At 40.7% G+C, this 144179-nt stretch overlaps 2 protein-coding genes across 8 annotated transcripts; one reads left to right on the top strand and one right to left on the bottom strand.

Moving 5' to 3' along the window:
• Positions 1 to 47877: 47877 nt before the first annotated feature.
• On the top strand, positions 47878 to 83785 carry NFE2L2 (NFE2 like bZIP transcription factor 2; the record flags this gene model as incomplete). Of its 4 annotated transcripts, none has more annotated exons than XM_079710054.1 (5): positions 47878 to 48001; positions 79833 to 80099; positions 80695 to 80784; positions 81485 to 81655; positions 82073 to 83785. In XM_079710054.1, 5 exons carry the CDS (start codon positions 47957 to 47959, stop codon positions 83300 to 83302), a joined length of 1803 nt encoding a protein of 600 aa, XP_079566180.1. In that variant the 3' UTR covers positions 83303 to 83785. The 4 variants fall into 4 exon arrangements, with proteins under 4 accessions (XP_079566180.1, XP_079566179.1, XP_079566181.1 ...); XM_079710053.1 differs by having other exon boundaries at positions 81464 to 81655; XM_079710056.1 differs by having other exon boundaries at positions 47957 to 48001; positions 79833 to 79880; positions 81464 to 81655.
• Positions 83786 to 87006: 3221 nt separating this feature from the next.
• HNRNPA3 (heterogeneous nuclear ribonucleoprotein A3) lies at positions 87007 to 96533 on the bottom strand. 4 transcript variants are annotated; one of them, XR_013811042.1, is made up of 13 exons: positions 96491 to 96533; positions 95497 to 95619; positions 95261 to 95407; positions 94961 to 95171; positions 94532 to 94621; positions 94353 to 94448; positions 94178 to 94258; positions 93550 to 93690; positions 92553 to 92675; positions 92389 to 92458; positions 89531 to 89604; positions 88639 to 88682; positions 87007 to 87108 (listed from the first exon to the last, which is right to left on the bottom strand). XR_013811042.1 is itself a non-coding variant. In XM_079710032.1 (11 exons), the coding sequence occupies exons 3-10, from the start codon at positions 95402 to 95404 to the stop codon at positions 92406 to 92408; spliced, it is 939 nt and encodes a 312-aa protein (XP_079566158.1). In that variant the 5' UTR covers positions 95405 to 95407; positions 95497 to 95619; positions 96491 to 96533; the 3' UTR covers positions 90686 to 92296; positions 92389 to 92405. The 4 variants fall into 4 exon arrangements, 2 of the variants coding, with proteins under 2 accessions (XP_079566158.1, XP_079566159.1); XR_013811043.1 differs by lacking the exon at positions 87007 to 87108 and having other exon boundaries at positions 87948 to 88682; XM_079710032.1 differs by lacking the exons at positions 87007 to 87108; positions 88639 to 88682; positions 89531 to 89604 and adding an exon at positions 90686 to 92296.
• Between the last annotated feature and the right edge of the window lie 47646 nt (positions 96534 to 144179).

The following is a 144179-nucleotide window of genomic DNA, read 5'->3' as shown; positions in this document are numbered from 1 at the left end:
GTGGGAAGCCTGGAGACATCTTTATGTTCCCCTTTAACATTTTGCAACTTGTTTACTCGTTAAATACCTTGGCAACAAGAATTGCATTTTTCTTGCATGGAATCCATGTCTAAGAAAACACACACCTGGAAGCTGTCAACAACAATATGCTTGCCAAGTTAGATGAGCCCACTGATGGGGCTGGCATGGATCAGCCTTAATCCTTTCTCAGGGCACTGAAGCAAAAGACACTGGAGAGTATCTGTCAGGAGTTTTCAGGTGAATCCCTTTCCGCCTTGGTGCACCAGAGGCCTGCACCATAGCCTCCTCCTCTGTCATCTGACCAGCAGGATTGCTGCTGTGCTTTACGGATGGTGAAGACATATTTTCGGCTCTTCCTTCTTTTTAATTCCTCCTTTCCTTACTTCTGAGATGGGGACTGAATGGAGAGTACCAAATTGACCTGGAGAGCATGAACTAGATGTGCTTAGATTATGGAGCCTGGCCTCAGTGGGGAAGAAATGTATCCTAACCTACCACTCCAACCATGATATCCAATTTTAAGATTTAAGCATCTAAAACAAGAACAGTTATGAAAATACCAACCTTCTTGTGAGAGCAAGATCAAACAAGGTAATGAATATAAAAGCACTTTGCCAACTGTAAACTATTTTTAAAAAATAAATCATGTTAACAATTATTGTAGCAATTCTTTTCAAAGAGAAACAGCCAAGACCTCGAGTGAATGGAAAAGTCACTGCATCTTCCCACCTGGCCCAACACTCACTGCCTTCTGTAAGACCCAAATCTCCCTCTCCCTCTTCCTCACCCCAGATTTCCTTACACCCTTCAGCACCAGTGGAAACTTCTCAACTAGCTGTTGATCTCAATATCGGATTATAGAAATTCACAGTAAGGCATAAATGAGGATTAATTCTTCTGGAATACATTTACATGTTAAAAGAATTTGCTACTCAAAAGAATTTTATCTAGATGGAATGATCTGTAGAGAAAAAAGGGAAACTGATTTTTTTTGTAGTTTAGGTTTATTTTTTCAGATTTTAAATTAATACATGTGATAGTTGGCAGAAATGTATTCATATTTTCACCAAAAAATATGTACACAAATATTCATGGCAACACTATTTGTAATAGCCTCAAACCAGAAACAATCTGAAAGCCCATAGATAAATTGTAATCTACTCACATAATGGAGCACTACACAGAAGAGAGAATGAAGGAACTAAAACTTTATGCAACAACATGGATGAATCTCATGAACATGGTGGTGAGTAAAGGAAGCCAGGCACAAATGAGTATACACCATGTGATTCCACTTATATAAAGTTAAACAGGGGGCTTCCCTGGTGGCGCAGTGGTTGAGAGTCCGCCTGCCGATGCAGGGGACACGGGTTCATGCCCCGGTCCGGGAAGATCCCACGTGTGGCGGAGCGGCTGGGCCCGTGAGCCATGGCCGCTGAGCCTGCGCGTCCGGAGCCTGTGCTCCGCAACGGGAGAGGCCACAACAGTGAGAGGCCTGCGTACCGCAAAAAAAAAAAAAAGTTAAACAGGGAATTCCCTGGCGGTCCAGTGGTTAGGACTCTGCATTCTCACTGCCGGGGTCCCAGGTTCGATCCCTGTTTGGGGAAGTGAATCTCTGCTGTTAGAAGTCAGGTCTGTTTTGGTGGGGAAGTAGTAGTGACTAGGAGGGAGGCACAAGGGCAACTTCTGGGGTGGTAATAATGTTCTGTTCCTTGATCTGAAGACTGGTTACATACGTGTATTAATTTTGTGAAAACTTGTTGAGCTATAAACTTATGTATGCATACATACTTCGTTAAAACATGCATGTTTTAATTTGGTATGCATGTATAATGTACTTAAATTAAAAGTTTACTAAAAAGTTGGCAACACAGAGACTTCCCTGGTGGTCCAGTGGTTAAGAATCCACCTTCCAATGCAGGGGACAGGGGTTCAATCTCTGGTTGGGGAACTAAGCTCCCACATGCCGCAGGGTAATTAAGCCCACTTGCTGCAACTACAGAGCCCATGCGCTCTGTAGCCCGCCCGCCACAACTAGAGAGAAGTCCGCATGCCGCAATGAAGACCGACGCAGCCAAAAATAATTAATAAATAAATAAATATTTCTTTTAAATTGGCAACACATGTTTATTGTGGAAAATCTAGAATATAGGAAATATATAGTGTCAAAGGATAGCTTTTGAAAAGCTAGGTAAAAGGTAAAATCATGACTCATGTAAATATCAAATTAACACACATTAAATATTTTATTTAACTCAATTACTGAGGAAACCAGTAAGATGTTATAGGCAGTTCAAATGATTTGATATACAGAGATTTATATTATCTACCAGGCAAAATTCATTTGCATTACATTAATAGAAATCATTTACATTTGTACTACTATCAATTTTCTAAATGTTAACCCTCTTTCTCTACTGAGTTGTAAGGTAGTCTAGTCAAAGACAATGAAAGCAGAAATAACCAGAATGGATGAGCTAAATTTCATCCACTAAATTTCAAAGACTTTCTTAACACTAGAGTAAAATCAAAACAACTTGTAATCCTTGCATTCAGGGATAACCTACATGCGCCATATTTTTTAATATCGTGCAAGAACTGTCTTAAATCTGTAGCAAAAGTTAACTGCTTCTATATTGAGTATAGATTTTTCCCTTTGTTCCAGAAAGCGTTTGTTCACATTCCTGATTATATCCTTAGCATACTTTCTTAGAAGGAGAAGTACTAGATCAAAAGATTCGACCATTTTAAGACTCTTGATATATGTTACCAAATATTATAGGAATACTTTGAAGCACATAGCTGGGCTGGAGGAAGAGAGAAAGAAAAAACCTTTCTAGGCCACATGCCCGTAAGACTTCAGGAGTAAAATGTATGTTTACAGCCTTGCAGCTACCCACTATCAGCCTTCTTCTTTTCCTTTGCTTTTGGACTTCACCAGGATTGAGCAAAAACTCAGTCATCGACTGAGGAAAAAGCGTGGGTTGGCACAGCAAACCACAAAAAATCTCCAGTTCAAACACAAATCCAAGATTACAAGAGATCTCCCTACACTGATGGCTTCATCTGTATTAGGTTATAAATCCCTTGAGGGATTTTCCAGAACTCAAACCCCACTTCCTCCATATGACTTCCTGTGTTACATGTATTTTCTGATCTATTTTGCCAGTCAGGATTTAAAATATTCTCTAAACTACATGTATTTAACAATGAGACCTAAATTATTCAATTATTCAATAGTGTTTATCAATTGTCTTCTAAGTGATGTGCTAGTCCTGGGGTAAGTGGTAAGCAAAACAGACTTATTTCTGCCCTGTGAGTCTCAAAAGTACGTTTAGCATATAATAAATAAAATATAACCATATACATGGAATAAACATCATGCATTTTAATGTCAGGGGTTTTTTTGTTTTGTTTTGTTTTTGCGGTATGCGGGCCTCTCACTGTTGTGGCCTCTCCCGTTGCGGAGTACAGACTCTGGACGCGCAGGCTCAGCGGCCATGGCTCACAGGCCTAGCCGCTCCACGGCATGTGGGATCTTCCCGGACCGGGGCACGAACCCGTGTCCCCTGCATCGGCAGGCGGACTCTCAACCACTACGCCACCAGGGAAGCCCCAGGTTATTTATTGTTTTGTTTTATTTGCTGACTATTCTCAGGAGATAGGTCTTTTCTTTCCAACTAGATAAGATGCTCCTTGAAGTCAGGGGCTATGTCTTCACTTCTCTAGCATCTTCCTAAGTATTGTGCACTTAATAGGCACCCAGTAGAGAGCAACCAAATTGAAAACATTAGTGCTTCATGTCTGTATGGACCAAGCAATTTATTCCTTCCAGCTCTTCAATTATTCTTATAATAATCTCTATGGGAGTAAGTAACAAATGATCGGGAAACATAAAGTAACTTATTATGTTAGTGATCGTTTTACATTTTATCTTCACCAATAGGTGGCATCATCCATTTTGAAATTATATTTTATAATGTTATAGCCCAAAATTTTTAAGTATGGAGTTCATTCAATAAATCTTTATTTGGCGTCTTCTATGTGGAAGCTGCCCAGCTGGCCACCACTAACAGAGTGAAAAATAAAAATACTACAGATATGCTTTAACCTACTTCCTTTCCTAGTATACCCTAAAGGACATTCCATTTTCAGATTTCATCCTTGTTCTATAAAATAACATCTAAATCTCGGATAACGACTACTGAAAAACAACAGTTTTACGTGTGTATGTGTTTATATTTTCAACTCAACCTAGTATCATATTTTAAAAAGATGAGAGGGATGCTAAGTTAAATAAAATGTAAACCAGAAAATGTGGATTGGGTAGGGTGGGGTCAATCTGCAGAATTTAATCCAAGTTGGCTTTTAATTAACACTATTTACCACTTCTCAGTGAAAGGAACTTTCTTTCCTTTTGGAAGATAAGAAAAGTGTGATCCAGGCATAGCAGAACTACTTCTACAGCTTCCAAGCCTACACAGTCCCATCTGGAGATAATAAAAGGTCCCATTCCTCTGTGTTTATTTCAAAAGGTTCATTCTCTGGAATGACCTGAGGTTACAAACTGTAGAGCATTTGCCAGCTAAAAAGGGCTGCTGCCTGAATATTACTCAGGAAGTGTCTAGTCCCTAGGAGAGCTCCTCCAAGCTCTCCTTAGAGTAGAAAGAAGCCCTTTCTGCTCTTCCCAACAACATTACCTTCTCCACAGGCTGGGAGAAGAAAAGGAGAAAAAAGAGAGAAAGGGTGAGGGAGAGCAGTGGGGAAATGAAACTGCAGTATTTGCATTAAACACCATGTAACAGCCACTAATTTATCCACCTATTGATGAGAGAAAGGCGACATTTGACCAAATATGTGCTTCTTTTTACTGAGCAACTTTAAAGGGCAATGAGTGGCACTAGGTACTTTGGGAGATGCAAAGATGGAGCATACAAGGATTTTTGCCATCCAGGAGCTCCCAATCTAGTAACCACAGTAGTGTCTTGTGTAGTAGTGGTTAGAAGTATGGGCTCTAGGCTCTATTCTTTTGAACCCAGACTCCACCACTTACGCATTCCTGGATAAGTTATTTAACCTTTTCATGCTTCAGTTTCCTAACTTGCAAAATGGAGATAGAGTCATTAGGAAGATAAAATGAAGTAATGCATTACATTTTTTTTTTTTTTTTTTTTTTTTTTTTTGCAGTACACGGGCCTCTCACTGCTGTGGCCTCTCCCGTTGCTGAGCACAGGCTCCGGACGCGCAGGCCCAGCGGCCATGGCTCACAGGCCCAGCCGCTCCGCGGCATGTGGGATCTTCCCGGACCGGGGCGCGAACCCATGTCCCCTGCATCGACAGGCGGACTCTCAACCACTGCGCCACCAGGGAAGCCCTGCATTACATTTTTAATAAAGAATGTTTATTATTATTAATACCAATAACTTTAATACACAAAGTAAATGTTCAGTGTCATAAGAGGCATATATAAAGACCTATGAAAACTCAGGAGCTAGAGCAGGAACTTCTTAGGAAAGCAGGGCAGAGCAAAGCATTCTTTGTTAGTATTTTAAAAAATACTAGTATTTTTGTTAGTATTTAAAAAAAAGAGACAACAGACCCCAAATGGAGTCACTTGTGTTAAGCCATGTGACCAATCAAGACTTAATACCTAACTTAATTGCAGTTTCAACCTCCCCCAGGAAGGTTGGGTCAGTCTGGAATTTCCTAGTCAGCACTAGTGAGGTAAGCCACTTGTTAGACCCCTTCCATCCTCCAGAGAAAGATGAGGTAATCTGCTCTTTCCTTGTCCTGCCCCCTTCTGCTTATAAAAGTCTTCCATTTTGTACAGCTCCTTTCTATATGCTACATGGGATGCTACCCAATTCATGAATCACTGAACAAAGCCAATAGAATCTATAAAATTTACTCAGTTGAATATTGTTTTTTTAACAGATTTGGTGGCAGCAGTGGGATCTGAAGTGAACTTCTGATGGCTTCAGGACAACAAGAAACACAGGCATGGTATTCCACAAACCTACTGAGTTCTCTGTCTTCCTGCCATTTCCGAAGGCCATGGGTAAGTTCCTCTTGGTTCTGAGTTTCACTCTCTTTGGATAGAGCTCCTGATTTAATTGGCTTTCCAGCCCAGGGCAGGTCAGTTTAAGCTAGCAGACAGTTCCACCCAGAACTAACCCCTAGCCCTTGGTTCAGTTTTCAATTCCCCATTTGATTGGAAATCTTAGCCTTTGGTTCTTTGACCAGATTCCACACTGGTAACTGTTGGCAATTTAGTCTGCAGTTTCCCATTTGTTTGGAATCAGCTTGCAGTCCCCATTCTTTGGGGTCTCTTGTTTCAATTCTCTCCCCAACCCCCGTTCCACATTGGGAATGGCTGGCAGTGTGCACACTGCCTTCTGTTGGCCGGTCTGCAGTAACATTTCTTTGGTTACTGTGTGGTATATTAAGGTTCACATGTTTGTTTTGTTTTGTATGAAAGGCTATTATTGACAAGGATCTTGGAAGCCTAAAAGCCACAAAAATTGGTGGGCATGGATTGAACACTTAAAAGCTATTAGAGGGGCTTCCCTGGTGGCGCAGTGGTTGAGAGTCCGCCTGCTGATGCAGGGGACACAGGTTCGTGCCCTGGTCCGGGAGGATCCCACATGCGGCGGAGCGGCTGGGCCCGTGAGCCATGGCCGCTGGGCCTGCGCGTCCAGAGTCTGTACTCTGCAACGGGAGAGGCCACAACAGTGAGAGGCCCGTGTACCGCAAAAAAAAAAAAAAAAAAAAAAAGCTATTAGAGTACTTGCCACCAAACTCTAACACTCCTGTGTTAGGATAAGTTGTCCATAGAATCGGTAGGTTGACACTAGGTCACCAGCCAACCTCAAGAAAATTTGCAGGCAATGAAGTACACTGTAAAACACCACACAATTCCCAACCAAGCAGCACATTCCCTTTTTAGTATTAGTTTGACTCCAAAAGCTTAGCTAAATAAATACATAAATAAATAATTAAAAAATAATAAAATTTAAAATTAATTAATAACTCTTAAATTCTAAAATTCTAAAGAGTTAAGCACACCACTTTCCAGCACACCTGCTTATTTTATGTCTAAGTAAATTGACCTGGAAGCTGTAGATTTTTACAAAAAGGGCAAAATCTTACTAAAAACAAGCTAGAATTACAGCGACCGTTATGGGGAATGTTCCAATTAGACAAGATCTAATGAAGTGAACTTGAAAGCAAGCGTTCCCAAATTAAACAGAATGAGATACATATCTTAATGGGTATGCAGAAGGCTCCAAAAGCCTTCATGATTCCAAAATAACTTCGTTGAAAGATTCATTGCAAAGGCTAATAAAAAATTCAAGACACAAGAGGTACCTAAAATAAAAGACGGTAAGACTGGCACGGCTCCTACTGCTCCTCTCTATCCTCATTTACCTGAGTATTCACGTTCCACTAATTCTCTGTCTGAACTGCTTTTCCATTCTGAAGAGGCTATTAAGCAGTTTAAAATAAAACCACCCAAGGTTGCAGGCAATTCTCCTCAGGTATCTTTCACTCCTTGGTCAAAGACTGAACTAAGGGCCACACTTAAAGAATTTGCTAAACCCAGAGAGGATTAAAAAACAAGCACTTCAAAAGTTTTTTGAAGAATTTAGAGTCATTATCGGGCCTATGACCCTGGTCTGTCAGATCTTTATCAGCTCGTGCACATGCTGGTAGAATCTGGTGAAGCATAAAAATGAAGGAAGCAAAATGCAAAACGCTGAGGATGATAATTTGAGATCCTCAATCTTCAGCATGGTCCCCTATGGACCATAAAATGCTCTCAAAGTAGAAACTGATCTTTTAAGAGTCGTTCCTAGAGTCTTCCTTGGTGTGTTATTCAGACATGCAAACAAAAGAAAGATGAATCTGTGAAAGACTTTAAAGCTCATCTGGAAGCGCTCTTCCTACGGCTTTCTGGGTTTCATACAATAGATGAGGTCACCCAACCTGCTCTAGCTACCCTATTTGTAGATGGATTATGTCCTGAGGTTAGTGGATTAATAAAAAGACAAAAAAGTGGGATGGGAGGCTGGCTACCTGTTTGACTGAACTTGTGACCGTAGCTGAACACTTTGAAAGGACTTTGGAACAAGATTGTAAACAAAAATCCACCAAAGCTATTGACTTTAAAGTTATAACAGCTCCAAGGCCAGCTTGGATGCTTGGGTCCCCTACATCACAGTCTCCTGGGGGGCGTCTATCGTTAAAATGCTGACTCAGGGGTTGATGTCTCAGCTGTATAGTCACTTGGGACTCTGGAAAAGATAATGTCCTCAAACAGCCTATGAATAATTTTCAACAGACTTGTAGGTATGAGCGCCCTCATATCGACCCTCAAAGGAGGGCCCCCGTATGGGCCCCTCCCAGAGTTGATGAGACCCTGAGGGATTTTCTGGTAAACTGTTACGTTATTCCCTTAAATAGCCAAGGGAAACTAAAATTAAAATCAATGGGAAAAAAAAAAATCAATGGAAAACCTTGCCAAATTCTGGTAGATACTGGAGCTACACTCTCTACTTTAAACCCCTCTCAGAGTCTGCAGATGTGGTCCTGGAAAAACTGGCAGAAGCCAAGCCTGCTAAGGGTGAGAATACTTACCAGAGCGCGCTCTCCCAGATCTTTGTCTACAGCACCCAATAGAGAGAGAAAAATAAAATATCTTTTGCACCTTCTTTGGGGACAACAAAGGAGTTGTTTAACACTTCCAGAAATATCTACTGTTTGTCCTGGCTGAAAATGGACAAGATATTTAGAAGGATTTTTAAGCAGCTCTGTGGTCAGAAATTGGCCAGTCTAAAAGCTGATATTCAGACCCTGATAGGAATTTCTTTAGGCCTCCTCCACTAAGCTAAAATAAAACTATGTACACAAAGAAAAAGAAAAACCTTCTAAAGATGGGTGGAACAACCTATGATGTCATTTAACTTGCAACCCAATTCCTTGAAGAATTAAAAACAACTGTTCTTTTCTTATGAATCTTTACAAAACCAGAAATGCTCCAAGAACTCTTATCTAAGTCATCTCTTTAAAATATAAACTTCAGGGAGGTAATTCTCATTAGAACAAAAAAAGTGGAAGGGGAGGTCATTTTAAACTTAAGCAAATGAAAAATCTCTTATATTCTTCTCCACAAATATTAGTAAAAAGCTCTAGCCATCTGAGCAGGTAACCTTAACTTATTTCACCTACCAGAAAACATTGATCCAACTTCTTTTATAACTAGTAAGTTTTGTATTATTATACCTGATCCATGGTAGTAATTTTAAAACAGAAGCTATAATATCTCTGTTTTCATCTGTCTATATGTTTGCGTGTGTGTGTGTGTGTGTGTGTGTGTGTAATAGATGTGTAGTATTTTCTACCTTTGGATGGTAGTACCAAAATTAATTTGTAAAAGAACTCTACTTGGCTTGAAGAGAATTAAGCACTTATATGAATTAAGGATTCCTAAAACTCTCAAAAATATAATGGAAACTAATCCAAATGCTTTTCAAGTTCACATGATTTGAAATAATCTTTGGTAAATAAAAGCTAGTTTAAGGTTGTTGGATTAATTAAAAGAAGTATGTCTTCAGAATTATCAGCATTAAAATAATGCAGGCATACTTATTCTACTTAGGTTTCTTGGTCAAACAAGTTCATGTAATCTTTGTTACACAATTTGTCAGCAAGAAAAATAGCTTGGGATGACAGCTGACTTTGTCTAATGTCTCATGAAATTTCTGCAGGTAGTCTAAACATAATTATCCAGAGTAAGTGAATTTAATAGATATAAACAGGATAAAAGTTTTTAGGTGAACTTTTAAAATAGTTTCCCCAAATCTTTTTGGTAAACTGAAACCTTAAAGTTTTGCTAAGTTAAATTAAATGATGGATAGTCATTATATATCTAGACCATTTCCAAATGAGATAAAACGCTAAAACATTAGTTGCTGAGCACAGGCTTTTCTACTTTTGCTTCCTTTCCTAGAGGAACTAAATAAAGATACTTGGATTTATTAGTAAACATGTTTCATGCCACACTGAAAATGTTACTATAAGAAAGCATATGTTTCTAGAAATTATAAAAAGTATTTATAAATTTGTCATTAGAATGCTAATATAACAGACAGTTCACAATTGTTTACACATATATACACATATATTTATATATGTTTACATATATATATATAACTAAAGCTACTAGAAATAATAAGGGAAACATCTCCATCTGCAAGGAAAGTAGGATGTATGTTTTCAGTAAAAGAAGGTATAAGGAATAGAGATGCATTTTTGTTGAGGAAAAAGAAAGTAATTTTGTCCTAAAGTGAGACTGGTTATTTCAGAATGAGGAAGAGGAAAAACAAGTACAAAATTGTAAAGGTTTGTGGAAAAGGAATCTTGGGGATAGAATTTTACATGTAGTCAAGCTGGCTAAGGTTAAAATGAATTTATTTAAGTTAATGAGTTTTAATATCAAAAGTAAGCTGGTACAATATTAAAATTTGGTTTTCTCACTGTTGAAAGGACAGGGTTTTTTTGGATTATTGGTCTGCTCTTAATATGACATTGTAAACAAAGGTTTTTCTTTACCTTTTAAGTGATCTGTCTAGAGGGCAAAGATTCTGTGTCTTATCAAAATAATTTCCTGTGTTTGTTGTTTTTATCAGGTCTTTGATTACTTGAGTAAACGTAGTCTTCCTGCTATTAAAAGAGCTAAGTTTTGCTCAGAACTATGTAACCTTCCGTATTTGCATTCAAAGTCTTTGTCACTATGGTTAAATGGCTAAGTATTGTTTCACAGTGACCTATGATCCTATATGACCAATTGTTTTTAAATCTTTTGATATTTGTTTACAAACTTCCCCAAATCAAACTCTAAATAAATTCTTTTTGATTTATAACTAACTTTAGGATTTCCCAGAGGGTCCCTGGAAAATCACAAAAGATTTGTTCTTTCTCCTTATAAAAAGGGAGAGGTTAAACTAATTAGGCTTATTTGATATGTTAAATTACATGAGAAGCATTGTCAAATAAGAAGTAATATTAAGTCTTCTTTATGTTGTATTTGTATAGGTGTATGTTATAAGTGTTCCAGAAATTGAGAGAAATTCTTGGAAATCTGATATGTTCTGGTCTAATGTAACCAGTCACAATTATTATCTTAAAACGTGTACCTAACAGAAATAACCGAATTTCCTTGTCAATTAAATTGTAAAAAACTCTCATCAGATCTTTTTTTTCTTTTCTTCTTTTTTCTTTTTTAGATCTTTAACCATGTCCTTTTTTTTTTTTTTTTTTTGCGGTATGCGAGCCTCTCACCGCTGCAGCCTCCTCCATTGCAGAGCACAGGCTCCGGACGCGCAGGCTCAGCGGCCATGGCTCACGGGCCCAGCTGCTCGGCGGCATGTGGGATCCTCCCCGACCGGGGCACGAACCCGCGTCCCCTGCATCGGCAGGCGGACTCCCAACCACTGCGCCACCAGGGAAGCCCCCATGTCCATTTTTTATGTCTTTTATTATTTACAGAGTTATTGTTTTACTCTGATGCTTTTGCAAAAGTGTTCTTGCAAAAGTGCTTCATCTTTAAGGAGATTCATGGAAAGGACTTTGACAAGTACAGGTTTCTGGTAACTTTAAGATCATAAAACTGAACTGGGTAAGAACTTCCAGAACTAATGGAAAAACTGGATTCAAGCAAAATAAGTGTTAATTACATGGGACTGAATGAACTGAGGAGGATGACTATGCTTTTTTATGACTTTTTGTTTGAAACATTGCTGGTTCCTTAATGGTTTTTTCCCCAGATTTAAGGAAACCTTTTCTCTTAATTTATACATGACATGTAGCAATTTGGTAAAGTATACCTTTGTAAACACAGATGAAACATTTACTTTTTCTCCCTACCTCATCCCTCCATAATTAGAAAATTCTTGAGTATTCTTCCACAGCAATAGAGTTAGCTATTTGCGTAAGTTCAGTATGAATCAGTTCTCCTTGTAACAGGACACGATTGGAAACATTGGCTATATTACCAAGGCTTTGACTGGAATGTCATATTTGAGAGAGATATACATGGACTCAGATATGACCAAAGTTTATATGGTCAGTCACTGTAAGTTTAATGCAAACAAATTGGTTTAACTTTATCTTTTTTTTAATGGGGGAAATTGTAGAGAGAAAAATTATGTTTGCACCTTTGTAGCTATTATATTCTAGTTCTGTTAATTGTCTTTAAGGTTTTGCTGTATACCTGTAAACTGGGCTGGATTCTAAAGTCTTGTAGTTTCCTCAAATATCTTGCTACATTTCCAATTTTCTCCCCCTTTTCTGATTTGGAATCACTAAGAACATACAATGCCCTTGAATCTCCTTGGAAGGGACTATACCAGATCCTCGTAACTACCTAGATGGTGGCCATACTTCAGGGATTTGAACCTTAGGTATACATCTCACAGCTGTATTCAAGTCAAACGGACTAGGAAGAGAGGTAGCCGACTTAGAGGTAGACTGCTTCCTCTCAAGGCACTGGATCAAGACTTCATGAAACCCTTTCTTCTCCTTCTTCTCTTTACTCTGGCATTGACCTGGAAAGAGAATACTGTTGTCCACATCTCCCAAGCCATTGCTAAGGAGGGTATCTAGAATTTGGAAAATCTTTTTATTTCAGGCTAGGAGATTTACTTCCTGAATGCACTGAAAACCTAACTGACCCCTGGCTTGAATGGGCAAATTCAACAATTTCTGCAAATGAAGCCATTAACAGTGCCACTTCAGTGGAAGCAGTTTGTGCCCCAACAAGATTTATCTTTGTATGTGGTGGTTATCATTCCCCTTTGGCCTATGGATGCCTAAATGGCTAGTGTATAACTGGGAACACGCCTCTTAGGTTATCTAACCATGTCCCTAAACAGTCCACAATCAAACTGAGAAATCTCACTGGCCAACTCCCCTGAATTTTGCATCATCGGGTTAGAAAGGACCTACCAGGCATTTTCCACGATTCAGAATTCTCTTCCTTTGGCAGGTCCCTACTTCCCTGGTTAGGAGTAAATGTGAATGAGGCTATGATCAGGAACGTCTCCTTAACTCTTGAAAGTATTGTGGAATCCACTGCTAAGAAAATAGCTGCCCAACAACAGTCCTCGGACTTTCTGGCCAAAGTTAATTCTTGATAATAAGATAGCCCTTGATCATCTTTTAGCTGAACAAGGAGATACCTGTTCTGTAGCTAATACCACCTGCTGCACCTGAGTTAACACTTCTGGAGAAGTTGAAACTCAGTTACATACGATCACTAATCAAGCCACTGGCTTAAAAGGGTGACTCCTTCATCTAGTTCTTTCTTTGACTTATTTGATTTTCATTGGTTCAAGTCTTGGGGACCATGGCTCTGAGGTACACTCCAGACATTGGGAATTCTCCTACTAATAATAGTCATGGTAGTCTCCCTGGCATGTTATATTCTCTCAAAAGCCTTAAATGCATGTTTGCAGCCATTAACCACTAAGCAAATGACCTCCCTAAGACTGGAATGCCAGAAAATGAATGAAGAAAATGACCAACTAAAAAATTGTGAGCCTGAAGTCATGACCTGTGAATACCACACAGAGGATCAATAAAAGCTGCAAGAACTACAGAGCAGTAGCCGAGAATGGCACTAACGCCTTAAATTTTTTTTGTCATACCTCTCAGTTAAGCTGCTCAAAGGATGGGAATTGTTAAAAAAGAGACAACAGGCCCCAGATGGAGTCACTTGTGCTAAGCCCATGTCAAAAACCCAAGATTTAGTACCTAACCTAATTGCAGTTACAACCTTCCCCAGGAATGTGATCTTAACCAGTCCGTCTGGAATTTCCCGGTCAGCACTAGTGAGGTAATCCACCTGATAGGCCCCTTCCATCCACCAAAGAAATGTGAGGTTGTTTGCTCTTTCCTTGTCCTGCCCCCTTCTGCCTATAAAAGTCTTCCATTTTGTACAGCTCCTTGGAGCTCCTTTCTATCTGCTAGACGGGACACTGCCCAACTCATGAATCATTGAATAAAGACAATAAGATCTTTGGAATTTACTCAGTTGAATTTTGTTTTTTAATAATGGCTTTATGAAAGTGGTATTGTAACTGAGCTTTGAAGAATAAGTAGGATTTGGAAATGCAGAGATGGGGGAATGGAGAGTGTCCCAGGAAGATGGACTATGAACAAAGGTGATGGGAAAGGAGGTCAGAAGGTGTGGAGTGTTTGTTTGTAGCAGAAATAGTTAGTAGTTCAGTTTAGCTGGTATGAAGGACATATGAAGAGAAAATGATGGTGAAAATTTAGCTGTAACAATAGCTTGGACCTATGTACAGGGCATACACAGGCATACTTGAAGATATTGCACACTTGTTTTCAGAACACCACAGTAAAGTGAATATCGAAATAAAGCAAATCACACGAATATTTGGTTTCCCAGTGCATATAAAAGTTATATATATGCTATACTGTAGTCTGTTAAGTGTGCAATAGCATTATTTCTAAAAAAGGGGAAAAAACAACAATGTACATACCTTAATTAAAAAATAAAGCTGTTGGAAAAAATGGCTCTGATAGACTTCCTTGATGCAGGATTGCCACAAACCTTCAATTTGTAAAAAAAAAAAAAAAAAAAAAAAGGCAATATCTGCAAAGCGTGATAAAGCAAAGAGCAATAAAACAAGGTATAACTGTATCAGGCAGTGGAGTTCAGCCTTTATAATTTGGGCAGTAGAAAGCCATTGAAGGTTTTTGATCAGGAAAGTGGTATGCTCACAACCATGCTTTCAGAACTCAACAACCAGGTGTGACATGTATTAGAAAGAAGAGAGATGAATGTGATTGTAACAGCTGCCGTTTCCTGAGTGCTAATGTATTAGTGCATTTATATGGTGAGAGAAACAAGGTAAAGGTGGTGGTGAGAACTGAGAAAGAACAGATATGAGATATTGGGGTGGTTAGAGTTTACTGAATTTGATGGGTGTTGCATATGGAAGGCAAGGAGGGGCTCTCTGGCTTGGGTGAGTAGGCAGATAAAAGTAAGGACCTAGCAAGTCTCGGGGGAGAAACTCAGTGTGTTCATTTGTTGACGCAGGGAACTTAATGTAGTGAGACAATTGGGCAGTGATGTCCAGGAGGCAGCTAGAAGTGTGGGCCTTGGGAGAAAAGCTCAGGACTGGAAAGATTTTCAGATGACCTGCAAAGTTATACCAGTAGATGGAGAAACAGAAGACTGGATTAAATTACCAAGGGAGAGTAGAAAGAGTGGCAAAAGATGACCAAGGGTGAGTCCTTGTGGTACACTTATATTGGGGAAAGGGTGACAGTGACTCTGCATCATAACCAGTTCATCAGATTTCACTATCACCTGATAGCCTGTGGACAGGAGCAGAGAAATTAGACAGTGTGTCCTATCCAGAGTAGGGATCAGCAGGATCGGCTGCCTAGGGAGGGCAGGGGTGATGGAACCAGGGGTGCTGGTCAAAGCCTTGCTAGAATGTCTCCCTATGCATCTCAGGCTTAGAAAGGGCTGTCCAGTCTTGGTTTTATAGGGGTTCCATAACAAAGTACCACAAACTGGGTGGTTTAAGACAAAAGAAATTTATACTCCTCCAGTTCTGGAGGTTAGAAGTCCAAAATCAGGGTGTTTGCAAGGTTGGTTTCTTCTGAGGACTGTGTAGAAGAATCTGTTTCATGCCTCTTTCCAAGCTTCTGGTGATGACTGGCATTCCTAGGTGTTCCTTGGCTTGTAGATGCATCTCTCCAGTCTCTGTCTCCATCGTCACATAGCATTCTGCATGTATCTCTGTGTCTTCACATGGCCTTCTTCTTATAAGGACACCAGCCATGTTGGATTAATGACCTTATCTTAACTGATTACATCTGCAATGACCCTATCTATGGATAAGGACACATTCTGAGGTACTAAGGGTTAGGACTTCAACATTCCTTTTTGGGAGGATACAATTCAACCAATAAAAGGCCTGATAGCAAGAAAGAAAGTAGTGTAGGTAGTGGGGGAGGAGAGAAATGGGGGTTGGTCAGTGTGGCAGAGATGCAGGTGGAATTTTTGAACACTAGAGAATGGTGGAAGTGCTTTTCGCCGCAAATGAAGCTGAGTTTGAGATGACTGTATTGGTTTATACACATTTAATTACACCTCTAGCTTTAGAATATTTTTTTCCATTGGGAATTAACTTGGATATGTGAGTTGGGTGCTTTCCTAAATCTCCAGCATAGATGGACCCAGTCCTCTGCAGAGACTTGGGGTGATCATCTGGTTGGAAGTGGGAGGCTAGGGGATTTGCCCTAAGCCATGTTTTATGGCAAGACCATCATGTTTATATGGTTTGTTGTTATTTGGGGTGACCTGGGGTTAGGGGAGCTGTTGGAAGTAAGGGGGGCCAGACTTCCAACCAACCTTTGGACGTCCACTGATCTCTAGTTTATCCTTTCATCCTGCTGACCTTTCCAGATGTATTGTAACTATAGTAACCCAAATGTGTTAGTTGAAAATGGAACCAAGACTACATGATTTCCATGCTCTCAGACTCACTTGCTGGCTCATGCCCATCAGCAGAGAGGGCAGTGTGTGAGTTAACTTTTCTAGTATGGTAGTTCAAGCATTTGGGGGCAGCCTCTAGCAGCAGCGGTCTTACATAATGATGACACAGGCTTCCGCTGCCCTTGGAACAGTGAATTAGAAACTGCACACAACATAACACGACCTGTGTTACAACACAGATTTTGCAACTCACACAAACAGCAAGGTACACATTAAGTACAGTAGAATGGTTGCTTGTAGGCCAAAGGAGGATGGTGGGGAGAGACCCAAATAAAGTGAGATGACTGATTGATAGAACAAGAGGGGGGCATTGCAGAGACTGATAAGGAGAGGGTACTATAGACTAAGGAGTGTGATTAATACAACCTCCTGCCTCAGAAGTTTTAACAAACAAACAAAAAACAGCCAGAATATCTGGGTCGGAACTGCAAATCCACTATTAACTAGCTTTTTGGAAGTTAGCTAACCTCTCTATCTCTCAGCTCATCATCTGTAAAATGAGATAGTATTAGTACCTACCTCATGAGATTGTTGTGACAATGAAATGAATCTGAATGTTTAAAGTGCTTAGAAGAGCACCTGGCACATAGTGAACACTCAACCAGAGGGTTGAGTGAATTAAGTAAAAGAATTCATATAGGGCTTCCCTGGTGGCGCAGTGGTTGAGAGTCCGCCTGCCGATGCAGGGGACACAGGTTCGTGCCCCGGTCTGGGAAGATCCCACATACCGTGGAGAGCGGCTGGGCCTGTGAGCCGTGGCCACTGAGCCTGCACGTCTGGGGCCTGTGCTCCGCAACGGGAGAGGCCACAACAGTGAGAGGCCTGCGTACCACAAAAAAAAAAAAAAAAAAAGAATTCATATAAAATGCTTAGCACAGCACCTGGCCCATAGTGTTCAGTCCATGTTAGTTAACTGTTGTTGTCATAGGCATCATCGTTATCACCACCATCATTTCTTTACATGGCCAACACCACGCCTTAAATGAGAGAGAGAGAGAGCTGGAGACTGTTTTGCACCATTGAAAGACAATGCTTTCTACTATGCTAATTCCACCTTCATCATTCCTTTTGTGTAATGTTGGGCAAGTCGCTTCACTTCTTGCAGTATTGGTTTCCCCAAGTAAGCCTCCTACACCTGTCGTTAGCATTAAATCTCACTCTTGGCACATCACTCTCTTGGAAGCTCTAGTGCTGGAACCCCACACTTAGTTGTATTAGTTGCTGTGACAGGACCCAAAGCAAAGGCAGGGGCCTGATCCTCAGGGAAGTCACATTGGTCCTTGTGAAATTGCCTGACCCCTTAGGCATGTCACGCCCTCTAACACAAGCCCTATCAGTGCAGCCTACTTGAACCCCAAATATGGGGTCATTGGGAACTATTGGTGCCACATGGAAGCACAGGCCCACCCAAGATGGGATAATCTGGGTTACCCACCGTTGTCTCAGGGATTCTGCTCGTCTTGTTCTGACCTTTTATTTTCTGTTTTGTGTCAGAGTTACCAAGGACTTGCTTTGTCAGTTGTTGTACTGTTTCACAGCTCTTCTCTCATTTAGTCCTCATAACAGCCCTGTGAGGAAAGAACTGTTACTCTCATCACTTTGTGAATGAGGAAACGGAGGCACAGGGATGCAGTCATTTGCCCCAGGTTATACAGCTAGTAAGTGGCTGAACCAGTGGCTGAACGCTTGCAGCCTGGCAGCAGAACCTTTGCTACTACACCACCCCTTGGAAGTTCCCAGGGAGTTTGGCAGTTTGGATCCAAAGGGAAATTGGATGTAATCTTGATGCAACAATTTCACCTTAATGAATTTATCTGATAGGTCTGTTTGACTGGCTGTTTGAATGCTTATAATGGCAAAAACAAACAAACAGGAAAACAGCTAAACATCCATTTATAGAAGACTGTTTAAGTAATATACGCTACATAGTTGCAGTGGGATGATGCAGACTCAAAAAAGAATAATGTAGATTTATATGCATTAATATGAAACTATCCCCAAGATGTAGTCTTAATTGAAAAAAAAAAGCTTGCACAAGTATGTATATTAAAAAAAGATTGCAGGGACTCCCCTGGTGGTCCAGTGGTTAAGAATCTGCCTTCCAGTGCAGGGGATGCGAGTTCAATCCCTGGTCGGAACTAAGATCCCACATGCTGTGGGGCAGCTAAGCCCGCGTGCTCTAGAGCCCTGCGCCACAACTAGAGAGCCAGCGTGCTGCAACCAAGATCCCACATGGCGCAATGAAGACCCAATGCAGCCAAATAAATATTTTTAAAAATTGCAAAAGTAATGTATATGACATGCTATCATTAATACTTTTTTAAATTTATTTATTTATTTATTTATTTTTGTCTGCGTTGGGTCTTCGTTGTGGCACATGGGCTTTCTTTAGTTGTGGCGAGTAGGGGCTACTCTTCGTTGCAGTGCACGGGCTTCTCATTGCAGTGGCTTCTCTTGTTGCGAAGCATGGGCTCTAGGTGCATGGGCTTCAGTAGTTGTGGCACGTGGGCTTCAGTAGTTGTGGCTCACTGGCTCTAGAGCGCAGGTGCAGTAGTTGCGGCACACGGGCTTAGTTGCTCCACGGCATGTGAGATCTTCCCAGCCCAGGGCTCGAGCCTGTGTACCCTGCATTGGCAGGCAGATTCTTAACCATTGCGCCACCAGGGAAGCCCTCTATCATTAATACTTTTAAAAAAGAGGTGGACACACACACACTTACTTGTAGTTTTAGCTAAAAAAAAATGCCCCTAGGGCTTCCCTGGTGGCACAGTGGTTGAGAGTCCGCCTGCCGATGCAGGGGACACGGGTTCGTGCCCCGGTCTGGGAGGATCCCACATGCCACAGAGCGGCTGGGTCCGTGAGCCATGGCCGCTGAGCCTGCGCGTCCGGAGCCTGTGCTCCGCGGCGGGAGAGGCCACAACAGTGAGAGGCCTGCGTACCGCCAAAAAAAAAAAAAAAAAAAAGCCTCTAGAGGCATCTGTAAGAAACTGGAACTAGTGCTTATCTCTGTGGGCAGAATTGGAGGATTAGAGATCTTCTGGGGGAGGCAAAATTACTTCGCAGCCTTTTGTACAATTATATATTTTAAATCATAAATGTTTATTTCCTTTCCAAAAATTATTTTAAAAGAGAACGGGCAAGAAAAGAAGAAAGACTCGTGGGAGGTATGGAGGTTTCAGCCCCTTCTCCGATGTTCCTGTTCACTCCTGAGTTTCTGGGGGAAAATGGTTTAGCATTGCGTGCTAGCATTGTTTGAGTGATTACTTTGTGGCCACTTTTGCACTAAGGGCTTGGTATGCCTTATCTCACTTAAACCTCACAACTATCTACAAGGCCATTTTATTTCACCTCTTTCTTATAGAGATTGCTCACAAGCAGACCTGAGTTGGCAGTGCAACCTGAGCGGATTCTCCAGAGGTAATAAACATCTAGAATAGGCCTCCCTGCCACTAGCCCATGCCCATTCCATTCAGTTGTTAAGGATGCTGAAGTTCTCTTAGAACAGTGGTTCTCAAAATGTGGTCTCCAAATGGCAGCATAATTATCATCTGGGAACTTGTTAGAAATGCAAATTCTCAGGCCACACCCCAGGCCTACTGAATCACAAATTCTGTGGGTGGGATATGTTTTAACAAGTCCTCCAGCTGATTCTGATAGATGTTTAATATTTAGAACCACAGTCATAGGCCAGTGGACTCACCTGGGTAACATTAAAAATACCAATGCCTGAGTCTTACCTCACCCCAGAGATTCTGATCTAATTGGTTTGGGATGTGGCCTGGGCATGAGTTTTTCAATGCTCCCCAGGTGATTGAAACCACTGTGATCTAGACCTTTGGGAGCAGTCCCCTGCATCTGGGAATGGCTAATGGCACAGTTAGAGCATAAAATCAAGCTGCAGGGACTAACAAATATGTAGGAGCATCACAACTTCCCAATTTTAAGTCCTGTCCCCTTCCCCAAACCCCGCACCTAACCCAGGAGGCAGAGCCCTGGGTGGGCAATGCTCTTTGGCTAAGCAGGTATGAACTTATTAGTTTGAGCCCTTTAGTAGTGTTACTTACTTTAAGCCTACAAATTCAGTCTTTAGTGAACACTGAGAAGAGACAGGAGAGAAAATATCAAATTATCCACAAAATAATTTAATAGCGGAAATGAGATCTGTAAATGGCACAGTAAAAACCTAATTTTACCAGCTCACCATTTCTTGTACTTAAATATTTTGTACTGAAGATCACATCATATCACATAGCACATCTCCAACAAAAGAGGGGTTCAATCAGTGTTTTGTCTAGTCAATGAATCCACTAATCAATAAATGAATGAACGGATGTCACTGAAGGAGAAGCTGATTCTGTCTTTGGCATCCACAGCCCAGCTTACTACCAATGCCATTCTTGGAGTGGAGCGTGGGGAATAAAAATCCATTGACGAGGGCTTCCCTGGTGGCGCAGTGGTTGAGAGTCCGCCTGCCGATGCAGGGGATGCGGGTTCGTGCCCCGGTCTGGGAGGATCCCACATGCCGCGGAGCGGCTGGGCCTGTGAGCCATGGCTGCTGAGCCTGCGTGTCCGGAGCCTGTGCTCCGCAACGGGAGAGGCCAAAACAGTGAGAGGCCCACGTACCGCAAAAAAAAAATTAAATTAAATTTAAAAAAAAATCCATTGACGATAAATGTGCTAAAATCAGGTGCTAGAGCTGAATGTCACCCTAAGGGGACTGTAAACCCCAATGGGAGTGGGAAGGGTGAAGCAGGTGGCAATCAAATATTTCCAGGTTTCCCCTCCGGAATATAGTAGGATGGCACTTCCCCACCCCCTTGGAGTTCTCTGTGGCCATGTGACTTGCTTGGGTCACTGAAATAAACAGAAGTGTTGTGTTTTGCTTCTACACAAAAGCTTTAAGAGCCAGTGTGTGATTTGTCCTACCTCTCCGTAGGGTGACCAACCTTCCTGGTTGCCTGAGATTAAGGAATTTTCCAAGGTGTGGGATTTAAAGCGCTAAAATTGGGCCACCTCCAGGCATTAATGTTTCAAGTAGTGATCATTCCATCAGCTTGGGTCCAGGAATGAGGGCAATGCGTCAGACAAGAGACTCAGAGCATTGAAATAACTTGCCGGGGGACACACTGCTAGTAAGATTGGAGAGGGGTTCCAGGCCAAGTCTGTCTGACTTCAGAGACCACAGTCATGCAACACTCCACCTGGGTGTAGGTAGTCTTTATTACAAGTATCTTTTTTTATTTTGTTTTCAACTGTGGAGACTCTGGTCCACAAAGGTAGGTGAGAACACCAACTTTCCCAAATTCATTGGATGACACTCATTCCACAAACAGGTGTCCTGGGCTACACAAAGATGAAGAAATGCTCTCTATGATTTCTTCCCTCAAGAACTATATAATGTAGAAGGGAGATAGACATGTACATAGCTCCCTGTATCACAAGACAAGCTGATAGACATTATTAAAACATTTTGTATACCTTCCTGTATTTAGCAAATTTACCACAACAAACGCATATTAGTTTTTTTAAAAGCGTTTATTTTAGAAAGCAACGATGAAAAACAGCTAAAGTATCTTTACCCTTCAGGTTACCAATTCTCAGCACATCAGTAATAATAACAATAATAATACCTAGAGAAAGTATATTAATGCTTTCTTTTTCTGAAGGTCAGTACCATTTATTCAAAGATGATGGTACAGTTGCACTTACCTGCCTTCAGTAGGATAGGAGCATTGAGATTTCATTCTATTATGCCGACAAATTTCCCATTGTATTCATGGTTCCTCATTCACCCTGTGTGACCAATGGCCCAAGTATGCATGCCCACTGGGCAGGATTCTCTGCTAAGGATCAAAGACAGCTAACTGGTCCAAAGGAGGGTAGTCTTTGTTAAGGAATGAAGGAACCAGCCCTCCCTAAAGGCATTAGAATAAAATGGTCAAAGGCATTAGAATAAAACCTTATCCAGAGAGGGGGTGGTGACCGGACCTGAGGCAGAGGAAATTTGAAGCCCAGGACCTTCCAAGATAACTGGGCTCTCTTGCCAGTCCTGGACGAAGAGAGTGTGGTTTCTGGAGAAAGCATGACTGTCCTGCTGTCTGCAGTTGGACAGCCTCCCGGGCTGCAGGGAAATTTTGGTCTCTGAGTACAGTCAATAGTACCACGTGCTTTGGTGACTTGAGCAGGAGTTAAGCAGCAAATGTGCGCATGTTGGAACTGTTTGGGGAATGGAGATGACAATAAGCAAACAAACAAAACCTACTGCTTTGAGATGTTTTGTAACAGCTGTGCTCCCTTCAGAATGGGTTTCCTCATTGCCTGGACCCAAGAGCATCTTCTGGGTCCTCCCTATTCGAATGCTGAGTGTCCATGGAGAATATGAGCCGAGGAGGGAGGGGGGCTGTTTCCCAGCTAAGACCGGGCAGCAATCAGGCAGGTAAAATCTCAGCAGCTGTGGTGAGGTGGTGCAGAGGGCCTGGGGTCTGTCAACTCCAGGTGAGAGATTTCCCCCAGGTCTACTGGTGAATGTGCTTCCTCTGAGCAAGCCATAGACTGGAATGTCATTGTAACTTGTGCTTGGGACATCTTTGCCCAAGAACATCACAGATTGAATTTTATGTTTTTTTTTGTGTGTGTGTGTGCGGTACACGGGCCTCTCACTGTTGTGGCCTCTCCCATTGCGGAGCACAGGCTCCGGACGCGCAGGCTCAGCGGCCATGGCTCACGGGCCCAGCCGCTCCGCGGCATGTGGGATCTTCCCGGACCGGGGCACAAACCTGTGTCCCCTGCATTGGCAGGGGGACACTCAACCACTGCGCCACCAGGGAGGCCCTGAATTTTATGTTCTTTATAATATGGAAGGAACGATATAGACTTGCCACTTCTTCATGCCTTGAGACATCTCATAATATATGTTATATGTGATATGTGTATATATATAATAATCATTATATTATTATCCTATTATTCTAGTACTATGCCAGTCAGGATAGGCTAGATAGGCTGCATTAACACATAACCCCCAAATATTATTGACTTAACATGATAAAAGTTTACATCTTACACCACAATTCAGTGTAGGTAGGGGGCTCTCCTGGGTGGCTCCTCCAAATGGTGACTTTGGGATTCAGGCTCCTTTCATCTTAAAATGCCATCAGCTTGGGAATTCCTTGGTGGTCCAGTGGTTGAGACTCCGTGCTCCCAATGCAGGGAGCATGGGTTTGATCCCTTGTTGGAGAACTAAGATCCCGCATGCCGCATGGTGCGGCCTAAAAAACAAACAAAACAAACAAACAAAAAGTGCTTCAACATTTGGCCTCAACAGTTGCCACCAAGGGAGAAAGGAGTACGTTAAAGTCTGTGCCTACGTCCACTACTTCTGCCACATCCCACTGGCAGAACCCAATCACAGGGTCCCATCCTAACTGCAAGGGAGCCAGGAAATGTTGTCTTTTGTGTGCCAGGAAGAGAAAACGAAATTGATGGGTGTCTCGCCAGTCTTTCCTGCAGGTTTCTCCAAGGTGAGTTATCATGTAGTATTTTTCTTCTAATTATGCTTTGCATTTGATACCATTTAGGCTGCCTCCTTGCTTTGCACTGTATTCTGTGACATCCACGTGCAACATCCCATTCCTCACAACAGCGCTGTGAGTTGTCAGGACGGATGTTATTATACACTTTTTCTAGATTGAGGACCTTGCGACCCAGAGTAGTCACATGACTTGTCCAAAGTCACACACTACTGTGACAGAGCTCTCTCTTAGGTTGGCAGTCTCTCCACTACACCACCCTGTCTACCCCAGAAGCTCAAACTAGATTAGGCACAGATCCAAGTGTGCAAGAAATATATTTTTATTCTACTATAAATCAACCTAATTTATCTTTTAAGCCCCTGCTCTCTCTTGGAAGGTATCAGCAATGAGTCCCATCATTTTAGTATCTCTCTGCCTTCGAGGGCGTGTCTGTGTTTGGGGTGGGACATGGCGGGGGTGCAGGGGTTAGTGCCAAGGTACTGGGGGATCCATGTGTTCCTCAAGTCAGCTCTTTGTCATCACCAACCCAGATGACTACAGTTCCTTCTAATCTCCCCACTGACAGTGATGCATCTGTGCCTCTTCCTGCCCACACGGCCCATGTGTGTCCAGCAGCTCCACATGTGGCTACTTTGGGGCCACTCCAGGGTCTGGGAAGCTTCGTAGGCCCACACCCCGCAGCCATTCTTCTCTCCAGGCTTGTGCCTTTCCGAGGAAGGAGGGGAGGGGAGGAGGGAAGGACCCACCCAGGCCTTTGCTCTCTCATTTTTCATCCATCTCTCCTCCCACCCCAGTGAAGGGAAGTGTTTCCTCATCTTTCAGGGAAAACCCACTCTCCTCAAACCTTTTTCCTCCGAATAACTTTGGCTATACTCCAAATCCTCTCCAGCCTCTGAGGGCATTTATCACACAAAACGCAGCTCAGAGAAGTTTCTCGTCCTTGTTTTGCTTTTTATCCTGTCACATCATTCCCCTACCTTGAGGCAATGAAACAAGGGCCTGCTGTCCAAGGCATGGAGGTGGGGACGGGGAATACCAAGAAAAAAACCATTTCTCCATCACATGTGCATCACATGTAACTTCAGCAGGTCCGGGTGAAGTGAAGTCTCTGTGCCATTTTCCTGCAACTAACAGTGAGGGGAAGAGGCACTGATGGAAGTTGTTATATTTGGGAACTAGCAGGTTAGAGCCCTTCCTGCCTGATTGGTCTTTAAATGTACACTTCGCCCTCCTCCACCTTGTCCCCTATGGCTCCACCCACAAAGGATTGATCTGACAATCTTGGTGATCAAGTTTTCACTTAAGAACTGAGGACCTGGCCTTCTCAGAGGAAAACCCACAGCTGGGAAAGCCTGTCTATAGATGATTCCCTGGTCTTCTAAATGTGGAAAAGGGGATTTGTTTCTCTGTGTGTTTAAATGTTTATCACTTCCCCTACCTCAGTTATGAGCACGCACCATAGAGGTAATCTGTTCCCAGGAGGACATGTTATTGTACGGTACATACACAGTGATGATGGGAAAAGGAAGCATTAAGACGGTTTAAGTGGAGAGATCACTTGTAAGAGCTGCAGAAGTCAGACCAACTGACTGGCGAAGAAATGCTGCCTTAAAGCAAAGCATCATGTAAAAAAAAAATCTGACTTGTACCAAATCCTATTTGCAAAGTGGATTTTAGAGTCATTTCAAAACACACTAGGCTTTCAAAAGATGTTTGTTTTAGAGTGCAACTGGCCTCTGGTCAAAAACTGAAGTTTCGGTAATGCACAGTAGCAATTATTGTATAATTACTGGCCACAAAATACCAGCTGCCCAACCAAGCCTTTTCTACGCATTTAAGAGAGCCACGCCAAGCAAAAATGCCCTGCCTAGCCATACCCAGAAGTTCCAAAGCTCAGCCTTTATCACCAGGAAGGACAAAGGAATTAATTCACAGAGCAAAGCCATTATAAGGCACAACCAGGTGTTCTGTTGTAAACCCCTTTTGTTAATACATGTTGAGAGTTGAACTTTCTCACATTTAAAGGAGGCCTGCTAGAGAGAGAATTTAAACCAAGCCAGGCCCAAGGTTTATTTCTTTTCTTTTTTAGATGTGTGACATCATAACTATGGGATCTACAGAGTAGGGAAGCGCTGGCTTTGGAATCCAAAGTCTCCCCCAGCTATCCTTTGACCTAAGGATTGTAGTGTTCCCTGTTCTTGTGTGAACAGATTGCTTTAGCATCAAGGGAATGAACTCGAAGAGAACAGACAAAACGCAGGAGTGTTACAGGGAAGAAACATATTAAGAGATCTAAAGATGCACTTCCTCATTATATGTAAGGAAGCTATTTCCTAGATTCCTGGAGCTATAAAAAGCCAAGTGAATTTGCTTAAGTTAATAAATTTTATTGAATTATGATGATAATACCACAGCAAAATGTTTTGTTTCCTCTCTTTATTGCTTCCTGTTAGTTACTGAGAGAAGAAATCCAGTGTAACTTTTTTGTACTCTAATAATGATGAGGCTATCTCATTTGTTTTGCATATGCTTCCCAATGTGTGTGTTTGTGTGCCTATATAATTAAATTGTTAAGATGGATGCGTGTGTGTGGTTGCTACAAACACAGATGTAAGGCTAAAGGTGGGACCCAGTTTTGTTACAGCAAAACCCCATCATGAAAGCCCTTTGCCAGGTATTGGAACTGATTGTTCTGGACTGAGAGGAAAGGCAAAATCTTCAGTTCTCAGAATGACCTGAAAAATCTGTGGTATGAACCTTATTCTTCTTTCCTAACCCTGGGATTAGAATGAAGGTCCACATTCAGCTAAGATGACCAGTCTGCTTTGGTTTGTCAGTGTCACATGTCCCAGAAACAGTCTGGGTCCCCTTGGGTTCAGCTGATGGACCCCGAGTTCTTCTTCACCAGTAGCGGCAGAGGCTGAGGCGGCAGCAGCGGTAGAGTGGACATCACTGAGCAGGGGGTGTGAGCCAGGGGCTATCTGAGCACCTCCCTGTCTTCTCTCTGCGTCCCCTCGAGGTTGGTGCCGATCTGCATTTCACACATGAGGAAACCAAGGAAAAGAGATAAGTTATTAACCTGAGCCATGTGGAATTCCTGTTTTTGCAGGTCAGAAAAGTCTAATATCAGCAAGTTCATATGATTCAACCTAATATTTGCCCAGTTAGTAGGTTGTGATTCCAGAGTTTGAACTCTTACCTACCCCCAAAATGGTAGCTGCATATCTGTATTTCAGATGGCAGGCTGGGGCTCTGAGCAAATGCATTCAAAAGTAAATAAACAGTGCTATCAGTAGATGACTTCCTTTCTTCTCCAGTCTGAGGTTTCAACTACTGACTTTATTCACGTCATAGTGTGAAAGTTGGCTGGAGCCAGACAAGACTGCCCTGCCTGTGGCTATTGTTCTTGCTGTGAAGCTGAAACCAGCCCATCAAACCAGCTCTGTCAGGCTGGCTGCCTCCCAACCTGCCTGCCTAAATGTATCTTCCTCTCAGGATGGCACAGAGGCATACACCCCATCTCCCCAGCTGAACTACCACCGCTGGAACCTCTCACCTATGACCACGTGCCTTCCTCCTAGAACCATTGTTAAACTCCTCTCAACTTCCCCTGTTAACACACTGATGATTAGTTTATCATCAGATTACGTGAGCTCAGGGCTTGGATCGAGTGAATTTGATTTGGAGCTGATGGGTAAGGTCAAGAGCATGAGGGTGAATCATAGACTATTAGATGCAGCAGGAACGTTAGAAGCTTTATTGGCCGATCCCAGCATTTTACAGCCATAGGAACTGATATACAGATGCCAAAGCTTTGGTGTCTTGATTGTGGAATGACCGCATTTTGCCCGGGACCGAAGGGTTCCCTGGAGTGTGGGACTTGCAGTGCTCAAACTGGGAAAGTCCTGGACAAACCAGGACGAGTTGACCACTCTGCTTGCTTGGGAGCCCCAAACTCTTCTGATTCTCTGGGCAAGTCAGATTTGCGCAAGCCCTGACAGCAAAGGCCCCACGGCTGCTTGGTACAGCTCAAAAACCCCAGGTGGAGAAATGACAGCAACACAAACTTACACGGCACAGTTTAACCCCGGCTCGCTCCCCTGAACGGTCAGTATCCAGGCATGAACTTGGATGCCACATGGAAACAGCCATGTGAGGTAAGGTTGGGTCTGCCTCATGGCTGACTGAACTCTTAGCCTCTTGGGCCAACTGCATTTGGGAAAGCCGGGTGGATTGAGTCAGTCTCAGAAAATAAGGCTGCGGTCTGCTTTATTGACTTCATAGAGAGGGCCACTGGGTCTGCCTCAGCCATGCAGTTCGCAGAGCCTGCAAGGAGAGGGCCGCTCTATCTTGTCTGTGCTCCATGTGGCTGCGTGGAGGGTGGAATGGAGAAGTGGTCAGGCAGGGAGAAGGGTCAGCAGGGTGCCCCGTGCTACCATCGCTTCCTCTTTCAGAAGTTTTGTCATTCAGAGGTTTTGAATCCTGCAGTAGGCAGTTATTCTTGGCTAACTTTGGACTTTTTCCTTAAATGTCAAGCATCTAATTTTTAAATATTTCTTGGTTTTACTTCTCCTCCTGGCCTATTTTGCCCCCAGCCCTTGGTTGCTTGGTAGCTGTTTCCTTCACCAGGCCTCCTGCTTTCTGGTCTGCTGGGATGCAGCCTCTAGCTCATGCCCTGCACCTGGGGATGAGTGTGTGGGGATGAGACGAGAAGGAAAGGGGGAAGCAAGAAAGGAATAATGCAAGGATCCCAGTCAGGCAAAACTGTCAGATGGTACACGTTCGCTTCAACATTCTCTTTCCTGTGGGCATTCCCTGAAGCTATGCCTGGACACCCCTGCCCCCGGCCCTATTCCTACACACACCTGCTGAGATCTACTTTTTTCATGCCCCACACTTGTTCTCGACCACCACTGAAATGTCTGTCTTAGTGCCGAAATAACATTTACAAATTTACTTATCAGAAAAACTCGTCACTGTTAATGGGAGTTGAAGTCAGAGGCCAAGGCCTCAAAAGTGAATCCTAACTATGACCTGTATAATTAATACCCCTCTCAGGTTGTCTTAACACTTTAGTGACCCTGATGCCAGTGGAGGGATTTTGAAATTGGGGGAGGGGATGGGAAGCATAGTGAAGGATTATTTGTGATAAGGGTTGCCAGATTTAGCGGAGAAAAATTGGGCACCCAGTTGAGTCTGAATTTCACATAAAAAAATACGTTTTTTATAATTTAGTATAAGGATGTCCCTTGCAATATTCGTGATATACTAAAAATTATTCATTGTTTATCTGAAATTCAAATTTAACTGGGCGTCTTGTATTTTATCTGGCAACCCTCTGACCCACAATGTCTCCCGAATATGCAGCCTTTGCAGCAGGAGGTCGGGATTGCTGCAGAATTTGGAACGGTTTCCAGATGTCTGGCAGAAGGGAAGCAAATCCATCAGAGAGGGCATCATGTGGTACAGTCAGGTGAAATCTCTGCCCCCAGTGCCAGGCCTGCTGATGTGCGGGGGCATGTGAGGTAGGCCTGAACGGAATACCCCGGGAGCCTGGCCAAGGTGCTGGTAGAAAGAGCATGTTCTGCTGGGTCCTTCCCAGAAGATACAATGTCTGGTTCCGGTGCTGACAACTGACCCATCTAATATCCATCACCCTAGAACATTATTTTTAGATCTGGGGAAGGAGTGGCAAGGTTTTAAAAATAAGGTACTAGATATAGAGGGAAACTACATTCAAGAAGCTCAATCCTGACTAGGAAATGCAATCCCTGGGCCTGCTAACATTAGACCTAGAAAAGGTTAGTACCAGCAGCTTTCTGTGTAAAAATGCCTAAGACTGAGACCCAACACTTTTCTTTTACTTTTTTAATAAACAAAGGTAATGCTACTAGCTTCAAGAGAATTGCTTTAGCCACCTATAATAATCTTTTTGTTTTCAATTAATGAAGAGAGTGAAATTAATCTTTCGTTTTCTTTTTGTTTTGTTATCTGTTTTGGGCTTCTGTATGGGATATACCCTGTCTGCTCTTCCAGATCTACCCTCTATCCTTCTTCTCTACCCTGCTCTGTGCTCTGGGAAGCTGACCCTTAGGACTCCCTTCGTTTCTGTCTTCTGTTAGGACCAGCCAACGGGAGACATCAGCAAGAGATTGGACGTTGGAAGACAGTTAGATCAGAAGGATAACTTTATTGTAGTTGGTGTTTATTAAAATGCTCATGGTTTCAACAACTTGATAAAAAGCACTCAAAATAGGAACAGATGAATACTTCTTTAACGTGATAAAATACATCTATATCATCCCCCCAAACCAGCATGCTGCTTGACAGGGAAATGCTAGAGGCTTGAATAAAACAGGAGTGCTTTGCTATCACCATTATTAGTTAAAATTTTACTGAAGATACTAGCAATCATAATCAGACATGATAAAGACTTCAAGTATAAAAATGGGAAAGGAAGAAAAAATAGTCACTATGTACAGATGATAAGATTTTATCTCTATAAGCCCAAGAAAAATCACTATAAACAATAAGAAAGGGTTTGCAGGGCAGAAATAGATACACAGATGTAGAGAACAAACGTATGGACACCAAGGGGGGAAAGTGGCGGGGGGTGGGTGGTGGTGGGATGAATTGGGAGATTGGGATTGACATGTATACACTGATGTGTATAAAATAGATAACTAATAAGAACCTGCTGTATAAAAAAATAAATAAAATTAAATTAAAAAATTCAAAAAAACCACAACAAAACAAAACCAAAAAAACAATGAGAGGGACTTCCCTCTTAGTCCAATGGTTAAGACTTCACCTTCCAATGCAGGGGGTGTGGGTTTGATCTCTGGTCAGGGAGCTAAGATCCCACATGCCTCACAGCCCAAAAAACCAGAACATAAAACAACAAATTCAATAAAGACTTTTAAAAAAAAGGAATTCAGTAAATTAGAAGGATGCAAAATTAATTGATCTCATATATACACAAACAATAACCTATTAGAAGATAGAAGGATGAAGGATCTTATTTAAAGTAGCAACGAGAAAGAGAAAATACCTAGGAATAAATTTAACAACTATGCACAAGCCCTATATGTAGAAAACTTAAAAGGAAAAAAAGAAGACCCAAAATAGATTTTAACAGGTAGAAGACATAACTGGATAGGAAAATTAAAAATTGTTAAAATGTCACTTATCTCAAAGTTAATTTAAAATTTTAACACAATTCCAATAAAAATACTGAATATTTTCCTTTTGAAGTTGACAAGATAATCCTCAAATTTATATTGGAGACGGGTAGAATAGCCAGGAAAATTCTGAAAAGAAGAGAAATACGTACATCTGTGTGTGAGAAAAGGTAGTATGGTTAGCCTTGCCAGATATTAAAACACATTATAGAGCCTCAGTAATTAAAACAATGTGGGACTAGTCCATAGATGAACATACAGATGAATGGAACCAATGAGAATGTTCTGATACAGACCCAAGTAGGTAAAGGAATTAATATATGATAAAGGTGACATTGTGGGGCTTCCCTGGTAGCGCAGTTGTTAAGAATCCGCCTGCCATTGCAGGGGACATGGGTTCAGGCCCTGGTCTGGGAAGATCCCACATGCCGCGGAGCAACTAAGCCCTTGCACCACAACTACTGAGCCCACGTGCCTAGAGCCCGTACTCTGCAACAAGAAAAGCCACCACTATGAGAAACCTGCGCACCGCAACGAAGAGTAGTCCCCGCTCACCGCAGCAGCTAGAAAAAGCCAGTGCGCAGCAATGAAACCCAATGCAGCCAAAAAAAAAAAAAGTGACATTGCAAATCATCAGAGAAAAGAGTAACTATTCAATAAATGGTGTTGGTATAACTGGATAGCCATCTGGAATAAAACTGGATCCATACTTCACACGGTATAATAAATTACAAAGAAATCATATATTTCAATGTAAAAAAATACTAAAATTACTAGAAGAAAATTATGGAAGAATTTCTTTATAACCTTGGAAGGTCTTTATAAATGTGACTCAAAATCCAGAAGCCATTTGAAAATTGATAAATTCAGTTATGTAAAAATGAAAAAATATCTGTGTGGTGATATATATATATATGGTGATATATATATATATAGATACATAGATAGATCTGTATAGGTCTATATAGATCTATATAGATATATAGATATAATTAAACTAAAAAGATAAATGACAAACCAGGAAAAAGTATTTTCAACTCATATTACAAAGTACAAATATCCCTTATATATTGATACAAAGCACTACTAGAAATAAATAAGACCGAAAAAAAATTTTTTTTGACAACTCAATAGAAAAATGGACAATGGAAATGAATAAACAACTAAAGAGTTCTGGTGTGGGGTGGGGGGAGTTTTGTCATGCCAACAAGCTAGCTATCCTACAATTCAACTCAGTTCTGACACTATCTACCCAGAGATACCATTAGATCCCACAGGTTAAAGGTTCAGTCCAAGACTGCCCACCCTCCACTTGAAAGATCAGTAGCAAGTCCAGGTTGTCACTTGTACTTCTAAAGAAGGGCTATAGATTGGAGTTTCCAATGACGCCCCTCTTTGGTTTTGATTCATTTGCTAGAGCGGCTTACAGAATTCAGAGAAATGTTTTACTTACTGGATTACCGGTTTATTATAAAAGTATATAACTCAGGAACGGCCAGATGGAAGAGATGCATAGGGTAAGGTATGGGGAAAGGTTAAGGAGCTTCCAAACCCTCTCTGGGCTTGCTACTCTCCCTAAATCTCCATGTGTCACCACCCCAAAAAGATCTCTGAACCTCTTCCTTTGGGTTTGTAAGGAGGCTTTGTTACACAGGCATAATTGATTAAATTATTGGCCTTTGGTGATTGAACTCAATCTCCAGCCCATCTCCCCTCTCTGGAGGTGGGGAGGTGGTGGTGGGGCTGAAAGTTCCAACCCTCTAATCACATCGTTGGCTCCCCTGTCAACCAGCCCTCAACCTTAGGTGCTTTCCAAAAATTAACATAACATGAGACATATTTACTGCTCTCATCACTTAGGAAATTCCAAGGGTTTTAGGAGCTCTGTGCCAGAAAACCAAATATATATTTCTTATTATAAATCTCAATGTCATAACAACTCATGGAAAATTTCATAAATATATGAAAAGATATTCACATAAGAAATGCAAATTAAAGCTATGCTGATAGATCATTTTTCACATATCAGATTTTCAAAAATCTAAAAGTTTGATTATCTTTGTATGATTATAAATTGGAATAAGTCCATGGAGGTTAATTTGGCAAGATCAATCAATCTTATGAATGCACATACTCTTTGACCCAACAATCCCTTCTAATTGAATATATCCTATGAATAGATTTGACACATAAAATGACCTAGGTACAGGTTATTCATTAAAGCATTACTTGTAATAGCAAGGTTGGAAACAATCCAATGACCATCAATACAAAACCTGTGAAATAAATCATGATGCACTTATATATACTAATGGAATATTATGCAGCCATAAAAAGATAGAAATAAAAAAGGAAGATAGTGAGGATGTGCTCTATATTGTACCAACATGGGAAAATCTCCAAGCTATATTTAATGAAAAATGCAAGATGCATAACAGTATGCACTATCTATCTGCTACATTTTGTGTGATAAAAAGAAAAATATATATGTATAAGTATTTGCTTGCGTATACATAAACTACTCTGAAATAATATCCAAGAAACCAGTAACAGTGGATTGGGAAGAGAAAAAGGGAGGAGATCTAATGAATGTGAGATAGGGAAGGAAGAGAGACTTTTACCTTTTATAGTTTTTAAATATTTGAGTTATGAGCATATGTTACTTATTCAAATATTAATATATAAATAGTGCTTGTTTAAAAAAATCAAACAATTAGAAATACATAAGGTAGGAAGTAAACATTCCCCTACTCCTAAACTTACCACTCAGAGAAAACCAGTGCCAACAATTTAGTCATTGAGAAGCAGGTAGGAAACTTTTTGAAAAGTATGTAGTAGGCAAGGAAAGCATTATTTTCTGAGTCCCTGAAATCATGCAGTTGTGACAGTGCCAAATCCACTTTGACCAAAGATAAGCAGCTGAGATCAATATTGATCTCCTTCTGCAGGCTCACAGTGAGCCACTAGGCTTAAATAGCACATTCAATCCCATATGTAGAATTGGGACTCGAAAATATTTCTGAGTTAGGTAACAATGTAAAAGTGAATGGTAGGGGTCATTAGCTCTAATGGACTAAGTATTATGTAGTTTTGAAATTAAGACATTAACATTTCAGCAAATGAAAATGTTTATGCAGTCTTCAAATTCTTGGCAGTAGTACCAGAGAATTCAGCCAGCAGTGGCTCCTAAATTACAAACATAAAGAGTTGCAGAGAACACTAAGAATTATTCCTTATTTTCCACTGCCATTATTAACAATTATTTAAAATATTTTCTATTCGGAATCTGACATTCCCTCATCACAATAAAGCAAACCTCATGTTACAGTCTCCCTCAAGATCATGTTCCTTTGACTCAGAAAATTCCTTGATGAGTAGAAAATGAATAAGTATCTATTAGCAAAAAATGTACAAAATGACACACAGCCTCCCTATTACAACATAAATACCAAGGTCTTAGCCAAACCGCAGTTGATTTTTTTTTTTTTTTAACGGTACACGGGCCTCTCACTGTTGTGGCCTCTCCCATTGCAGAGCACAGGCTCTGGACGCGCAGGCTCAGCGGCCATGGCTCACGGGCCTAGCCGCTCCGTGGCATGTGGGATCTTCCCGGACTGGGACACGAACCCATGTTGCCTGCATCAGCAGGCGGACTCTCAACCACTGCGCCACCAGGGAAGCCCAGCAGTTGAGATTTTTAATGCATGTGCCCTAATACAACACAACAAAATAGTGTTTATACAATGCACTCTCTTTCCTGTTATCTTCTTATAAAAGCAGGGTGTTGATGTTGGAAGAAAATTTAGAAATCAACAAGTCTATTCATGCAATCATTTATTCATTTAACAAATATTTATCAAGAGTCTCCCATATCAAGTTAAATAAAAAGCAATAGGGACAAAACAAAATAACAAAGTCTCTGGCCCTTGAGGAGCTTCTGTCTAAGCCAACCCCTTTATTTTCATATTGAAGAATCTCTAGGTCTTCCAAGTTCAGACCAGTTGTTCTTTTCATTATGCCAAATATCAAGCATTTATGAGAAGTAAACAATTTATATTTATGAATTGCAGTAGTCTATTATTACTTTAATGCTTTTCACATCCTAATTTTTTGGTTTGGGGTTATCATTTCAGGGGATCTAACTGCTTCATCTTCACAAGTAACTTTATATACATTATGCCAGTTAACCTCACAACAACCTTCATTTCACAAATGAGGAAATGGATTCAGTGAATAAATCAACTTTCCCAGGATCACACAGCTAGGAAGTAAACAAACTCAGATCTATCTGTCTCTAGTGCTTATATTCTCTCTGTCATAGTACCCAGCAGGATTTGTCAAAATATAGGCTAGAGAAAGTGTAATTTGTACTAATGCTTTCAGAACATATGATTGTTAAAGAAGATGTGGCATATATATATATATATATATACAATGGAATACTACTCAGCCACAAAAAAGAATGAAATTTTGCCATTTGCAGCAACATGGATGGACTTGGAGGGTATTATGCTAAGTGAAATAAGTCAGAGCAAGACAAATACTGTATGATATCACTTATATGTAGAATCTGAAAAATACAACAAACTAGTGAATATAGCAAAATAAAAGGAAGTAGACTCACAGGTATAGAGAACAAACTAGTGGTTACCAGTGGGGAGAGGGAAGAGGGAGGGGCTAGATAGGGATAGGGGATTAGGTACAAACTATTATGCATAAAATAAGCTACAAGGTATATTGTACAGCATGAGGAACATAGCCAATATTTTATAACTATAATAACTATATTTATGGAGTATAACCTTTAAAAAGGTTGTGAATCACTATATTGTACACCTGTAACTTATATAATATTGTACATCATCTATCTTCAATTAAAAAAAAAAAGAGTAGGGCTTCCCTGGTGGCGCAGTGGTTAAGAATCCACCTGCCAGTGCAGGGGACATGGGTTCAAGCCCTGGTCCGGGAAGATCCCACATGCTGCGGAGCAACTAAGCCCATGCACCACAACTACTGAGCCTGCCCTCTCAAGCCCGAGAGCCACAACTACTGAGCCCACGTGCTACAACTACTGAAGCCTGTACGCCTAGAGCCCATGCTCCGCAAAAAAGAAGCCACCGCGATAAGCCCGTGCACTGCAACGAAGACTAGCCCCCACTCGCTGCAACTAGAGAAAGCCTGCGGACAGCAACGAAGACCCAATACAGCCAAAAATAAATAAATAAAATAAATAAATTTATTTTAAAAAAAGAGTACATGATTGTTATTTGATTGTTAAATCCTCTGCTGCTTCACAGAGAATTTCTTAGAGAAAAGCACTCTATAATGGTAAACACAATGTACTTCTGGGTACCTTAATGCCAGTTCATGAAGACCATGAAATTACACTGGGTCATTGTTAGTTTCGATCATTACAGTACTCTGCATTAAAATGATCAATGTTTAAATAAAGTTACTTTTTTCCCCATTATATTCCTTTACCTTTTTATCCTTGAACTTTCCTATAGCCTTATCTTTCAGTTTTTTGAACTTTTTGCTCTACATCTTTTGAATACCCATATCAAACTACTATATTTTTAACCATCCTACAATATTTTTATTTTATATTATTATTACGTTTAGTATCTGATTTTTCTTCTGTTAGCCACGTTGATGTCAATCTCTTCCTCATAACTACACTCCTCAACTTAAGCCTTCTGAAAAGTAAGAAATTCACTCTATAGTGAGTGACTATTGCAGTGGTCCCCAACCTTTTTGGCACCAGGGACTGGTTTCGTGGGAGACAATTTTTCTACGGACCAGGTGCGGGGATGGTTTCGGGATGATTCAAGCTCATTACATTTATTGTGCACTTTATTTCTATTATTATCACATTGTAATATATAATGAAATAAGTATACAACTCACCATTATGCTGACGGGAGGAGGAGCTCAGGCAGTAATGCGAGCGATGGGGAGCAGCTGTAAATACAGATGAAACTTTGCTCGCTTGCCTGGTGCTCACCTCCTGCTGTGCAGCCCAGTTCCTAACAGGCCATGGACTGGTATCAGTCCACGACCTGGGGGTTGGGGACCCCTGGACTAATGCATAACTCACTCAAAACAGAATAGAGACTATTGCAATCATGAAGGTGATCTGTAGTAAAAGAGAGAATTTTGATACAGTCCCATGATCGAATCTGACACTGATTGGCAGTTGGCTTTGAAGACCTTGGGCCATGGTATCAAACCATAAAATTTGAATCATATTCCTTAGAGTGATGTTCTTCTTATCCACCTATGAGCCACTAGCAATCAAATACAGGTTTCTAGGGGCCCTTATAATTTCTTTTTTATGTATTTACAGATTTAGATCAGTAATAGAGGGTTGGTAAGCAGCAATCAAGAAAGGAAAACAAATACATGGAAATCTTAAATTGAATTTCAATGTGAAAATTATGGCATGGCTTTATTATATCCCAGTAGCATAAAATTATGGTTCACCCTTCAAAGTATGTCATACACTTAAATGAGGTCCATGGCAAAAATTATAGTATAGCTCATAGTCCCTACACTGTTTAATTATTCACAAAGAATTGGGTGGTATCTTGGGACTAGCTTGGCTCAATGAAAAGAACAAAGGTTCTGGAATGAGTTAAACCTAGGATTTCAAGGAATTCCCTGGCAGTCCAGTGGTCAGAACTCCATGCTTCCTATGCTGGGGACATGGGTTTGACCTCTGGTAGGGGAGCTAAGTTCCCACATGCCGCGAGGAGCAGTCAAAAAATAAATAAGTAAAAATAACCTAGGATTTCACCTGAACTCTGCTGTGGAAACTTAACCAAGTTACTGCATCATGGAACTGTGTGTCTCGGCCAAGTTACTGTACCAGATTGAGTTCAGATTTGTCACCTGTAAAATGGTTGTTGTAAAGATTAATAATAACACATATAAGGTGTCTGGAAGTAGAGCCTCATACATAGTATGTCCTCAGTCAGTGCAAGTCTCACATGGGGCACCTCACAGTACACACAATGATTTTTTTATTAAATTGAATTGATTATAAGGAGATTAAATGTTAGTATTATACATCCTTCTTCCTGGAGTGGACAATTGAAATTGAAAGGACATATTTCTTGCTGCTGACTATACAGTCTTACTTCCCCAAGAGACTAGAATGGGCAAACTTTAGCAAAAAATGTCTCTGTAATGTTCCTTTAAGGAGAAGTCTATAGTGTGCAGAAAAACTTCCTCTATTTTATAAATCAGTATTGTCACAAAATATTTATTTGGTGTTTAGGACCGCTTTTTTTAAAAAAAAGATAATGAAACTGCAGTGCCTTTTCAGGATGGTTAATAGATGATTTTAACCAATTTGGTTAAAATTGTTCATGGTAACAACTAGGGTTTCAAAAGGAGAGGAGTCAAGGAGGAAAAAGAAACCGATAATACTTGTTGCTTCTCAGTGCAGTTCAGGAGCCACGAGTGCGTCCGTCAATGCATGGTGAGGGGAAGAAATTCTCAGGCACCAGGTGAAAGTAAAATCTTAGTACTCTGTAGCTTATTTTTTTAATAACTCAAATTTGCATTAAGGTGCATATTCTATATTTTCTGGATTTTTAATGCCATTTAAATCAATAGTTAATGATATTTTCTTACCATAACTCTTCGATTTATCTGACAGCAAAGTTACTAACAATGAAGCATACTGTAGGGATGTATCCCTTCCTCTCAGTCAACATATAAAAAACGTTATATTACACATTAAAATTGCTGTGCCACGTAAAGATAGTCAGCATCTTTAGTCATTAGGAGATGTGAATTAAATGAAAAATAAAACCACAGTGATATATACATATATATATTAGAATGACTATACCAAGTAGTCTTGGAAAGGATGTGGAGGAACTGAAACTGTTTGCTGGTGGGACTGTAAAATGGTATAAACACTTACAAAAAGGCCTGGCAGATTCTTATAAAGTTAATCACACTCTTACCATATGACCCAGCTCTTCTACTGCTAGATATTTACCCAAAAGAAATGAAATGTATATCCATACAAAGACTTATACATGAAGGGTTAGTAACTTAAAAAATGGAAACAACCCAATATCTATCAACATGTGAATGGATAAACAAATTGTGCTATATCCCCACGATGAATACTACCTACAATAAAAAGGAATTAGCTATTGTTACATGCAACAACATATATGAATCTCAATTATGCAGTGAAAGAAGCCAGATTAAAAAAAGAGTACATATTGTCTCATTCCATTTATAATATTCTAGAACATGCAAACTAATTAATAGTTACAGAAAGTAGATCAGTGGTTGCCTGGGGATATGGGTTGGCGGACAGGGAGAAGCAGGAGTTAAATGAGGCACATTTGGGGGATGATAGATGGGTTCATTATCTTGATTGTGTTGATGGCTTCACATATATATATCAAAACTTATCAAATTGTATATTTAAGTATATGCCATTTTTTACATGTCAATTATACCTCAATAAAGCTGTTTTACAAAAATCATTGTGTCAATTTTCTTTAAAACTGAAGAGACAACTGTGACCGTCTGCCGTTACGTTCGGTAGATTGACTGTCGGCCCCTTCTGTGGCATTCACCACTTCTTGGCTATGGTCAATTGTAATGTTTTATTACAGGACTATAAGGACTTTGAGAGCAGGATCCAAGTTTAACTCATCTTGGTCTTCCCTCTAACGCCCAGCATGGTACACTTCATCAACTGTTATTTTTTAAATGAGTGAATTACTTGGATAATTTTTGGCAAAACATTTCAGAAAACATTTCTTCCCAAATTCCCTAATTAACCCTTTACATTTTTTTTTTTTTTTTTTTTTTTTTGCGGTACGCGGGCCTCTCACTGTTGTGGCCTCTCCCGTTGCGGAGCACAGGCTCCGGACGCGCAGGCCCAGCAGCCATGGCTCATGGGCCCAGCCGCTCCGCAGCACGTGGGATCTTCCCAGACCGGGGCACGAACCCGTGTCCCCTGCATTGGAAGGCGGACTCTCAATCACTGCGCCACCAGGGAAGCCCCCCTTTACATTTTTTTTTAAACATCCATGGGAGACAGCAAATCTTCATGCTTAAGAACTTTAAATCCAGAGTGACCTGCTCAGCTACTTGCTAACTGCTTGAGCATAGATAAAATTAGCTAGCCTCTCTAAGCCTCATTTTCCTCATTTCTAAAGGGGGTAATAATATACCTATGTCATTGGTTTCCTGAGAGAATTAAATGGAGTAATCCATATAAAGTGCATGGCCCATAGTCAAAACTCAAAAAGGCAAGTGAATTTGTACATTTACCATCATAGACTTTTGAAAGTTTATGAACTCCAAAGACTGAAATAATCTATTTTTCACCAGGAGAAAGAAAATGTGATGAACTAGTACCTGAATCTTACGAGGAGAGACGGCTCTAAACTGACATTAAAGTTAGCTGCATGTTAGGCTTTTTAGAAGCATACAACCAGAGAAATTTAATGTATTGGAAGAAGTACAAGGGTTACAACAGCTTATAGTCTTGTTCTTAGACCTTTTCATTAAAACAGAAATATTAAAACCTTGTCATTAGGTGGAGAGGCTGAAGTTGCAAATAGCCCATTTAGTTTCTCCTTACACTTCGCTTTGAGGTTCTTAAATGTAGAAATCCTGTTCTCATATTTGTTTGCAAGCTTTCTCTCTAGTGAAAAAGACTTTATCATTCCGTCTATGGGGAACTAATTGAACGAAATGTGGAAAAACGTAATCTTCAGGGAGCTCTGCTGTGAGTACTCTCAGTAAATACAGCACAGCCAAGGGACTCTGCAGAGGCCTGACCTAGAGTAGACAGAGCCTGGGCTTTAGATCCAGCCAGTTTCAGATAAAATAATTTTCTTGAGCTATGAGCAACTCATTTCATTGTTTTGCAGTCTTTTGATTTATAATATTGGGCCTAGTCACATCGCCATGATTTGTAGGGAATGTTTATAAAATATATGAAATAATTATTATCATTAATAAACTGGGTTATTAAATCTCTTCCAAAAATAAGGTGCTGACATGTAAATAAAATTTATACCTGATGCTTTAGGTCTGGCCCAGTGCTAGACATGCCTTCAAAAGTCCAAATCAATTTGTTGTGCTGGAAGAACATAACACCAGGAGTCAGGAAATGTTATTCTACGCCTGGCTCTGCCAAAAGCTAGTTCTGTGATCATGTTTAACCACTTCACCCCTCAATTTCCTCAAATGTAAAAGTAGAGAGTTGGACTAGATAAGGGAGGGAAAACACCTGATACTATAATCATTCCTATCTGTCTGTGCCCATGGCAGACACTGTTAATCAATCACTGAAACTTTTCTACCAAACTAGGAAGCTGCTTCTAAATTCTCAGCAAATCATTGTAGGCAGTCACTACCAATCAACCGGAGTTAGCAAGCAAAGTAAAACTGACTTGCCATCTTTGGGCCAGAAGATCTCTAAAGGTTCTTTTAATTCCAGTATTACTCAAAGGTCAAAATGAGAGTCTGCGCCAGAAAGAAATATGTTGGCAAATCTTACTTCCCTTTTTCACATTCTAGCCTCTGAATGTTAAAGACTTTGCAAGGCCTGTCCATGAGGATGCTCTGCTATTCTGTCATTGCATTTTGCTTTTGTTTGTCCAAAATGAAAACAGTTTAGTGGATTTTCCCCCTAATTCTGAAAATGCATACTGTAAAAATTTGAACAATGCAGAAAAGTACAAAGATGAAAGTGAAAAGTGTCTGATATTCAACATCCATTATTAATATTTGGTAACCGGTCTTAGAGACACAGCTCTAGGTGTAAGTGTTTTTCTGTACTCTGTTTAATGCCCCCATACAGCAACATTCTGTATGAGCAACTTTGCATATCACTCGGAAGCTATGGTTCTTAGTCTCTATGTACTCATAAAATTCCATCTTTATCTGGGGGTTCCTATTCTGCTGAGTGAAACTTTGCAAATATAGCAGCAGATTCAAAGAGCAAAGGGTCTTTAGACCCTTACCATCAACCACTCTTAAAGATGTGGTCAAGTTCTCCAGGTTCCACTATAGTAAATACAGAATGGAAAGATTGGTAAGACTTGTGGTTAAAATTCAATCTGAAAATGAGATGGACCCAGTGTCTTGGGAGAAAAGCAGGTGTTCCTCCCTTACCCCTACACCCCACTGCCACTTTTTTTTTTTTTTTGCTTATTACTATAAAAGTAATATATGTTTATTTAGGAAAATACAGGCAGGCAAAAGTGAGAAAAATAGAAATCATCAGTAATCTAATCGGAATAATGTGGTTAACGTTTTGGAGTGTATATGTTCAGGCTTTTTATTCCTATGCATATAGTTTTACGTAGGTATCAACATACATAATTAAAAAGCACTCTTTTAAACTTCTGGGTTTTTCTCTTTACTCACTGCATTGCAGTTCCTGTAGAGCACTGTTTCTACTATGAGCAGGAAACTATATGAGTTAAAACTGGCTTTGGTGATATACAACGCTTTCATTTCATTTCAGAGCAAAATGCATTGAAATGTTAATTTCTGTGAATTTGAGGTGATTTGGGTAAGGTACCTTCTATGTTATTTTCATTAAGACCTAAGATTCTATTTAATTGCAATTAAGATGACTTCCCTGATTTAGAATTAAATTTGGTTGGAAGTAGGCAATTCAAATATGGCAAAACCTTAAGATGTTACCTAAAAATCAACATAATTTTATATTTCCTTGCCTGATTTTTTTTTTTTTTCCCGGTACGCGGGCCTCTCACTGTTGTGGCCTCTCCCGTTGTGGAGCACAGGCTCCGGACGCGCAGGCTCCGCGGCCATGGCTCACGGGCCCAGCTGCTCCGCGGCATGTGGGATCTTCCCGGACTGGGGCACGAACCCGTGTCCCCTGCATCGGCAGGCGGACTCTCAACCACTGCGCCACCAGGGAAGCCCTTGCCTGATTTTTTTGAACACATGAATTAAAATATATTCCAATTGGAAAAGGAATAAAAGTGAATAATAGTCTAACAAATTAAATTTAATCTTTCTTTTTGAAGACACATATGACAAAATTTGAGAAAATATCAAAAGAATATTTCAGGGGTTTCCCTGGTGGCGCAGTGGTTGAGAGTCCGCCTGCCGATGCAGGGGACACGGGTTCGTGCGCCGGTCTGGGAAGATCCCACATGCCGCGGAGCGGCTGGGCCCGTGAGCCATGGCCACTGAGCCTGCGCGTCCGGAGCCTGTGCTTCGCAACGGGAGGGGCCGCAACAGTGAGAGGACCGCGTACCGCAAAAAAAAAAAAAAAAAAAGAATATCTCATATTTCTTTAGATTAGTGGGCTAGATGAATACTTCTTTCTCCAGTTATATTTCCAAGTCAACAAACCTAAGCTAGAGGTATTTAATATATATTTTAAATGTTTGAGGGATTCCTTTCTAAACCAGCATCTCTGAGGTCTTTGGAACAGATGACAGTAAAATGAAATTCTTCTGATACTTCTATTTTTAAATACATCTCTTCAGTATAGCTGTTCTCAGTTGCTAACAATAATTTCCTGTCAAATGTAAAATGCTGCATGTAAAATATTTTTCAAATTTAAAATGGTTATGGATAAGCAATCAATGTGCATTTTCATTTGTAAAAAGGAAGAGGAAGTAATTACCAAGCAAAGCAATCTTAGAGCAAGATGAGCCTTAAAAGTTTACTTAGTACATCCCGTTCCTTTTAGAGCTAAGAACACTGATGTCAGAGGGGGTGATTCTTTTCAAAGTAACACAGAGCAACTGGAATTGGATGTTGACCCCCGAGTCCATGCAACCTCTTTCACTACTTATGCCACTACTCCCAGGAAGTGAAAATCATATTCATCCCCATTCAACATCTAGAATGCCAAGCATAGCATAAAGTATTTACCAACCTAGCTGTTGTGGCCAACAGATGCCAAAGAACTTAACATCTAATTGGAAAAGTAACAAATAGAATAGACAGGAAATGGTAAGTGATACAGGGCACCAAAAATAGTAGAAGATCATTTCCAGTGGGGAAGGATAGGGACATCTTTATAGAGAATGGTTTATTTGAATCAGGTCTTTAAGTGGGCATGAGATTGCAGGAGAAAGAGTGAAAGGAGGACTTTTGGATGGGAAACCTACATGAACAAACATATAGAGGTAGGAAATTATAGATATAGTTGGAAAAAAATGAAAAGACTAATTTGACCAGGGCATATGATTTGCATAGAGGATGTGGTGATAAAATTAAGAAAGATAGTTGGAGCTCAGTGGTTCTTGTGCATTACAACTTTTTAAGGATTGTAGACAGGTAATTTTTATAACATGAAGGAAAATTTTGTTTGTGTATTTCTGTGGGTTTTTTTTTTTTATATTGTGGCATCCAGGTAGCAAGATGTAACTTTATGAACCTACTAAAATTGGTCCACATGAACTTTTGAACTGAAGATTTTTAAAGTTTCTAATGATTCTTGATGTCAAATTTGTGGTATTTCTGACATTTATAAATAACTTTCTAAAACCTACAGAAGTAGTGAATTATGGTCCTAGTTTCACTCGAAGCTGTTAAACATTTGGAGTTCAACAGTAAAGTTTTTGTGGAAGAAAAGTGATAATTAAATGGCCAAGAAAATAAGTAATTAAAGTAGAATTTTAATTAAAAAAAAAGCTTAGGTGGAGACTTGGCATAGTGTCACTTCCAGCCTCCTTCTATAAGTTAAAGCAAGTCTCAAGGCCAGCCTTGCTGCAATGTGGGGGGACTACACAAGCACGTCAATATCAGGAGGGGGGGTTCACTGGGTGCCATCTGTGGAAACTAGCTACCCGATACGCTTAAATTGTAAGCTGGACAAATTTAGAATTTCAATGATAATTCCAAGGGAGTTTGGATATTTTCTGGCTCAAACATGTAGTATAATTAAAAGGAAGTGAAAAGAAGAGGGAAGAAGCCTCAAGGTGATGAAGGATTTTGAAATAGTAGGTAGTTCTTGGGCCTTGCAAATTTGGCAGATTAGATCACGGAGAAGAAGCTGAAATAAATGGGTCCCTGCATCACTATCCAAACTTTGTATACTTGGAAGGATTACCTGTTGATGCTTGTTTTTTATGAGAATTCTGGAGCAAAGTATTACAATTCTGCCCTATCTCAAGCATACATGGAAGGTTCTCTTTCTAAAGATGGCAAAGAACTCAGACAGCAATGGAAATGTACAAGGGTTAGTAGAAAGTAAAACTAGTTGAGAGAAAAAATAAAATAGCAAGGACAGCCTGGCAGTAAAAGAACTCCCACAGCACCAGGACAAGAGAGAAAAGCCAGCATTCTCCTGGAACTTCTCAATCCATAGTATCTGTGCCCTCATAGCACAATATATAAGTTTAGAGGGCAAGGCCTAGGTTCTCACATGAATATGATCTTACTTCAGAATTCTGCAAAGACCAGGAACCTCCTTGACGTGGGTGGTCTGAGACTGGGGTTCACTGTTCTTATGCTGAACCACCATACAACGCCCAACAGCTTTTCCTTAGCTGTTGCCTTTATTTTTCTTAAACATGTTCAGACTCTTATCACATTGTCCTCCTCCCTTTGAAAATACGTACTCTGCAGGTGCCTGAAATAATATACTCCCAGTAATTGCAGTTTTGCAAAAGTAGAGTTTATTTCATTCAGTCTAAACTCAATGGAAATTTGTTGCCTAGCAAGGAAATACCAAACACTTTATAAACTCCTGGAGGGCAGCAACAATGTCGTATATGACTTTGTTATCTCCTGCCTCCTGGGCTCACTGTCTACATTCTTGGATGTACTAATTTTAATAAGTAACTTGAATTGTTAACAATATACTCTTGTGCCCTTCTTTGACGCAGAAATGTCATTTCATTTTGTCTTTGCATGTTTCATGTCAAGTTCATTGTAAATCATTTCTCCTGAGCTTGTTGTTAGCCTGCAGATCATTTTGTAGGCTTTTCACGTAACAGCTGAGTTTAATTCAAGTTGAAGAAACTTACTTCATTTACAAGCAAGCAATTTGGGCTTCACTTACCTTAAGGAATATTCGAACATGTAAATTTGCAGATAAATCCTGGGAGTGTCAAATTATGCAACCAAGAGAAATTAAGTTCTTTGCAGCTTTGGGGGCATTGGTCGGCTGTAGTCAGGCATTTTTTTTTTTTTTTTTTTTTGGGGGGGGGGCCGTCAGGTTTTTGAATGAAATAGTAAAACCGGTTCCAGGAACTGTCTACTTCACCTGGTTTTGCATAATTCCAAGAAGTTAGAAGCTGAAAACCAGGCTTGTTAAAGAGTTAGAAAGATTGCTATTGCATAAGAGAAAAAAGCAAAACCAAACCATTTATCTATTCTCTTTTAAATCATAAGATTTCACAATATTCCTGTTTTCAAGTACTTGAAGTTTTCTCTGGGCAATGATTAATTTTTAAATAATTGTTTTTAATGTAGAACGTAATACATACTCATCGTAGATTTAAAACATAAAGTAACAAAGAGAAAGATAAAAATCATTCATGATCCTACAACCATTAATATTTTGAGGAACGACTTTTAATTTTTTTTCTAGGTACATGTTTTCACAAAACGGGTCCACACTACAGTTTTATAACTTGGTCTTTTGGATTTTTATTTTAAAAATTATATTGTGAGTACGTGAAAAGAAAACTTCTGAGGATTATGACATGTAGTAGCATCGCACGGTGTTAGAGGACGCCATCTGTGGTGTGGCGTGTACGGTCTGGCGGGAAAAGAACGCTCCGGGTGGGCAACATCGACCACTCTCCGAGCAAAAGAGACTTCATTTGTCCTCGGCGACTAGAGCCTGACGAGAGTGCAAGGCGTGGGAGTAAGTGGAGGGCGTTCAGGGTGACTGCGAGCACGAACTCCCCGCGCGGTCCTCATTTCCCCCGGGCAAGTCCCACTGCCCCAAGCCCCGGAGGGGAGCCGGGGAGAGAGGGCGGCGCGCGGTGCGCTCGGCCTGGGTCCCAGCCTCCGGCCCCCGCCCCCGGGGCTGGCGCCACTCTCGGGCGGTGGGGTGAGATAAAACGGGGCAAGGTTCTGCAAGTCCAAATCAGGGAAGCGCAGCTCCGATACCAGCGCCTTTACGGGGTCTCCAGGAGTGTTTGTTCCAACTGTTTAAACTTTCAAAGCACCCGCACCCCAGCGACCTTCGGCAAACAATTCTTAATCCCGCGGGCGGAGAGCGTTGGCTGTATTTGCGAGGAGGGTAAATTGAGAGCGGGGGACCGGGGGCCTAAGGCGGCCCTCCTCCCGGCAACCCGCCCGCGGCCTCCCACTGCTACCCCCTCCCGCGGCCCTTTCCCGCCCCAGGACCGCCAGCTTCTTGCGTCAGCCGGAGCGGGGGTGGGGGATTTTCGGAAGCTCAGCCCGCGAGGCCGGCGGGGGAAGGAAGGGCTTGGGCTCTTGCCCCGCCCTCGGGGGTCGGGAGGCGGAGCCGGGCAAGAGCCCGGCCGGCGAGTCGGGCCGAGTCGCGGAGAAGCTAGTTCCTAGGATCTTAGAGAAGCCGCCGCCGCCGCCAGTACCGCCCTGTCCGCACCGCGCCTCGGCAGCCGGGACAGGGCCGCCGTCGGGGAGCCTCAGAGCACCGTCCCTAGCTCAGCATGATGGACTTGGAGCTGCCGCCGCCGGGACTGCCGTCCCAGCAGGTGGTGCCAGGACGGGGGCGGGGGCGCGAGGGAGCCGCGGCCGGGGAGGGACAGCCGCAGCTGGCCTCTCTTCCCGTCTGTGGCCTGAGCCGGGACTGCTGCGGCCGCGCGCACACCAGAGCCGCTGCGCTTGCGCTGGGGCCGGGGAAGGGGAGCTGGGACCAGAGGGCTTGCGAGGGGTGTGGGGACGCGGCCGGGTGGTGGGACTGACAGCGCGCCCGCAGCCCCCGAGGGAGACTGTGTTGGGGTTGGGGGGCTACGCCCTCGCGCGTGGGGCGAAGGGCGTCTCTAACCACGCCCCGGGCCGCTGGAGCCCCGGCCGGGCCCCCTCCCGAATTTGAGCGGCCCGGAGGCAGCGGGGCAGGAGGGGGCGGACGCTGGCGGTCTGAGCCGGCGCGGACCGGCCCTTCCGGGGCTTTGCGGCTCCCCAGCCTCGGAACCGGCAAAAATGTGCCTAGTCACGGGGCCGCTCTCGGGGGAACTGAGGTCTCCTTTGGGCTGGGAGCCGGAGTCCCTCCTCTGCCGCTGCCCCTCGGCCCATGACCTCCGCGGGCGCGGGCTGCGGCGCCCTCACTCCGCTGGGCCGTCTGAGGGTGCTCCTGTGCAAACTAATCGATCGGTCCATCCATGGGATCTCCCTTAGGCAGCTTGGCGAGAATGCCCAGTCCCCAGGTTGGGGGCGGGAGGAGGTCATAAAGTGCCCAGCGCGCTAGGCTGCCCCGACGTACAGCGACCGAACCCCGCCCCGCGCGCCCCCTCGCGCCCCCTGGAGCCGAGGGAAAGGTTCAGTTTCGGAGACCGGGAGTTGTCCCCGTGCAACACGCCGGGAAGTGGCGGCGGGGCAGTGGACTCTGAGGTCAGAGGCGGCTGCGCCCCCTGCCTCTCGATCCCGGCGTGGTGCCTCCCGGGGGGCGAGCGTGGCCTCGGCCGCCGTGACAGTGGTCGATTGGCTGTCACGGCGGCCCTCAGTTGGCCCTTTCCTGCTTTATAGCGTGCAAACCTTGCGGCGCTGGGGCCAAGGGAAAAGTTGGAGCTGTTGATCTGTTGCGCAATTGTTATTTTCCCCCGGGCGGCTTTGTTTTTGGATTTAGCGTTTCGGAATTGTAATTCCAAAATGTGTAAGGCAGGATATTCTGTTCTGTGCTGTCAAGGGTAAGAGTTTCGAGTGTAGATTAGAATTTCTGTTGTTTTTAGACTGTTACTAAATTTTGTTCTTTCGTATATTGATTGTCCCTTGGGTGCTTTCTTTAGTTTTCCTTTTCTGTTTGAGAATTTGCCTCGATTTCTTATTTTGTTGCTTCATTTGCGAGGGTAGAGGGTGGGACAGCTGTGTTTCATAAGGCTTTGCTAACAGCTTCTGTAAATTATCACAAATGTGAAAACAAGTTTCTGTATATACTTTGTAGGGACTTTTTTAAAGGAGTTGATATTTTTTCCAATTTTTTTTTGTGTGTGAATGGGTTCTTTGGAAAAATATTTGGTTCAAGGAAATGTGTAACTTAATAGGAATGGTAAATACATTTATGCTCTGAAACGTCACGTTTTAGACTAATCCTGAAGATCTAAAGTAAGGTTTTGAGTTATTGACAATGTATTAATTGTGATTTTTTTCTTTAAAGCTGTTTGTCTTGAACTTTCCCCTAGTAATGATTAGGATTGGATTCTCCTCCCCACTAGTACGAAGAAGTACATTGTGCTTTCCGATTTAGCTGCTGTTCAAGACTAATCCCTATAGCCATTACTTTAATACTTTGTATGACCCAGAGACATATAATGCTAATAGACTTTAGTATTCCTAGATTCAGGAATGTAGCCTAGAGTGTTATTAAATTTTTTTTTCTTTCTTTACTATGTGATTTAAGATTCCATCTATACTGCTTTCTCTTTTAAATGTGAATTTTCCAATTATGTTTGTTAAGGTAACTGCTTTTCCACCTTTTGTAATCAGACATCAGTTTGCATATTTGAAGACTATAAAAAAATGGAATAAAATTTGGAATCAATTTCATGCCTATAACTATGATTCATATTAAATCTTTGTAGTCCAGAAAGCTTTGAAGAGTTAAAAGTGGATACTAACCTTTTGTCAAAGAAACACCAGGTGTGAAGTGGTACTGGGATACAGTTTTTCACCCTCTGTGCGGCGGAGGTGTTGGTGAATAGCAGTAAACAGAGTTTTATATTCTTTATTTCCAGTAGCTGGAAGGAACCATCCATTACTCTTTTCAAGGGTGTCTTGGAGAAAGTATTTTTGTATATGAGGGATGAAGTTGATCTTGGACTAGACCAATGAGATAACTTTTAAAGAAAAATAGGACAGGTTTCTCATCTCCTGAATGAATGTTGAGCAAAGAACAACTTGGCTCTTTAGATATTTGAAAAACATCTCTTGAGAGATTGTGAAAGATTGTAGATGGGTAAATACATAACTCACATAAGTCATTCTGCATTAAAAATAACTTGGGCCATTTGGGACTCTTTCTTTCTTGTTAACTTGGGTTTTTATAAACAATTCTGGGGGGAAAAAAAACCTCAAAACCCGACTTTCTTTAGGATAACCAGGAAGAATTGAAAGCCACATACATTAGTTTTCTTTGTTTTTATTCAGGATGAATTATACTTACAGAGCTGCATGAAGAAAAGAACCCTCTGTGGACTATAAGCACATTTTTTTTTCTGGGGAGTTTTCTCTCTATTGGCTGAACACATTTAAAGGGGGTTTTGCATAAATAATGTTTCCTCTTTGATTTTTCCTTGATCTGCGGTTAACTCGTCAGTGTAAACTCTTGGGCTCAGGAAGAGTTCGCACTAACATGGTCATAGATGAGTTATTGAGTATTTCCTTGTGTGCCAGGCAGCATGATAATTGCTTCACGTGCATAATTTCACAGTAACCCCATGGGAAATACTATTATCTCCAGTTTCTAGGCGAGGAAAGAGGCATACAGCTGCCCAGAGTTCTGGTTAAAGTGACCCAACTACTGAGTGGCAAAGGTGGGATTCAAACCTAGGTAGTCTGACTCCAAACCTAGGTAGAATGACTCCACTTCCAAACTGGACCAGGACTAGTTAAACTTTAAACAGGAGGAAACTCTTACACTTTAAAAAGTGGATAAATTGAGAAAAACTCAGAGAAGGACAGGCAGGGATTTAAAAGGTTAATCTCTGCACCTTTTCTAGTTACCAAGAAATATAATAACTTTATATTTTGTGTTTGTGAGAGGGGAGGTGGACCTTGAATACAGTGAAGGTAAATACAACCTATCAATTGGACTTACCACATGGAGGTCTTTTAAGCAACTTGCAGAGGCCTAGCAGGGTTTAATTTAGAGAGGCAGGATTATTTCTTAATATAATAATAGTTTTTTAAATTCTTGGTATTTCATCAGTGTCCAAGATTCTGCCTCACATTTTTCAGGGACTCTTTTCCTTTTTCTTAATTAAAACTCTTAGTTCCTGGAGTCTTTGTTTAACTTTATTTGCCTTGTTAGTTGGTACATTCTCCTGGTCCGTTGGCTCTTTTTTTTTTTTTTAAACATCTTTATTGGAGTATAATTGCTTTACAATGTTGTGTTAGTTCCTGCTGTATAACAAAGTGGACCAGCTATATGTATACATACATCCCCATGTCCCCTCCCTCTCGCATCTCCCTTCCACCCTCCCTGTCCCATCTCTCTAGGTGGTCACAAAGCACAGAGCTGATCTCCCTGTGCTATGCAGCTGCTTCCCACTAGCTATCTATTTTACATTTGGTAGTGTAGATGTGTCAGTGCTACTCTCTCCCTTCATCCCAGCTTACCATTCCCTCTCCCAGTGTCCTCAAGTCTATTCTCTACATCTCCATCTTTCTTCCTGTCCGGCCCCTAGATTCATCAGAACCTTTTTTTTTTTTTTAAGAGTCCATATATATGTGTTAGCATGCGGTATTTGTTTTTCTCTCTCTGACTTACTTCACTCTAACACAGACTCTAGGTCCATACACCTCACTACAAATAACTCAATTTTGTTTCTCTTCATGGCTGAGTAATATTCCATTGTATATATGTGCCACATCTTCTTTATCCATTCATCTGTCAGTGGACACTTAGATTGCTTCCATGTCCTGGCTATTGTAAATAGTGCTGTAATGAACATTGTGGTACATGACTCTTTTTGAATTATGGTTTTTTCAGGGTATATACCTAGTAGTGGGATTGCTGGGTCATATAGTAGTTCTATTTTTAGCTTTTTAAGGAACCTCCATCCTGTTCTCCATAGTGGCTGTATCAATTTACATTCCCGCCAACAGTGCAAGAGGGTTCCCTTTTCTCCACACCCTCTCCAGCATTTATTGTTTGTAGATTTTTTGACGATGGCCATTCTGACTGGTGTGAGGTGATACCTCATTGTAGTTTTGATTCGCATTTCTCTAATGATTAGTGATGCTGAGCATCTTTTCATGTGTTTGTTGGCCATCTGTATGTCTTCTTTGGAGAAATGTCTATTTACGTCTTCTGCCCATTTTTGGATTAGGTTGTTATTTTTTTGATATTGAGCTGTGTGAGCTGCTTGTATATTTTGGAGGTTAATCCTTTGTCAGTTGCTTCGTTTGCAAATATTTTCTCCTATTCTGAGCGTTGTCTTTTTGTCTTTTTTATGGTTTCCTTTGCTGTGCAAAAGCTTTTAAGTTTCGTTAGGTCCCATTTCTTTATTTTTGTTTTTATTTCCATTTCTCTAGGAGATGGGTCACAAAGGATCTTGTTGTGATTTATGTCATAGAGTGTTCTTCCTATGTTTTCCTCTGAGAGTTTTATAGTGTCTGGCCTTACATTTAGGTCTTTAATCCATTGTGAGTTTATTTTTGTGTATGGTGTTAGGGAGTGTTCTAATTTCATTCTTCTACATGTAGCTGTCCAGTTTTCCCAGCACCACTTATTGAAAAGGCTGTCTTTTCTTCATTGTATATTCTTGCCTCCTTTATCAAAGATAAGGTGACCATATGTGCCTGGGTTTATCTCTGGGCTTTCTATCCTGTACCATTGATCTATATTTCTGTTTTTCTGCCAGTACCATACTTTCCTGATTACTGTAGCTTTGTAGTATAGGCTGAAGTCAGGGAGCCTGATTCTTCCAGCTCCATTTTTCTCAAGATTGCTTTGGCTATTCGGGATCTTTTGTGTTTCCATACAAATTGTGCAATTTTTTGTTCTAGTTCTGTGAAAAATGCCATCAGTAATTTGATAGGGATTGCATTGAATCTGTAGATTGCTTTGGGTAGTTGATTCTTCCAATCCAAGAACATGGGATATGTCTCCATCTGTTTGTATCATCTCTAATTTCTTTCATCAGTGTCTTATAGTTTTCTGCATATAGGTCTTTTGTCTCCTTAGGTAGGTTTATTCCTAGGTATTTTATTCTTTTGTTGCAATGGTAAATGGGAGTGTTTCCTTAATTTCTCTTTCAGATTTTTCATCATTAGTGTATAGGAATGCAGGAGATTTCTGTGCATTAATTTTGTATCCTGCTCCTCTACCAAATTCATTGATTAGCTCTAGTAGTTTTCTGGTAGCCTCTTTAGGATTCTTTGTGTATAGTATCATGTCATCTGCAAACAGTGACATTGGCTCTTTTTATTTTGAAATAATGTTCAAAAATAAGTTTGGTAGTGAAGATGTTTATGTATGTGGTAAAGAGTGGGACAGATAGGGTTAAACCTGGTTGAAGGAAAGTGGGAAAAATAGGGAGAATTTGAGTTGAAAACAGCTAGTAGAAACCTGTTGGCTCAAATTAAACACTAATCTCCTGTTTTGGCATTTCTGATTTGAAGCAAGCACAAGGGCTCAGGTCTGTTTAATTGAAGCTTTCTTGGGGTTTTGAGTACGGTACATTTCAAAATTAAATACTTTATTTCTTAGTCCTTATTATTAAACAAATTGTTTTCAGAATTATTGTCTTATTTGAGTTAAGGATGCTGCAGGATTTTTTAGGTTTCAGTGGATGATTTGCCTAAAAGTTGGTCTGACTAATCCCAGGGTTTAATTTAACAGTGGTCAATCCACTTCTGAAAGTTTGCTGGAATCTCTTGTTGCACACCAGGGTATAGCAGGACAGATTTACTAAATGCAGTATTCAACCTGCTTCCTTCACCAATGGCTGTATGTTTATTTTAAGTTTACTGTAAAATGGAGAAGAGGGCTTTCCTGGTGGCTCAGTGGTTGAGAGTCCGCCTGCCGATGCAGGGGACACGGGTTCGTGCCCCGGTCCGGGAAGATCCCACATGCCACGGAGCGGCTGGGCCTGTGAGCCATGGCCGCTGAGCCTGCGCGTCCGGAGCCTGTGCTCCGCAATGGGAGAGACCACAACAGTGAGAGGCCCGCGTCCTGCAAAAAAAAATAAATAAATAAATAAAGGAGAACAGAGTTTATATTTTGATAATAAGATTTCTAGGAGCTTTAAAAATGTAATTACCACTTGCTTTTAAATATGCTCCAACAAACATTTATTAAAGAGGTTCTAAGATACAGGCCAAGCCTTCTTTCACTGATAATAGTATGTTTTCTGGAAATGAAAGCAAAACATATATTCAAATGTATAACGTTCCCAAAAAGTGTTAGAAAAATACAAATGGTGTTCTTACATTAACTTTCCCCGCCAAGACAAAACAAGATTGCTAAACAATATCCTATCTTGCCTAAAGCAGGAATTTTCTCTGGGTCAGCCCCTCCCACAGTAAACACTTTTTAACTATTAGTACGAAGAATTTTAGGAACACCAAGGATAGGAAGCACTTTAACGTATCGTGTTTTTTTCTGTTTGGTTTTTTTTTTGGGTTTTTTTTGCGGTACGCGGACCTCTCACTGTTGTGGCCTCTCCCGTTGAGGAGCGCAGGCCCCGCGGCCATGGCTCACGGGCCCAGCCGCTCCGCGGCATGTGGGATCTTCCCAGACCGGCGCACGAACCCGTGTCCCCTGCATCGGCAGGCGGACTCTCAACCACTGCGCCACCAGGGAAGCCCCTAACGTATCGTTTTTATGGCATATGTCCTGTAACACCTGTGTATCACAGAACCTTATATATGAAAATCTTCCTCTGTGTGTGAGCATGTAAGTTTATTTGGCCCAAACTCTGGTAGAAGTGAAGACAAACCCGGGACGTAAGAAGTATTTAGAGTACCAAATTCATCTTTCAAAGATCCTGTTGATAATTGAGAGTCACTGTAATCCATCAACAGCCTGTATTCTGGTTTTTTAGTTGTTGTTTATTTTTTTGGCCATGCCGCAAGCCTTGCTGGGATCTTCCCTGACCAGGGGTTGAACCCAGGCCACGGCAGTGAAAGCCCAGAATCCTAACCACTAGACCATCAGGGAACTCCCAACAGCCTGTATCCTGAAGGATTAAAAAAATTCCCTGGCAATGCTAAATTAGTCATTCCGTTTCTCACAAACTTGGAAATTGAAACTTTGGGGCCTTTGATATCGGCAGCGTACTGATGAGATCCAAACTCTCCATTGCTTTTCTTCAAATCAGAGAAGAATGGTTGGGTAAGAAAAGAAAACTATCAGATCATTTTGGCTTTGAAGCCTTCTTCTGAACTTAGAGTTTTTATTTTCTGCATTAGGCAATTCTCTAATTGCTTTTTAAAATCTCTGATACTTGTCTTATGTGTGTATCTATGTTTTTTTCCTCTACAGCTAGATTGTAAGTTCCTTGAGAGCTGGGCATAGAATTTATATTTCTCTCCTCTTTTAAACAGCTTTATGAGATGTAATCGGCATACTATACAGTCCAGTCATTTAAAATGGACAGTTCAGTGACTGAGTGTATTCAGAGTAGTACAACCATCATCACAATCAATTTTAGAACATTTTCATCACCCCAAAAAGAAACCCCATATCCATTAGCAATCACACCCCATTTCCCCCAAACTCCCTTAGTTCCTGATAAGCACTCATTATTCTCTCTTTCTATGACTTTGTCTCCTGGATATTTCATATAAATGGAATCATAGCATGTGTGGGTCTCTGTGACTGGCTTCTTTCACTTAACGTGTTTACACGGTTTGACCATATTGTAGCGTATATGAGGACTTTGTACTTCTTACTGCCAAATATTATTCCATTATATGGATACACCACATTTTATTTACCCACTTATCAGTTCGTGGACATTTGGGTTGTTTCTACTTTATGTATATATTTTTGTTCCCTGTGGTAATGGTTCTTAAAATTCACTGTATATTAGAGTCGCCATCAGTATTTAAAATACTGATGCCCAGGCCTTACCACCTCATTACATTAAAATCTCTGGGGGTGGGATCCAGGCATCAATATCTTTTCAAGCTTTGGAAGGAATTCCTTGTGCCATTAGGTTTGAGAACCAGTACCCTAGAGAAGCTGGCACAGTGCTTGGTACCCATGAAAGGTATTTATATTTATAGAGTGATTTAGAAAATCTGGTTAGAATGTTGCTTAATTCATGAAAGGAAGTGTTCTTATATTTGATCACTGACCTTCACAGCCTTAAGATTAATACCTACATCTGGGAGATGTGTTTAAGATGCCTGGTGAATGTTTGAAATTCAGTAAATATAATTTGAGCTCTTTAATCCCTCATGGAGATTTGGGTGATAATTTTGTTATCAAAAGGTTTTCCCCAAGTGGGTTAGGAGTGTGGCGAGTGATAACCTGCAGCGTAGATTATTTGGCAATCACGTAGAAAAGGCAGTGAGGACCAATGCAGGGCACTGGGGAGGTTGGAGAGCTTGGAGGCCAGGACCCAACACTGCCTCCTAGAGGAAGCTCTGAGCTCTGCATTCCTGGGCCTCTATCTTCCTCCATTAAAAAACAAAAAACTTACACTTACAAGGCCACTTTTAGCAACTCAGCTTTTTGATTCTCTGTATATGCTTGGCAAAGTCAACTCTATATTCTGACCGCAGTGGTTATCGTTTGTACTTAACCTGGATGGTTTCTGGTTTACACTTTGGAAACAGGAGCTAACCTCTGAATTGTTTACGAGAGTGTGTGTGTGTGTGTGTGTGTGTGTGTGTGTGTCGAGCACCACACTCGAGGGTGTGGTTCAGTGCCTTCTGAAGCTGCCTCAGCCCTGCCTTGCAGACAGGGTGGGAACAGGGCCAGCAGGGCGTGGGCGCCCCGAGCCAGCCGTGACCTCTCTCCAGTGTTGCCAGGCCCCTCTTTGTGTGGCCCAGGTCCAGTCTTCCCCCGGCCATCACCTGATGGGGGGGTACATCTAGTCTGCCCTCAGGAAGCTGCCTGCTTTTCTAATTCTAGTCATCAGTAGTTTGAAATTCTTTTAACCTGTCCCTCCTATTATTGTTTTAAGATTTAAAAAACAGTCCTGTTCTTTCGCTTGTTTTGTGCTGAATGATGTACCTATGTGTTTAAAGTACCTGGAAACGGAAGGATTTCGGTGTTAACGGTATTTGCAGTGCATACTTGTATTTCAGTGAATCATTCTTCGCATTAAGTGCCCTTTCCCTTTTCTGGATGTAGCCGCTGTTGGGGTGGGTTAGTGCCCACCCTCAATTCTGTTTGGGAGGCAGGGACAGTATTAACTGTATGTGAGGGGCCTGCTGATAAATGGCATAGAAATTTGCTTTACTCCAGACTTGACGTTCTTGTGCGCTCTCTGCTTCAGCACAGAATTGTATGGGTTACATGGATGCAGAACCCAGCCTATCCCCTGGCAGTTCTAAGGGATTAGAATACAGGGAGCAATGACTGATCAGGTTCTGAGGGCTTCAGTGAACAGAATCAGAACAGGGGTGTGACCCAAGGTGGACGTGCACTGCTTCTCCAGGTGCCTGAGGGTTGGCTTATTAAGAACCCGTGCTTTCTGCTGGTGGGTTTTACAGTCCTGGAGCCAGGGAGTCTTGCTGCTGTGGCTAGAGCATGTTGAAGAACCATGAATTTTTTTGACCTAGCCAAAAGAAATAAAATAAAATTCTTTTAATCATTACAATCCTGGTAATGAAAACCACCAAAAATAAAAACTATCATTTTTTTTCTTGTAATAGAAAAAATTGCCAGTTTTTGAAGAAGTTATTTTGTTCTTGGTACTTCTCAATGAAACATGTTTAAAATGTACATTGAGAAACCAACCCCAGAGGACAGGAGCGGGGCCAGTGTGCTTAGTGCTACCCGCAGCTTGTATGTTCTTTCTCTGCTGGTTCCCAAGCTGAGACGAGGCCAAGAATGAGAACCAGACTATGGGTTCAGGTTCTTCCTTCTCCAGAGACAGAGGTTCACCCTCTGCTAGAAACTTCTTTACCAGGCTGCACGTTTGGGAGAATCCTTGGGGCAGTGGACTGAGAGTGGGGAGATTCCAGGTAACCTTCCACTTGGAAAAAGGGTTCTAGAAGTAAAGGGGGAGCGGTTGGGAGGAAAAGGAAAACTAGTTTAAAGGATTCCTTTTAATGAACCCAGGAGGGACGTAGCTTTTTGGTCTCTTCTGTACCACTTCGATGTGCTCCTCGACATGCAGCTTGTACTTAGGTCCTTCATGTGAGAAAAGGGAAAGCATTTTGGGGAGTATTTACTTGTGCTGTGTTTACACTCATTATCTTTAGTTCTTTTAACAACCCTGTTAAGGTAGGTTTTGTCATTATTGAGAAAACTCTTTGGAGAGGTTAAGAAGCAGTCCAGAGTTCGGCTTAGGAACTGGAAAGCACATGAGGTATTTCAAGCAGAAGGATTTTATATAGGAAATTATTTATATAGGTGATGGGAGAGCCGAGGAACCAGACAGACAACGCAGAGATTAGCAGCCTCTGGAAGCCACTTGCCAGCCCTAGAGCTGGAGGGGCAGAGAGAGCAGGTGGAATTCCAGGGCCTCACCGGCCCTCCCGCAGCTGGACCGAGTGAGGAGCTGGGGCCACTGAGAGAGGGGCTCCGCCTCCTACCATCCAGCGTCTCTCCAGTGTCCCCCGCTCCTCGCCGACCCCTGCTGGAATGTAGCTGGAAGCCATATGGCAAGGGAGCCTGGGGACGGATGGGGAAGGGATCTGGGGGCCATGGGCAAATGACCAAAGCAGTCACGTAGCTGGTAAGAGCTAGAGCTGGCACTGGAGCATTCTCTGCCATCAGAGTCCTTGCACTTTTCTCCAAACCATCTTCTTTTCAGGAATCTTAGACCAGACATGATGCTTTGCCTTTGGGGCACTTGTCACACCTGCTTGGGGGCAAGTTGCATGGGAGTCCCATTAGACCGCAGTGCCTACTTTATTCTGACTTGCAAGGCACATTTTATGCTATATATTTCTTCTGCTTAGCGGAGTGCACATATGTGACCACAGAGTGATTCAATAATAGTGAAATGTTAGGAATTCCTCTCAAGAGTGCGGATGGAGATTCCATTAGGGGAGTCCCAGGTTCGATCAGCATTCCCACTATTGGTAGGTTCTGTGCCCCCTTCCCCCATGAGGTGCCCCTGGGATGCCAGGGCAGGATTGATTATATACGGAAGTTCTTGGTGTTGCTGAAGGACTTGGACCTCTGGGTCTGGAACTTGGGGGAGGTTCAGAAAGGGGGAAAAGCACCTTAAGAGGAGCTGGGGGAACATCTCTTCTATTGATCCCGAAAACTAAAGCCTTTTCTCCCCGGAGAGATGTGGGTAAAAGTGACCCCCCCTTTCCTCTGTCCCTGTGGGACTCTTGGAAACCTGCGGCTCCAGAGCGCATGGCATTGCCCTGTGCTACAGGTTTCCAAAGTTCACCTGATAACAGCACCACCGTTGTGCCGTCAAGTTTCAGTGACCGGTGTGCGTGTGCTGGCAAAGATAATAATGGAGGCGGAGGGAACAATTACGCTTTCATGTTTGTTCACGTTACCAGCTCTCTTGCATTACCAACTTGCTTGCAACGTTGTCAAGAGAACCAACCTTTGGATGTTACAAGACATCAGGATACAGGCAACTGGCAATTTCAGGGGGAAGAAAAAGGGAAAAAACTAACATTTACTGAACAGCTGCTAGTACTGTACTAGGTCCTGGACATGGTCCCTCTTACTTGATCTTGACAATAAAGCTATGGTGATCGCGGCTGTTACCCCCTTTTTACAGACGAGGAAACCTATTCAAAGAAGTAAAGTAACTTCTCCAAGGCCATGCCACTCTCAGTGGCAGAACAGGGATTTAGAAAGTCTGTAATCACTGCTCTCCCTTCCTTTCTTTCTTTCCTTCCTTGTCTGATGACTATGGGTGTTTGGTTAGATGCTAAAGAAGGAGGGGCTCCTTTACAGAGATTCATTAAGACAGTGTCTCTACCTCAAGGAGCTCCCTCAGTGTTCCTCAAAGAGGGTACCGCTGGCAAAGGGTCTGGACTTCTCTTGGAGTGGGGGATTGTCCCACATTACAGGGTATTTCGCTTCACTGTGACAACCAGAAAGGGCCACCCTCCCCTGTCCCGACACCGTTCCAACTGCTTCTAGGTGGTGGTCCCAGCCCCAGTGGAACCACTGTGATGCAGTGACTTCCAGAGACAGTTTGAAGCTGGGATATTACTGTTTGTTCTCAGGAAACCTCAGGATATTCCTTGTTCTTTGCAGGGTAGCCCACCATCTCCTCCGATGGCAGCCTGTTCATACTTCTTATTCTAAACCAGAAGGGGGTAGCGGGAGAGAACACAGATCGTGATGAAAACTCTAGAAACCAGAGGGACCAAGTACACTTCATTTACTCAGGTAGAGTGTCTCCTCCAGATCCTTTAACACAGAGCAGTTTTATTTGACCTGGTGATTGTTACTGCTACTATTTACCATTTCTCCAGCCTATAGCTGCAGGGGACTAGTCCTAAAAAGATAAGCTAAACATTTTTTTAAATTTCACGGTGCAGTTAAAAGTCATATGCCATACCTCTCTGGGTCTTGACTGCCTTTTCTACCGGGTACTTTTTGAAGAAGTTTGGGTACTGAGGACAGATAGTAAGGGAAGCTACAGAGTAGCTGAAGAGGTTGAGCTGTGCTGGTGATAGATTGATGCTTTAGAAACAAAGTCTAGAATAGGGAGGAAAGTGAGGTTGCCCACTTTCTTGTCCTTTTCCTGACAGTCAGCCTGAGGGAAATAGCTACTGTCCTCTATGAAAATACAGTTAATCCGCATTTATATTGACTAATTGTTATATTATCCAGATTACAAAATTCCTTCATGGGTATTTGAAAATACTATCACATTTGTTGTCTCAAAAGATCAGTTTTATTGTTAACCTGAAGTAGTGTGCATTTATGATCCTTAAGGTATAATATTTTGTTTTTAGTAGAGTACCCAAAGAAAAATTTGAATGAAGTTAAATAATTTTTCTATGACTAGTAGTTGGGCTATAACTGATACTAAACATGATACCTTTATTAAGTAATTAGAATTCTTTAACCCCCCCAGACACCTTAGGTACACATGCTGAGTTCTGAGCCTAAATGTAACTTATTCATTCCACAAGTATTATTAGGTATTAACACGCCCTAGGGAACTTTCAGGGCCTGAAGTTGTTTTAATCTTCTAAGATAGATAGTGTAGCAAACATATTCTCCTCCTTGAAGGACATTTGCTTCTCAGATTCCCCCTCCTCCTAATTAATCAGTCCCTTTGTTCTTTGTACACCTGGATTATAGGGCATGGTTCATATCATAATGAGTATAAATTACATCTCCATCTCCCCTGCTTAAGGTATGACTTCCTCTAGGGTAGGGACTGTGTTTTTGTCATTTTTGTAATTCTGGTGGCTCGCACCGTGCCTGGTGCTTATTTAATAGTACTTGCTCAGCAGATGTGAGAGCGAATCCATTACTGCCCTCTAGGAACTTGGTATATATACAAGTTATATTCATTGGTGATATATGACAGCGCAGAGGAGAAAATGTCACCTCCAACTGGGGTGCTCAGAGAGGACCTCCTGGAGGAGGTAGCCGTCTATCTAGACTTTTTAAGCTGGTAGGATTCCTCCTGCCTCAGCTTCACTTGGAAGCTGGAGGAAGGGTGCAGGCGTGATCTGGCCTGTAGCGGCATATAGGGTCACTCGGGGTGAAAAGGTTAATGTGGGGCTGGCTGAACAGGGCCTTCGGTGCCCATGCATGGCGTTTCACGTTTATCTAAGGCATTTGGAAATCGTGGGAGGTTTTGGAAAGGGCAAGACACATGAGCTGGATGTGGACAGGAAGTTATCATGGGCCATGCATCAGAAGATGGGCAGTTGGGGGCAGAGATGCTGAGGGGCTCTGGCCGTGGTGCAGGTGTGGCTTAGCCGCCGTGGCATCACCAGTGCAGTACTGAGGATCTGTAACTGTCACTCTGATCTGTACCACCTTTGTTAGCCATTTAAGAAGAAATTTTTTAAGCTCCCTTTTTCAAGGAGGGAGTAGATTTTTCTCCTTTTGGCCCCGTTGTGAAACCATCTGTGCTCAAGCTTGCAGGTCCTGCTGTTCCTGGGTTTTAACAGAAACTCATCGCCAGGGTATTCACTCCATTGGTGAAAGGAGAGGAGGAACGAGCCAGAAGTTGCCAGTTTGCTTTTAGGATGAACTGTTTTCTTCTCTGTGGTGGCACAGGGAGAGTTTCTCTCTTCCTGACCTCCCCTAAGATCCTTGTGCTCTCACCGTCTTCATTCAGCTGGGACGATCTCATCCTTGGCTTCCGGCCTCAGTGATTAGCAAAATTCACCCAAGAAAGAAAAAACAGACAATATTCTCTCTTTTCTGTCCCAGAAAAGAGGCTTTGCTTGTGCGCCCTGAGCTAACAGATGTGGGCATCTAGCAGTGTCGGGGAAGGCAGCCGCAGTCTCAGGCTCTTCCCCATGCCGGCCAGGTGCCAGGTGCTTTCACACACTGATTTTTGTCATGTGTACCCCTTACTCTGCCCTGTGAGGTAAGGAGCCTTATCCCTGATTTATAGGGAGAGAACCGAGGCCCAGAGAGCTTGAGTGAGTGATAATGCAGTGGGATGTGCCTCAGCTTTATCTTCATTAGATGTGGGTGACAGGTATGTCACAGCATTCTTAGGATTAAGTAAGAACTGGGCACAAGATCTAGCACACAACTGGTGGCTGTGATGATTATTATTAAAATTATACATTTTCTTTGTCAGGAATGTGTGGCATCTGAGATTTCCTTGGCCCACTTGAAAAAAAAATCCCTCCTTGAATTCTGGTAATCCATGCCCCTTTTCACTCTTTGCTATATAAGCTTCATATTCTCCTGTGGCTTGTCCTGGTCTCATGTCAGGACCTGATTGTTGTGGAGACAGAAAACCAATCAATGGCCAGGCCTTATGTGTGCCCTGTCTCCTCTGTGGGATCCTCCAGCTTGTCTGCTGGATCCCCTACTTATGTGGATTGATGAGCCATCTCTTTGAACCCCATGCCAGACACACTCCTTCACTGGTAGCAGAATTTCTTACTCTGGGGTTCTGGGCCTAGAGATGGGGCAGTGTCCACAGGCAAGTTGTATGAACAGAAAGAGCTGCTGGTGGTGGGGGGAATGTGTTAGTGGAAGGCTGAACCCAGCCGTGACCTGAGCTGACCCCTGTGGCCTTGCCCTCTTCCCAGCCCCAGCCCATCTTTTAGTCTTTAAAGACTAAAATATTTCTTCTGTAATAACTACCCCTAAGTAACTCTTTAGAAAGGCAGAGTGGTGCAGGGAAAGACCTTCTATAAGACCCATGGGGGAGATGACACAGCTGAAAACTTTGTACATCTACTGCCCTTCGGTGCTGCCATGTGATGTCTGATATGTAAATACATTAGGAGCTCACCTTCTATTTTTTGTATAGTGGTTAGACCCAGAAGCCTCAGAATTAGATGCCTCTCATGTTCCTTTGACATCTGCAACAGGTGTTGAACTTATTAATAGCGTTAATACCTCACCCCTGGCTTGTCCTCTGTATTTTTAAGTGGCATTCACATACCTTTTTCCCACATAAAAAACAGTTCTGTGACGACAGGTATGATGTCTCGGTGTTTCCTCACAGCCCAGAGCTCTCTGTACAGCTAGTCAGCAGCAGAGCCCTGGCAGGACTGCACTGTGCAGCCTCCTTAAAGAGGCCTCGGGTGTTCTGAGTAAGAGCCTCTGTTAATGTGAGTTCTTCTGTAATATAAACGGTGTGGATCTTAATACCACCTTCCTTGCCAATTGGTGTGAGTGCAAGTGAGCTTATGGATACAAGTGCTTGGAAGAGTCTTGAGCACATAGAAAGCGCACAATAAATGCACTTACTGTTATTATTGTTAGATTGTGTCATACTTACCTTTACCTGGATTTAGAATGCTGGCACTGTGATCTTTTGTTTTCAAATCTTAATGTAAAGGCTCACCAGGTAGCCATTGTCCTTACATATTTATTTAGTGGGTTAATTGAAAAGATTTACCTTAAGGAAAGTAAAAGATTCCTGTACTGATTTTTTTTAAAATAAGTTTATTTATTTTATTTATTTATTTTTGGCTGCGTTGGGTCCTTGCTGCTGCGTGCGAGCCCTCTCAAGTTGCATAGAGCGGGGGCCCCTCCTGGCTGTGGTGCCCGGGCCTCTCATTGCGGTGGCTTCCCCTGTTGCGGAGCACGGGCTCCAGGTGTGTGGGCTTCAGTAGTTGTGACACACGGGCTCTAGAGCGCAGGCTCAGTAGTTGTGGCACATGGGCTTAGTTGCTCCGCCGTATGCAGGATCTTCCAGGACCAGGGCTCAAACTCATGTCCCCTGCGTTGGCAGGCAGATTCTTAACCACCGCGCCACCAGGGAAGCCCCTTCTGTACTGATTTTAAGAGAATGAAATGTGGTGTATATACTTATCAATTACTTTTTAAGAGGCCCAAATTGCTGCCTGGCAGTTGGTGACAACAGTGGATACTGTGCATGTTCAAATGTATACATTTGAAGCAGTTGAAATGTAATTTCCAAACTCAGGGTTAATTCATATCCTTAGTTGGAACAGATAGTATTTTCCTAGCACCTAAGCCCCTTATTTCTACCCATTCTTCATATGACCTTTGCAATAATCTGGTAATTGTGTGGCCTCTGGACCATAACATTGCTCATTAACATCAGGGTGATCCCTGTGGTCATTATGAGCCCTCTTAGTAACTTAAGACTCACACTGTCACTTTCAGGTCATTGAAGTAGCTTTTTGCAAATAATTGCTAACAGTATAAATACTGCGTAGTGTCCTTTGGAAGGGTTAATGTTCCGGTGGTATCCTCAGGAAGTCATTTGCGAAACAGAGGAGTTTGGTTCATTAGAATTCCCCCCTAAGGAGTGTGGAGGGCTCACCCTGTAGGTCCCCAGAGCTGCACCGTCACTTGCCATTGGTCACTTTTGACCACTTGAAATGGGGCTGGTGTAACTGAGGATCCGCATTTTAAATCTTAATGAGTTATTTAAACTTTAAAACAGAAGCAGGATAAGATGTTTTTCTGTTGAATATAACTTTATTCTGGGGGGACAGCATTTCATGTGATCCTGTCAGGTGAGATTTGTTATGTATGTTGAGTGTTTTGTCACTTCTAATAGCTCGTTAATAATTTAAACATTTGGGTTACATGGTAGAATAATTTTTTGACATGTTGGGTGAAATAAATATATTGTTTAAATTAAATTCACTTTTTTTTTTAGTAAGGCTACTAAAATTGTTTAAATTACACATGTGGCTTGCATTAGATTTCTACTGGAAAGTACTGCTTTAGAGCATCTGTTATAGGTAGCTGAAATTAGCTTGTTTTAAAGTTCAGAATTAGTTTTCAGACTTGTATTTTTGACTTTATATAATCAGAGGTGTTTAGAAGAAGGAATCTTAGGAGTCATTTAACCCAACCCTGTCCTTCAGCAGATGGAGAAACTGAGGTTAACAGTTACTGTAACATGGCATGCCCTAATTCTAGATGGGTACTGAACTTAATGTTCTTTATAGCCTATTGCTTTGGGTCCTGGGTTTACTTGGCATTGGAAACATGGTGGGCGTCAGGGCTGCAAAGAGCTTCCACGAGATCCAGACAGAAGAAAAGGCCTTTAAAAAGAAATTATTTTAGGTGCTGAGAGAAAGGAATTTTTGTGCTGTGCCTACCAGTGGACAGGGTGATTGATTCCATGTTTTTTTTTTTTTTTTTTTTTTTTTTTTTTTTGCGGTACGCGGGCCTCTCACTGTTGTGGCCTCTCCCGTTGTGGAGCACAGGCTCCGGACGCGCAGGCTCAGCGGCCATGGCTCACGGGCCCAGCGGCTCCACGGCATGTGGGATCTTCCCGGACTGGGGCACGAACCCGTGTCCCCTGCATCGGCAGGCGGACTCTCAACCACTGCGCCACCAGGGAAGCCCTGATTCCATGTTTGACATGTATTTTTGTTGGGCAGTATAATGATACTTTCATGGGGAATAGTAATAAGGTACAAATAATACCCACACTTGGTGTGATCATTTACTTTAGAAAACTCCATACATCTGGCTTTCATATTTTATTTAGAGAGTTCTTTTCCCAAAGCCAGAGATTTTAGACCAGACCTACAGCTTTTGTCCTTGAGAAAAAGACTGAGAGCTCGACTTTATGTGTTTATTGTTTAGGTAGGTTGCCTGAGATCATTCGGTAAAAGTTTAGGCCTGTTTTATGGTACTGTTTTCTTATTAACAAAACTGACTTAAAGGAAGAAGCCACCAACAACTGCAATGGGCACCCTTAGAGCAAACCAGAATTTTATTTCTATTTTGAGGCATAGAGGAGGAAAGGGAGGCATTACGAGTTATTAAATGGTGATTTGATTTATGGGACTGTCCATCAGGTTTAGAGAGGGCTGCTTCTGCTACAGATGCAGCTGACAAGCTGGGCAACCTTTGATATTCAACCTTTCTGAACCTGTTTCTTCATCCCACTAATCTTCACACAGAGTAGCATGTGGATTAAATGATACAATCATGCAAGTGAAAGTATTTTGTGCTCTGAAAGCACTGCAAATGGAAGGACTGGTGTCTTGAGGGCTTCCTTTCTCCAAGGAGTTGTAGAACTATTTCTGGGGTCACACTTGGTCTTGGTGAGGCCTTGGATGAGTCAGTCATGTTTGGAATGTGCATTTAGTGGGTCCAAGGCCTTGACCCCACGATTTGGGAGTTCTCAGGGGTCCACTTTAATTTAGAGCCACTTTTGCTCTTGGTAGTGGAGATGATTCTGCCTGAAGTAAGGGTTAGAACTGGGAGGTTCTTAGCCCTATTGTATTGAGCATGGGCACAAACCACCCAGGATTTAGAGATTAGGAGTAGGGAAAGGAAAGTTCTCTGCAGAAACTTCGGTCAGGTAACAGAGTTTTATAGGCCATTAATTTGGCTGCAGGGTCGAATGCCATACAACCGTTTTGTAAACGTCTGTTTTCAAAATAATTCCTAGTATTTCATGAATTTAAGGAATAGAAATTGCAATAGGGGGACTTCCCTGGTGGTCCAGTAGTTAAGACTCTGCACTCCCAGTGTAGGGGGCCTGGGTTCGACCCCTGGTCAGGGAACTAGATCCTGCATGCATGCTGCAACTAAGAGTCCACATGCCATAACTAGGGGTTCTCATACTGCAACGAAGATCCCGTGTGTCACAATGAAGATCCTGAGTGCCGCAACTAAGACCCGGCGCAGCCAAATGAATGAATGAATGAATGCATGCGTGCATGCAATAGGAAAGTCTAGTTTGAAATCTAATTTGTGTTAGTTGACCAGATGACCCCTCCTGGGTTCTGCTCAGTCAAATGAGACCTAGGGCCGTTTACCCATTTAGCACCTCTGGGCCCTGGGATCCTCATTTGTAAACCTGGGGTTTGGTCTGTATCTGCAAGATCACTGTCAGCTCTCCTTACTCAGTTGTGTGTTCATTGTAATTTAATGGCCAACAGACATAAGTTTCTGAGAGACACATCCCTAGACAGGATGCCTTTTCCTGGTCTTTAAAGAGCTGGTGGATGGGTCAGCCTGGCTGAACTTGCTTTTTCTTTTATAGATTATACTCCATTTAAAGTTATAAAATATTTGTTATATTGCTTGTTCTGTACATTGCATCTTTGTATCTTATTTATATTATACCTAGTAGTTTGTTACTTCTTAATTCTCTTCTCCCCCAGGCCTCTCTTCACTGGTAACCACTAGTTTGTTCTCTGTATCTGTGAGTCTGTTTTGTTTTGTTATATTCATTTGTTTTATTTTTTAGACTCCATATATAAAATGAAAACATAACAGTATTTGTCTTTCTCTATTGGACTTATTTCAGCAAGCATTAATACCTCCAGGTCCATCCATGCTGTTGCAAATGGAAAAATTGCATTCTTTGTGGCTAATATTCCATTGTATATATACACCACATCTTCTTTAAACATTCATCTCTTGATGGACACTTTGGTTGCTTCCATATCTTGGCTGTTGTAAACAACGCTGCAATGAACATCGGGGTGCATATATCTTTTCAAATTATTTCAATTATTTCAAATTCAAATTATTTTGTTTTCTTCAGATATATGCCCAGGTGTGGATTTGCTGGATCATATGGTAGTTCCATTTTTAATTGGACTTGGTTTTTCTTTGGAGTTTACCTTGTCTGTTAGAAGGGCTGAGGTTGCTGATTTTGCCTGTTTCACCTGTTGAGACTTTGCCTAGTCTCTGTCTATCTGTGTGCACCATGGCCTTTACATTTCTTGCCCCTGCAGATGTTTTACCAGCTCCAAAGGCACCAACCAAGGTTATCTTGGCTGGACATAGACTGGTGATTAAAGAAGTGCTGTTTGCCGGACAACTGATTCTATGTACAGTATATTCTCTTCTTTAGTCTTAATTTTATTATCTTTAAAAATAGTGGGAGGGCTGATTTTGAAATGATTCTGGAATTAATATAGGAGACCTTGTATCAACAATTACAATGTATTTATTGAGTGGGTACCACGTGCCAGTATGCTGCAAGGTGTGAAGGACACATGAGTGGGGAAGTGAGCATTTCTCATTGCTGGTGGGGTGTAAAAGGTACAGCCTCTGTGGAGAGCTGTTTGGCAATATGTATCATAAATAAAAATGCATATACTCTTTTTATTTTTTTATTTATTATTTTTAATTTTTTATGCATATACTCTTTGACCAGCAATTCCACTTCTAAGTATCTATCCCACAGATAATCCTCACACGTTCATGAAATGATTTATGTACAAAGGTAGCCATTATAGCATCATTTATAATAGCAAAAGATTAGGAATAACTTAAAAGCCCAATGAGGGACTGATTAAGTAATTATATTATTAAATAATATAGTACATCCTCATAATGAAATATTACTCAGCCATTAAAAATAATGGAACAACTCTAGGCCCTGATATAGAACCATCTCTAAAATAAATAGGGATAAATAAGTATGGAACATTATGATTATATGCTACTTGTGTGTGTGCCTATGGGTGTGTATTTAATAGAATATCTTCCTAAGAACACAGAAAACTGATGCCAGTGGTTGCCTTGGGGAAGGATAACTGGGAGATTACTTTTGCAACTTTAAAATTTTATACTATGTACATCTACCATCTATTAAGAAAAGACATTGTTGGGCTTCTCTGGTGGTGCAGTGGCTGAGAATCTGCCTGCCAGTGCAGGGGGACACGGGTTCGAGCCCTGGTTCGGGAGGATCCCACATTCCGCAGAGCACCTAAGCCTGTGCGCCACAACTACTGAGCCTGCGCTCTAGAGCCCACGAGCCACAACTACTGAAGCCCGTGCTCTGCAACGAGAGAAGCCACCGCAATGAGAAGAAGCCCCGCGCACCGCAACCAAGAGTAGCCCCTGCTCACCGCAACTAGAGAAAGCCCGAGCACGGCAACAAAGACCCAACGCAGCCAGAAACAATAAATAAATAAAATAATAATAAATAAATTAAAAAGACATTGTCATGCCTTGAAGGAGTTTACAATTTAGTCAGACCAGATAACATGAGATATACAAAGTACGGGGTAAATATTGGCTTTATGGGAAGATTTAAATGCTAAGCTCTGTGTGTGCCGTTGACTGGATTTTGCCCTGAGTCATCAGGACGGGTGGGTCTGAGCTTCAGCAGAGCCAGCTTCCAATCCTTAGCGTCCCACCTGGGGCTAAAGCAGTTTGCAGCCTTTGTCCCGCAGTGGCGGGAAGAGCCCACAGCCTCGGAATCAGTTCTTGGTTGGGGTCCTGGCTCTGCCACTTACCAAGCATGCAATTTGGGGCAGGGATGCTCGAGGCCCAAAGCCTACTTGTGCTCCTTCGTAGATGAAGATAAGCCACCCCCACCTTGCTCTGCAGTGAGCACCCCTGCAGACCACGAGGTGCTCTGCAGATGCCAGCTCAAATAGACGCTGCCAGGCACCTGCCGACGGGCAAGCTGGGGCCAGAGATGCAAGGTGAAACAGTGAAGCAAAAATGTATCTTTTTCCCCCTCTGCCAAATAACTTGGCAGGATTTGTAAAATTAGAAAAGTAGACCATAGTAGTTTTGGAATCCTTGACCTCTGACCTTGGGGCAAGTCATTTTATCCTCTAGACCTGTTTCCCTGTTTGAAAAATGGAAGGGGCTGTGCGTCCTCTGGGCCCCTCCAGTCGCAGCGGTCTGTGACAGTGTGGCATTAGCAGTAATTCCCATCTCAGCTGAGATGAGTCATACTGACTGAAAAGTCCCCATGCGAGGAGGAAGTCTCTGAGAATTTTCCTCGTGCTAGAGGATCTGAGCCTCTGGGGGGAAACGGGGAGGCGTGGGGGGATTGCTGCCACCAAGAGGGGAGACCAAGAAAGCAGAGTGAGTGGAGATGGGTTGTTTGTGTTCTCCACTCCAAAACCTCCTTTGCTTTCACATAGTCATGTGGACTAGATGTTTGGAAAAACCCGGCTTGCCCCTTGTTTAAGCGGGTGGGATGTTCATGCAGTTGTGACCGGTGTACTTAAGTCAGTTGTCACTCCTGTGAGGTCTTTCTGTGCAGTTTAGTGACACTTCCTCTGTGCTGCCTTGGCTCCTACATGTTTCTCCTTGAGCCTCTAAACTGAGATCAGAGACTGTCCTCTGTTTATCTCTGTGTCCCCAGCACCTAGCGCAGTTCCTGGCACCTGAATGGCGAGCTATATGTGTGTAGTAGATGGGTTGCTGGATTAATGATCCATTTAGGGTAGTATGGACACTAAATCTTGTTAATCTTGACCACCACCTTTATTATAGCTATCACCATTCTGAAGTGTGATCTTTTAGCTATTAGTATGAAATATTTCATACTCAAAAATTTCACACTAAAAAAGAAATTAAAGACCCCCCCCACCCTGCCTTTGCAAAGTATTTTAACAGGATGCACAAAAAAGAAAAAGAAAAAAATCTTAAGTGTTTTAGAGTCTTTCTATATTACAGCATATAATACATATGTATCTAAAATTCATCACTGCCACCACCAGCACAGGCACACAGGTCTTTGGCTACCGGCAAGAAACAGCAAGCCTGGGTGACTGTCCCGATTCTTACCTTTTAAAGCTTAATTGTAGGCAGTTAAATCTGAAAAGGAGCTTTAAGATTGGAATAAATGATTTCTGTTTACAAATGCAGGATCCACAGAGGGTGAAGGATCACTGAGGAAGTTCAGAAGTGGCAGTAAAGAGCCCCAGTAGCTCCAGTGTGCTAGGGCACTGCCCTCCCTCGTGGGGGCTGCCCTCCCTCGTGGGGGCTGCCCTTTAGGAGAGGGGCAGGAGGGCGAGCAAACAGGGCTGTTTGAGCTCAAGGTGGACATCGGACGACCTGGTTAGCCCACGCTAGGTTAGTTTCAGTGTATGTTAGGTAAAGTGAGTTAGGGAGTTAGAGCCAGTGCACCTGAAGGTTATATTGGTAAGATGAGTGTGTGTGTTTTCCTGTAGACTCATTCTAACAGTGATGGAAGACAGAGTCACAAAGTTCCTTTCATGTGCAGAGGACAGCATCCAGGACTGAATACATTCATGGCTTGTTCAAAAATGGGGAAGAGATGAGAAAAAACGTGTCCTAAAGTTTGCTTATCTAACCAAGCCATTCTCTTGACATAGGGACTGACCCTTGCATAAGCCCTTTGATTGAGGCCCAGCAGCAGCATCCTACTTAATACAGACAACCAGAAATTAACTCTGCTGGCATCCAGGTATGAAACTTCCCATGGGAAAGTTGGATCCATCCACTTGTTGTAGCAGTGGCCTCACCTGCTATTTTGGAAATTAACTGTCCTTTATGATTTATTTTTGGCCAAACACATGTGCCTCTTGAGAAAATAGTCCAAGTTCCTAGTCTATTCACTTTCCAGTTTTGCTTTTATCTTTGCATCACGCTTTACAGTGTACAGACAAGCGTAATGGGTGAGAGTTCCAGTAAACTGGCTGGATCACATTTCTTAGATTGAGTCATTGCTGAGAAACTTGTTTGTGAACAGGAAGCAGCCCATGAAAATGTCTGTACACAGTAACAAGCTGGACTGTGAGGAAACTGGACCATTTTTTAGCTGAAAGACAAAAGGGTAGAAGGATGCATCTGTGATCCAGGGAATAGCAAATTTGTGATCTAGACTTTGTTTTTTAATTTATTTTTTGGCTGCGTTGGGTCTTCATTACTGCGCTCGGGCTTTCTCTAGTTGTGGCGAGCGGGGGCTACTCTTTGTTGTGGTGCACGGGCTTCTCATTGTTGGCTTCTCATTGTGGTGCCGTGGCTTCTCTTGTTGCAGAGCACAGGCTCTAGGTGTGTGGGCTCAGTAGTTGTGGCTCGCAGGCTCTAGAGCACAGGCTCAGTAGTTGTGGCACACGGGCTTAGTTGCTCCACAGCACGTGGGATCTTCCCGGACCAGGGCTCAAACCCTTGTCCCCTGCATTGGCAGGCGGATTCTTGACCACTGCGCCACCAGGGAAGTCCCTAGAGTTTTAACTTGTTGAATAATTCATGTCTTGATGTGTGTTTGAGATTTTTTATGCTGTTAAAAATTGCTAGTTATTTTAATGAGAACCTACTCTATAACCCAGGGAACTCTACTCAGTGCTCTGTGGTGACCTAAATGGGAAGGAAATCCAAAAAGGAGGGGATATATGTATACTTATAGCTGATTGACTTTGCTGTACAGCAGAAACTAACACAACATTGTAAAGCAACTATACTCCAATAAAAATAAATAATAAAAGCAAAACAAAAAAATTGCTAGTTATTGAAGATTGATGAAATAATCCCTGGTAAGTTTTCTCTAGAAGGAAAACTTGGATTAGTGGTAACTATTACCTATTAGGAGTCTCTGTTGACATAGAAACTGGTTGCTAGGCCAGTTATTTTTAAAGATGGAGCTGTAGTTAACACAAATTAACCCAGTGACATTTACACTTGGCCTAGGTGGCTCTAAGTCCCCTTCCATCTCTAACATTCTGTGATTCTATATAAACGTTTTTTTTGTGATCTTTGTTTTTTATCACCTGCTCCATAATTATTACAGCAATATATTCAGAAGTTAGCAAATCAGTCCAGTAGACTCAAAAGTACCTGAATGTGGGCAGACTATAGAGAATAACCTGTCATCTCATCTGCCTTCTCTGGAAGTCTGAGAAAACAGTTGGCCTTGTCTTGTGTATCTTCTTGTAATGAAGCAGGAGAGAAGTAAATAGGCAGATAAATATTTATGAAATACAATAGTCATCAGTGAGATGTATTTTCAAAACACACCTGCTTGGTGTCATTTTACTTTAGGAGTAAGGATTGTGACTGCAGAGTAGAGCCTTGTGAACCAAGGAGATCTTTGTTGTTGTTCAATCAATTCTTCAGAATTCGAGCATGCCCTCAGTTGTTTTTGCACTTTCCTATAGCTCTTAATTTGGTTTATACTCCAACAGACGGTAGGATGAGATTCATGTTCATCCGGTTTTGCCCAAAAATATTTGAGCAGCTTCTATGGAAAAAAATATTAAACCAGATTTAGCTTTTAGGTGAATAATATAACCACCTGGGCATAATATAAAGACTGAAATGTATGAAAGAAAAGCAATTTAGACTCTGAATGCCAGTAGTTAATATTTGGATGGAGAGATCGATCTCAGGAGAATAAACTTTAAAAGAAGATTTATTGTTTTCTTAATGGAAATACATGATTTTAAGAAGGAATCTGTATAAAGCAATTATACCCCAAGAAAGATGTAAAAAAAATAAAAATAAATTTTTAAAACGGAATCACTTGAGACATTGTCTTAACACTTATACTGTAAAGTTGGAAGTGAGGATCAGTTTTCATTGTTTACAAAGTTAGTTATCTGTGCAATTTTTTTTTTTTTTTTTTTTTTTTTTTTTTTGTGGTATGCGGGCCTCTCACTGTTGTGGCCTCTCCCGTTGCGGAGCACAGGCTCCGGATGCGCAGGCTCAGCAGCCATGGCTCACGGGCCCAGCCGCTCCGCGGCATATGGGATCCTCCCAGACCGGGGCACGAACCCGTATCCCCTGCATCGGCAGGCGGACTCTCAACCACTGCGCCACCAGGGAGGCCCTGTGCAATTTTTTAAAAAACAGTTTATTGGTGAAATTTGTTTTTAGAAGAAACCTCCCACCACCTTCCCGTCATCCTCTGGACAAAACAGAGGATGGGAGAGGGCAGGTAGGGAAAGGGGTTGGGAGGTGCAATCTTCATTTATACATTTGAATGTATATAATAAAAACCATTTTATTTTTCATTTCAAATACTTTTCTAAAGCCTTAGTTTACTGAATTGCTTTAATTTAGGAAGAGATCATGATATCTTTGCTTTATCTTTTCTGATTTTGGGGGGATCATCTAAGCATGATAAATGCTTGTTTGTTCAAAGCACTAAAATCGGCTTGCAAAAGACATTATTATGGGATTCTGTGTTCAAGGGCTTTCTTCTGTTTATCCTGGAACAAAGACATTTGTTTTAAAGTGGTACGAGTTAATAGTCCAACTTCAGATTTCCCATAAAACGCGTAACAGATTACCCAGATGGCAAATGATGATATATATATAGAGAGAGAGAGAGACATTTTCAATATGACTGTTTCCATTGGGCCAGATGGTGATTTAACGTGAATTGTCAAACATTTACGTTCTTATTAAATTGTCTTATTTTGTCGAAGCCAAGCTAGCAACATAACGTGGAATACACTCAGGAATTGCAAAAGGACAACAACAACAAAAATTCAGACACCAAGTATGGCAGATGGCATTTGCTCCATATGGCATGTGAAGGCTCACAGCCAGTGCCTGTGTTGCCCTTGGGAAGCTTAAGGAAATACCTGTTGAAATGCCACACATTTCCTCTCCTTCCCCAGACCCTTTTTATCTGCCCTCTTGCAGGGCAGCCATGCTTCCTCAGTGCCTCAGGTTGAAGTGTGGGAGAGCAGTTTAGTTCTTCCACTGGCATTGTCCTTCCGCACTGTCCGTTGTCATGCTCGTTTGTTATGGGCACCACCCCAGCTATTTCCTCTTAGGTGGTTTGGGAATTTTGCAGAGAGATGGGTCATTTGTGGAGTAAGTCGTGTGCCCAGTCACAGGGCTCCTTCAAGACAGCTCACTGCCTGAGGTCAGCACAGAACACAGTCCTGGGCCTGCAGGGCTCCCCACCAGTGAGTCATAGGTCAACAAACTTCTGCTGTTCTCATTTTCAACATAAAGCTTTGAATATTTCATGCAATATCAAATCGCTGCAGGTTTTTTCTTCCAAAACTTATGTGAAAATCTGAGTAACACAGTATATATCAAAGCCATGACAAGCAACCCCTTGTTACTGCATTCTGAATTTGATCAGAACATCTGTTTTAAAGGAATTCAAAGTAGTTAAAACTCAGCTTTTTTTTTTTTTAAGCAGACGTTTTCTTTCAGAGACCTCGCATGGCAAGATTAAACATTATATAAAAATAAACCTCTAAAAATGAAAACCTCTGAGAACACTTTGAAACCTGTTTTGGTCTATTATCTCATTGAAGGCTGCCCAGCCTTCATTAAGAACAATTAGATGTTGTCACTTGAAACATCTTTTGGTGGCATTCCTGGTGGAGACGGTCAGCTCTGGCTCTAGAAGCCCCTCCATCTCCCAGGGTCCAGCATTGTTTCAGATCAGATAACAAGAACAGGTGCTCAGGAGCTGATCCAAATGACATTTTGTGTTTTATTTTTCCTGTTTGTTGATGAGGATCCATCAATGTGTCCTTGTCTAATTATGTTATGGGAAATTTTAAAACACTGAATTGGTTTGGAGCTGTGCATTGAAGGGCAGTCATGTCAGGAATTGAGAGGGTGTTGCGTGTGTACATAAAAGTTTACATAAAAGTGTATGTTATTTACTTTTATTTACAACACACGATTCACATGCCTAGTGGTCAATTTCAGACCTTCCCTGAGGAGGAACCAAGTAGCTTCATGGCTGAGTGTTGTTTCAAAGCTCCCACTACAGTTCTGTCTGTAACTTCATTACTATCCTTTGGCCTGGAGCTTGGTCTCACTTACAGCAAGTAGTAGGGCCCATCCTACTTCTTGTTGGGATGCATAACAACACTTACATATACTTTACATTTATAGAGAAATTTCTTCTACATTTCATTTGATCCACCAACATCCGTATGGTAGGGGTAGGATGGAACAATTATACTAAATTTATAGCTAAAACACCTAAACCCACTCAAGACATCTGATGGGGAGGAAAGGGGGAAAGGAAAGAACAGAGTTGTATCAACTCTTGGTGTGATTTTTGCCACTGACAATTTTAGAGTAAATTACATTAGAAATTTTCCTCCCACCCATAGTTCTGGGTTCTAGGAATACTTTGGACTAGTCAGTTTGTGAGGTGTTTCCAACATAAATTCTTCAGTGCTCTTTCAGTTCTTTTATGAAAAAGTCAAAACTGAGTACTGGTTTTTATCCTGGGATCTCTGAACAAGAAGCCCCAGGCCGAGGGCAGTCTGGGGAAGTGAGGGTAGATGTGGCACAGTGACCCCCAGGTGCAGGGACAAGTATTTGGGTTTCTCTATTGTTGACCTTCTGAAGAGCTCAATGCACTTTCCGTGTCAGTTTTTGAGAGAGGTGGCAACAGGTACGCTTATTTTGTAGAGAAACTAGAGTTCAATTGAGATAGCATGAGTCTGCATTTCCTTAACTTTTAGTGCTAGAATTTAGTAGCAGTGAACACCCTGAACGTCTCCTTAGCACCTTGGTCATTAGCTCCAGTTTGGAGAATGGCCCAGACAGGATACCCAGCTGTAGCTAGATTCCCCCAGAAGATATGGCCCAACCTAATTAGAATTTTAAAGTAGGTTTCTCTATACCTTGGGCCTTTCTCTTTTCACATGACCTTTGTATAAACATGTCTATTAAAGTGGAAACAAATTATTTTTAAAATGGAAATTCTCATGTTTTATTTTAGTGGGGAGCCCCCTGAGAACATAGCCACGTATGACTGAATGCTCTACGATTTCTATTTTGTTGCTTGTGGCCAGGAAAATAATCCAGGTGACATTTGCTCAGTCCAGTCTTCTGAAGTGGTGATGGCCACTTCTTCCCACCACCAGTATGTCAAGGCAAAGTCTACATATTCAGCAATGGATTTTATTTCCTGCCCCACTTAGGAACCACTGTCCAATGATCAGACTTCATATCTTTAGTGTGGGCTAGTGGTTAAAGATCAGGAGTCCAAGATTGACTCATATTGTACTCATGCCTGGGTGTACATCCCTGTTCTGGCACTTTCTCATAGTATGTCTTCTTTCTAAGCTTCAATATACTTATCTGTAAAATAGGGATACGTGTTTTCTTTATGTGGTTTTGAGGGTTGGTTTGTGTATATCTGAAGTACTTAGAACAATGCTTGGCATATATAGAAAGCCCTTAATAGATGTTGGCTTACAAACAGTTAGGTATACCCTAGCCAGTTCTGAAGAGCTACAGATACTGCTTTAATTATACCTACTGTGTGTGCTCTGTGCTAAAAGTTATACTGTTCAAAGCTAGAATAATAAACCTCATAAGCAGGGTTTCATAGCATTTAAGATTCTAACACCAACTTTCAATCAAGGCTAGAGGTGGCCTCTACTATCCAGTTAGCTGGGCTGCCTCTAGGCTGGGTGGTCTGTGCTTGTACTTTGTTGGGTGAAATAGCCTGACTGCTCAGTGAAGCAACAGCCATGTTGTTTTTTGTCCTTTGGAGGCTGAAAGTAGTAGAGCCGTAAATGCACTGGGCAGCCCAGTGCTGCCAACTGTTGTCCGAACCGCAATACAAAGTTTGATGTCTGTGCACACTGTGTCTGCTGGCCTTCAGATCCCACTTCCCTTTCTCTGTCAAATTTTCCAGTCTCCATCTCATTATTTTCAACATAGATGACTTGTTAAATGGAAACTGATTTACATTTCCTACCTGTTCAGACTTTTACAAAAACTAAAGTTGTAAATCAGAAAAATTGCTTTTGACACATTTGTGGTTAGGAAAATATGGACATGGTAACCTAAGCCTAGCCTTGTAATATAAATCAGAATAACCATTCCCTCATTGTACAATTCTCCCCCTATCTCAGAACGTATTACCTTCCATTCTTCCCTAGAGCCACATTGTTTTGGTTTGTGTTATTAAGAGGGTTATTTACGATTTCTCAGGAGTGAGCCTAGTGGGCACTACCCCTTTCCCAGTTCTTTTGGCAATCTCTTGCTTCACCCACACAAGATTACCATTTGCTAGGACTTGAATTTACTAATTTGTTCATACCTCAGGAGCTAAAACTCAAGTCAAGAGGAAACTGTTTTGGGGCTTCCCTGGTGGCACAGTGGTTGAGAATCCACCTGCCAATGCAGGGGACATGGGTTTGATCCCTGGTCCGGGAAGATCCCACATGCCGCAGAGCAACTAAGCCCATGAGCCACAACTACTGAGCCTGTGTGCCGCATCTACTGAAGCCCACGCGCCTAGAGCCCGTGCTCCGCAACGAGAAGCCCGCACACTGCAACAAAGAGTAGCCCCTGCTCACCACAACTAGAGAAAGCCCGCACACAGCAACGAAGACCCAACTCAGCCAAAAATAAATAAATAAATTTATTTAAAAAAAAAAAAAAGAGGGCTTCCCTGGTGGCGCAGTGGTTGAGAGTCCGCCTGCCGATGCAGGGGACATGGGTTCGTGCCCCGCTCTGGGAGGATCCCATATGCCGCGGAGCGGCTGGTCCCATGAGTCATGGCCGCTGGGCCTGCGCATCCGGAGCCTGTGCTCCACAACGGGAGAGGCCACAACAGCGAGGGGCCCACGTACAGCAAAAAAAAAAAAAAAAAAAAAAAAAGAGGAAACTGTTTTAATAAGTAACCACAGACACAGAAGTAGCGAGAAATGATGGGGAAGAGATAATCCACTATAAGAAAGACCAAAAGAAAGGTGATATTTCACAACTGCTAGGTTGACAGTTTAACTTGGGGTTTTTTTTTCCCCCTGTAAACTGGTATTTGCTAAGCAAGTTTAGGGAAAAATTCCACATACTCAATCATGTTTTCCAAACTCCACTTCTCATAAACCACTGGCTCGGAGTGCTTGCTCTAATTTCTCTATTCCATGAAACAAGTGTGGGATTTCTTTTAATTCAAGAATGTTAATGTGCAACATTTATTACTTTGTTGTTAGTGACCTCTGCCATCACCCAAATTGTTAATAATCCAAGTAATAAGTGATTACATTGGATAGCTGTTTGTAGGTGATTAAAAAAAAAAAGATACATACGTTGAATAGAATTAACTGTGCCCTTCCAGAACTTTGGATCTGTGTTCCCATTCAGATTTTATTTGTAAATCTCCCTACCCCCCACCATCAGCAATGGCATAATGTAAATTATGTGGTATCTGCCATTTAAAAACTATTTTAACCATGGTCTCTCTCCTTCCTTTTTTGTTTTAAACATAGGACATGGATTTGATTGACATACTTTGGAGGCAAGATATAGATCTCGGGGTAAGTCGAGAAGTATTTGACTTCAGTCAACGACGGAAGGAGCATGAGCTGGAAAAACAGAAAAAACTTGAAAAGGAAAGACAAGAACAACTGCAAAAGGAGCAAGAGAAAGCCTTTTTCGCTCAGTTACAACTAGATGAAGAGACAGGTGAATTCCTCCCGGTTCAGCCAGCACAACACATCCCATCGGAAACCAGTGGATCTGCCAACTACTCCCAGGTACAGGGTACTCAGTTCTTGGGAAGGTAAAACATCTGGATTTGAGTTCCAGCTTTGCCTTTTACTTCATGACCTTATTAAGTCAACTTCCCAACCTCAGCCTACTGATGAGTTCAGTGCCTGACTGACTTACCTCAGTGTAAGGATTAGGAGGACATAAATTACATGGAAGAGCTTTGTAAGCTATAAAAACATTATGTAATTATAAGGATCAAACAGCTACAACAGTAGTGACGGTAGTAGGACTGTTGTAGTAGGGATTATTCATGTACTGTGACAGGTACTGTTCTACTAAAGTACTTGAAATATTGATTGATTTAATCAACACAACAATTATGAGTTAATTACCATTATCCTACTTTATCTACAGATGAGCAGTTGAAGCCCAAAGAGGTTAAATAACTTGCCCAGAAACTGGGCAATAAATTGGGGGGTGGGGGACAAGATTTGAAACTAGATAGTCTGGTTTGATTCTGTGCTCTTTACTATATTAAACTGACTTCTGAAACAAGAGGAATGTTTGACTAACTAGACTGTAAACATTTTATGAACACGGAACACTTTTTTTCTTCCTCTGTCTTTCCCTTTTATGCAGGTAGCCCACATTCCCAAACCAGATGATTTGTACTTCGATGACTGCATGCAGCTTTTGACAGAGACATTCCCATTTGTAGATGACAATGAGGTATTAACATTTAGTTAACAGCAAATCTCATAACATATCGTGTATTGGTCCCTTTGATGTATCTCCATTTAGAAAAAAAAATGAAAAACTATTTCTAGGAGCAAATTTTATCAAGGAAACCTTAGCCTATAGGTACCTTTATGATTTGAAAAAAAACAATAAAAATGACATCCCTCCTTCCCCCACATAATACAAAACCAAAAACATTTACTCCTGCATAGCCAGAGGGATGGGTGAGCATAACCGTGGAAACAAGTTAACTCTTTTGTTATAGGTACTTAGAAATAAATTTTGGTGAGTGAAAAGCAAGCTGGGTAGGCAACCAAGACTTGTTTGGTTAACAATTTTAATAAGTTTATTGTCTGAAGCACTATACTAGGTATTACATACATATATACAAATTAAATTCTAAAGATTGTTCTTACCCATTTTGAAGTTTACCTTCAAATGCATAGGATAAAGCAATTAAGCTAGTAAATGAGTAAATTTGGAGTCAGCTGGGCAGGACAAAAACATTTGTTTCATTATATAGAAATAGGAGTCGTAAGTCACCATTATAAGTAGAGAAATACAGAACTGCATGCAGCCAATTCCAGTCTAAGACGTTGTGATGGCCTTGGAGCGTACCCATCCACTGCTGGTGGCAGATTCATGTAGATAAATGCCTTCTCAATTTTAGGTTTCTTCAGCTACGTTTCAGTCACTTGTTCCTGATATTCCCAGCCACATCGACAGCCCAGTCTTTATTGCTCCTAATCAGGCTCAGTCACCTGAAACTGCTGTCCTTCAGTTATCCACTGCTGATTTAGACGATATGCAGCAGGATATTGAGCAAGTTTGGGAGGAGCTATTATCCATTCCAGAATTACAGGTAACTAAGACCTAATATAATAAATACCAAAGATGCTGTTTTATATTCAGTCCCTTTAAATTAGTCATTCCAGTTATTTATTATTTATATGCCACCTACTTATAGGAAGGATTGGAGGGTGCTTTTAAATTAGTCATGAGAGCTGCCCATGCTCACTTCAGTGAACTTTTGTTAGTTAAATGGACTGGATGTCTTGAGGGACAGATCAGGTTATAAACCTGAAGTCTGATCTGGGAACTCTGAAAATAATACATATGCTTAGGCATAAGTATCTGTTGGAAATGGGAATTACCTCTGTATTCTAGAAGAGCCTGGTGTGAATGGGGGTGGGGAGAGATTACCATCAGATATGGATTATCAGCTATTAAAAATAGCTTAACCTTGACTTAACATAGTATAAACTTCTTTTCCACACAGTGTCTTAATATTCAAAGTGACAAACTGGCTGAGACTAGCATGGTTCCAAGTCCAGAAACCAAACTGACGGAAATTAACAATTATCATTTCTATTCATCAATCCCCTCACTGGAAAAAGAAGTAGGTAACTGCAGTCCACATTTTCTCAGTGCTTTTGAGGATTCCTTCAGCAGCATCCTCTCCACAGAAGAATCCAGCCAGTTGACAGTGAACTCATTAAATTCAAATACCACAGTAAATACAGATTTTGGTGATGAATTTTATTCTGCTTTCATAGCAGAGCCCAGTACCAGCAACAGCATGCCCTCCTCTGCTACTTTAAGCCAGTCACTCTCTGAACTTCTAAACGGGCCCATTGATCTCTCTGATCTATCACTTTGTAAAGCCTTCAACCAAAACCACCCTGAAAGTGCAACAGCAGAATTCAACGATTCTGACTCTGGCATATCACTGAACACAAGTCCCAGCATGGCATCACCTGAACACTCAGTGGAATCTACCATCTATGGAGACACACTGCTTGGCTTCAGTGATTCTGAAATGGAAGAGATAGATAGTTCTCCTGGAAGTGTCAAACAGAAGGGTCCTAAAACACAGCCAGTAGGGCCTTCTGGGGATACAGTCCAACCCTTGTCATCGTCTCGGAGGAACAGTGCTCCAGTGTGTGATGCCCAGTGTGAAAACACACCAAAGAAAGAGGTGCCTGTAAGTCCTGGTCATCGAAAAACCCCATTCACAAAAGACAAACATTCAAGCCGCTTGGAAGCTCATCTCACAAGAGACGAGCTACGGGCAAAAGCTCTCCATATCCCATTCCCTGTAGAAAAAATCATTAACCTCCCAGTTGATGACTTCAATGAAATGATGTCCAAGGAGCAATTCAACGAGGCTCAACTTGCATTAATTAGAGATATACGTAGGAGGGGTAAGAATAAAGTGGCTGCTCAGAATTGCAGAAAAAGAAAACTGGAAAATATAGTGGAACTGGAGCAAGATTTAGATCATTTAAAAGATGAAAAAGAAAAACTGCTCAAAGAAAAAGGAGAAAATGACAAAAGCCTCCATCTACTGAAAAAACAACTCAGCACCTTGTATCTTGAAGTCTTCAGCATGCTACGTGATGAAGATGGTAAGCCTTACTCCCCAAGTGAATACTCCTTGCAGCAAACGAGAGATGGCAATGTATTCCTTGTTCCCAAAAGTAAGAAGCCAGATATTAAGAAAAACTAGATTTGAGCAGATCTGACCTTTTCTGAGCTAGTGGGTTTTTTTGTTGTTGTTGTACTGTTATACTGAAAGCTCCTACTGTGATGTGAAATGCAGAAATATACTTTATAAGTAATTCTATGCAAAATTATAGTCAAAACTAGTGTAGAAAATATAAAACTTTAAGAAGCGTTAAAATAAGTTATCAGTATGCTGAATCAGTAGTTTCACTTTAACTGCAAACTTAATTTCTTAAAACACCATTGGGGCTAGTTTCTATATACATGTAAATACTACAAAAACTCCTTATTTATACTGTTCTTATCTCATTTGTTACTTTCATAGATTTATATGATACATCTGGCTAAAAGCAAATTGTTGCAAAACTAACCACTACGTACTTTTTTAAATAAATACTGTATGAACAAAAAAATGGCATTTTTTATATTAAATTGTTTAGCTCTGGCAAAAGACAATTTAGTTGAAAAGCTGGTACTAATAAAGGAATATTATGACTGTTAAATTATTTCTTCAAAGTTCATTCACAATCTTTCATGACAATAATATGGAAAGCACTACACTAAATTGGTACTGGAGATACAGGGAAATAGAGTATATCAAAAAGATTTTCTCTTCAGCAGCAAGTATATCTCAACTAAAAAAAATGCTCTATATACTTTGACATGAAAACACCGGTTCTTTTACTCCTATCAATGTATATGCCATACATTTGATGGTGTGGGAGAACCATCCTACTAACAGTATTACAGACACAGGAAGTTGGAAGGCTCTGAGGCCTGTTTGAGAAAACTATATGGCTGAACACGGAGAGGGAGAAAAAGGTTGGGTCAGTAGAAAAGCACATGGCACAGATCCTTGATAAGCCTTCATAACCTTTGCTTTTACCTTGTGGAGAACTACTGGCGGTGTTAAGTAGGGGTAACATCTGAGTTAAAAGTTTCCTCTGCCTTGTGTGTAGGCAGTAGTCTAAAGGGTAAAGGTAGGAGACCAATGGGGAGGCTCTGAAATAGTCACATGGAGTATGGTGTCTTGGTTTACAGTGATAGCAGTAGTGAGAAGGCACTGGATTCTGCATGTTTCAAAGGAGGAACTAAAAGGATTTTCCAATAGAAAGGATGAAGGTAGACTCAAGGACTTGAACATCTGAAAGAACTGAGTTGCCCAGAGATGGTTAAGACTGTGGCTAGAAGGTTTAGGTGGGAAAACCAGTTCACTTTGGGACACATCCAGTGATTAAACATGTAAACAGCAGGTACAACAGCAAGGCCCCTCAAAATTTTGAGACTGCAGGCCACCCAAGAAACCATTCACAGCACTGATCTTCATCTGGTCAGATATCTCATTCATGTCTTGCTTGGTTTCATTTTGAAGTGGGTAAATGGAAATCATCTGAGGGCTCAGCATGTTTAAAATAAGTACTATGTGCAGGTTATTCACCAAAAGTCCTATCAATCCATTAGGAGCAATATTGTGTACAGGTCCACAGGCCCTAGAGCCAGACTGCCTGGGCTGCTACCATTTTCCAAGAATGACCTCCAGTGAGGCAAAGCACCCAGGCTGCTTCCTTATCTGTAAAGCAGGGATAAGTACGCAGTGAATTACTCCATAAAAAGTACTGACCCTAGCTAACAGTAAGCACTCTATAAAATGAGATTTTTTTTCTTCAGCCTTTTATTAGCATGCCTTTTAGTTGCAAGTGAAAGAAACTAAAGTCAAACCAGCTTAATAAGAATTTGACTCAGCCGACTGGAAAGTTCAGGGTTGAAAACGACGACTATCTAGGCATTCAAATGTGGAGATTCTGCTGTAGTCTGTCCTGTGTAGTCAAGAATTCCTTCCCATGGTGGTTTTAGAGATCCCTGGAAGAGACATCACTTTTCCAACCTCAGAAGACAAAAATCTCATCTCGAATAAAGTGCCCTTAAAATTATGGGTGGGAGTGATGGCAACAATCTGTTAACAGTAGCCCCCATCTGGAGCACGTGGAGTTAACTTGCACCTACTACTATCTACTCCCCCCCACACACACAAGGGGGAAGAACACCTAGGCAGACCAGATTTCTACTATCATGAAAGCAGATGCCTTCACTCACGCATTCGCTAGTCAAACTTCAGAACTTTGCAAGTTGAAGATAACTGATCACCTTTCAGTGCCTAAAAATTACTCTGAAGTACCATACATGCTGCATTACATAGAACTAAAAGTTTTAAATCTAACAGATCCTGACCCATGACTAGAAGTACATTTCACCTCTTGATCATGTTTATCTGACTCCTCAGATTAAACTTGGCTATCCAACTGTTAAACCTTACTTGAACACAGTTCCTAATTTTAAAATGTGTACCTATGCCTTTTACATTGAGGTACACCCTATTAGAAATCTTAACTGCATGACACTGCATGTTATATAAAATTCTTGCCGAGATTTTCCTGAAGTCTGGAGTAGCTGCTCAAATGTACCTTGTAATACTTCCATACCCATTCTTCTAAGTCTCAGAACATATACAAAATATTCTCATTTTTACTTTAAAGATATTTATCAGGCCAATTCTAGCTTTTTAACACTTTCTGAGAACTGGAAAAAAATTAAAGACCACAAGAACTTTAATGCTATGCGGAGAAAAAAAACTCCCATTGGCATTAACTTTGTCACCCTTTAAAATTAGGTATCGCTTCAGCACATTCTTAAAACAGCACTCATGATTATTACCAAAAAATACTATCTTTAGGGACCATGGACCAAGAGCCAGCTTAAGCTCTTTAAACGCATTATCCCATTTAACCTTCACACTTACCGAGAGCAGGTAATATCAGATTACTGTTGCCAAGCATCTCAAAATACCACTTAACCATCACAACTTCAAAGTTAGAAATCAGACCCACCACTAGCCTTACCTGATACTTAAAAGAGTACATATTACCGAATCAAACCTGACTTTTGGTTAACTACCTTCAAAGTAACATATTTAACGCGTATAAAAAATTCTAAGAGGTCTGCTACCATCACCAAACTGCCAAGGGGAGCATGGCATAAAAAAAGAAACCCCAAACCACCTGATCAAGGTCACAAACCACCGTGTTAGTTCTGAACTTAAAATTTTCCTGATAGGCAAAAGGTGGTACATCAGAATCAAAATCCTGATTGCACTTCTGCCGATACCTACTAAAGGAGGATACGGAGTAGAAAACTGAGATTAAATCCAAATAACCTATCAGTTCTTTTAATGCAGTTTACTCAGTATTTCTGTTGGTGGAATAGACTAATACAATATATTTTTAGAAATGAAAATTCTGTGTATTCTAATTTTCAGTTGATATCTGATACAATTTTTCATCTTTGTGATAAACCCTTATTAATTGTAATGGCTATACACATGGATGTAGTGAAATTTAACCATTTCTCATTAAGCTGTCCACTTCCTTATACATAACACTATCCACATTACCAGTAAATTTTAGAAAATAGTACATACAGGTAAATCCGTTATTTCCTAGCTAGCTTTCAGTACCATGCACACTTAACTTTTACCAGGTGAATGCAGTTTAATGCACCCTTGCCATTACCTGATTGAAAATATATTAAGCAAAAATGGCATATATTACCTATTACCTTACTCTTCCCCCAACCCTTGGTACTTTTTATTCAGTTCCAAGTTTAATTAACCTAACGTATTTACAGGACCCTGCTTTTGCAAAACACTAATCCTCAAAAAAAAATTTTAATTGCAGTTTGTAATGAGTACACGGGAGATTCCAAATTTATCTTGTTGCCTGAACATTTTGCCGTTTCATTTAATGTATTTTCACTCTGAGAAAATAAAGATAAACGTTATTTTACAATCCATTAAACTGGAATTATAAGGCACAGCTGCATAGAATACAAGCAAAATGTGTCAAAATCCTAAAATCCTCACATGGCTTCAATTCACAAAGCATTTCACATATTAACAGCTACCAATGCTATGAACCCAAATAAGTGTGGTATGAAAATAACTTTAAAAAAACATCAAAACCATACCTCACAAATTCGTCAAAATTTTTTGGGGAGTGTGCTGCCCAAAATATCCTAGTTCCCCAACTAGGGATTGAACCGGGGCTCCCTGAAGTGGAAGCATGGAATCCTAACCACTGGACTGCCAGGGAATTCCCTCAATTTGTCAAACTCTGACACATCACTTGGGTTAAACTGTGTAACGGTAGTTTAATACTACTTAATTTTAGTTTTCCCCGACCCACATTCACACCACAAAATGCTCAATTGCCTTTCTCAAGAAACCAAGTACCTCCAAAACCAAAAAACATGCAGTACTTTCCAACATTCTGAACCCTCATTTCACCATTCTCCCAAATTACCGTTCACATAATTGTCCTTACCCACAATTTTTCTCCAAAGAAAGTTCACTAACTCCTCACCAATCACCCAAGTATCTCATGTATTGTCCTTTAAGAATTCTTAAGTGGCAATAAGCCTTTTCCCCACACCTACTTCTCGTGTGATGTTTTCCACTGAATAAAATCTACATCCTTTAAATCAACTGATAATGTGAAGGCTCATTCCAAGTTTCCTGTTTTTTACTTACAAGTATGTAATGTCCACCTATACAGCATTTAAGTCACATGAACACTGTGAAGTGACAAAACAACACACACATTTCTAAAAATATTTTAATGAAAAAGTTCTTTCTGTAAACATTTCATTATACTACAAATGAAACATTGGAATCCTTTACAGACCACCTCTTAAGTCTTATAAATCAGAGTAAAACATTGAGATTTAAAAGTAATCTTGAATATTTATATAGGCTAACAATCCTTACATTACCCCTGCACATTAGCATGCCTACTCACTACTTTGTGACATCAATTACTGGAATTCCAAGAGATACTGGCATTTAATTAGAAATGTTTCAAATGGTGACTTACATATTCGAACTCTTAAAACCAAGTGTATTTCAACTGTTCAGTTCCTTAACAAACGGTCTTTGTTACCAGATAGTTTGTTCTTTAGGACATGAGTGTAAAATGAGCTTTTTCAGAAGAAATGTAGTGTGGGAAGCTGTAACCTATGAGTTGCTTTGACAAAATGAGTTAAGGTTTGCCTTGACCATTTCTCCCTTGTATAACTTCCTTCATTTACTGGTGTTATGACTTAAGAGCATCGTATTTTTCAGAAATGACAGTGGAACTACATTTAAGTAAAATCACTTTATTTCATAAAGAAATGAGATGGACTGGAAAAGAACAATGCCTTTAAAAAAGAAAATATTTCCTATCTTAGGAAGTTTGCTTCATTAAAAACCATGTTGTAAAGAAAAATTATCATTAAAAGGCGATTTACCTTATTCAACACTTCATTCTATGGTGGTGTGTAGAAATTCAGTCCTGATTTAGACAGATACAGAAAGAGACCCAACCAGTTATTTTCTGAAAATAAAATCTGTGGCAACCTAACTGCTCCTGTATATAAATAACTTGACTTACTTATAATTTAGAACTAGTTTTATTTTAACCACCTGTCCCCGCCAAAGTGTTATTTTTTTAAAAAGTGAATTATCATCAAACCTCAAATTTTAACAAGCCCTTTTGGGGCAGCAATAATAGCCCTTATGAACAATCAGCATCTGATTTGTGTAGTAATTGAGTAATATTTTAACTATTCTTTTGGAAAGGTTGTCTTAAAAAGGAGCTTTAGTGGAATTAGGCCCCCACTGCCTCTGATTAACAGATTAAACACAAAGAAACCTAAAAAAGAACCAAAAGTTTATCCTATTAGTCCAAATAATTCCCTGAAGTCGTATGCGAGAGAATTTATTTATGTATGAGGCCACTTGAACAAAGACCATTTTTATATCTGTATGATCTGACAGTTTTGAAATTTCATTCCAAGATTTTCTTTTCTCTAGATTGAGGACTGGAAGCGTAATGCTTCTGTTACAAGTCATGCTTATTACAAAAATTCTTTAAAAAAACCTGGTCACTCTTTCTCGTCAAAAATTGACTTTATCCTAAAGACACCAACAATGAATTGTATATATCTGACTCAAGATGAACACTCATGGTTACTGCAGGGAAAATTTTAAAACTGTTTAAACTGTGTTCGATGTGATTCCAAGATAAACTTTTCAGCTGAACAATTTTGCCAATGTATCTAATAGTTTTAAAATATGTAATGTAAATTTATAGGGAAACAAATGGTGTCATCAGGCTTTAGTGTAAGCTACAAACCTTACCCAGCCAGAAACCTTCGTATTTAAGATGGTAGGAAAGACATTCCTCATTTAGGCAAGTAGGGTTCTCATTCAACCTGCAAATCAAAAAAATTACTCTTACCTTGCTTTACAAAAAATTACTCTTTAATTAGTGAAAAAATTCAAATTCAAGCCTTACCTAATGCTTATTGCCCTTCCTTGCAGGTCTAAATGCTAGACCTAGTGACTGTGGCCAACTATCTCTCATTGGTGTTCCAAAAGGCGAAGAGCTCCTTCCTGCTAGACTTTCTTCGATATTTCAGTTGTAATAAGCAGATTTAACTAGCTTTTGGAAAGTTGCTCACTATCACCATAGTATCTTATGCCTTCACTTCTCTGTAGTTGAAGCTCTTGCTGCTGCCTTGTCATTCTTTATTTATGCTGACTTGTCCATACTCAAAAGGCTGCTGAAGTCCTGTCTTAGTGAGTCTTTGATCCACTGTGCTTAAAAAGCACATCTTAGGTCCTTTAAAGCTGGTTAAATCGCTCTCCTCATGGCTTAACTTTTCCACACTGTTCACAAGAACTAAGCTAATACAACTTATAAACAGGTCACATACACAGATTTCACCTGCTTATAGGTTGCAAACATCAACTTACTGACAATATTTTCACTATTAAACTAGTTCCAGAACACAGAAAGTTTGTTAACAGTACAAATTAACCTCATATGCCATTAAAGGATACTGTCAAGGTTGTGTCAAACAATTTCACAAACATAGAAACAGGAAATGTTAATCTCCCCCATTCCTTCAACCTTTATTATATGAATAAAAGAACTTGAGACAATTTAGCTTAATTTTAATAAAATGTTTCCCAAGCATTATTTTGACCAGGTACCCAGGTTTAAGTTATGAACATTGACAGTGTCCATTTATATAACCAACACTTGAAGTTGTTAAAGACTTAACCATTTTCTAATAATTAGCCTATTTTCTACACTGCTTATTCACATATGTCCATTAACAAATGGAATGTCTGTTACATTTATTGGTTTGTGAGTGTTTTCTGGAAAACTGCAGTGTCTGTGAAGACCGATTTCCATGCTGGCATTGCATGCATCCAAATATTAATGCACAGAGGCACAGAATTAGAGCAACGAGAGCATATTCAAACACTAGCACGCCCCATCCCCCCTTTTATTGCTTGTTTTGCTTAGTACTTCTTAAAACAAAAATAAGAATCTCAAATTTAACGTTCAACTACCGAAGAAATAATAACAGCAGGGCACATACTTCGGGCTCGAATGAAATTTTAAGCACTAGCTGGCGCAAAACAGTAGACATTGGTTTATATATATATATATATGACCTTGTTATCTAAGACTCTTCTCAACCAGGGTCTTCCAAGCAAATTGTAAACTCATACCAACATGATTTAGGTTCAAGCATACACATGGAAATAACAGTGTGTTCTTTGGGATTTTTAGTGAGTACAAACTCTAACTATCCAAATTTGAATTCAGGTCTTGAGGAAGTGAAAAGCTTGTTTGTACTAAGCAACTGTGCTACACTTCTACTGCAGTAGTCACTTGGGATGATTATATCTAGACTATCCTTGGTTTCATCCAGTAAAATGCAGAGGGTACAAACAAAAAAGCATGCCAGCAAGGGTTCAACAATGCATGATTTTTATTCTCTTGCTCTGAGAGCTTGTATCAAAAAAATATATATTAAACCAAGGAAAATAACTGAAGATTTATGGGCCTCTTGTGCTTTAAAAAGGAAAAAAAAAAAGGTAGCCACTAATTCGCTCAGACAGAGCAGGCTTAGTGGTCCTGTATTTTGAAGATTTTAAGAATGTTTCTTAAGGTAGGAGGAAACGGAAAACATTCACTATCCCTTTCCAGAATTTAAACAGAGGGCAGGAGACATTCTTTACACCCAAATAAAACTATGGCAGCAGTTCACATGTGACCAAGGTGAATGTAGAATGGAGATGTTCTAAACACAGCTAGGACTCTCAGCAAAACTAATACACTAAAATCATATGATTACATTTTGAAAGAAAATGCACAAAAACCAAATAGGAATTTTGAGATTTTTCATTTGAAGTAAATCTTAATGCTATTAAATTCACAAATATGCTAATTTAAATACCCAATTCTATTATCTAAAACACACATTGCAAACATACAAATATCTATTCTCTCCACATGTCAGAGCCCATTCATTTCATGGTTTGGAAATGGGGAGAATAGATCCCCTTAAACTGCAAGTCAGCAGGTGTTTCTTTACAGTTAACTTTAGCAAAATTCATACAAAATAGTAATTAACAATGATCTTCTTTACTTGTTAACTCACAAGGAAACACCTTCAAAACTGCATTTTGTTAAAGTTTCTGTACTAAAATGTAGAAAAACTGAACTACACAAATATTGAAAAGTTAAAAATTCCTTAATTTTTTATTCCTGGTACCACTACCACAATTTACAGGGCAATATACCTGATGTAATGAAAAGAAAAAGAAAAAGACAAAGCTACAACAGATAAAAGACCTCAGGAATGTACATCTAATTGACACTACATTGCATTAATCAATAGCTGCACTTTTTGCAAACTGTGGCTATGACAGTCCTGAACAAGAAGGGTTTCCTGTTTAAGCTGCAGTAACTTTTCTGACTATGGATCATCGTTCCTTCTGTGGCAGATTTTTACAGTTCCTCTAATGCATTTGGGACGACTGTCTCAAAGTAACCTGCAGCTTTCCTGACAACTCCTCGCTCTCTCTCCTGCTAAGAACTGTAGCCTGTTGAATAATACAGGATAAAAAAATTATTACACTCAGTGAACAGTTCCACATATTCTTTATCATCATGATAAAAATTTAAAGATACCTACCCTTTTCTTCTGAGTTTTTAGAACCTTCTGCTACCATATCCACCACTTCCACCACCAGATCCATAACCACCTAGAAACATACACACAAAGATTTTAAAGAAACACATGAATTTTTAATTTAAAAGGCTATGAAAAATTTTGACAGGAAAAAAAAAATTATTTACCACCATAGGGACTTCCCGAGCTTCTTCCACCAAAACTGCCCCCCTTCATGGGTCCATAATTTGATTGCTGTTGTCCACTATAATTTCCAAAATCATTATAGCTCCCACCACCACCATAGTTACCTGAAATTACAAAGGTTTTATTTGTGGCTGACCTACACAATTTTTTTTTTTTAATATATGTACTCATCATCTTTTGACAATCGTGGCAGCATGTGCTCTGACACTTACACACAACACTTTGAAAAGAGATTTTACAGAGCTACCAAACTCTTTTCATTATAGAGGCCCACTAGCAGGCCTCAGACATAGGCAGGAGAGGAAAAACAAAAAGTGAAAGATGGCTCAAGACTACGTATTTAGACAGCTACCGTATTTTGTTTATATTAGATATTACACCCTAGCACATTCTCTTCGTACCACTAAACAGCATCAAAATTGTGTTTGATTCCCCCTAATTCTGATACCATATAACTTTTAAATCAATGACAAAAAAGCATTTCAAGTTGACTGTTAAGAAAAACTTGTTGATATATCAATACAGTTCAACAAAACTCAGTGCATTCATAACAAAGTTCTTTATAGCATCGTGGAATAATGATGCAGACCTGCTTAAGAGTCTGCAACGCACCTGACATATTAAGACTCAAAGTATTTTTGTCACCTAGACTCCAGATGACACCCGATTCATTTCAACATGTCTGCATATTCAATTTACAGTTCCCATCTGTCCAGCTTTAAAGTACCTAGAGTTAACTAAAATTCAGGCAACAAATATTACTGATAAATGTCCATTTCAATACAAAAATAAGAGTTGAATACACTTGGCCAATTTACTAAATTGCCAGCAAAATAAGAACAGTTTCATTTCCCACCATTTGAGTATTTTCTATTATAAAACATCAAATTTGACCAAATGCTGTTTTAACATGTTTTTAAACACCTGTAAGAAACTATAAAAACTATTGAATATTCAAAACAAGTGAAAGTCTACCACCTCCAAAATTTCCTCCTTCATTGTAACCATCATATCCTCCACCACCGCCACCATATCCACCACCTTGGTTTCCATATCCTGGTCCACCACCACCATAGCCTCCTCTACTACTGTAACCAGGACCACCGCCATAGTTACCACCTAGAACAACAAATTGGGTTGTCAGACAAAAATATAAATGTACAGAGGATCAAGTTATTGAATGCTAGTTTACTGTACTTTTAAGCCCCCAGAAAACAGGTCAATGAATTGATTTAACACTCTAAAGCCTGGTAATACCTGGCTAATAGAACAGCAAGAATCTGGGCTAGGAACAATTAAGATGAATGCTTAAATCTTTTAACATTAAAAAGTTGTCTCAATTTTTTAAAATCTCACTAAGGAAAATAGTGAACCGTCTCCTGAGACCAATAATTCCACCTCAACTGCTAGTACAATAAACCTTATCAGCCAAAAAGAACTAGGTAATGTTAAATCTTCAGGACTTTAAGGTCTAGTTTTCTATATTAGTTTATAAGCATACTTTAATGGTCAAGCCACACAAGTTTTAAATTAGAAAAATTGAAACACTTTCATTCTTCATAAAGTATAGAAACAAAATCAAAGTATCAAACATTAAAAAACTTACCGTCGCCTCCAAATCCATTATATCCACCATCACCTCCTCCATAACTACCTCTGCTGCCACCACCTCCACCACCATAGCCTCCTGAAAAAAAGCAAAGTGGGAATTAAATGAATATATTTAGTTTACCAATAACACTTAGGTAGACATGTTGTTAGAAATAAGGTAACGGTCCTACCTCTTCCACCAAAGTTTCCACCACGGCCGAAGTTACCTCCACCACCTCCAAAGTTTCCTCCACGACCCATGAAGTTGCCAGATCCACCTCCACGACCTTCAATACAGGCAGGAAAGTTCTTTAAGAACCTTACAAACATCACTCATCTCTATTTTGTATGTATATATGGTACTACTCACCTCTTTGTGATCCAGCGGATTGCATTTCTTGTTTAGAAAGGGCCTTTTTCACTTCACAATTATGCCCATTAATAGTGTGGTATTTCTGAACTAAATTTTGTTTAATCAAACAAACAAACAAAAGTTATTTGATGTTTGGAAAAGCACACATAAATGATATCCTTTATCACTATATAACTTATTAAAACATCATCAAAAAGGTAGTGACTTTGAGTGGTGATAAGGGAGTGTTCTGGGATGTTAGTAACATTTATTTCTTGATCCAGATGCTGGTTACACAGGTATAGTCACTTCATGAAAACTAAACCATACACTTTATATGCTATCATTGTGCACAATACAAAAGTTATAAGCAATTTAGCAAGTTTAGTAGAAAGCAAAGAAGCCATTTCTGCTTTCTCATTCAAGTTCTGAGAAACTGCTACTTACCAACAATTTTATCAACGGTATCATGATCATCAAAAGTTACAAAAGCAAATCCTCTCTTTTTTCCACTCTGCCTGTCTTCCATAACTTCTATGGTTTCAATCTTGCCATACTTTTCAAAGTAGTCTCTCAAATTATATTCTTCTGTATCTTCTTTAATACCACCAACAAAAATTTTCTTCACTGTTAGATGGGCACCAGGCTTTACAGAATCCTACAAATAAAAAATATGTAAGTTAAAAAAAAACCTCAAAAGATTTGCAACAATTTCACATGTCACACAACATTGTATTATTAACATACCTCTCTAGAAACAGCTCTCTTTGGTTCCACTACACGCCCATCAACCTTGTGTGGTCGAGCACACATTGCTGCATCCACCTCTTCAACACAAGAGTAAGTAACAAAACCAAAGCCCCTGGAACGTTTTGTTTGGGGGTCTCTCATCACCTACAAAACAAAAATTTTAAAGCACTGAAACACACCTCCACAGGTCCTCTGCCCTCTTTCAAGAACCTTTTGTTCCCTTAATAACTTACCACACAATCTGTAAGTGTGCCCCATTTCTCAAAATGTTCTCTTAAGCTATCATCTGTAGTTTCAAAGCTCAGACCACCAATAAACAGTTTTCTCAACTGTTCTGGTTCCTTTGGATCATGGCCCTGAGGAAACAAACCAATATATTTTAATTATTTCGTTTAGTAGGTAAATGCAAAGATGCACAAGCCTTTTAATCTCCTACAAATAAACTTTAACATCAAATTCCTGTACCATTAACAGTTTCTCTAAAATCTGGAGGAGGATCACACACATCAACTGATTAAAGGGACCAAGAAAACCTATAACCAGACTCTGAAATGCCAACATCACTTAAAAACTAAATTGAAGCCCAAGAGAATTCCAGAATCAAAAGTCCCGAAATTTTGAGCTACAACTACAAGTGTCTGGGGACAGATTATTTTAGAAGTGGTTACTGAGAAACCAATTTCTAAGAAACCAGAAGTGTTGTAAATGCAGTGTTTCATCTATGCCATTTCTTCTCTCGCCTTCCCTCCTTAGTCTACACCCCCAAAAGCACATAATTATAAACCACAAGACTGTGAACTACAACTTAAGAGTGGAGAAATTCACCACTTTCAAGCAAATAAAAAGGTGTTCACCACTTCAAGAAAATAAAAAGGTGAAAATAAGTGTTTCTCAATAAAAGGCTAAACCAGCATTTCCCCCCCAAAAAAACTATGGAAAAAACCAGCCACGTAAGAATTTTCTATTTGCATTTGTACCACATGCCAAAAATGTCAAAACCAACATTTTACTGGGTCAAAAAAAGGGCAGTTTGGACTTACGTTATGTATATTGTCTGACAAGAAAGGAACACAGTAAAAAAAGAAATTGAGATTAAAAAAAAAATTAAGATATGGCCTGAATTGTTTTACAATTTAACTAGTTCTTTAACAAATCACATAACTACCACTTAACACATATATGCATGAAGATAACTTTCATCCAAAGTCCTTAAATAGAGGCACTCACATTTACATTCTAAGATCTTCCTGTGTCTTCTAAAAGTAGAGACGTTAAGGCATTTAATATGAAGAGACAGTCACATGCCACGAAAAAATGTTAAATGATTAACAGCCTAAAGCATTTATTCACTTAGTCTCATCTTTTCAAGTCCCGGTTAAATACATCTAATTAACAATACACAAGGTTGAGAGAAAGAAATAACCCACATGAAATTATCCCAAACAAATGAAAAATTCGACTCTGGTTGCAGTCCTCTGAAACAGAATTACAAGAAAGTACAACCTGAGCCGACCCATCAGAATAGGAAAAACGAAGGTGGAAAAATTTCAACTTCCTATTTTACATCCACACTCTAATTATGAGATGGGGCACTTCACCCACATGGAACGAAGCTATGTAAGGACTTTAGCAAAAACGGCAGATCAAGAAGTACTTTAAAACAGCAAAGTTAAAAAAAAATTATTTTCAACCCAGTGCTGCGAGGAAAAGAACGGGACGGAAAATTCTCCTTAGCCGTCTGTAAGGCCTGGAAACGCGTTGGTACAACATCACTGAAAGCACTAGGCCCCAAGCTTCGAGACCGTTTGCGGCATTCTCTGCTGGGCCGCCTCCTCCCTCTGCCTTCCAATCCCACGCTCTCTCTGCCGGCGGCGGAGCCAGGCGGCGGCCATTGCGTGCCAATGCGCCATTTCGTAACGCGGCAGCGGATCAATGTCAATGTGGCCGCCGCCCGCCTGCTCGCTCGCCCGGATGTGCCTGCTCGTCCCCTCCCCTCCCCCACCGCCTCCTCCCAACCGCTCCCGCCGAGGCCCGCCATGCCGCCCTCGGCCTCGAATGGGAGGCCGCGCGGCCGGCGGGCCAGCTCCCCTCCCGAGGTCTCCCCAGCCACACCGCGCCTCCAAGGGACCACTTGTGCAGCCCAAGGAGACGGCAAGGCTGGCGAGAAGCCCCAAGGAGGCCTCCGAGGCCCGCTCCCCTCCCCCTCCCGCCGCCCGTCTCAACGCAGAGCGCGGGAGGGCCGACCCAGTCCACCCGGCCTCCCCACTCCCACCGAGTCCGGCCCCCCTTGCCGGCCACTACCCAGCAACCCCCCGCTCTCCCCCTAATACCTCCTCCCCCCGGCGGCGGCGGCGACGGCCGGAGTCGGGCTGGGGGCGGCCGGGCGGCGGTTTTACCTCCATTTTGAGACCGGACTCGCCTCTTCCAACTCGAGTTCAATATGGGACCGAGAGGAAGAGGCGGGGCTAGCCGTCACGTGACGCGCTTTTCGCGCGCCGCCCGCCTGATGGGGGAGGGGCGAGTTGGGAAGGGGCGTGGCCATCTGGGCGCGAAGAGGGACTGGACGAGCGGGTTGGTGGGCAGAGGACGGGGGCGTGGCAAGCCCCGGGAGCGCGCGCGCCTCGCTAATTTACAGTGCGGCACCGCCCTTGCCGCCGTTCGCGCCCGGGCGGCTGCAAGGACGTCAGCTAGGCTTTTGCCAATGGTCGGCGCCCACGTCGGGAGAATGCCTCGTGACCGCGCGTCACCGGAGAAAAAGGCCTGTTTCCCTTTCTTCTCGCGCTTCTTTCCCCTCCCCCACGTGGGTCTTTCGGTCTCCATTATCGAATTCATTTCATTCACAAGCCTGAGTAAAACTACATTTTCCCTTCTTGTACTTTAGGGTTGTAAGAAAGCCCTCTCGGCCCCTCGGCGTCTCCTCGCACGTTTCCAAATGGCAGGGCCCGGTGTCCGTGACTGGGATGCCCACTGTGAGGGCCCGCACTGAATATCCCTGACACTGACATATGTGAATCATGGGCATCTTGGAAAGGCCTCAAAACGCGGCTGAAACACTGAAACTTCACCCTTAATGAGCTGAGGCAAGACTGGTCGAGGTCAGTTAATTAGGTACTCACTGATATCTCAAGAAATCTGTCGGCACTATTTTCTTTCACTTCTAGTTACTGTGGAAAGAGCTGAAGGAACTGTTCTCGTGGACTGGATTTAAGGAATGATTTACAAGATTGCTAAAAGTAAGACCACCAGATATACTCCCTATTCGCGAGTGATTTTTACCTAATTATTTTCACTTGTGAAGTAAAACAAAAAAGATCAAAGAGTTGATCTAATTCATTCTTGGCCTCCCAAGTGACTTTAAGTCATTTGACCGTGCTGAGCTTTAGTTTTAGGATTTTTTTTTTAATGAAAATGGGGATAAGATTTGGTGATCTCCAACACCCATGACAGCTATAAGGTAGTAAAGTATGGATCCGTATTGAAGCAAAGGTGCTGGTAAAAGTGACCACAGTTGACAGGTCTCCCTACCATGCTAAGAAATGCCCTGTATTTTAATGTAGCAATCCATATGAGCATCTCGTTTAGAATTGATCAGGCCTTCCCTTGGAAAGATTAGAAATCTAATCAGTTATATTCTAAGTTGTTTGAAAAGCAGTTTGTTAACCATTGGGGAATGGTCAGCTCAGAGTTTGGGGAAAAAAATTAGCACAAAGAATAACAGTTTGTTGATGTTTATCTAGCATTGCCCAAGTGGAACAGTGTTTGATTTGGGAGACACGAACAAAAGGTACTCTGTTCTGGGGCAGAAACCAGTCACCAGGCCTTACTGTATCTTGGATGAAAGCAACCCTCCAAGCAAAGTAACCCTCCTCTGGTTGCTCTGATTCTATTATCAGAAGCAAATTGTTACGTATTCTGCTTATCAGGTACTCCTGATAGCCAACAATAGTACTTGAGATATTGGGAAAATTTCTACCCTTAGTATCTCGTTCATATGTAAAAGCTTTGTGAGTTTGATTACTATGAAATAGTCTTGAATAACTTGGTCACTTCTGAGTATGTAGAAAAACCTGACGTTAAAGACCTTAGGGAGATGGTATTCAAACCAAGGTACCTATGAGAAACTGCAAGAAAACTGATCACTTGGCTTCACTTTAGGGCATGTTTGTCTAGGTGTTTTCTAACCAAGTTATTTCTAATCAATAACTTTTGTTATTCTTTCTTTGAATTGTATGAAGTTTTCATATTAATTTGAGAAATGGTGGGGGATGGGATACTAAGTACTTCCATCCAGGAACACAGTATGTCAGTCCATTTGTTCAAGTCCTTTGTCCTACAGTAAAATGTGGATTCCTCCCAGATATGTTGTTCACACAGATTCTGTAGTTTTTAGACATTAGCTATTTTTTATGCTTTTGTCTAAGCCTCCTCTCCAGCTCCAGGGCCACATGGTATCTCGTACAAATATCCCTGTTTGAGTTCTTGACCCTGTTGGACACAGACTTGAACCTTGGCTGTTTTCTATCCTTGTAACCCTGGCTGTTTTTGAAATGTGAGAGACAGAGAGTATATGGGGTAGGAAGCAGAGGACAAGGGTCCTAGGGTGGGATGGGGTGGCAGACTGATTTTATGAATAATCTATATCAGGGCCTCTCAGCTTCTTTCACATCACAACATATAGAGAAAATGCTAATTTTTAAAAAATAAATTTATTTTATGTATTTGTTTTTGGCTGCATTGGGTCTACGTTGCTGTGCACAGGCTTTCTCTAGTTGTAGCGAGCGGGGGCTACTCTTCGTTTTGTGCGCGGGCTTCTCATTGCAGTGGCTTCTCTTGTTGCCAAGCACGGGCTCTAGGTACGCGGGCTTCAGTAGTTGTGACGCATGGGCTCAGTAGCTGTGGCGCACAAGCTTAGTTGCTCCACGGCATGTGGGATCTTCCCGGACCAGGGATTGAACCCTTGTCCCCTGCATTAGCAGGTGGATTCTTAACCACTTCGCCACCAGGGGAGTCCCAGAAAATGCTAATTTTTGTACAGCACACTAGGTTACATAAAAGAAGAGATTTAGAGGCATCTAAATGATGGTAAAAAAAAAATTATCACATTTTCTTTAAATTAAATAATTATGATAAAGTAAAATACAGTGTATTAGGGAAGATATTAAAAATTGAATTTGGATAAAACTTTCAAATAAAAAATGTCCACGTTTTAATAATTGACTTGAATTTGTTCCTGTGAATATAGTTTGATATTAGATTTTATGGTTGAAATGGCTTTATTCAGTTTCTGATCTAGACTTTTTAATGATAAACTCATATTCTGAATAGTAATTATCAGTGAGGGACTCTGATCACCTAAGAGTCAGAGTGGGTGATAAAATATTTAAAACCATTTTATACAACCGTTCAAATGTACAGTTGGGGGCTTCCCTGGTGGCGCAGTGGTTGAGAGTCCGCCTGCCGATGCAGGGGACACGGGTTCGTGCCCTGGTCCGGGAAGATCCCACATGCCGCAGAGCGGCTGGGCCCGTGAGCCATGGCGGCGGAGCCTGCGCGTCCGGAGCCTGTGCTCCGCAACGGGAGAGGCCACAACAGTAAGAGGCCCGCGTACCGCAAAAACAAAACAAAAAAAAGTACAATTGTAATTATATTTAAAGAATAACAATTCTTACAACTCTTCCTTTTAGTTTATTGACAAATGTAATGTTGCAATTTCATAAGATAATGCAAATGAATTTCAATCCCAATAGTACATTTTTAGTTTTCTTTTTTTTTTTTTTTGCGGTACGCGGGCCTCTCACTGTTGTGGCCTCTCCCGTTGCGGAGCACAGGCTCCGGACGCGCAGGCTCAGCGGCCATGGCTCACGCACCCAGCCGCTCTGCGGCATGTGGGATCTTCCCGGACCGGGGCACGAACCCGTGTCCCCTGCATTGGCAGGCGGACTCTCAACCACTGCGCCACCAGGGAAGCCCTTTAGTATATTTTTATATCAAGATTTCCACATTGAAACTCTAGCTTTCAGAACACGCATGCTTTGTCAATAGCTAGCCTGGGCACTATTCAAAGAGTGTACTGCTGCAAAGGGATAGAGATGGCCAGTATATGTTTAGACAGATATTAAAGGCATTGCCTGGAGCTGAGCCCACCAGAAAACTACACTCTGCCAAGGCTCCTGTCTCATCCCCTGACCGATTACCCCTGAGGCTGTGTGCTGTGCCCCATGGGTCTCCTGCATTGGCTCCAGGATCTTTGGTCCATGACAGGCAGTGGGGTGCTTTGCAGATAGATGCCAGATGTGGCATCTCCTTGGCCGCATGCAGACAGCAGAACTGTAAGTGCTGGTTGCTTCTTTGGCATACACCTCAGACTGCTCTGCACAGGTGCCTGAGGAGACCTAAACAAGGCTGCTCATGGCCAGAGGTAGTAGCCCAAAGGGCTCTGGCTGCCCCCAACTGCTCTCAACTGCCTTATGCAGGAGGGGTCAATTTCTCATTTACATTCAGGGCACCAGCACACCAAATTCCACCAGTTGGGAAGCTCTGTCTGTATTATGTGCCTCATTTTATGAATGAGGAAGCTGTTTTACAGGTCAAGGAGGTGATTTTTTCCCCAAAATTAAGAGCAAATATAACAGAGTCAGAACTGAAAGAAAGAAAAGAGAAACTGAATGAAAATATTTTAGACAGGAGGAGGGTAATTCTTAGAAGGGAGGAATTGTAATATACTATAAGCTTTGTTATCTGCCACTATATTCAGAACATGCTAATAGCTTTATTTTTCTAAATTCTTGGTTTTTAAATGAGTATATGAAGTAAAACACAAAACAAAACAAACATCTCTCCCCCCAAATCCTATTACACAGATTTGACTGCAGTCAATGTAACTTGGTACATACGCTTTTACATTCTCTTCTAGGCCTAATCAAAGCCTTAAGTATATATTAATGGGTATACATAGCCATATCTGTTTCATTATAGAACATATAAAACTATCTAGATTGATCTGAAATTTCCTTTTTACCACCCACTTACCAAACCAGTCATTTATTGAACTCTTACTATGTGCCATGAGATGCTGGCTGCTGGAAATACATCATGGTCACTCACATTATTGAACACTTACCCTGTACCTTGCACTGTTGTAAGCACCTTATGTTCTTGATCTCACTTAATTCCCATAACAACCTTAGGAGTAGGCCTTATTATTATTGTCATTTTTTTTAGGTGAGTAAACTAGGGCTTAGGAAGTTGAATAAATTGACCAGGGCCATATAGCCTCTACAACTAAGGAGATGAGGTAGAATGTCATGTCATAGCTGTATTTACATTTTAATATTCTTGGAAGTAACATTTTCTTAAAAGATTTTCCGTCGTGCATCTGTCATGTTCGCTACCTTTTTTCATCATGTCTCCAGAGACTGGATGGCTCATAGTAAGCAATTCATTTATTTGTTGTTGAATAAATAACTGAATGAACAATAAATGAAATTTTTGGGTCCCCTTCAGTGCTCTGCAGGACCTACTGTATAATTTGTGGGCCTAGTGCAAAATGAAAATACAGGGCCCCTTCCTCAAAAATTATTAAACATTTCGAGACAGTGACACCTGAGCATTAAGCCAAGCCAGGACCCTTATGAACGCAGGGCCCTGTACAACCTTGATGCTGGCCCTGGTGCCTAGTGTCGTGCCCTGTCTAGAGCAGGCTCTCAGTCTCTTTTGGATGATTTATTCATTTTTCATTTTGTGATCTACCTCCACTTCCTCATCAGCCACTCATTTCTTATGTGTTCAGAATCTAGTTTCTGCCCCAGTTTATGGAAATTCTTTCTCCAAAGTCGCAAAAGACTATCTAGCTGTCAAATTAATTTCCCTATTCTCAATGTTAATTCTCCTGTTTTAGTCATTTCAGGCTCTTTAACAAAATACCATTGACTGAGTGAACTAAAAAACAAACATTTGTTTGTCACAGTTCGAGAGGCTGGGAAGCCTATCAGGATGCTAGCATGATCAGATTCTGGTGAGAGCCCTCTTCCTGGTTTGCAGATGGCTGTCTTCTCACTGTGTCTTCATACGGCAGAGAGAGGGAGAGAGAGAGAGAGAGAGAACCAGTGAGAGCATGAGCACTAGCTCTTGTGTTTCTTCTTTATAAGGACACTAATCCCATTATGGGGACTTTACCTTCATGACCTAATTACCTCCTAAAGGCCCACCACATTGGGATTAGGATCTCAGCAAATGAATTTTGGGGAGACACAAGCATGCAGTCCATTAACACCTCCCTAACCCAGGGATTGACATTACTGCCTATCCCTCCTTTTGGTGTTCTCCTCTCTTGTCTTTATTAAGAACATTGATTCTCTTTTTCAGTACTGTCCCTGCTTCCTTTTGGAGCCTTCCCTCTTTCATTTCCTCCTCCCTCCCATAAGGTTTTGTTAACACTGAGGTATGGAACCTCTGGAGGAACTTTGTGACGTGTACCCATTGCTCTCCCTGGAGTGACCACTTTCCCTGGGAAAAATGTGAATGGTATACGTGCCTGAGAACCCTCAAGCATGGGGTATCGATGTCTGGTTAATGAAATTCATATCCCGTCCTACATGAATGGTAGGTAGAACTGCAATCCTAGGTCAAGAGGGGCTCAGAACTGGAGAAGCTGAGGGTGAATTGTCAGCTCCAGTCCTGGGAGCAAGTCACAGAGTTTTGAATGGATCTGGGAGGAATCTCAGCATGAAGTGGGAGTCAAATGTTAGGAAGGAACTAGGCAGATGGAGTGAGAGGAAGGAGAGATGGGAGCCCTAGAAAGAAGATGGACTTAATTTTGGTGGACAGGTTCCCCAGCACAGGATTACTTTCATGCAACTGGGAGTGCCCCAAGTAACAACTTGGATCTGGCATTTCTTACTGTGATATCTTGGTAGCTATCACTGGCCAGCCCTCGGTTTTATCTTTATTTCTCAAGCTTGCCAATACCACCACTACCCGTACCACCCTAATTTTTATTTATTTTAATTTAAACAACGCGCAGCAACCTGGCTTCTATGTGGCTGAGAAAGGTCAGTGCACACACAAAATGAAAATAGTATGAAGTGTAAGACTGTAAGAAAAAGAATTTTTTTTGGAGGGGGGATGTTGCCATCAGTACAGTTGGTCTCAGCTTTTGGAAGAAAGTCATCTGATTGAAAGAAATGAGATTAACACCCGAATTGACTGACAGACCTTTAATTTTTCTCAGGGCTACTTTCTCCCAATCTTTTTATTATAGAAAAAAAAATACTGAAAAGTTGAAAGAATTGTACAAAAATCACCTTTATACCCACCAACTAGGTTCAACAATTGATAACCATCTGTCATTTACTCTTCATCTATCTGTATAGAAATGCATTGCAAATATCATGACACTTTTCCCCTAATATAACCTGCATAACCTAAAAGCAAGGACATCCTCTTATATAATCACATTACCATGGGTTTTTTATTTATTAAATGTTTTATAATTAATTGCAGTCATTATTCCTTTTGATATTTGAATTGCCTCCAATTTGGCGTCTGTGTACTTTTCGTCATGCTCCCATTAGTCTTAAACAGCTTACTTGAACTCTCTCTCAGGTACACTTGAATTTTATTAATCAAAGCAAACTCTATATTGGATTTTAGGCAATATGTGGAAAAGATTTGGGGATGAGGAGAGGGAGAAAGTGGCCTCTATATAGGTAGGCCAGTGGGATTGTCCTTGGACTCAGCCAGCCTAGGCTCATCTTGACCAGAGCAGCCTTCTCTTGCTTTCATCAGAGCCCCAGATTCACCAAAAGCTCCACTGTTTTTCAGAATTTATTGGCAGCGGGAGGCTGAAATTACTATATTTGTAAATTAAGAACTGCTTGTTTGTAAATTAAGAACTGCCTGCTTATTTTTGTAGGAAGAATGAGGATGAATATGATTAAAATTGAAGGGAGATACTCATCAGTAGAAATATGGGCTATTAAATTAGAAAAGCATGTTAATGTGTATCGTGATGAGAGACCTCTGACTGAGACCCGGAGAGAGCAGACCATGGGTCCCTCTGCACACAGAAACTTAGCTGTCCTGTGCCTTATTCCTCATGGCCTTCTGAGCTCACATTGACAAATGAGTCCCATGGCTTTGGATTATGAGAGAGTTATATTTTAAGAAAATTTCTTGTGACAATAATACCTTGACTCAAAGCAAACATTTTCAAAGGGTGGGAATTTGGGCCACTGAGGCAAGTCAGTGGAGGAATTTGATTTTCGACAGTGGCTCTTTCAACAAGTCACACCATAATAGCTATTCCTATTCTGCTACCTATCTCTGGCCCTGGCTACAGTCTTATCACATTGAACATGTAAAAGGTAGAGAAGATTCAATTACCCTGAGTGGCAGTTATGAAATATCCTTCCTTGTAGAAGCAAGGACAAATACTTTCATGTTGCTGTGAATATAGTAATACTCAAGACGTTGATGGAGGATATTTAAATAACTCTCTGTGAAGGCTTAAAGGATGGAAAAGTCATTCAGGATTGCCTGTTTTGTCAATAATCCCCAACCTCTTTACATTCTATTTGCTTAGATCCCCACTTAGATTTTAGACTATGTTTACTTTATTTGTTGCTTTTAATTTCCTCATATTTCCCTTTCTTCTGGTTCACCTGGTCCTTCTACCATTATTGCCTTAGTTAATGTAGTGTCATTTGCTTCCAGCCATGAACTTTTTAAAAATATGCTTTAGTTCTCCTAAATAAGGAGCTTTGGGTTTCTTGATTTAGATAAATCTTTCCAGGAGACAAAAATATGAAGGAGATTCTGCTAATCCTACAACTATATAAAATTATATACAGTCCTGGGACTTCCCTGGTGGCGCAGTGGTTAAGAATCCACCCGCCAATGCAGGGGACACAGGTTCGAGCCCTGGTCCGGGAAGATCCCACATGCCGAGGAGCAACTAAGCCCGTGCACCACAACTATTGAGCCTGTGCTCTAGAGCCCACGAGCCACAACTACTGAGCCTGCGTGCCTAGAGCCCGTGCTCCACAACAAGAGAAGCCACTGCAATGAGAAGCCTCCTTACTGCAACGAAGAGTAGCCCCTTCTTGCCCCAACTAGAGAAAGCCCGCGTCTAGCAATGAAGACCCAATGCAGCCAAAAATAAATTTTAAAAAAATTATATACAATTCTAGAAGGAAAATTCTTTGTAAGTTAATCAAGGAGGTGGTTTGACAGACTCAAATGTAATTCAGGTGTTCCCTCTCTCTCCTTTGCTGTATGGAATAGCTGAAGTGGTGCCTTCCCCAGCTCTGGTTCCCTTTCATCTCAGAGCTCTGCTCAAATAAAGTCTCTCTCTGTAAAAGGAATCTTGGTGTGCGCGGCTAAGTCACTTCTCCTACCCCCACGTTATTAAATATACATGGGAGAAACCATGTACTAAGAAAAGTGCTTTTATGTACAGCTATTCAGCTGAGCAAACAAAACAAGCTGGTTACCACTGCAGCATGTCTCAGGCACATTCTTTAACCTCCAAAGGTATACATAAAAATTAGAAAGCAAACTAAAAAGGAGCAGTGTAGGAGGAGACATAGGAAGCTTTAGGGGTGGGCATGATGCTCTACCCCCTTAATGGACATTTTGTCTGGCATTTAGTTTATTTGTTGGTTTATTTATTTTTATTGTGGTAAAATATATATAACATAAAACCTGCCATTTTAACTGTTTTTAAGGTACAACTCAGTGACATTAATTATATTCACAATGTTGTCTAACTATCACTGCTACCTATTACCAAAAAGTTTCTATCACTGCAAGCAGAACTCTGTACCTACTAAGCAATGACTCCGCCTTCCTTCTCCTCCCAGCCCTGGTAACCTCTAATCTATTTTCTGTCTCTATGAATTTATCTGTCTTTTTAAAAAGATGAATTTTGGTGGCTATGTAGATGGGAAATGGCTTAAGGAATGCAGGAGAACAAGACTTGACTCTTTTCCTTCAGGTAATTTAATGGGATAATATTTTGAAAATCATTATTGTGACTTTCTCTTTTGCTTTTCTTGGAACATAATTTCTGCTCTGCTTGGCAGAGGTGCTGATCTAGCTGGCAGAACTGAGAGATTAGGGTTTGAAATGGAAAGGGCACAAAAAGAAGAAGCTACATGATATTCACCTCTGAAAGCCTCTGAAAGCAAAAATAGTGTTATACATGTTGGTGGCCTTGCAAGCTGTGTTTTTATCTTAAGAGAGGATTTTTCCAAATTTCTTTAATAATCACTGAATCAGGAGGGACCAGCTCACAAAGTTCTGCGGTATAGAGAGGATACTCTTCTGTTCATATTAATAAATCCACAAGTCTTTCTGCTTAATAGCAAAAAGAGGGGGAATAGTTAGGTTAAGGTTGCCTGCAAGTAACAAAAATACTCCAGATAATAGTAGACGAGGGAGGAGTTTATTTCTTTATCATGTTCCTGAAGTCTTTTTAGTTCACAAGGTTGTCAGTCCAATACTGGCATGGCATTCCATGAGGCTTGAGACTTAGGCTCCTCTGTCTTGCTCTCTGCTGTGCTTCATGCCAGAAAGTAAATCTACATTGCAGCCAGCAGGCAGGAGGAAAGGGGGAAAGAAGGATACATCACCTTCCTTTAAGGATACTTCCTATAAATTGCACACACAATGTGTGTTCATATCACATGGGCAAGACTTAGTCACATGGCCATAACTAACTGCAAGGGGGCCAGAAAATGGGAGCTCTGTCATTATGGAAGAAGGGACATTCAGATATTTGGGATAATTCACACTTTCTGCCACAGAAAGAGAGGTCGTTTGAAGAATGAAACTTTAAGATGGAGGAGAATACTGAGTGGAAGGTCATAGTGGGGGCTCTGGGCAGCCCAAGGGCAACTCCAGGGGAGGTTATTGAGTGTCAGGAGTGGGTTAGTTCTGAGAACATCAAGAGGCTCGGAAATGGGTCTTGCTAGCTGAGAATGTAATAAAGAAGTGTTCTTGACGGGAGTTCCCTGGTGGACCAGGACCAGTGGTTAAGACTCCACGCTCTTGCTGCCGAGGGTCCGGGTTCAATCCCTGGTCAGGTAGCTAAGATCCCATAAGCCAAGAAGCGCGGCCAAAAAAAAAAAAAAAGGAGTATTCTCAATCTTATAATCTTGGGAAGAAGACTGGTTCTATCCTGTCTTCACCACAAACTACTTGTGAAATGGCTTCTTCCTTCAGAAAATGAGTCCCAAGGAGGGAGTGTGATGGATATCTCTCTTCATCTGCTGCCTGAAGAGCCTGGAGACAGGGATAAGGGGAGTAGGAAAGGCCTTGACCAGAATCTGATACAGGATGTGGACCTGTAGCCTGCTGAGGGATCTGCCTCTTAGGAGTAGCGGCAGGTGAGGGTGTATACTTTGAGATGTGTGCACCTCTGATGCGTTCAGTTTCAGAGGGGATTCTGCTTTGCTCTGGCCTTCAATTTATGACACATGGGTACAGAGGCCACATCATACAGTGATTTGCAGCAAGGATTTGGGAGCCAGACTGTCCAGATTTGAACCCCAGCACTACCCCTTACTATCCCTTAAGTAACCTGAGAAAAGTTACTTAATCACTCTTAATATGAAAGGAGACAATAATACTAGTACCTGCCTCATACTACATGACTACAGGATGTAAATAAGACCAGAGATATATTATCAATATAAAGTTCAATATGGTTGGTCCTACCAAATGGAGATTGTTTGCCTGCATCTTACCAAAAAAAAAAAAAAAAAAAAGACTTTGGCATTCTATCTACTTTGTCCCTACAGCTTTGTGTAATGTCTCCCCTATTATGTTAGATTTCTTACTAATAGTCCCGTTTTGTGTTTTTTTTACAAGGTTTTAAAATAAGGATTAAATTAATTAAAACATGATATAGAAAAAACTAAAAAAAGTTAGCTATTATATATTAGTATTATGACTCATAGAACAAAATGGAGAAAATGGCTGAAAAATGGAACCCTAAAGAGTCTACTTGGGCATAGAAAATAGGTGTTTGTTGATTCTTCATAGATGTTGATGTAGCATGCTGTAGATGGTGATAACCTATTTTTAAAAGTTAGTAGATGAATAAATACGCTTTCAGTGTGTTATCAGTTCATACAATGGAAACAACCTTAAAGCCATAGGAAATGACAGACACAAATGGGTGAAAGCTGGGTTAATGAATTTTTTTTACAGTTGAGCAATATTAAATCCAAACAATGTTACTCTGCTGTATATATGACAAATCTGTGCTTTTGGTTAGTCCCTTGCAGCAATTATGACAATCACAAAACTGCAAGTAGAAAACAAAGTGCAATTCAGATTGTTCTTGGGAGTAAATGTAACAGAACAAAGCAAGACTACTAGGAAGAAATCTGACATAATAGGAGAGACGATGTAAAGGGTTGTTGCTACAAAGTATAAGGAACCCTGAATGATCTCTCTTTCTCTCCCTTTCACTCTCTCTCTCTCACTTTCTCTCTTTTCCTTTTTGTAATATACAAGCGGTCTCCATTTGGTAGGGCTAACCTTGTTGAATCTACGATGGTACCACATCTTTGATCTTGTTTACATCCTGTAGCTTATTCATAGAGCATGCCAACTAGCATATGCTGTGTGTTTACTTCAAGCTTACAATACCAACTGTGAATTATGTTCAGTCTAAGTATTACCGTGGTCTTTTAAAATTGTAGTTAGAATATTTTTTTTTTTTGTGGTACGCGGGCCCCCCACTGCCGTGGCATCTCCTGCCACGGAGCACAGGCTCTGGACACGCAGGCCCAGCGGCCATGGCCCACGGGCCCAGCCGTTTTGAGGCATGCGGGATCCTCCCGGACCAGGGCACGAACCCGCGTCTCCCGCATCGGCAGGCGGATGCTCAACCACTGCGCCACCAGGGAAGCCCTGTAGTTAGAATATTTTAAACACTATCTATTAGATATACTAGTAAAGCCAGATTAAATTTTTTCAGTTTATAATTCAGATTTCTTCAATTATTATTATTTTAATTATCTACATGCTATAATTATATTCCTACTGTACTTTTTTTCAGCAGGTTAATTATGTCTTGGTGTAACGTCCCTTAAATCAGATAATATCATATGAACCATATGAAAAGAGTAATTATAAATATTCTAATATGTTGTGATTTAGATTTAAAGCAGTTTTAATGAGTTCTGGAAATAAAATTTATATATTACTTCATTAATATTATTTTAAATTTGGATTTATCTTAAGCACTAACTAGCACTATTAGGGATAAGACAATTTTTTTTTTTAGAATTTTTTAAAAACTAATTTATTTTTGGTTGTGTTGGGTCTTCATTGCTGCGTACGGGCTTTTCTCTAGTTGCGGCGAGCAGGGGCTACTCTTAGTTGTGGTGCGTGGGCTTCTCATTGCGGTGGCTTCTCTTGTTGCGGAGCACGGGCTCTAGGCGTGCGGGCTTCAGTAGTTGTGGCACATGGGCTCAGTAGTTGTGTCTCGTGGGCTCTAGAGCACAGGCTCAGTAGTTGTGGCACACGGGCTTAGTTGCTCTGCGGCATGTGGGATCTTCCTGGACCAGGGCTCGAACCTGTATCCCCTGCATTAGCAGGCGGATTCTTAACCACTGCGCCACCAGGGAAGTCCTGGGATAAGACAATTTAAAAAGCAGAAAGTACTGTTATTAAATAATAGAGCAATAAAAATGTTTTGGGGGGGCTTCCCTGGTGGCACAGTGGTTGAGAGTCTGCCTGCCGATGCAGGGGACACGGGTTCGTGCCCCAGTCTGGGAAGATCCCACATGCCACAGAGCGACTGGGCCCGTGAACCATGGCCACTGAGCCTGCGCGTCCAGAGCCTGTGCCCTGCAACGGGAGAGGCCACAACAGTGAGAGGCCTGCATACCAAAAAAAAAAAAAAAAAATGTTTTGGGGGTGTGGGGAAGAGAAGGTTCAAATACACCTAAGCAGTGACTCAAACAGCCTAATAAAAAATCAATTAGCATTAAGAACCTCAAAATGTGCTAACATGTTCAGAACACTTGATTCCATGTATGAGGAAGAATTGTCACAAATTTTGATCCCCCAATTTGAAATAATTTTGAGTTCTTCTCCTTTTGGCTAAAAAATGACCTTGATTTCTCAGTTCTGAAATTACACATTCCTTAGTCTAGACCTTATAGTAAGTAACAAAGACAAAGTGGGCACATACTGGTGTAACTACTAAAGTTAGAATTGTATTAGGTAGTTAACCTGAGTCAAGTTTCTAAAATGTGAAAAACTGACTCTCCTTCAATGAGTTTTGCTATTTACTGACAGGTAAAACAGTGTTACATGGTGTAGATGATGGGGTAGGTAATCACAACTTCAGCTGGTGGGTGCTCAGTGCGACACTGAATCAGACCCCCAGCCTTCCTGGGTCTCCAGTCTGCTCTCAGGAACACTTTGGGTCAATTAATACCAGGCTAGGTACTCAAATCATTGTTCCCAGTAAACTAGCAACATAGAGTCTTGTAAACCAATACCTTGGGTGGCCCATGAAGTCCTTTCCAGTGCTGCTTTCTCCTAACTGCCTGTCATAGATCAAGCCAGCACTACAGGCAGTCACTGTGGTTTTAGCTATCCCCAGTGGTTTTAGCCTCAGTCCTACCCTTCTTGTGTTCTTTTGGCTGGTCTAATAATTAAATTGACACAAGACATTAACAGGAGAAAAAAATGTTAATTTGTACGTATGGAGGTCTCATAGAAATAGGATCCCCAAAAAGTTTAAAAGCAAGAAAGTTTTATACTTTTTAGACAAAGAAACAAATTTGTGAGGAGTTGACAAGACAAAGAAACTTAGGCTTGGGTGTTTAATTAGTGAGGAATCTGAGTTTGGGCTTCGGGTAGTAAATTAGTAAAGAGGTAACAAGGTTTGTTTATATAGGCTTCTTAGCCCTGAATTCCCTGTCTCTGGTGATAAGGATGTCTCTCTACCTCCAGATGCAGGGAGTATACCTTTCACGTGGGAGATTTATTTTCTGTTTTCAGAGGGTCAAGGTGTCCTTCTTGTATTGGCTGTCTCTTAAGTAACTTTAATTCAAAATAACCAGTATGCCACCTTGGCATATTTTGGGGCAACCTGCCCCGAGCTCCAACACCACCAGTCTCTGGTATTTGTTATAGCAGCCTGAACTAAGACAGACAAACATAATCTAACAGTGTTATTTAAAGATTTCTCTCCCTTGATATTTGGTGATTTTAACAAATTTGCATTGGATTGATGTGTAACCATGAGTGTATTACTTACTCTCTAGGGGCCTCAGTTCTTTTGAGTTACTATAATTTACTTTGTAATAATGAAGTTCCATATATATTCAAACCCATCCAAAAAGAATCGCCTGGTTGGATTACAGAAAGGATTCTACACCTCAGGTGTTTCAGTTAATTCACTGTTGCTATGATGATATTTTTCTCCTCTAATTCCCTTTATATTATGAAATTTTATTATAATAGAATTTAGAATATTAGATCTGGAAGAAATATTAGAAATTATGTGGTCCAACTGCCTTATTAATTTATACCATATTTTGTTCTTTGGATTATTGATATACTACTGAGGTGGCAAGAAGGAATAGGAAAAATCTGGGACTACGTAAAATGAAGCACTTTTTGGAGAAAGAATGAAACTCAAGTGAGGCCTCATCTTTATTGATGAAACTTTAGTCATTTACACTGTAATTATTAACTGAATATTTATACAGGATAGATTTTTGTTTTAATTTGTATTACTTAAATCATACTATTCACAGATATGAAATAAGAAGATGATCATGTTTATAGTTTCTATTACAGCAAATAAAAGCAACTTTTAGGTGATTCTCCTACCTTCATAATGAGCCTTGAATATTCATAGATATTAAATATATCATTGATGTTGAATATTTTTTGTATATAAATCTGAAAACCTTGCTTAAGTCTTACTATAATTTTTTTTTAAAGCTTGACTTTGATTTTTGTTTTAATTTTTATTGGAGTATAGTTGCTTTACAATGGTGTGTTAGTTTCTACTGTACAGCAAAATGAATCAGCTATACATATACATATATCCCCTATTTTTTGGATTTCCTTCCCATTTAGGTCACCACAGAACATTGAGTAGAGTTCCCTGTGCTATACAGTAGGTTCTCATTAGTTATCTATTTTATACATAGTATCAATAGTGTTTATATGTCAATCCCAATCTCCCAATTCATCCCACCCAAGTCTTACTATAATTTTTGAACATTCTTTATGCTACTTGATAACAAAAGGCGTATTTCTATAATATATTCCTTAATATTGCAGTGCTCTGATGGACAAGACACCAACTCAGCTAAAAACAGCGTGTGTTCTGAAGTCCTCAAGCTAGAGTTCCATGTCAAACGCTTCAGTTTTGTTCATGTTTTAGTGATGGCACACCTTTGAGAACTGAAGAGTCTTTTAGCATAGTGGTGGAAAGGACAGACACCAGGCTATTTTTAGTTGCCAAGAACATCATATTCTAGCCAACACATTTTTTTACATGGTAGTATGAGCCAAGTCTGAGGGTGTCATTAAAGTATCCCTTAATGTGTGGAGCAAAGATTGTTTTTAAATAGTGTTCATAAAGTCGAATTCCTAAATAGTAAAAAAATTTAAAAATAGGTATCTAAAATTTCAAAAAAATTTTGGTCATTCCTTTGAGAACCTGTTTCACTAGAGTTAAGTAATTCTCAGGTAAGAAAGTTACAGCCATCTCCCCCATTCCTGGCTCTCTGTCAGCTTCAACCTTAGACTCTGTGCTATTTCCTGTACTGTGAGCTTGAATTTCTAGGCAATAAAGATAAGGTAGGAACAGGGTGGCTTCTCATTTCCACCCATATTTAAAAACTCAGAGGTGGATGGAAACTTATGTAGATTAAGAGCATACTAGTTGACAACAGTCCTTGCATACCTTATTTCAATTAATCCTTTTATTGGCCATAAGTAGGTTTATTATCTCCATTTTATTTTTTTATTTTTTATTTATTTATTTTTTTGCGGTACGCGGGCCTCTCACTGTTGTGGCCTCTCCCGTTGCGGAGCACAGGCTCCGGCCGCGCAGGCTCAGCGGCCATGGCTCATGGGCCCAGCCGCTCCACGGCATGTGGGATCTTCCCGGACCGGGGCACGAACCTGTGTCCCCTGCATTGGCAGGCGGACTCTCAACAACTGCGCCACCAGGGAAGCCCTATTATCTCCATTTTAGAGACTAGGATGCCATGGGTCAGAGAAGCTAAGTAATTTGCCTAAGATTATATAGCTAATAAGAGTAAGACAGGAGCAGAAAGATCTGACTGGGGACACAGAGAGTGTGTGGTGAAATGTCTCACTCCATAAGCAGCTCACTCCAGTCTTTCCCCTTGGTCCTGCCACATGGACAGTGGCAGTAGTAATAGCTTAGGCAGCCATGGACCTCTGCAGGATGAAGACAACTGCCCAGTTTTTTGAAATAAAGGCCACCATGGCTTGCCCAGTATACTTCGAGCAAAATGCCATAAAAATTTTAAGGTATAATATTGAATTCCTTCTTTCATTAGCACTTTTATAGTGAAAATTCTCCATATTAGCTCATTCTGCAGGGCCATGTGGGGCACCTGTACCACGGCTGCTTTCTCTTCTGGTGACCTCATAGAAGCCTTACAGGCTTATTTTTGTGCTTTCAAACCTTTCTCCATTTGGTTCTCTCAATTAACAGGCAGCTCGTTTCTTAAGACTCAGAATTGGCTTTCAGTAAAGATTTTTTTTCTTCCAAAGTGGTGTGAAATTTAGATGCTAATTGTGTTTTGCTCATCTAATTAGATGTGTGAGTTAAAGGGTATAAAATAAGCCACTAGCTACTTTCTCACAAGATACAATAAATCTCTCAAATTGAAAAGAAAAATGGCATAAATTGTAATCAAAATAGTGTACGATATCATTTCATGCCAGAAGAATGAATTACTTCCAAGGGCTCTCCCTGAGAAATTAGGTTGGGAAGTTGGCTAAATCCTCAAATTCTCTCTACTTCCTCATCCACAAGAGAAACAAAACAGGTATTTTGCAGTACACAGTTTAAAGTGAAGCTATAATTATCACCTAGTACCTCTCACCATGTAATTCCTAACCATTCCTTACCATATAATTCTTCACACCATTCTGCTTTGATACTTCTCTGCTCAAAAAATTCTCTGCAGTAAAAGCCAATGAATGTCACTAATCAATTCCTTGGCTAGATTACATGATAGGATAACAAAACAAAGCCTTTGTTGCTGCACAACAAAGCCTTTGATCCATCATCAGAAGTATATGCAGCCACTCACCCCAAATGCTAGTATGTCATCTGCAGTCAATAAGCAGTACTGACACCACCCCTAGAAACTTGTTGGAAGGCCTTCAGACCTAAACAGAGCAGGTCCTGTCCGCTGCCTTCAACTACCTACAGCAAGATTTGCAATTCTGGATTTTCTGGGGACAACCCCCTTTCTAGACCATGCTCTGGCTTCCTGGGACCTTTTATTATATACACATTATATATAATAATTGCATATATATAATGTAATACAATATATATATAATATATTACTTTTTTGTTATATATACATTATATATAATAATTATAGATACACATTATATATATATACATTATATATAATAATTACATATATATACACATTACTTATATATACATTATATATAATAATTACATATATATAATGTAATACAGTATATATATAATGTATTACGTGGAAAACAGAGAAGCCAGTTCCCACTGCTCACTCGTCCCTATATGGTATAGCTGGCTAGAAGGGGTGCCTCTTTATCTTAGACTATAATGTAATTCTATTTAAGTGAGCAAAGATCCTTGTGCTACGCAAGTAGAATGAAAGCTGGGGCATTCCATTTGGTTACTGTAATTAACATATCATGGTGCTTTTGAGAATCCAGTGAAAGACTTCTCAGAGAAAATGGGAGATGGTCTTCTTGTCCTCTGAACCTTATGATAGATTATGTCAGAGACATGCACCTCCTCAGATTCCCCCTGCCCCTGCAGAGCTGGTTGCTTTATCTTAGCCACAAACACAAGTGACTACCTGCTCTGGGGCCTGCATGAGTCTGCTGCCTTGGGCTGGCCAGTCGCTTGTCTGGGATATTGGCTCTTCCGGGCTGCTGCTGTGCCAATCATTTGGAGTTTCTGGCTCCTCCTACCACTTTGAGACTTGGATGAAACCCCACACTAAAGAGCATGGTATCTGGCTTCCCAAATGGCTGCCAAAGAATCTGGATGATGCAATGCAATGGGCTGGATGTTAACTCACATGGGATGAACCTTGATCGATACAAATACAAATAGGAGAGTGTGGCAGATCAGTCAACACCCTCCTTCCTCCCTTTCATTAATTGACTATCCCATGGCATTCCATACAGCCTTCCTATGCATAGCTTTCCATTCTTTCCTGCCTCTCCTTCCTTTTTTCTCACTCTCACTGCCCTGGGTTTACACCTACCAAATAAAGCAAGAGCACTCAATTTCCCTCAGACTCTGTTTTCTAGTAAACTGGGCTAAAACATAGGCCTGCTATATGAATCAGAAAAAATAAAATTCTGAGAATGTGTAAGGTACAAATGCAGGTGGTCTTAGGAATAACTGATATAGACCTATTTTTATACCAACATCTTCAAGTTGCATGCATGATAGCTAATTATTTCAATGTGATTTTAGGGACACTATGGCACTTAGATGTAAATTTCATCTTTTTTTTTTCCCTCAGACTCCCAAGACTTCCTTTTTACCCTAATTAACCAAGAATTTATTGAGAATCTAGTGTATGTGAAACACTATGCAAAGCTTTGGAAACATTTAAAGGTCTTAAGAAGCCTTACCTGTCCTCTATCCTCATAATATAGTTAGGACAGGGAGATAATATACAAGTACTGACTTGTGTGGTCTAGATTAGAGACATGGGGAAATAATTGAAGGTTTCATGATGGAGATGAAACTTGAATGACATTTTAAAGAATTGATAATATCTGAATTGTTAGAGGGGAGACAGAGACCAGGAGGTGAGCATTTCAAATCTGAGTTAAGGCATGCAGACTGTGTCTGGCACTTGTGATACACTCGCTACTCCTGCATTCTTCATAACAGAATCCCTGGAGGGTTATGGACCCTCTAAAAGTCACCTCTAGAACCCAGGTTAATCTGTGATATACAAAGATTCATAACTTGACAATTTTCTTAAAACAGTGACAACAAGAAAATACAAAGTGAAGCAGAATTTAAACTCCAAACCTGGATCTTCAAACAGGCATAAATTCTGAAAAGGGCCCTCTAAATTTTATTAATAAAAATAAACATTTCTGATGGAAAGGTACCTTCTTGATAACCTGGATGCTTAAGGGTGAATAAAGTAATACATATTAAGTAGCATAGTCAGACTTACAGGATAATTTACACACGAGTGAAAACTGAGATAATAATTCACATTAGAGTAATATTGAATTATGGGATATTCTGAGAATAAGTGAATTGAACTTTTGACAAAAGATAGTCTAGGCCGTTATTTAACATTCAAGTATGTGACCTAATAAATTTTCGTTGATCTGGGAGCAAAATTCAAGAATTTAATTTTACTTGAGGACAGTTTATTAGTTGAGAACTCACAATTCAGCATAAAAAACCCTTGAATTTAAATCATTGAATTCAATATAATTATGAAACTTAAAGAGCATTGTTTTAAATTTAATTTTATTTATTTTTGGCTGCGTCGGGTCTTCGTTGCTGTGCACAGGCTTTCTCTGGTTGCAGTGAGCGGGGGCTACTCTGTTGCAGTGCGCAGGCTTCTCATTGCGGTGGCTTCTCTTGTTGCGGAGCACGGGCTCTAGGCATGTGGGCTTCAGTAGTTGTGGCTCATGGGTGCAGTAGTTGTGGCTCACGGGCTTCAGTAGTTGCAGCACATGGGCTCTAAAGCACAGGCTCAGTAGTTGTGGCACACAGGCTTAGTTGCTCCATGGCATGTGGGATCTTCCCGGACCAGGGCTCGAACCCATGTCCCCTGCATTGGCAGGCAGATTCTTAACCACTGCGCCACCAGGGAAGCCCTAAAGAACATTTTATGAAGGGAGGGAAAACAGAAAAATTCCCAAAGACTCTATGAAAAACTGTCATCATTAAGGGGATAGATTGTGTTCCCAGACCATCAGCTATCTCCTTCCTCTCTTTTCTTGAGTGTAATTAAAATTTCAAAAATTCAGTATATGAAGTATATGCTGGTAAACTGATATGATGAAAGAATTTGCTTCAAAATACTCCAGGGAAAAAAAGTTGGGAGAGGAGTGGAGATGAGGATCATGTGATAGGTGGTAGGTCATGAAGGTCCATTTTTCCTTCTCTTCCTTTTGTACATATTTGAAATTTTTATAATGTAAAGTTCTTATAAAATCTGATATATTTTCAGTAGATGACAACTGATGAATCAGATCTAAATTTTCTTTGTTTTCTTCAAGGGGTTTATAAATATACATTATTTATTTTGTTTCAGCTAAATATATCCTGTTATTAGGGGTGAGTAGGGCAGAGGAAGGGATAGGTTTGGCAGGAGAGTTGATGAGCTGGAGTTGTTAGATATAAGGAAAACAAGAAGCAGCTTTGAAGACAGTTTACAGGAGTTGTTAACTGATTTGAATAGAGGTAGGGGTTGAAGTTTCTGCAATTGAGTAGGTAATGGCACCACTAACTCCTGAGAATGTAGAGATAAGATAGGGCTTAGAGAGATGAAGAAAGATGTTCGAGCATGGTTTGGCTGGGCTGATTTTGAAACAGCTAAAGGGTATTCTGCCCAAGGAACATGTTTCAGTTTTTTACGTTGAAATAAAATATCACAATCCTTTTGATAGGAACTACACCTTGATATTTTCAGAGGTATCCTTCCTTTTAATGGGTTTGTCTGCACAGTCGCCTGTGGGCATCCTCGGGAAGACTCAGGCACCTTTGGCTAGGATCATGTTGCTGAGAAAATGTTATGTTTTCAGGATTAAAAAATTAAACATTTAATTTACATTTAATCACAAAAACAAAAATAAAAACTACCAAACCTTGATCCTGTTGGTATTTAGTAATGAGGTGCTTTACAACCATTTATTATCATTTCCTCCCAACTCAGTCAAATTGCTGTCTCCTTACTGTAGGTTGAGTAATTTGACCAAAGTCTAAGTGCTAACCACAGGCAAAGTCCAAGTTAAAACTGCACCTTTTTACTCCTTATTCCTTTTGCTTGATCTTAAAAAAAAAATCTCCACAGTAGTTATAAAATAATAAAAACATATTCATGAAAGAACCAGTAGTGTGTTCCTGTAAGTAGTGTTTCTCGGCTGAGCTCCATGTAACTGAGACCAGAACCACAGCTCCTTCCCTTTCCTATTGCACCTTCACCAAGTTCTTCCAGTAACAGAATATCCTCTCTGCTCATTTCTCTTCAGTCCATTAACCCATATCTTCTAGGCTAAAAAACCAAACTTCAGTAGATTATTTTAACATATGTATATACGTATGATAGCTTCTTCACTCCATCCCAGGACAAATTTCTAGCACTAACCAGGCACCTTTTCAGCCTTCCTTGCAGAGAAAGATTTTTGTGAATATTGGACTTATTATTATTAGGTAATAACCTTGATGTCTTGGGCTCAGACCAAACATTAATAGCGTTTCCCCTTCAGCGTTGGTTTGGGCAAAAACCAGAAAGGAAATTAGGAGAAAGGAGCAAAGACCTCAATTTTCCTACATGTAAGAAAACAGATTACAATAAGGTTTTGGTGAGGCTGGAAGCTTATAGGTGAGAGTATCAGGAGTAAAGGTGGAATGACAAGCCTGGGTAGATCACTGTGGTGGGATTCCTGCACATCCAGGAGGAGCCCAAAGAACAGGATCTCTGGTAGAAAGGGGTGCTGAAACTGAGAAAATGGGGCACCAAAAACAAGTTTTACCTAGAACTTTACCTGGGGTAGGTTCTAAAACATTCATTCTCTTTGGCTTAAATAATACATACTAATTTAAGATCTGCTTTATTCCACTGACATTTTGAATCACTATAAAATCCAATTGTAAAATACTTAGGAAGCAAACTGCAGAAAAAATACTTTTTTTTTAAACTTGATGCCTTAACTTTTTTTAAGAGCCAAGATACTGGGATGTTTGAAGATGAACTTTTAAAGGAGAAATGTAAATGATCTGGGGGATAATAGAGCATTTTTGTACATGATCTACTTTAAGGTATTGATCAATCAGACAAGTATTTATTGAGTTAACAAGGTCGATGTATGGATCACACTCCACAGTAATTCTTGACTCAATAATAATTCTGTGCTAAAAATCAATTTTTTTTGTATATGTTCACAAAGCATCTATTTAACTAATTGTGCTGTTGACCTTTGCCCAGGATTGGTATTAAAATCATACATCTTTAGTATTGATCACCCTTTAATTTTGTTCTCTTTACACTATTCTGCTCTGTCTGCTTTTTAAAAAATTTTATTTATTTATTTATGGCAGTGTTGGGTCTTCGTTTCTGTGCGAGGGCTTTCTCTAGTTGCGGCAAGTGCGGGCCACTCTTCATCGCGGTGCGCGGGCCTCTCCTGTTGCGGAGCACAGGCTCCAGACGCGCAGGCTCAGTTATTGTGGCTCACGGGCCTAGTTGCTCCGCGGCATGTGGGATCTTCCCAGACCAGGGCTCGAACCTGTGTCCCCTGCATTGGCAGGCAGATTCTCAACCACTGCGCCACCAGGGAAGCCCTCTGTCTGCTTTTAATCTGTCTTTTTATTTAAAGGTATGATTTTAAAGCAATTGACATAATTTCTTGTTTTCAAATCCCACTTAGAAATTATGTGATGGGTATATTTTAAAAATTCGAATTTGGGAAAATTATTGAAATTTGGGATATTTATTGAAAAGCTGATATCATTTTAAAAGTGGAATGATATCTCTTGGAAAGTTAAAACTTTAATTTTGAGCTTCCTGACATATGAACCAGTAAAAATGTTCCTGGAAGTATCTGTGGTGCTAAAGTATAATTTTTTAAAAGTTAAAAAACATAATTTTCATGCAAATATAAAATGAAGATGTGTCCAAGATTTCGTTACCTTGTTAATTAATGAGGGAACCAGGAAGATATTAAGACCAGTTCAAAGGAGAACTGGAAAATATGTTTTTATCAATAAATAGCAGTATTGTGTTGATAAATATATCTACACATACACAGGAATGCTGAAATGAATTTGTGAATAGATACAAAACTGGTTAATATCCTATAGGGTAATAAAATACAATGTTTGCTCTTTCCCTGGTCTTTCACATGGAACTTACTCTAAGCTCAATATCTGGGAAATAGACGTCTACCAGCACTCTTCCTTCAGTAACATCTCGCTGATGTGTTCCCCCACACACCATGTAGGATGTATCAGAATGGGGAGGGGCAAATATACATCGTTTGAAGAAAGTCTCTCCCTTACGCTTCCACTGTGTAGGCCCCCAGACTCTAAAATAACTCTATTAGGAGAATGTCTTTCTTTATTCTTGAAAATAATTCAACTCCCTCCTTCCCCCACCTCAGTAAAACTTATTTTTAACTTGTCCCTTTCCTACTGCATTTTACAAGAATGTAGACTTGCTTTTTTGGATCAACTAAGGTGTTAAGTGTATTACATTTCTTGGAATACGTATTTTTGGTTTATCAGGAGTCTTCATTGTCTTAATGCAAAGAATTTACAAGTACAGGGATTTTAGGCATGATGGCAAGTGGTAAAGGAACTAAGTTTTGACATTTGTGCAACAAATATTTCCTGAATCTCTGGTAAGGGCAAGGTACTGTGTATTAGGTGTTGTGAAAGAAATCAAGTTGCATAAAACTTGGTCCTTTCACAATTTGGAAAGTGAAATATCAATAAAATATTTACACAGGTACCTATAATGCAAGACCTGTCCTTTCTTTTAAATATTATGAATTTTTTAAATAATAGAAATGATGGGTGATCAGTGAAGAAAATTTTGAACAAGAGAAAACTAGAAAAAACATTATCCAGAATTCTACCACCTGAAAATAACCACTATTAATATTTTAGAGGAATTTCTCCAGGTTTTTTTTTTGGTACACGGGCCTCTCACTGTTGTGGCCTCTCCCGTTGAGGAGCACAGGCTCCGGACGCGCAGGCTCAGCGGCCATGGCTCACGGGCCCAGCCGCTACACAGCATGTGGGATCTTCCCGGACCGGGGCACGAACCTGTGTCCCCTGCATTGGCAGGCGGACTCTCAACCACTGCTCCACCAGGGAAGCCCCTAGGTTTTTTTTTTTCATGGTCCCCTTTTCCTTTTTCTTTTCTTTTTACATACTTATCACCTTAACAAACATATGATTTTGCATATGTTTATGCATAGATTATAAAATTTAAAAACTAAATTATAAAAATTTAGTTTTATATCTTGAGTCCTTTGCATGGCTTCATAGATTGGTTAGTTTTTTTGTTTGTTCCATAGCCTTTCTCCTGCTCTGAGTGATTATAGTTGGCCAACCACAATACCCTACTCCTCTGGCAATAAAGATTGGTCTAAGAATGGGCTTGTGACCTGTCTCAGCAGGGGGCAACTGTTTTGGGAGATTGACATGAATTCTCAAAGAGGGAGAGTTTTGTGAACTGCCAGGGGCCATATTCCCCACCTGAGAATAAAGCTGATAAGGAAAGGGAGAGGGAGGAAGAGAGGGAGTGGGGGAGAAAGAGAGATTGATTCCAGAAAACACTGGTCGAGCATCTGGATATAGACATGCTGAAGCCAGCTCAGAGCTGGAGCTTTATAATAGTTTTGTGAGCAAAAATATTTTCTTTATTTGCTTAAAATAGTGGAGTGGGGTTTCTGTCACCTGCAACCAAAAAGTTCTGACCATATGCCTGTGATTGCATAGTCTTAATAATCATCATATTAAAATATTTGATTTTCTATGCAGAGACCTTATTTACAGCAAAGGTAATAAATGTGGTCAGGACTTCCCTGGTGGTGCAGTGGTTAAGAATCCACCTTCCAATGCAGGAGACACGGGTTCTAGCCCTGGTCCGGGAAGATCCCACATGCCACAGAGCAACTAAGCCCGTGTGCCACAACTACTGAGTCTGAGCTCTAGAGCCTGCGAGCCACAACTACTGAGCCCGCACGCCTAGAGCCCATGCTCCACGACAAGAAAAGCCACCATAATGAGAAGCCAGCGCAACGCGACAAAGAGTAGCCCCCGCTTGCCACAACTAGAGAAAGCCCGCGCACAGCAACGAAGACCCGAGGCAGCCAAAAATAAATAAATAAATAAATAAAAGATGTGGTCAAAACAAAAAACGTTCTATACCAGAATTTGTGAAATGTTCTCCCATTTACTTTCCATGATATATTCTCACTTCCTTCCTCCTTCCTTTCCTTTTATTCTCCTTGCATGTTTAGTCTCTTTAGACATTTATTGATTATTTACCATGTGCTATTCACAGTGCTAAGTGCTGAACACACAACAGTGAGTAGCACAGACTTGGTCCCTGCCTTCTTAGACATTATGAGCTCACAAAAATGGATAACTAATAAGAACCTGCTATATAAAAAAATAAATAAAATTCAAAAAATAAAAGAAATTATGAGCTCACAGACTTTTTTCCTGCATTGTATTGGTATAATATTGTACAGTACAGCATTGGTGGTATAGCATTTTTTTATGTTTTATTTTGAGTCAAATGGAAATGCTTTTTTAAACAGCAACTAATATTAATATGCTAATATTTTTAAAAATCTCATGATTTTGAGATAATACAATGACTATATAGGTTTTAGACAGTGTAAGTCAAATAATAACTAGAAGCCTTTGAAATTGATGAACACTATAAATATTTATGACACTATATAACCTTTTGACTTGATTGCTTTTGAAATACACATGCTTTAAATTCCCCTCATTTTTTGACTACACATCAAATCATTTTCCTTATATTAATAAGCACAATAGTAATAAAAACTGCACAGAGAGATGCCACAGATACAGTATGTCTGAGGAATGGAAATAAGTAAAGTGAATGTTATTTATAGAAGATTTTCCCAAGTTTTTTGCACTTGCCCCTAGAACAACGTTTAGCCCTTTCAAAATGTTTTGACTAAAATAGAATGAAAGGTATGAACCTCCTCTGATAAAAATGTATGGAATATTTTTAGAATGAAATACAAAAGCAAATGGGTTAGGTGATGATAAATGTATTTGAAAGGAACAAACTTTTGAACCGAAATCGTTACGGAAAAGTTGTTTTCTCAGAAGTAAAGGTAGACCACTTTTCCTTTCGTACAAGAGTGTAGGAGCATTTCGAGCAAGTTTCCTTTTCTTGTCGGGAGTCTGGCCCTCTAAAGGAGTTAAGGGTCACTGCTACTCAGTCTTCCGGAGTCTACATACAAAGCAGAGATAGTGGGGTTGGGGGTGGCTCTGACCTCCTGGAAGCTGTGACTCCCCTCCTCACGTCAGGAGAGGAACAGAGAGTCTGATACCTGGGCTAGGCAGGACAACAAAAGTACACAGGTCAGGTGTGTGTCCTGTTGCCTCAGCCTGTCCAGAAAAGATGGCCATCAAAGTCACCTTTTAATGGGGCCAATGGGGTTTAGTCCAGACTCTTAAACACGGGTGGCCAGGGATTCTGGGTCTGGCCTGTCTGGACACAAATAATTCACCAGTTATTTTTAGTAGTTAGATGAAAGCCCATGACATATTTCAAACCTAACATTAATGCTAATTTTCAACCTTGACTGCACATTGGAATCAGCTGGGGGAGCTTTTAAAAGTCCTGATGTCCAAGTTGTACCCCAGGCCAATTCAATCAGAATCCTTCGGGGTGGAATCCAGGCACCAGTAGTTTAAAAAGCTTCCCAAGTGATTCCAACATGCAGCCAAGTTTGAGAGCTACTGCATTAGAACCTAACTGCTGACAGCTGTATTAGAATCAAGTGGTAACACCTAACTTTTATTTTTTAAGGATAGGCTTTGATTACTTCAGTGGATGCTCTTGTGACTAAGGAAATAAAGACTTGCTACAAAGTGGCACTTGCTTGGAGGATCCCAGAGAGATTATCATGGGGGCACCTTATGAAGGTCTTGTGTCATTTTTCATCCTCTTTTCTTGTTACGTTGATTCTGTATTTATTCTCACTTTTCACTCTTCTTGGTAGAAGCTTACACATAGCCACTGGATCGTGTGTGTGTGTGTGTGTGTGTGTGTGTGTGTGTACAGAGCAAACCTATTTTGAGGGTAGAGCTGCTTCTACTTGGATTGCTTTGTATCTCCACTAAAACAGGGCAAAATGGGGGATCCTCGACTTGAACTGGGATCTCCAGAGTTTCAATTACAGCTGTTCTCAACATCCCAGGCTTTCCCCCAGCTGTAAGGGAAGAGTGTGTTGAGATCAGTTTGCCAGCTAGGAGCTTTCTTACAAAAATGCAGAGTAGGTTAAGTTACTAAGGGGACTTTATTCTACCCCGGCACTAGGTGAAAAGTTAGGTAAAGGTGCCACCATACTTTAAGGCTGTCCTGAGAATGCCATTACCTTTCAACACCTTCAAAAAAGGAGGTAAAGGCAAAATGTTTTTCATCGTAAACTAAAGATATTTCCTTTAAAGACTTCACTTCAGAACGAACAGGCCTTTAATCTAACATCCCCTTGCTCCCAAATCTACTCCCTGCCCAATACGCACATGGATTTTACTATAAAAATTCACGTATTCAAACTGTAAGACAATTGTGATTATTATTTAGAAAGTCCATGGGGCGTTAGTTAACTATCATTGACTTTCATTCTTTTGATGGAACTTCTATATTTCAGTGTAGAATAGAGGAAACACAGACTTTTAAAGCAGAGGGATCTGGATTTGAGTCTCTGCCACTTGCTCGCTCTGTGACTACTGCCAGTTTAACTTTTCACTGCCTTAGTTTCTTTGTCTGTAAAATAGGTACAGAGTTACTTTAGGGACCGTGTAATTACGTGTGAAGTTTTTGGTACAAGATAGGGAATCAGTAATTGGTAGTGTTTAATATTAAAGTTTTGATATGTTTTTAAAAGTCTGAGGGTTTTTCTCTCTTACGTTCTCCAGTAATAATCTATGACCACTGAGTTCCCACACCTGACTGTAAACTCCAGGAAAGCAGGAATTGCCATCATTTACCCCAGTGCCTGGAATAGAGGAGATGATAAATAAATATTTGCCAAGTGAATGTATGTGTCTGTTGTTGTACATTGTGCTCAAAATCTGCCACGTGAGCAAATATCTTTACTATGATATGAATTTGGAGACACATTCTACTAATGAATGAGGTTGTAAAAACACAATCTTATTTTCCTCATTTGAAAACATTAGCTTGTTCTTCCCAGTTTTGTTCTTCTTCTTTGGGTTAGGACTATAGCATAGTGATTAAGGGGAAGGCTCTACAACTGAAGAGCTACACTACCTGGTTGTGAATCCAGACTACATTACCTACTAGCTTTGCAGAAATAAATTAACCATTCTGTTTCTTAGTTTTCTCATTTGTAAAATGGGCATGATAATAACCACTGCACAGAGCTCTTGTTGATGGTTAAATGAGCTAATGCATGAAAGTGCTTAGAATAGCGCCTGCCACACAGTATGAGTGTTAGCTCTTTTGCTAGCTCCTTTCCTGGCTCAGCCTATACTGGTTATTGCATCATCCTTCTATTTCCAGGTTTAGGGTGAATTGTCTCTGGTTCCTGGAGGAGGCTTTTTCCTGACTTTGCTCTAGTTCACCAGATTTGCCTTCCAGTATTGACACTGTTCTCTCCCCAGCCACCTAACTGGCTTGTCAGCTGCATATCCTGGACTGTATTTCTTGGTTATGAAAGTTCACCCTCTGATCAGTTTCCCTGTGGTGAGCTTCCTATCAGCAAACATTCTCTTTCTGTCCTTTCCTGCCTTTGCTCCTTGCTGGAGCTCTTCTCTTCTACATTAGTACATTCTGGAGCCCCTCTTATGGTTTCTCTTGAAAGTCTTCAGCTCTTCACAAGCCCCTCTCCCCAAGCTTAATATGCCTACCTTGATCCAGAGGACACATCTGCCTCCTTCCCCACCTTCCTTCCCTCACTCCCTCTGGGGCAGAGGGCACAGTCATTCCAGCGGGCTTTTGCTCAAAGTCTTAGATAAGTCCCTGCGGGTTGTATGCAAGGTATTTAACTATTGCCAGGAATGAGAGTAGACTACCTAGACTACCTAGCTGCCTGCCCCCACAAAAAGCAAACAACTAAAACAATAAAAATAGGGCAAACAGGGGCTCTTGGATAGTAAAACTGATTTGCAGAGCCTCTCCACCTAGCAAGTGCCTAGTGCATAGTAGGGGCTCCTTAAACATGTGTGGAATACTGAGCTGGCTCAGCCTGTCAGCCAGGGCTCCCAGGGCTCCTGTCTGTACTTTACTTGGGACTCTGTCCACCCCCTTCTTTTGTTGGTTTTCTTGATCTGCCTGAGGAGAGAGCTCTAAGTATTTCACTGTGGATTCCTAGCAAGTGTGAGGAAATGTTTATTTCTTGTCCCTGATAGCATCATCTAGCAATATTCAAAAAAAAAAAAAAAAAAAAAGAAGGTGGCTAGAGAGAGCCATGAAAAGAAGAAAATGGAAAGGTTGTCTGCCAACAAGAAAGCAAACACGTGAAAGGAGGGGAGAAAACATGGGTATTGCTAAGAAATGGCAAAAGTGGGATTCCTGATCAGTTCCTCCTTGATCCTTTTATCCATAGCTGACTGTCACGCTCCCTGGCAGCATTCTCTAACTGGGCATTTGTCTGTCAAGTGACTATAGCTGACTGTTCTGACTTCCTGGGCTGTCTGAGACAGAAACACTAGACGGAGGGTAATTTGCTCCTGGCCTTCTCCCTGTACTCCCCCAAATCAAAAGGCCTAGTGTCCTTCAATCTAAGGCTGGGGAGGGTAAAGGACTGAACATGCTCTGGATTCTGTACAAATTCCTCTTTCAACTAGGCTGACTGGCTCCAAATTTATTGTAACTTTCCAAGAGAAGATAGTGAAGGAGAGGGAGGGGTGGGCGGGAGATGAGAGAGAATTTCAGAGACAGAGATAAGGAAAAGGAGAGGGAGGGAAAGTGGGTCTTAGATGTCTGTGTGCTCTGATTTTTATAATTTCAAGAGCAAATTTTTAAGAATTAACTTGTGTGCCCTCTTTAGAATTCCATATAATGCCAAATCTGAGACAAAATGTAAGTAATATATATACTGGGAATGTCATAGGATGAAGGTCAAAAGCTTATTTAAATGGAGAGGGGATGTTGTCTATTGGTGGTTACTAAATTCCTACTGTGTTTTTTTCAAAGGTCCATCACTGAATCAAAAGACTAGGAAAATAAGATTCCTAAGTATTGATAAGCAGCAATTTAGCAACCTTGGAGATAATCATCAAAAAGTTTCCCTGTTACAAAGTTATCTTACTTTTAGTTTTCAAACTGGGTCCCCTGGGGTATTGATGTAGAGGAGAATGAGTGCTGGGGGTGGTGCCGAGGTCTCCAAGGCGGGCTGCTCACTGGGACAGATAGGGAGCGTGTCTTCCTTCAGTAATGGCCATGGTGGGAGCATTTACCCCATAGAAAGCAGCAAGCCTCCAAATCAGTTTCTCCTGGAATGCTCCTTGTTAAATATTTACTAGCACACCCCTGTAGCAGATCTGCTTCTACTTGTTGTAATAGAGTAAATTATAGGAAATGCCTGTGTAAAATAGAGCTTTTGAGAAAGGTCTCACGGCCACAAAGAAGTTTGAAAACCATGCCTCAGTTGGAAATTTTCTTTTTTTTCTGAGCAGCACACATAGTGAAAATTATAATTGGAAGAACTATGAATCGTTCTACTATTTACATGGGTATTTGTTTTAAGTGACTGCATTGATTTTATTATTTACTAAAACTATAGCAGTTGCATTACATACCATTAGCTTTCTAATAAATCTACAATGACAGTTTAAAGTACTTTAAGATGTTTTAAGATACATCAAAAGAAAGAAAAACCCTTCATTGTGAGCTTGGAGTTTAGTAAATGTAGCCTTTATTGGATTAGTCAGTTAAGTAATTACAGAAATGGATGTGTTCCAGGAAAATGCCACTCTTCTAGGTATTATGTGCCAGGGAGCAGTGTTAATATTTAAATTCTTGTTAACATTTTTGTTCCTTTTGGATTATGGTATTGGAATACCATATTGATTTCTTCCACATTACTTCTGGCTCCCTAATTTGTTTTCCCTCTCCTGCTTGCTGAAGTGGCTCCCTAAAATTGCACTTTGAGAACTAATACGGTCAATCGCATTATCATCAAGTGTTGGTGATTTAAGCATTAGATCACTTTCCCTATGTCTCCACCCCCACTCCTCTTGTTGCTCCTTTCTCAGGCTTTGTTAGGTCAAATGTCAGGTCATTATTTGGACTATTTTTACTTTGGCCTCTTATCCCATGAGACTAGCTGGCTTAAGGGATGAAAGATGCCAAGACGCAAGTTGGGCGTAAGGGGAGGGAGAGAACTCATTTTGAGTTTAAGCCTAAACCATGTTCTTGGCCTGTTAACTAGAGAGCTCTGCATGGGGATTTGGGGCACATGGGCCTTTGATTTCTCATTTCTCATTGCTTCTAAATACCTTTCCCAGGACCTGTGGGGAGGAGAAGTGCCTGGACTGATGCAGGAGTTGGGGGTACTTTTGGGTCCCTCAGTTAATAGCATGAATATCATTCCCGTGAGGGCCTCCATGAGTGGCTGTCTGGTTTTGAACTGCAGTTACCTGCCCCAGCCTGTCCCTCAGCCAGGTGTGATGCAGGACATCTAAGCTGGAGAAGCCATGGTTGTTTCAGGCTTGTTTTTTGTTCTGGTACTAAAACCTGCTTAAGCCTCTAACAGTGATGATTCCATTAGGTACACAGATTCTGACCTTGTGTCCCACTATCCCAGGACTGAAAAACAAGCATAAGGATTATTTTGAGTGCTTGCTTCGGCAGCACATATACTAAAATTTGACCCATACAGAAAAGATTAGCATAATTGATAGTTGCCAGTGGTGAGGGTGGGGTGGACTGAGCAAAATAAGTGAAGGGTGTCAAAAGGTACAAACTTCTAGTTATAAAGTAAGTGTCATGGGGTTGTAGTGTACAGCATGGTGACTATAGTTAATAATACTGAATTGCATATTTGAAAGTTGCTAAGAGAGTAGATCTTAAAAGTTCTCATTACAAAAAAGAATTCTGAAACTATGTACAGTGATGGATGTCAACTAGACATTGTGGTGATCATTTCTAACATATATATAAATCAAATCATTATGTTATATACCTGAAACTAATATAATGTTGTATGTCAATTATACCTCAATTAAAAAAAATATTTTGAGAGGGGAAAATAAATCAGTCCTTGTGTCATGCAAATAAGGCTCTCTCTCTTCACTGAGAATGAGTTCTTTTGTTGGGAGATTTTTCTGAATGTCACACATACCCCTTCTCCTCCCACTACTAATTTGCCAGACTTGTCTGGATGTGTTTGAATTTAAGTAGCAGACCCAGTCTGAGTCCACGGCCAGAGGCTCATCAGGCTTCTGCAAGGTTAGTTTGACAAACATGCTTAGGCATGCTTGAAACCCAGCAATGGACAATAGCTTTCTCACTATGTAAATAAAGAAAGGAAGCAGGAAAAGAAGCAGAGGTCAAAGAAAGGAGAATGAAAGGATAGCGTGACACTGCATCACTATCTGCCTCAGGTCCCCTTTTGATTTGCATTTTGATGTTTCTTTTGGAACAAAAATTGTGGTATACCCACTGGTCTGCCTTTCTTCTCTCTACATCTTGGACCATAAATAATTTGTGGGTCAGGCTTCTTCCTGGCCTAGGTGTAGTGCTCACCAAAAATGCTTAAGAAACATTTTTGAAAATTAAAAAAAATTTTTTTTCTACACAAGGAGCGGTGACCAAAAGTGAACTTAGATGTGAGACTAAAACAACGAAAAAGTTGTTATTTTGCTTTGAACTGAGTACATTCTGAAAAGAACAAGGCTCTTTCTTCAGTGTGATATAGTTTTGCCGTGACCACTTTCACGTGTCTGTTTAGCGAGCATCTTGGGAGCTGATCAGTTGTGGTGTGCACCTTTAAAGATGGCAGCACTAACTCCTGCGGCCAGCTTCAGCTCAGACACAGTGGGAAAACAACTCCCCCAAGTTAGAACTAATCACCTTGATTGATTTTTCTTTAGTTCTGGTCTTTGCAAGAAACAATGAATGTATAGCCAAACTCACTATCCCTATATTTTGTATTTCTGGGACTGTTAGTAAGATATCATAGCAGATAATATAAATTTGATTTTTGTGGATTTTTCTTTTTAAAAGTAGCCAGATGAGCAAGTACGTGGAATTAATACAAACGGTGTCATTTAAAATCTTGTTGAAGGTTATAATGAGGACTGTTATCTTAAAGCCTCTTACTAGCAGAGGGGGAAGAAAAAGAGCCCCTCCCTAACAGCAAACTAAATTCAAGTGGCCTCAGTTTCTCATCATCCGCATTGATCTGTAGTCTAGTGATTTCTGCATTTGTATGAAAATGGCGGTCGTTGGGGCAGAGCGGTCCCATCACCAGCCTCCATTTGCAAAAGGAGTTTTTGTGAGTTGGAAGCACAGCAGCAGTACCTGTCCCCCCTTATGTAGTGAAACAGTCCATCTTGGGGCTGAACCTTATCCAGCCTTTGTCCATTCCTCTTCTCTTTCAGCTCTAGGGATAGCCGTGTGACCAAGTTCTGGTCAGGGTGATCTTAGTGGAAGGGAGTCTGTGTCTGGGAGCTTCTGCTTCCTGTTGCTTGGAATCCTAGAACCTGAGCACAGGGCCACAGCTACCTGAATAGCAAGACAGAAGAGCTTGGGTCCCTAAAACTGTGGATCACTGTGTCAGTTCTGGCCCTCCCACCCAGACTTTTATGTGAGAAAGAAATTTAATCTGTGGCTTAACACCACACAAGTTTATTTCTTGATCACATCACCTCGTCCAATGCTGGTCAGCGGGGAGACCCTGCTCATTGTGGGTACTCAGAGGCCCAGGCTGAAGTGTTCCACCTCAACCAACGCTTCCACCATGACTGAGACAGGCAAAGAGAGTGTGGTGAATTGTATATTCTTAAAACTTTCACCTGAAAATGACACACATTTCATTTTTTTGGCTAATCCAAGTCACATTACCGTACCTAATCTCAGAGGGTATGGAAGTACAGTCCTACCATGTGCCCCAAAGGGAGGAGAACCAGAGTGTGTGAGCTGTCCTAATGACTACTGCAATTTCTATTTTGTTTAAGCCACTATTATTTTGGGTTTTCAGCCACTTTCAATTTTACTGAATCCCAACCAAGACAGGAATGATCACATCAATGCTGTGATCAGTAGGTTTAAACCAAGTCCCGTAAGAGAGGTTGTTGCTGAGTGTCCCCCTTATTCTCTGCAGGATTTGCAGGGGTCATTTTCTCTCCAGGGTTTTCTGGGAGAAACACCTCCTCCTCCCATCTCATTTATAGTCATCCATGAATCATTAAGATCTAGTACATTGGAGACAAATCTCTAAGAATTCCCACTCCTACAGTTTACATTGTCATCCCTAGCTCCTTCTGTTTAGAAAATGTTCCCAGTTTTTGTAAAACAGAGCTCTATTCTTGCTCAATTCTGCCTTGTTCCTGTATTCAAACCTTACTCCTGGAGTTCTGTCATCTTTCCCAGTGGCTCTAAATATGTTCTGGGACTTCTCTGGTGGTCCAGTGGTTAAGACTCCTTGTTTTCAATGCAGGGGGTGTGGGTATGATCCCTGGTTGGGGAACTAAGATCCCACATGCCATGTGACGTGGCCAAAAAAAAAAAAAGTTCTTACCTCCCTCAATTTGGTAATCATCTTCACTTGACCCTAGTACACCTTCCAAATACATGGACAAATGGGTTGTTTATAACTATTGTCTTTATTCTCTCCCTGTTCACCTTCTCTGAACCCCCCATGATGAGGCTTCTGTTTGCTCCACTCCACCGAAACTGTTCTAAAAAGCCATTGATGGCCTTTATCAAGAAGTGTTTGTCTAAAACTCTGGAATTCCCTGGAAACATGCTTTCATATATTTCATATAGTGAGATAACAGTAGTAGATAAAAACAATCATAAGCGCAGTAAAACACAGTAGAACCGCATTAGCATTGAGTAGTTTAGGAATGCATTTTGGTCTGCTGTAGGTAAAATCGTATGTGTGACTTTCCCTGCCCCCAAACACAGGAACCGTCTGTGGCAGAAGGCTGACATAAGATATTTATTCTTTAAACCAGCCCTATTCTGTAACACATGCATTAGATCTGTAATCCAGTGTTTATTTGCTATGTGTACCTGTCACCTAGAAGCAGGCCTACTTCATTTAAAAAAGAAAAATCAGGTTAGTTGCAGGGATAAAAATTCTGTAGACAATTGACAGAGGAAGTCTTTTTTTTTTTTTTTTTGGTTACTGGAGAACTAGCCCATACACAGAATGGACCACGCTTGCTCTTTTGCAGTTTCATTCTTTAGCAGGAAAGCAGAGCCGTATCAGATATGAATGTGAAGGACAAAAGCAGCCTTGGAAATACAAAGCAATAGTCTATGTTACAGGTTTAACACACTCATTTAATTTCATTGGAAAAAATAATGAAACTGGTAAAAAGTATTTATGGAACCAGAGGAGAGCATATTTTGCTGGTTTTACTTTATGTTTGAAGTTTTGGGTATAGCTCTGCCTATAAATACTGAAATGCCTAACATAAAGAACGCAGCCTGGGGCATACCCCATAAAACTTAAAGTGCAATTAAATGAGCAATTTCCACTGGAAATAAAACGGGCATGTTGAGTGGAATATGAATTAAACTGTGTATAGAACTCAGGCCTGCACTAGGCTTTGGAGAGGACCTGCTGGTTTCAGTTGCAACCTGTGCTACACTGACCTACATCTATAGGTCAAGGCCAGTAAGTAACAAAAGATAACCGCAGTTAGTCTGAAGATCAGGGCATTTCAAATGGTGGTTAATAAAGTTCCCTTGTCATTATGTCTCCTGGATAGCCCCAGCAAGATGATGACTGATAACAAAGGATTAAATCTGACCCTCCATTACACTGTAGATACATTGAGTTACTCCACTGTGTTTGCTATACAGAATTTTTGACATGTCCCTCAAACTTTATTTTCACCTTCTGAATGTTCCCTCCTGCATCAAAGTCAGCTAGGTGTCCTTAGATAAGCGTTCATGAAGATTTCAGTTAGAAAACCTAAAAGTCATCAACACAAATATCCACTGATACTATAAACCACAGTCTGTCCTGGTTCATTTCTGGGACCTTATTTGGAGACTAAAGGTCAATGGTTCACTGCTATCCTAAGGGAAAACTCAGCTCAGGAAGGGATTTAGCCCTGCAGCCCTGTGAGGTGCCACATGTATACGTTTGACTCAGGGAGGGACCGGCTGGTAGGTACAGAAAACACGTTTATCTCATTTACAGTGTAGTTGGTAAAGCAAGCCCGCCCAAGATATAAAGCTTAGTATTTTTTTCTTTGAGAAATCAGGGTGAGGGAAGGAAAGCTTGACATTTTCCTGCCCATGAAAGCCAGAGGATAGCTCAGGGAGACGAGCCCTTCCCTCCCAGTCTTCTCCCAAGCCTCCCACCTCTACTGTGGCAGGAGGAAATGAGGGGTAGGGGTGGATAATAGGCCGGTGACTTGAATGAGTATCACCCGCTATTTAAAACGTTGGCAAGTCAAATTATTTCTTTTTGAAATTATGACAATTCACTGTAGTTTTGTCTGTATTCACCTTCTCTTGCCAAAATAAACGGTGTCTGTCATTTTTCTAATTGTAAAAATGTACTACATATATATATGAAACTTTCCCAATTGAAAAATATTTTCCATGTCAGCATATACTTTGAATTTTCCGTGTACGACTTTGTCCCATCCAGGCCCACATCTCAGCTTATCTTACTTGCATAACGATAATTTCTGTCGTGAACCATGTACTGTTTCCTGCTCTTTTGTCCAGGGGCTGGCTTTCCCTAAAATGAGCAGTTGTGTGCATTTAGATGGCTTACCCGTTCTTCCCCATGGACCTGCAGCCATGGAAGTGTCTGGAAGGGCAGGATGAAAGAACCAAAATCTGGTCTCTTGGAGCCAGGAAGTGTAAAGCTGAAGCTAGTTACAAGAGAGGAAGATGTAGGAGTTAATTAGGAGCTAAACCAGTAAAGTCGCTCTCTGTGTGTGACCTTGTTGTATGGGACATTTCTGTCTTAGACTAAAGGCATAATAAAAAAGGCACTTTATTTAGGTTAACAGAGCATTATATAACTGGAAAATTTTAATTTTATGTGTATAGTGAATACTTTGTGGAGGAAAAAAGACTTCCCCTCGGTTTATTATTTGAATAAGAAAAAAAACCCCACGAATTCTTTAATGATGCATTTCTTTCTTTTTTGACGACAAAAGCTTGGAGGCATAAAATTGGGTTATTTTAATCGGAATGGCACCTCCTATGCTACTGCTTTACTGTATGTTCACAGTTAAAGTCATTTCCTGTTTTCCTACGAAAACTATGGTCAGTTTAAAAACATCTTTGTTAATTAGCAAGCTGCGGCGCAATGTATCGCTGCATCTTTAGAGCTCTGGCGCCAGCTAGTGGCCGAAGAGGGGAGCGGCGTTGTCACTCTCAAATCGGAGAAAGCGGCAGTCATCTTGTTGCCTCCCCTTAACCATCGTTCTTCCCCATTTTTTCCGGTCAGTATAATGGGGGATCATTGCAGTGTGGCCAGAGAGGGGCAGACGTGATTACAGATGAAAGTAGAGGAAAGTGGTGAGCAGGGGCGGAGAGAGGAAAAGCCAGACATATGCAATCGTTCTTCCAAAGGATTTTAGAAGAGATCATTTATTTGAAGTACTCCTGACATGTTGATGGAGCAGCTCAATCTTTTGCCAGTGAATGTTTAGCCTTTTGTTTTTCATTTATAGATATATTTGAATATATACTTAGGACATGTAATAACTATGGAACTTCACCACAAACACAGCACTGAGGACAGACACGTTGTAAGTCTAAATTTGTGTTCATTTTTAAGTAGCAAATATTTCTACTGTGCACAGTCTCTGCTACCTTCTCACTGGTACAACGCTTAAGATGAATGACTCTCAAATGGTTAATAAAGCAGAAACCTCTTAAGATGATATTTGTAGCTGGTACATTATGAAAAAAAATATAAAAATTCCAGGCAAAGGACACTTTATTTGGGATGTATGAAGTATGTTTAGGCTTGAGCCCAGTCTGTCCTCCAATTGAAATAGGTTCTGATGATTTACAGGAAAACTGAAAACATACAGTATTTATTTTAAGAACAAAGAATCTTTGGCAGGCCATCTTTCTCATTTAATTAAGCCATAACTGATCTTACTAGGGTTATGGAGGGACTTCAAATGCTAATAAATAAAACCTGAAGCTGAGACATTTCTTTCATTAAATAGCGGGAGCTGTTTATAACTCTATTACTTATTGCTAAAATCAATTACTAGTACTAATATTCGGTGTGGAATTTATTATGAAAACAAGCTGAAGCTTGTGAAGAGCTTTCCTTTTTAGATGTCATTTGTATGTCTATATTTGTATCAGTTATAGAGAATAAGAATAATCTGAACTGGAATTTCTTATAATAATATTTTTGGAAGGCAGATCTAATTTAAGAGGAGGTTTCAGGCAGGAAGAATTGTCAGTCTTACCTGGCAGTCTAATTTATGTTACTCTGCTGTTGGGGAAATGCATTTAAAATCTACTCTATGTGAGATAGATGGTAGAATAGCTGGTCATGGTTCTGCTCTGTGAGATTTACGTAAACTACTATTTTAAGCTTATTTTACACTTTTTCTAAAAGCTGCATATTTCATATTAAAAATTCGCCTAACCTTGTTAGCCAGGTTAAAATGTAGATATTTTCTCTTTGGTTTTAAGCATCTTGTAACTTTTGGTGAATAATAAGGCCCTGGTTAACAGTCTTAAAATTTTCATTTTATCTGGTCTCCTCTGTGTCTCTTTTATCTTTTTCTTGAGATGGAAGCTGAGCTCATATAATGGAATGAGTTTCAAATCAGTATCTGAAAAGGAGCATTATTATTTTTTTGAAAAAGAAAATTAATATAAACAAGGCTCTTTCAATGACAGTAGATTGAAACTGAAAAGAATGATAGAATTTAACTGCCATAAAATTTTGAGAGTCACAGCATGATAAAATAATTTATGCTCTTTTAAAACAGCTTTGTAGTATGTAAGTATGTATGTACTTATTTTAAATGCTGAGTTTGTGATTAGGTCTATCTTTAAAACTGTTAATGGTTGCATTAAAATATTTTGATGCCTGCTATAATCCTTATGTAACTTCCCATATGCTGCCAAATAAATGCTTTGAAATGTCATTCCATCATAATTCAAAATTTACTCATATTTTGATTTATCATTTGAATTTAATTTCTCATTACTTTTTGATATTATAAAATTAGAAATTATATTGCAAAATGAACACATTTGAAGGAAGGAAGGAAAACATACCTGAATATATATATATTTTTCATCTTTGGAGATTTCTCTGATGACTTTTTAATAGTGCTATTAGCAAATAACCAGTTCACTCAATTTGGATCCTCCTTTCATTTGAAATAGTCTATACAATTTTTACAAAAGGAATAAATGTAGGATATCATTTTTAATCGTGGGTGTCCCTGAATGTGACATGAAAACAAATTTACACATAAATACACTCATACCTCATTCTGATATTCATATTTGAAGAGACAAGGCATACTAAAATGCATATTTACGAAGTTAAATGTTGGTTTGGCCTCTAGATAACGCGGTTGCTAAATAGCACCATCTTCCCTCACAGAGTGATACTGGAGCCCTCTACAGACCTCCCCATTAGGAGACGTTGGCACAGTATGAGGGGGGACACATTATGAGGGGGGACACATCTGCCAGCAAAGTACTACAGATGGTTCCCCTCATTAGCCTTCAGAACTCCAAGCAACCATCACGGAGGAGGCTGGGACCTCACTTGGACAAGATGTTAAGCTAGCCTCCTGTTCAATGTCATTATGGTTTTCCAAAATAATCTCCTTAGTGTGCCCTCTTGGGCTTGAGCTGGTCTACATGTCTCACTTGCAGAGATTTGAGATTGCAGCCCTGTGTCCGGTTTGCCAAAGGGCATTATATGATCTTCAGATTTGATAAAGTTCCACAGCAAGTCGGACTTGGAAAATTTCTTAATCTAAATGAGGTGGCAGGACAGCCTTGCCGCTCCCCCAGAAGCTCATTAGCGTAGCTTTTGGAATTCCAGGCAATGCTCATCTTCATGTACGTGCTTACTGATTACACTCAACGCATCGACAGTCTCATTTCTCCTCTTCCTCTCGACCCACTGATTTATTGGCATAATGGCATTTTAATTTTGTTTTGTTTACTCTTTTTGTTTATGAATCAGCCTTAAAGTCAGGGCACCAAGCCCTGGCAACTGGAAGTGTTAGTTAAGTTTAGCAGTAGAAACAGCAGGGGAAGACCGTACTGTTTTATGCTCTGCAGTTTCTCTGGCTGGATTATTATTATAATAATTATTATAGTTGTTGTTTTACATTTATAACAAAGATGTTTACAAGCTATGTACATTTATAACATAGACGGTTAGAATACAGATAATCTCCATGTGCTAGACTATTTCAATTTTAAGTCACAGAGGGTCCAATTTTATTCTTTAATTATATGAAATTATTAGGATACCACTAAGAATAATTGATAGGCAAGAATTTGGCAGTAAGTTTTCTGTCTTTAATCCAGGGAAAGATTCTGTCTACAATTTTTTTTTATTTCTTGAAAAATGAAATCAGCTAAAATTTTTATGTAATCTCTGTGGTTCTTTTCTGGCCTTTACAGCTCTCCCCCCCACTTTTTTTCCCCCTGAAATAAAGCATAGAAGTTAAAATATACCATCTGACTTTTTTTTTTTTTTTTTGCGGTACGCGGGCCTCTCACTGTTGTGGCCTCTCCCGCTGCGGAGCACAGGCTCCGGACGCGCAGGCTCAGCGGCCATGGCTCACGGCCTAGCCGCTCCGCGGCATGTGGGATCTTCCCGGACCGGGGCACGAACCCGTGTCCCCTGAATCGGCAGGCGAACTCTCAACCACTGCGCCACCAGGGAAGGCCCATCTGACATATTTTTGAGATTGTGATGATGAGAGGAGGTCCCACCACAATCACTGGGTGTTCTAATATGACCCAGACTTAATTTTCACTTTGGAAGTTAATAAAATACAAAAGCCCGGTGTTCTTTTTTTTTTTTTAAAGGAACATTTATTTATTTATTTATTTAGGCTGCGTTGGGTCTTTGTTGCGGTACACGGGCTTCTCACTGCAGTGACTTCTCTTGTTGCAGAGCACGGGCTCTAGGCACGCGGGTTTCAGTAGTTGTGGCTTGTGGGCTCTAGAGCACAGGCTCAGTAGTTGTGGCGCACGGGCTTAGTTGCTCCACGGCATGTGGGATCTTCCTGGGCCAGTGATCGAACCCTTGTACCCTGCATTGGCAGGTAGATTCTTAACCACTGCGCCACCAGGGAGGTCCCAGCCCAGTGGTCTTTAATATTGTTTTCTTATGCTTGATGAGGTCCTTGGGTTAGTAGGTTTTCACTACCGTAAAATAATTCACAATATCTGAATGACTTTTTACTTTCTAAATCAGCCATTGTAATATCTCTGGACATACATTTTATATATTGTAGCCCTTCCTAGATTATTCTGCTCTATTGGAGGGGAAGGAGCTCAAGAGTGATACTCCCATACCTGAATTGGTGATTTTGCCCATACTGTCAGGAAAATTATCTCTTAATGTGTGGCTCAAACCCATGTCCCCTGCATTGGCAGGCAGATTCTTAACCACTGTGCCACCAGGAAAGCCCCAATTTTTAAAAAATTAAGAAAGAATTAGGTTTTTTTGTAAAACAGTATAAGACTTAAAATTCTATGATGGGGAGTTCCCTGGTGGTCCAGTGGTTAGGACTTGGCTCTTTCACTCCCGGGGCCTGGGTTCAATCCCTGGTCAGGGAACTAAGATCCAGCAAGCTGCCCTGTGTGGCCAAAAAAAAAAAAAAAAAAAATCTATGATGGGATGACAAGTCTGTGGATCCACATTTCTGGTTCTCCCCCATGTTGAAATTAAAATCTGAAATCTCAGAGTGATCAGAAAACTTTAGGGAGGAGTAGTATTTGAGCAGAGCTTTGAAGTTGGAAAGAACTTTACAGGGTTGGTGGTGGGACTATAGTAGTGATGAGAGAGAAAGATACTTCAGGCAGAAAGAAGATCATAAACAAAGGGGCCCCTGTTAGACTGGCACATAGGAACTTTGGGTAACTACAGGGGAGTGGGAGGCTATCTGTGAAGTTTCAGTGTGCAGCTCATTAGTTAGGGCTTTATTCTGGAGGCAGTGGGAGCCAGGGAGGGTTTTAGAGGGAGACATAATAGGAATAAGATTCCAGGGAGATTGATTTGGTGACAGGGTACAGGATTCTTAAAGATTTAATCAAATTGATTTAGCATCAGCATTAGAAAGCAAAATAAAGGAGTTATAATTTAAAAGTCACTGTTCACATAATTTTAGAATATGATTTAAAGTGTTTTTATATCATCTTCCTTGATTAATACAGTCAATGCTAAAGTCTGGGAGAACAAATCTGAGTAGAACTATGTTTGGGTATTTTTGTTCCATGAATATTAATAACAACATTGTGCATTTGGGGAGTGTTCTTCCATCGATCTGGTAATGTTAGCAGATGTTTATAAAAATAACAGGTTTATAAGCCCCTCCCTTTACCTCCATGATCTCCTTTTGATTACGTATGTAAATGTACAGTTCTAGATTAGACTGAAGCTTATAGCTATTTCAGTTTTTGTGTCAGGAGTTGAGAATATTGTTCTATGGCTATTTGTTTTAAGTAAGGTTTGGATTTCATTTTGTAGGTGTCTTACATTGTGATACCATAGTTGATGCAATTATATGCACTCATAGGAAACACCTTTTGGAGGGGAATAGATTAGAGTGTCATCCAGTTACATGTAAGTATTCAGTACTGTCTTTTTTTTCTAAAAAAAATTTATAGGGGCTTCCCTGGTGGTGCAGTGGTTGAGAGTCCGCCTGCCGATGCAGGGGACACGGGTTCGTGCCCCGGTCCGGGAAGATCCCACATGCCGCGGAGCGGCTGGGCCCGTGAGCCATGGCTGCTGAGTCTGCGTGTCCTGAGCCTGTGCTCCGCAACGGGAGAGGCCACAACAGTGAGAGACCCGCGTACTGAAAAAAAAAAAAAAGAAAAAAAAATGTATAGTTTATAGACATACTACGTTAATATTAACAGTGTATTTTATTTTGTCCAGAAAGAAGAAAGTACAATAACATGAAAAAAGCTAAAGGGAGTCCTAATTACAGACAGAGAAGAGATTTAAAAAATTTTTAGTAAAATATATTTAAAAACTGTTATAAAATACAGTTTATATCAATAAATTAAAAGGCTATATACTATACTTTAAAAAGTATCGTAATATGTTTGGGGGTGGGGAGGAAAGCCCAATAAGACAATCATTTTCATCTAAACCATTTGACAAAGAATGAGAACTTAGAATAATTAGCTGTGCTTAGTGTTCATACTCTTTTAATGCAGTACATGTGTTTATCTGTTGAACCAATAGTACCACGATTCAAGCGACACATCATTTCTGGCTTATGCAGCCGTAATTGTCATCTTGGACTTCCATGTCAATGAGTACTTCCATCTAACTTTATGTAAATATATAGGGCTCTTTAAGACCCTGTGTTTGGTGTTATCACAATTTTTGCTTGCCTCAGACAGGGCAGGTTGATTATCATTAAAGTGTTATTTATTTCTATTTTATTAAGCCCCTTTTATATTCATGTTACAGGTTAATTTATACTTTTATTTCATGCACTACTTGGCTTTACTGATTAATATGCCCCATGGCATTCAATAAAATCAGGCAGTGGAGGAAATAAGAGTGGTATTAATTTCTAACATTGCTATAAATTTGCCTTAATAAAACTAGCTCAATAGCATTACCTAAGTAACACAATGGATACTTTCAAATTGCTAACAAAGATGCAACCAAACAATTTTCTTTTCTGAATTTAACATAATCCTACTGCCTTTTCTTTCTAGTGTTGAAATGAAGCCTGCCATATATTTTTTCCCTCTTTCAAAGGTAATTTAATAGTTGGCATAATACTACAGTACACAGTTCTCCATTTGACTTTTTCTAATGCCTTATTCAGACTTTAGATTATAAACTGTGCAAATTAACACAAGCTCACAGGCCCCTGGGGGAAGAAAAAACCTTTATTCTTGTAATAATTTTCATAAAGATTAAACTATATCTCCGGCATCAGTTACTTGTCCTTCTTTAGTGTATGAATGCTCAATGCCAATAATAAATATTCTTACTGTGAAATCTGATAATATGGAGTGGTAGTGAAAATCTATGTGCTGGATTAATTTTTTTGTCGGTTTCCCCACCACTCCCACCCCAACCGCTTAATTAAATAAGGTTGGAGTTAGGATTTATAGGAACTTATAAAGACAAGGACGCACTACCACCCACTGATTTTTGGATCACAAAATTTTGATGGTAAGAATGTTATCCATTATTATGTAATCAAATTCATAAGAGAACACTTATTCTCTCCCTGTCGTTTATTAGATTGTAGCCAGACTGACCAAAAAATTGTTACAAATCAGAAATTTGCCCTCATCTCCATTTTTCTGAAATAATAAGTATACTTTGTTTAACCTGAAGTTCCCCCTTTCTTAGCTTTTCAATAATTTCTCTAAGTTCTAGCATAAATCTAATTGGAAAGAGAATTGATTTAAAACTCATACACACATCTCACAGGGAGATGTGTGTATGAGTTTTAAGTTAGTAAAAATGACTCGAGAGGCAGAGGTTCAAAAACCTCTAAACCTCTAACTAAAATCAACATCGCTGGGGGAAGTGGTCACCAGTAACTTAAGGTCTAGATCAAGCATCCAAAAACTACAGCCCATAGGCCAAATGTGGCCTGCCTCTGTCCTATACAGCTTGCAAATTCAGCCATACTCATATACGGCTGAACAAATAACGAATAACATTTAAAAACTCTCCTTTGCATAAAAATATCAGGAACTATGTTCATTCAACAGATATTTATCAGCCTCTGTGCCAGGCACTGATCTCGTCCTGGGGATAGAACTGTGAGACAGTTAGGGCTTCTGTCTCCTTACAATATAGACTTGCTCTTTTATTTACTTTAATATACTGGTGAAATTTCACACATTAGTAGGGAAGATATTTGGGGACAGGAAAAAATTCTTTTTTGGGGAGTCTATTTGTATTTTAAGTGAAAAAGGAACTCCTGGATTCCTTAAATCCCCATCACAACAAACATCTTTGCCCTCGAAACAGTTCAAGAAGCAGTGGAAGACTGAGTCATCCTTACACCCATGCTCTGCTCAAGGGCTTATTTCTTGGCTTTTATTAAATCAACTTAATGGAGTGATTTTTTTCCCCCTGCTCAACTCAAATGAATCCAGGTCTAGTAGATAGGTGGATTTGGTGTTACCATGCGTTCTCTTGCTCAGTGTTTGGTTAAAATCACATTGTTAGGTAATTCACATTAAAAAAGATGTGCCTTTCATGTTGGTGTATTTTGCAGCCTTCAACTTTATGGAAAGGTAAAAAGTCCATCTTTGCACTTTCTGTTACTCAGTCAACA

Source organism: Hyperoodon ampullatus (assembly GCF_949752795.1).
Source record: "Hyperoodon ampullatus genome assembly, chromosome: 8".
NCBI classification, from domain to species: domain Eukaryota; kingdom Metazoa; phylum Chordata; class Mammalia; order Artiodactyla; family Ziphiidae; genus Hyperoodon; species Hyperoodon ampullatus.
This window is presented reverse-complemented; position numbering and strand designations above follow the sequence as displayed.

What these genes read in the sequence shown, in the direction of transcription:
- HNRNPA3 (XM_079710032.1), bottom strand. Translation starts at nt 95,404, where the DNA reads ATGAGAGACCCCCAAACAAAACGTTCCAGGGGCTTTGGTTTTGTTACT. An exon ending in TACCGTTGATAAAATTGTTG is followed by an intron (nt 94,622 to 94,960) that starts GTAAGTAGCAGT and finishes AACAAAATTTAG; the next exon opens with TTCAGAAATACCACACTATT. An exon ending in TAATGGATTTGGAGGCGACG is followed by an intron (nt 93,691 to 94,177) that starts GTAAGTTTTTTA and finishes TTGTTGTTCTAG; the next exon opens with GTGGTAACTATGGCGGTGGT.